The 144,179-nt window shown below is 39.6% G+C and overlaps 1 long non-coding RNA gene across 1 annotated transcript; it reads left to right on the forward strand.

Annotated features, from left to right (window-relative positions):
- Nucleotides 1-20,371: 20,371 nt before the first annotated feature.
- On the forward strand, nt 20,372-87,770 carry LOC311520209. Its single transcript, XR_014711517.1, has 3 exons — nt 20,372-20,536; nt 86,617-86,680; nt 87,728-87,770. It is a non-coding gene; the product is annotated as an uncharacterized lncRNA (long non-coding RNA).
- The last annotated feature ends 56,409 nt before the right edge of the window (nt 87,771-144,179 follow it).

Below are 144,179 nucleotides of genomic sequence, written 5' to 3' on the forward strand. Positions count from 1 at the left end.
TTGCAATGTGTTATATAGTTTTCCACCCTTCTAGATGCTTTTAGTGAGCAGTTCCACTATACAGCATCTATTAGAAAGCTAAACTCTGGTATGGAGAGGATGGCATAGTGGTCTAAGATTCCGATTCAAAATGCATAGGCTCTGTGGAAGCACGGTTTTGAAACCTGACATAACAGACCCATCCCCTCATTCTTTCAAAACAGAGAAAATGAGTTCTGTGTAGCATATTATGGGAGGGTTTCATGGTTGGGCCTTAAAAATAGATGTTCTGGGGATGGGGTCCTGTCTCTCCACATCAAAAGCTTGATTGGAGAAAAAAATTAAACTAGCTAGGATAAGAGTTGAAAAGGCTCTCCACAACTACAGGTGTTTATCTTGGTGTCTTTGACCAACATTTCTCTTTTCTCCAACCCCTCACCTCTTCCTCCCCCACGCCACCGATGCACACACTGTTTTGTGCTGTCTGCTACCCTGTACCTCAGAGGTGGCTGCGCTTCAGTGGTGCTGAATGTGTGCATTGTAAAAATGGCTCTCAGATGAAAGGTGTTATCCCAATGTAAATTGTATGTGTTAATAATAAAGAAGCCCTGGAAGTTCATATCTCTGCAGTAGGTACTGAATAAATCGCATAAGCACAAAATGAATGGGAAAAAAGCACCTTTATTACTCTCTCTGCCTCTCCCATTCCAATCCACCGTGTCCGGGAGCTGAGTTTGATTGCATCAAACATGTATTGTGATTCATCTATCTAGTGCATAATGTGTGGTAAGAGACTTACGAAGATACACAAGACCAGGTTCCTGCTCTTGTCCATAACGTGATGGTATGGGAATGAGGGGAGAAGTGCAGGGATGGTGAGGTTAACATCAATGAGAGATATGCACACATCTTGGTCTCAATATTTCTCTTATTTTTATTTTTTACTGTATATAATTTGTGTTTTCTAACAGGCACACACATGACTGGTGTCACACAGGGCCACATCCTGTGATTGATTGATGATTTAATTTTTTTTTGAGCACCCTTACCTCCCTTTTGAATCAATCGAGGCCTGATTCACTCACCTTTTCTCATATTGAGTATTATCTCACTTCACAAATGCTGTAGACTCATTGAATTAGTATAGTAAGGGCCAATCCAATATGAGTAAGGATGGCAGGAGCAGGCCCCAGGAGTGGAAGATGCACAGAATTTCAGAGAGGGCAATCGCTATCTCAGAGGACCAGGTTCTGAGTAGTCTAGCCCCACTCTGAAGTAATGTGATCAAATTATTTGCTCCAGAATCTATTTTCTGATATATTTACATTTGAATTGAGGCTGACATGGTGATGAGGATGTGACCACTCCAATGGGAAACAGAAAAAGTAGTTTATTTAGCTAGATCTATTTTGTGTTTTATAATTGGAGCTGGACTCCAATCACAAAAATTCAGATCCAGAGCTAGGTTTAGATTCTGGACCTCCGTGAAAGTTGCAGATTTTTACATCTCGGGTTTTGGTTCACTTCATATCTACCTATATTTAAAATGGAAATAAACATGGGAACCTGAGGCTAGTAAGAGCTCTGTGAAAGATCAGGTATTTTATTTTAAAATATACAGTACTGTAGGAGCCAAATTCTGCCCTCGGATTCACCCATGTAGTTCCACTGATGGCAGTGGGATTTCAGAGGTGTAACTGAAGGAAGAATTGGCTCTATGTTTTTAAGGCCAAACATCTGGATTGGATATCAAATTCTGCAACAGGGTTGAAGGGGGGGAGGGGGGGAAGGAGACTATATGTTTAGACCTTTCACTCTAAAGTAGGGTCACATGAAAAAATATTTCACAAGATTATATAATTTTACCAAACAAGAGCACAATTCTGCAAATGGTTACCACCAGGCATAATGCTTATGACCATGCAAAAGTCCCCCTGGAGTCAATATGGTATTGAGTGTTTGTAGGATTGGGCCTAAATTAGAAATGTTCCAGATTTTAAAATAAACACATCTGGTAAGCAGAAGCCTGAGTACATATTTACCCAAGAGGACATGAACTGGGTTTAAGACATGAATAGACCAGTGATGAAGTGGAGTGCTTTGGTCACATGAGAGTCTTGCTCTTCTAAATTCATGGGGGGGGGGAAAGGGGTCTGAATGGAATGCCACTTGGAGCTAATGAAACGTATACATTAATATCCCCCATGTTCCAAGTGGAGAGTGAGGTCCCTGCATTGTGGTGGAAAGGAATTCAGCTGACCTACTTGCTGAACAATGTGTCCTTAGCTGCACTTGGTGGGTCACGCCCCCTTCCCTCCCCCCCTTCCCGCCACTGGGGATGCAAACAGAACTGTAACATATCTATCACTGCTCAGAACACATGGAAACAGTACAAGAGAGATTTCTTACATGCTTAGCTTCAGAGAGGTTTAATATTCACTAAGCAATCTAAGGGTAATTTGGAAGCATCTCTGATCCTTCAGAACTCTCAGATTTTGGATTCTACTGGAATCTTGTCTGGTAGAGATTTAAACTAGATAAAAAGTCAGAGCACAGTCTTTGTTTTCCTTTTTCTCCTAATTGGGGTAGAGAGACATGAATTTGTTAGGTACCAGTCATTTTATACTATGTACAGACACTCCTCCGGGACTGTATATTGCCCATCCTGGGCATTTGGCCCATGTAATTTTCCACGTTTGGGAGAAATCCCACAATTTGGGAAACAGAAGAAAACATTTCTCTGGCAGGCTAACTTTTGTTGATTGATTTATCTCTTGCTAATAGTGGTGGTAGGTTAGCAATTTTGGATATTAGAATAGAAAAATAGAATAGATTTGTGGACAGAACATAGGTGAGACAGTCAAAAGTGTATGAGAGTTTATCCCATGGATGCAATCACATGTTAATATACAATTTAAATTCATTTAAAAATCCAAAATGCATCTATAGTTTCCATATACTATTTGAGATACTGCAGTTATTTTTTCTTAGAAAAAGGAATAGCTACACTATCTCAGATAATGCTGCACTGTATCTCTGGGGAAGGTTTAGCTTTAATGGCTACCACTCTATTGGGGGGGCGGGTGGCATATTGCATTATATATGATGAATAGATCAATAGCACTGCTAAAACTATTGCCCAGGTCTTTGTCATCTTCCACCTTGACTGCTGTAATCTCACCCACTCTGGTTGCTTCAAAATCTGTGTTGCTTCTATCAAGCTGCTAAGAAGCTAATAAAACTTACATGGCCTGTATCCCACCCCTCGTCAAATCGCTCCTTGTCTCTAGCCTATCAAATCCAAGTTTATTGTCTTCAACTTCACGGCCCCTCGTTACTTAACTGCTTTTATATGTTACCACAGCATCATCCATTCCAGCCATTATGCTAGCCCTTCCTGCCTGTTTGTATTCTTGTCCTATAACCATATTTGCACTTTCTTCCATACTGCCTCTTACACATTGAATGCTATTGCTGTAAGGCCACTACCCTTTCTCTTTCAAATCCCCACTCAAGATCATTTTTATTTTGTTGTCTACAAGAAATAAGCCAGATGATGATGATTAGGTCATGCATATCACTAGCCTTTGTAACCGCATGAACATATTCTTTTAACTTCCTCCTCCTTTGTCCTGTTTTCCTATTGCTTATTGCCGGTAGCTGATTAGCCTGGTCAATTAGAGGCCCCTGGAAAAATGGACGCTCCCACATCCCATCCTGCTCTGCCTGCCCAGGGCTCCTGCTGGGGAGCAAGGTCAGGGCGCTGGTGCTTGCCCCTTCTGCCCCGCTACCCGGCGCTCATGCAGGGGAGCAGGGCAAGCCCCCACACCCAACGCCATTCCCCGGCTGGAGCGCCGAGCAGGCAGGGAAAGCCCCCGCTCTGGACCACTGGGCGGGTGGGTGGAGCAGGGCAAGCCCCCATGCCCTGACCCCATTTCCCCAGCATGAGCGCAGGGGAGGGGGAAGCAGGGAGACTGCAGGTGGAAGGGGTGAGAAGGGGCCCCCATTTGCTCTGGCCCATGGTCCTACAAAACAGAATCCACCTCTGCTTATTGCATGCCCTTATTGCTTCTTGTTTTAAATTAGATTCAAAACTCTTTGGAACAGGAGGGTATCTTCTTCGGTTTTTGTACAGCATAATGGGGCCATGAAGCCTTTGTGTGCTACCACAATACAAATAATAAATATGTATTTGGTGTAATGACAAAGAACCTGGGGTAAATTTTAAAAACCCTGAATTTATTATGACAGTTTATTTCAGCTTCAGGAGCAGGAGAGGTAGTTAGAATTCTGTCTAGACAGAGCTGTCAGAACTTTGCCCACACAATTCCCTAGCAAGTCTAAAAATTGCATTAGAACAAACTCATATTGGTAGTGGCACCTATCAGCGGGACAGTGTTGTTTAACAACTTCCCTGAGCTTGTGTGGTTTGTTTTGTTTGTTTGTTTTTTTACAAATGTACCTTTTGGGATTCCCATGTGCATCTTATTTGTAAAGCATTTAGGGATCCATTTGAATAAAAGGTGGTGGTATACAAATAAAAGCTCCTTATCCGCACATCTCCTGAGGCTGAGGATTACATTTTGTAGGCTAGTGGCTTCCAAGTTTCCTTGTGAAAGGTGAGTGGTGTAGCCCTCCAACATACTACCGAAAGACCAGTTCTGCTTTCAGTTACTCACGTGTAAGTCTGAAGTAAATCCATCAACTTAAGTGGATTCGCTCCGATTTTACACCAGTGTAACAGAGAACAGATATTAACTACATTATTTTAATAAATTTATTTTTGGTATCTTTTGACTCTGGCTCTGTATCCTACTATGTCTATTTTAATCAAAAGGAATATGTAGAGCCAAAAATTATTTAATCCTAAAGGGAAATACTTCCAATTTCTGCAGGACTGACAGACACATTTTGGGGGGGAGCGGTGAGCTGTCTCACTAATATTGGTGATTACTCTTACCCTACATACACTGGCGTTTTATGACAACTTGGAGCTGATCAATGAAAACACACATTGTGCTACCTAGGAGATTTACACAAAATTCTTTAATTTCCATTTCATTTCAACAAGAGTTTCTTCTCCATTTAAGACGAAAGATACGAATTGAGTACTTCAAAATCTAGAAGGGTAAACTGTATCTCTTCCAGATTGCGTGACTGACAGCAGTTTTTATTTCATATAATTGTATGCAAAGAGAAGATAAAGACCCTCCCGTTTTTATATGCCTTCTATCCATCAGCACTGACTGAGGAACTGGGCCCCCCATAATCTTAGCTTTTGCTTTGTCTAGTACCATTTTATCAAAGAGTCATACTGCTAAAAATCACTTGCTTCCGTTAAAGGCAAATATTAGCATTTTTTAAAGACTATTTATCGACAGCTATGTAATTATGTCCGTTGACTGCAGTCTCACAGAACAGGCCTCAACTCTGAGCGTGCATCGCCAGATACTCTGAGGAAAAGTTGAGTAGTAAACGGGACCAAAAATTATAGATAATCCATGTTTTACACTCGTGCTTTTTATCACAGAAAAAAAATACCATAAATTAACAATTATTTATTACATTTCTATCACACACAAAGCTATCCCATGCAGTATTTTACACAGATCAGTAATAAAAATATTAATTAGCACCAATCATGCTTTTATAAACACGGTAAGATTCTGCCACCCTTATTCACAGTGAATAGTGCTTTTCTCCCTGAGTAGCTGCAATGATTTCAGTAGGACTGCTCAACTTAAGTAGAGGTGAACCAGTTTGGTCCTAATTTGCACTCTCAGCAGCCCTGTGAGTGAGTAAATCACAAGGAACACATGTCCAATATATAAAGGGCTTCATCCTGCCATCCTTACTCTCACTTTTCCACAAGTAATCATGGGACTATTTGTGGCATAAAGTACTATTGCTACCTCTGTGAAATTCAGGCCCTATTTAAGTCAATTGGAATTTTCCCGTTAACTTCAATGTAACCAGAATTTCACCGGTATCGGAGATTGAGAGAACTGGGCTCAGAATAACTGGCGTGTTCACTTCTCATATTGATGGTTGAAATATGCTGGTATGTTGTGCCACCCAGGGCTATGGTCAGTTTGAAGACTTGAGGCTTTCCCTTGAGATAAACCTCAGGATGGCTATTGGCCCAAAAACTGCACCTGGACTTAAAGTAGAGTCCCCACTTTCAGCCAAGGAAATAAAAAAAATTGTAAGGAAAAGATTAAAATTCTGACCTTTTAGTTTTTCCCTTTTTCTTGCCTTTCCCTTATTTCTTTTTTTCATTGTTTCCTTCCATCTTGATATCACTGGTTGGTTTCTGTCAGCTTTACTCCATTATTAGTGTATCTCCCCTTTCTCTTACCCAATATCCCCTTACCTCTTCCCTCTCCCCTTTCTCTTACCCAATATCCCCTTACCTCTTCCCTCTTCCCTTTCTCTTACCCAATATCCCCTTACCTCTTCTTTAATGCTTTGTTCAGGTCCTCCCATCTTTCTGTCCTTGGTTCTCCATTTTATGGCTTCCTCAATTCCTGTTTCTTTTTATTTCTCTCTTTGCCTCCCCACATTCTTACTACCATCTGTTGCCATGCTCCCACTTGAAGGAGGGAAAGGGGTCTCTCAGCAAACCTCATCCTTTGTCTTTCCACCATCCCATGAAGAGCTGCACGTTTTTCTTTTCAGGTCTTCCATATGGGCTTTCTATGAGAGAAACAGGTAGCTCATGGCACTGCACACTGGGGCTAGAGGGGAAGCAAAGAGGCAAAATGTGAGGTTAGCAAAAAGTGTGCTTTCCTTACTACTTCCTCGCTAGAGAGTGATTGTTCCAGGATAGTGGCTTCTCCTGTGATTTTTTTTTTATTTATTTTTTTTAAGGAGGTTGGCAAAGGTATCCTTTTTGCTCCCACTACGAAATATTTCTCAGGGATGGTAAAAACCAGTGTGCTATGTTAGCATAATTGCATTATGGATTAACAAGCTATGGCTGCTCAGTAGAGTAATGAACACAGCTGAGTAAAATCCAGACATAAAGTAAAACAGTCTTTTTTAAGGAGATCATCAATATTTTAAGGAGATCATCATCAGCCCTGGTCCATGACTAGGGCTCTGAGGTGCTATTGCTGTACAAATAAATAATAACTGAAGGCGATAATGGCTATATTGCTCTCTAATTCTGAGAAATCTACCTAATTAGAAAAATTTGAATATTTGTATGCAGTGCCAGTTGGCAATTTTTTCACAAAGCAGTTTTTTGGTCAGAAAATGCCAATGTGTCCTTACCAAAATTTTTTTTGCAGAAATGTATCTGTCTCCAGGATGGAATATCTGATCAAAACAAACAAAAAGACAGCACCCCAGAAGAGTCAGTGGGATGTAAGAAGGTCAAAACCACCAGTTTATAGAGTTGATCTCTTTCTCTCTGTTTCCAATGAATAGTAATTATTTCTGCTGTGGTGGATCAGCTCCAACATGACACACTGAGAGAAAGACAGGCTGACTCTTTCGCCTGGTGTTTACAGTATTCACCTGGGAGGGATGTAGGAGACTCAGGCTCCACTCCTTGCTCTGAGTCAGGCTGAGGAGAGATTTAAATGTGGGTATCCAAAATCTTACAGGAGTGTCCTTACCACTGGGCTACTGACTGTTTTGAGGCGGTTTGCTCTCTTGCTGTCTTTCTCTCCCCTCTGTGCCCCCTCAGCCCCATCTGTTTTTTTTAAAGGTATCGTTTTCAATCCACATCGGAACCAAAACTAATGCCAAAACCTCAAAAATGTTTGCATCTTGGAATTTTGTTTTCCGGCCATCCCTATTAGTATGCTCTTTCTATTTGACTTAGATTGAAGTGTCTGTTCTTCCATTTGTATTAATGAGACTAATGTGGGTAAACTCAAAATGCCCTGCCCATCTATGGGAGAAGAGGCCTTCTCGAATGGTGTAGTTATATAGTAACAATGTTTATTTACCCGTCTTTTTAACAGGACCATTGCTAATGAATTATTCTGTTATCTGATTTTGTCCCAATATTGGTGTTTTGAATTTCTTCTTTCAACGTGTTTTGTATACATGTTCTGTATCATTTTATAATGATTGTCACTGGAACTACTATACTGTAGTTCCAGAATCCTGCATGAAAGCTAATATGCATTTAAAATATAAACATGGAATGCTAGATGAAAAGATTGAGAAACAGATAGAGAGCGATGGTACAAATTTAATTAATAAACACAAACAGGAACATAAACCTGCAGCAATTAGCTAATGCCTAATTTAATTAAGAAAAAATATTGAGTTTAGTTACTGCCAGGAAATTATATACTATATCATTTTTATTTAGAGAGAAATTTTTTTATGTAAAACCTTACAGCTTATTCTATGAAGAATCTGACATGATCTGAATTGTAATTCTGCAGTATCTTGCTACTTGCAGGGAACTTTGCAAGAGACTGAGTAGTTCCAGCTACTTACAGAAATTAGTAATTAGTCCTAAAATTCTTTTTGACAGGGGGATTGAGAGATTTACTGGCAAAGAAATCCCAAGCCAATAATAGAGATGGCCCATTACTAGTGTTAACAAGGGCAAATCTGAAAGTATCCTTGATACTATACGGTGTTGAAAAATTTCTATTTAAACTACTTTTTCAACAGACTTTTTTTTTGACAAAATGAAAACTGGTGTGAAAAATTTTTGTTTTTTGTTGAAAACATTTGGTTTTGATTGATAATTTTTGAAATAATTTGCTTGGGGAAACAAAGTTTCAGAATTTGCCTTGTATTGGTAGGTGGTTCCTGTGAATTTTTCTCTCAATTTTTCCATGGCTTACATGTGTTTTTATGATTATAACAGCTATAATACCAGTTTTCCTATTTTAAATGTTTTTAAATATAGATAAAACAAGTAAAATATATTGATTAGAAATGGGCAAAATATTTAGTCCTGGAATGTTTTTGTCTAGTCAAAAATTTTCTTGTTTTCAGGTTCATTAACTATTTATCAAAATAGGAAGAATTACCTGAGATTTTGAAAATGTTTAAAACATTTTTCATGTTTGTGGTTTGGGTTTGGTTTTTTTCCAGCTACTAGGATAACTGTTTGTGACAAGTTTAGTTGTGACTGCTCATATAAATCACATGGTATTGGTACTGGTTCTCCTATTGGCTGAGCCTATCCCATGCAATTAGGAGAGTTAGCAGAAGTTGTTCTGACTCATTTTCTTAGGAGTGGCTTGTGCGTTTGCTATGCTTTCTCTGAGCAAGTCAGATAAATTGTTCCTGATTGATTCCAGTGCCAGGGAGAATATGGCTGGTTTTTACCTCACAAACCTGTCACAAGATCTGAGGGGTGGAAGGACATTTTGTGTAGACAGAGGGCTATGTAGCCTGGTGTGGTCCTCTTTAGATTCAGTGAAGGATCAACATTTTGAACCTTCTGGTCTTAACTCTCAACAAACTTAACTATGCAATTGTACAGCCACAGTGGGTGCCTTATGAAGGTACTACCAGTTTGAGAGATTCCCTGGGCATACTGTGTAATAGGAATCTAGCTAGAACTGGTTTAAATGTTTTTTGTTTTTTGTAAAGGTGCACACTGTAGTTGTAGTGTATAATGATCGTGTTTTTGTATGCAGATTGGGGAACTGCACATGCATACGGTCAATTAGGTGGCTCTCTGCTCACTTGTGTAAGCAATCGTATTTGTGCATGTGTGGTCACGGTAATTGTGGCTTTCTTTATTTACAATCCGTTTTACGTGCAGTCTTATGCAAGGCTGCTTTACTGTGTGCTCTGAAAGGCAGCTTGATTATGCTAATATTGGAGTTTGCTTTTTTTTTTTCATTTATTTCCCTCTCAGTCACAGAGTATGGCTCATTAGAGCTTTGGACACACTGTGGGGTACTGCTGAGAAACAGACTGACTTATCAGCTGCTTCCCTATAATAACAATCAACAATTATTATTATTATGCTGTCAGCCTTAAACTTTATTTACTCTTTCTGGCTGTCCAAAATTCTGATTTTCAAGTTGGACACCTTGACTGCTCACCCTCAGGGAACACAGTCAGCGACTGGGGATGCTAAATGGAGACTGGGAAGAAGAGCTTGTAAAGGGGAAGCACATTCATAGTGATGCAGCAGAGAAGGTGTCTACATCACAAACATCTGATCTAAGGTCATTGGCATCACTAGCTGCAGGACATCAGCCTTAGCTTGTGCAGCGGCTGGGTGGGCCAGTGTTTCCCACTGAGCAGCCAGAGCTCCTGATCATCCAGGTCCTGCTCACAGTTTTTCAAGCATTATTTATGTTGAGTGAGAGCAGCCCCTAAGTGACAAGGGTACTCTTATCTGTGTGCTGCCTGCTTCTATTCAGTGGAAAGATCTGGCAGTTGCTGCTCTCCTTCAGTTTGACAATGCCTCAACACCTCAGGTTACCCTTCCTTCCTGGTTGGATCATGAGCTGTGACAGATCCTCAGCTCCTCTGGCACTTCTGGAGGTTGATCTAGAGTGCATCTTTCTCAGCCACTCTTGACCTCACATGTGCATCCATGCATATAATATACTATAAATGTGAATCAGAGTCTCTCTGGCAGGCAGTCTCTCCCTCCCTATATTTAGCTATTTTGCAATGGAGTGGTGATATGCAGATGACGATGTCTAAAAAAGCATTGATCAATTAAAAAAACATCAGGAGTACTTGTGGCACCCTAGAGACTAACCAATTTATTTGGTTAATAAACCTAAAAATAATAAACCTAAAATAACATCAGAGACATTTTGTTACATTCATTTCTTTAAGTGATGATGATGATATGTATTCCAATTCTGAAACCCATCAAGTCAACAGACCACTCTAAGTACTACTCAGCATAGAGGTAGCAAAATAGGGCCCTTAATGCAACAATGCAAATTTTATTCAAAAGCCATGGTAATTACTTTCCCCACCAAATAGTAAAATACTACCTATCTATGGCGTAGAATGCAGCAGCTGTTTAACAGTACACACCACATAATTTAGGGCAGGAAATGAAGAAGAGTACTATTTCCAAATAAAACTACACAGGGCTATAGCTAATAAGAATGTAATTACACAAGCAGGAATTTTATCTATATCGCTGGGGCTAACGTGCACCTACTGAGCATTTGTAATCACCGCATATGGAGAGAACCCCACTTTTATAGTCTGGTTCCCATCCTGCTTCCACTGAAATCAATAATAATAGCAGCCCCTATGACTTCATTTGGATCGGTTAAGTCCCCAGGTTTCATCAAAACAACAATCAGGTAGCACACTGCAGGCATTTTGACAGTTTCACTGAGTTTGCTAATGTGTAGACTGATTTTTACTTAATTCTGTCAAAGTACATTTAGCTTTTCCTCTTATTTGCTTGTGGTAAGAAAAGTAGTAGAGTATTTTTCTTCCTTTCTTTCCCATCTTATTTCTCTTTTCATTTCTTTATTTTAGGTTCATATTTTAATGCATTTATTTCTTTAATTCCATTGTTTTAAGTGTAAATATATTTCCAGTTCTCCCAAGTTATTTCATCGCCTAGTTACTAAAAAATATTGCCTGTGGATTTGATTCATACTGGATAAGAATCGTATCGACACTCCCTCCCACCCCCCCAACTGTTACGAAAATAATTCATTCTTGAGGAAATCCTCTCTTGGGTCTCTTGCTCGTTTATGTTTGGATTTTACATCTGTTGTTATAAATTTCTGATTATTACCCTCCATGGAGTAATTTTAAGGAGACAGATTTGTTTTTCCAGCTGAGTATTAATTTCCTTGATGCATAAAATATCATTATTTATTGAAGAAAAACATAAATATTGAAGAAAAAGGGAACTAAAATATAAGTTAGTTATTTGGAGGCATCTAGAATAAATGTCAAAGTTAAGCCAGAAAAAGTTTTTTGAAATTATTTATTCTGATATTTAATAGCTATTTCCCTGTATTATGGTACTGAATTATTCTACATATAAAATGAAGAATATAGTATAATAGCATGCTCTCTTCTGTAAATGTCTTAGAGACTGTAGATATTAGTGTCCCTGATGTTCTTTCCTCCACAAGAGTTAATGTTTGTTTAACAATTACCATAGTGTAAGCCTTTCACAAGAAGACCAGTCTCTAGCAATTACAGCCTTTTAAAAAATTGTCTTGCTGTGAGCCTGCTTTAGGCTTTTAATGGGTGCTTAAAATCCTAAAGACCTGTAAATCTGTTAAAGCACTTGCATGAATAACACAGAAGTTAAAATTTGCTTTGGCAAGAAGTTTCATAGATAAGTGGCCAGCTAGTATGAAAGCATGGGGGTGCCTTGTGAATGCAACTGAAGTTGTAAACATTATCAGGTAGAAGTGAGGTTTCCTGGGGCTGCAGTAAGTAAAGCCTGTTACATCTTCTGGAATTAATCATAATAAGTGTTTTATCTTAGGCTGTCATGTTTAGTTTCTGCATGCAATTTACCTCTCAGGCGAGCTGTTCACAATATCAGCCAGGCTTATCTCTGAACTTATAGTCAAGTATCTAAATGTATTTCCACCAGAGTTCCCACAGTTAATGTGACAAAAGCTAACATAAGTGCTATTTTAAGGCTGCAGTCCGTCCCCTTACAAAAAACAGTGTTGCTTATATTCTGACCACTCCTATCAACTGAGGAAAAGCTTAACGACCTCTACCAATTCTCCAGTTTGCTGCAATTTTATTGTGCCTGCTGGTATCTTAGATACTTTTCTATATATAGACACACTCACGCATATTCCTTTTTTTAAATGTATCGTGACTCTAAATGTCTTTCACATAGGCCATCTCCTATCCATTAGAGTGCTAGGATGGCCACAATACTTCCACACAGAAAGAAGATTTGTTACCTCCAAAAAAACAGTGTGTTTTGCACTATGCAGACACAAAAGGAAGTATGACGTTTGCCCCAGGAAACATCTAACCAGTATGACAATACAAATGGTACCAGGAGACCCAGTGAGAGTCTTTTAGATTGGGGGGGCGCGGGAAAAGTGTGTGTGTCTTGAACAGATTTGTCAGTGGTTCTTGTGCAAAGATTCCAAAATAATATGGAGAGAGCGGTCAAAGATTAGACAGCTCATAATATTTCACTCTGTGTGACCCTATCTCTCTGCAATACTCTTATGATCTGCTAATAATCCTTTATAATTAAGCTTCCAGGATAATATTAAAATGTAATCCACATGAACACCAATCAGAGTATACAGCAAGGACTCAACTGGTTACCACTTCCAGTTATGCATAACAAGCACTATGCAGTTTTAATTTCAAACCCTTAAATGGTTTGGCCCTAGTTTTAAAGACAAATTATATTTCACTTCTGATATGCACAAATACAACACAACAGGTCTAGTTCAGACCAAAACTGTTATATTGCCAGCCTGCACAACATTCACAGTACATCTTGTAATTTTTTTAAACCCCCACAAAGGACTATTTGAAATGTCACCGCTGTGAAAATGGAGATTTCACTGGAGAACTAACTTAATATTTAAACAAAATATGACTGACAAGTAGGCCCTGTAGGAGCACATAGAAGGACCCAACTTCAGACATACGGTATACTGCGAATGGGTCTTAAAAGGAACTTTTTTGGCCTCCTAGATTCTTCACTGTCACATATAGTTTAATCAATTTATATGAATGCATCATAGTAATCTATTTGGGTCAATTGTTCTCTCATTGCACTAGTGTAATTCTGAAGTAACTCCACTGTGAAGCAATGGAGTTACTGTAGATTTACACTGTGATGTAACAGAGAACAGAATTTGACTTCGTATTTTCACATGCTGCTTATGTTCCCAATTATTATCTGTGCGCCACTCTATGAAATTTTATATTCATACAATTATTAGATTTTTGTTAGGCTAAACATGCAACTGGATTATTCTGCTGATTACAGTAAATAGTGGCCCATTATAAAATAACAAGAGTCTACTAATCTGAAATTTCCCATGTAAATATTCTTTTTCTTATGAGTAATTCATTATTTTTTGCTCTCAAAAGTACCAGAGCATAAACAGGCTTATTCTGTACTGATGAGGTGAAAACAAATTAGTTTAGAAAAAATCTGAGTTGACATGACTGTTTGTTTGTTTATTGAACACCGCCAAAAATGTACTGCAAGAGATTCTGAAATTGCTATTCCCATATGCGTCTGAAACACCTAAGGGGAACTTGAGATGCAGCTGTATGACCCATCAAGAGCCCTAGGAAAAGGAAAGGGTGGTAATAGGAATATTAGTGTCTTCTAATCGGAGAAGGGCAATTTTAGCTTTTATGGGTTAAGGTAGAGTAAGCCTAGAAAGTAACATTTAGCATACATATTTACCACTTGGAAAAAAACAGAAGAAAACTCCTGCCTAGGTTATCTGGTCCTGATAAATATTTCTTGTTTCTTCAGTGGAGCTTTGGAAACCCTGCTAAGAATGTGTTCCACTGATGGTACACAGATAATGGAATTCTGAACATCTAATTAGTGCGTACAGATCTGACTTACTAGAAATTGCCAGTGATATTAATATCTAATATATTGCTTTAATTAGCCAAATCCATGGGTCAAAATTAACACCAATTTTCCACTGCTGGAAAACTTCATTCCAGAGCTTGACACTTGGGTTCCTGCAGCTGCCAAGCCTCCTCTGTGAATGGCCAGATTCTGCTGGAGCAAATTGATGGAAGAGGGCAAAGGAGATGGGACTGAGAATTGCATTCAGCCAAAAAATGATTTGCCAAGTAAGTGCTGTTCATGTCATTGCACTTTGGAATTGTGTTGCTATTTTGGAAAGTACAAGTTGTGACAAGAGAGCCTTATCTCAGCATCTATTCAATGGTTGGTTTACCAGTAGAAATGCATAGAATGTGTCAGAATAAATGATAGCAGAGAGCATTTACAGCATCTGTCTGTTACCCGCCTATTCTCTCCCCTTAAAACGAACATGACTCCAGCATATCATGTATTCTGCACTCCTTCCACTTAGAAGATGGATTGCTGAGATGATGATGTTTGCTTGTTATTTTTTGAGCACATGTAAGTGTGCTAGGTGCTTACAGGCATAAGTACAATTGCATACACAACCCTTTATCCAAAGAGATACAGTATGACGTCAAAGTAGGATTTAGATACAGACAGCAGGGGAGAGAGAGGAGAAAGGTAACTAACAATATTAAGAACATGGGTTATTTTTCAGTCAGGCGTACTCAGTGTTCACGTCTTTTATTTTGTTGCCTGTCCTGAACCAGGGCTCTACTGAGCTAGGTGCTCTATAAACACAGAACAAAAAGACAGTTCCTTCCCCAAGGGGCTTTCAATCAAAGTAGGCTTCACAATGTAAGCCATTATTTTTAGGAGGCATTTGAATGAAGCAAGAAAGGTAACTTGATGAGCAGGTTTTTGGAGTGCCCTCCAACATGATGCAGAGATTATTGGGAGATAGTTACTGTTTCCTACTGGGGGCTTAAGTATGTACACCCTTCTCAATATATAATTTAGACATATATATATATATATATATATACACATACGTATACACTATACAATATTGAAAAACAAAGTGATATCTTTTTAAGATTAAGCACATCAAATAATATAATATATAACCTGCCCTAACAATGGGATTTTGGTTGAGCAAAAAAAATAAGTAAATGTTCATTGAAATAAATAATCATGGCTTGATACTATACTCTTTACTCAGGCTAAACTGTCACTGAAGTCAAAGGGAATTTGGGCCAAACAAGACTGCAAGATCATGACCTAAAACAGGAAAAAATCTGTACAATTGATTATGCTACAGTAAAATGTAAAATCATTTTGATAGGCCAATAAAAAGAGTTAGATTCCATCAGATTCCCCATGTGTATTATGATGTGGTTGCTTTGCTCATTCTTAATACTTGCTTTCTGTAAAATATGATGTCACAAAAACAGCTGTTCTCCATGGATTTGGAGTTTGATGAATGAGAAACATTTTACACTTGAACTATTCGATTCTGTTCACTTGCTATGCTTCCAATGAGGAATGACCTTAAAAATATATCCTAAATAATGCCAGGACCACTGCAAAATTCAAAAAGGGAGACAAGAATATGGGGGCACATGAAAGGAAGGAGGCACAAGGGGGAGTATTATAATAGTAAGATGAGCAGGGGGGTGTCCTCTTAGGACTTCCAGGTGCTCTAGAACCAGTAAGACTTGGATTGTGGATGTACAAAGGAGTGAATAGTTCAAGGAGCCTCTCCCACATTTTATTGTCCCGGTGCAGGATCCCCCTAAATGTGACCGGAGAGAGCAGGCCCTCCCAATTCCTAAAATCTTTTTGATCACTAGCTGCCTGAAACAGGATGGAAAATCATGAGGGCATATCCCAACCTCTTGTCTACACTGGACAGTGAAACTAGCTAAGTGCAATGCTAAAGTATGCTGCACCCTCTCTCTGTGTGATGCAGCTACCTCTCAACGGTGTGGCTTGGGGAAAAAATCTGGATGAAATCATTGGGATCTTGTTTGAGAGAGGACTGGGTTAAAACTGCGTGAGGACCTGCTTATTTGACTGGATGCCCCTTACAAGCCAGAGTCACTAATTTATTATCTCTGCAAGCTCTGCTAATTATAGGTAGAACTGGTGATACCACCTACAGTTAAAGTTACGTGATGTTTAGAACTGGTTGGACCATGTTTTCTTTTACCCCCGATTAGAAATTTAGGATTATTGGTGAAAAAATAAAAATGAAAACTTTCAGCCAAACCCCAGAATTTCAGTTAGGAAATGCTGCACAGGGTGCAGATGGAATCTGTAGTTCAGGTGGCACATATCCCTGTTCTCCTCAGTGTGCCAGGCTCCCTGGTTGAATTACATCTTCATGCAACATGATCTCCCCAGCTTGCTGAGATGCCACAGGTGGTCATGGGAATCCCTGACTGTTGTGCATAATAGGAGATATAGTCCAGTTGGGAACCTGGTCCTCAGAGGAGAATGGGGGCACAGGGCACCCAAACTACAACTCCCATGAGTGACTGCAGCAGTATTTACAAATAGCAATATTTCGGTTTTGGGCTAAAACTTTTCAGTTTTCAGGTATTTTTGATGAAAAAGGGAAATTGTCCATGAAAAGCAGATTTTTTTTTTCAGACAGATGTTGTTCAGTTGAAAACATAATTTTGTCATTTAAAAAAAAAAAGACAATTTCTGGAGAGTCCAGAGAGGATGACTGGAACTGGCTGGACAAAAAGACTAGGACTGGGATGAGGAACCTGGGTGACTGGAGATTGGGAGTGGCAGGAGTCCTATAATAACTTCTTGTTTTATCATTAAGTACTTCTCAATCCTGTAATAATAAGCAAAGTGTGAATTCTTAATTGAATCAAACAAGCTAGTGTGTATGCTGTCTCTTTGGAAATAGTGAATTTGGTCATTTCAGTGAGTGACCAGTGATGTGGGCTGGATAGTCCAGGGGAATGCCCTTCCAAGGGTCTAGGGAACTGGGGTGCACCAAGTGTTAGCTACAAGGCAAAGGAAAGGCTGGCAGATCTTTGAGGGAGATTGTCTGGGTGTCTGACTGACTGTGTGGATCGGGAAACTGACACACAGTTTAGCACCAGCAAGTCTCACTTTTGCTAGGGCAGAGGGGTAACAAGGTGACTCATAGTTCTGGGACCACCAACAAAGTAGTTATTAAAGACTATATAAGAATGCATGCACAGAGGGGGGACAGCATCATATTTTTTGTGTTTTGGGTGTTTTGACTTTGCAACCATAACATTCTTTTAACCTATTTGTGTGTGTGTGTAATTATAAATAGGTCTGCGTCAAACTTAGAAATTCATGTGAGCATTTTCTCACATTTCAGGTCTGGGCACCCCCAGCCCAAATTTCACTTTCAGTTTTGGGTTCAATAAATTATACTATGAGTAAACTGTAGATGAATCTATGATTTTTCCATGATTTCAATTTGAAACCATTAATTAGCCCATATTTACTCTAAACTGAACTCAAATTTACTCAGAAGGTTCATGAACCTTTCAATCAACTAGTGCTCTGAGTTCTAACCTGTAACGAAACCTATAATCTTACCATTTTTGTTTAGTTTCAAGTTATGTTGCTAATATCTCAGACTTCTAGATCTGAACCTTCAAACTAAACTACATTAAGGAAAATGTAACCGTGTTTTCTGCTCCTTTGCTGGATATCATCAGGGATTAGTTACCATTGCATTATATGAATTTTATTTATTTTTCTACTTTTGAACACCCACTTTCATCTTTGCTCAAAGAGGGCCTGATCCAAAGCCCATTAAAGGAAGTGGAAAGACTTCCATTGGCTTCAAAGGGCTTTAGAAGAGGCTCAGTGTGGTATTTCATTGCTACAAAAGTTGATATATTTACCACCCCCCTTGGTCAAAATCAAAACCTCAATAACTAAGATGACTTTGACTGCTTCTCTTCTTCATTCTCAACTCTCCCTATTGCCAACCCTCCAAAAGGTTAATGAACCAGGTCCACATTGTTTAAATTTTGTACCAACTACAAAGAAATATGTTGTGAATAGCTGATAAGTGGCAAGATCAATAATAGGAAAACATCTCCCAGCTGGTGTTATATGAAGGAAAAATGATCAACAAATGCCCTGGAATTGTCAACATAGGTTTGTAATGTATTGACTAGTTACACATTAATCATCATATCGTAAACAACTGTAATGTAGACATCTAAGCCTGTATATTTGGATTATCACGCAACTTAAAACTAAATTTCTGAGTTCATGCCTAAGTTCGGCCTAAAATGTTGCTCCACTGAATCACCTTAGTAGCATTCTTAGAGCCCTTCTGCAAACACTGTTTGCTCATTACTGACTTAGTACAAAAGCAAAGAAGTTCAGCTTAAACCCAGGCATTTGCTAGGTAACCGCAGTGTGTGGTTATTTTTAAATTAATTTGCTTAGCATCCCTAAAGACTGACTGACTTTTGGCAACTGCAAGTAAGATTTTTGTTCAGCAATTCTCAAAGTTCCAGTTCAATTCTGATACATCTTCATATTTTGATCAGCAAAATAGCCATCTGTTCTTCTCTAAAGAATTCTTGTGCTGTGAGAATTTAATCGAGGCTAAGGCACATTTGCACAATGCACATTTATTAAAAGATAACTTTGAAAAGAGTTATCTCTTAGGAATTTGCTTTAATATCTTGTCGAGACTGATTCCTCTAAATATAACATTTAATTGTTTTATGAAACTGCGCTCACATCTAAGTGTTTTCCTCATTTTGGCATCAGTATTTTACGTACAATATTGAGCTTTGTTACTGTGCAGAACTTACATTTAAAACATTTTGTTCTGTATTGATTAATACTAATCAATAGAACTGAATCTATTAGTGCCTTCAGTAGATTGAGAGTGAAATCTTGGCCCCACTGACATCAATGGGAATTTGGCCATTGAGTTTTTATTTCATTTTACTTTTCCAACTTTGTAATTTGTTTACATTTTGTTGTTTAATTTGTTTGTATAAATAATTTAACCAATGCACATGTTTTTTAAAAAAAGAAAACTAAATAAAATAGTAACTCTGATTCAAAACAGCATTATCTCAGACAGGGATACATTTCATAGGCGCCTGCCTTCTCCCCACCAAACATTGTCAACTCCCAGAAGACAAACTATTGTCTGACACTCCATTGAACTTTTCTGTCAACAAAATAATGATCATTTTGAGATGAGAGAGAGAGTGCAGATTAAGAGAACACATTCACTGTTGGTTTTCATAAAATGTCATGTTAAAGAATCAGTAATTTATGTAAAAATGTATATTGCAAAATATGTATGTTGATATTGCTAGGAAGTATAAGACCTTGTAAAGATCTAAAAATAGGTGAGCTTAAAAAATAAGGTTTCAGATCTGTTTGCTATGGTAAAAACTGAGCATAGTTATAAAACCAGTAATTTCTTGAAAGCAAGAATGGACTTTTAAGTGTGTACCCTTTAATTAAAAGGGGAAGGATTATTTTAAATATCTCTTGAATTTGTGATTTGTATAAGGTGACAGTCTATTTATTAGGTCCACAAGTTTACATAAAAACCGTGCTACTAAGAATTTGTAACACAAATTAAACGTTTCGAAGGACTCCGGAGGCTGATAGGTGTGTGCTTTGTGTGCGTATATGTATAAATATGAATGTGGGTGGGGAAGAACAGTCTCCCTTTCTTTCTCTCAGGAGAATGCCTGAAATTTAATTGAAGTAAAATAAATGTTCTTATCAGAAGTCACAATAGACCTTCCCAGTTTTGTTTGTGGCAGAGTTCAGGAACACTCCCATGGCTTACCCTACCTTCCCCCACTTCAGATATTAACCGGGACATCATGCCTTCCAAACATTAAATGAGCTGAGCGATGTTTTATTACATTTCTCATGTGGCTAAGCTTAGTGTGGCTTTTAAGTGTTCCTTGGTATGCCGTGCTTACCCAAGTTATTTTCTGCTGTGGATTGTTGATGCTGCAGCAGCAGAAGTGCCTTGAATTCCAATGAAGAGAAGGAATTGGGGGGAAAAAAATAGTGAGTATTTTTTAAAGACTTGTAAATTCAAATTGTCCTCTGTATTTCAGGTTTGATGTATTAGGAATGAATTGTTTTAAGTAATGGTGCAAAATAATTATATATTTTTACCTGTCAAAATAGTTTTAAAATCTTTTTTTGTAAATTTTGCAGTGTATTGAAATCTGTTCTATTTAGTCAGCTGTACTACATACAATTTTAGGCTCCATAAAAAAAAATCTAAGAATAGAAAAGTTAATTTTAATAATGACTGGCAAAAACAATGGGGGAAAAGGAGTTGATGTGAGTCTAAATTACAACTAAATTAGGATTTCTTTTATGGCACTATTTTACTTTGTTCTGACAATTAGGGAGAATTTATAAGCAGTGAGATGGCCCAGTGAAGTGATATGTATATTTTCACAAACTGGTTTAGGGGATTAAGATCTTTCAGTGTGTTCTATCCATCTGCTTAGAGCTTGTGTTATTGGAAACAGTGCCTTTCCTCTTCCTGCAGTGATGCTCAGATCCCCAGTTCTTAAGGGCTGTGTATGAAACAGATTTTAAGGGATCCAGCCCTGATTAGAACAGTTAGCCTGTTAACATCCTATGTATTTACAGTGGATTATTTGAAGGGAAGCAGGGGTTAAGTCAGCAGGTCTTTCAGCTTCCCCAGGGGTTAACCTGGCAGCCTGTTTGGCACACACAGGAGGGCTGACAGGTAGCAGGATTTGTCTAAGCAGAGTGCATGAGAGCCAACAAGGAAAACTGAATGCTCTGGATTAGTTTTGGATTATGTTGTCAGAGTGAAGCCTGACGGACAAACTGCAGAGGAATAAAATGCAATCTGTTTGGGGAGAGAGACAGCGTGCATAGCTTTCATTTTTCAAAAAATGACAAGAAAAATCATTAATAATCTGTAAATCCATGTCCATTAATTTTTCTCTTTGTTATCCCAAGACAGTATCTTTAACGTGAATTTGCCACTGTTCTATGTCTGTTCTTTCTTGTGACAGATGGCAAGACAGATATGAAATTGCATTCATAAAATATAAGAGAGGGAAAATATCTAGAAAACTAAACTTAACACCTGGACTTTTCTGTGGTCTGGTGCGGGTTGGGAAAGATGTCTCTCTCTTGTGTATTTGGGCCTGAATAATGATGTTCAATATAATTTTCAGACTTTTTCTATTTTGTAGCTCCACTTTACCTAGATAATTATTTCTGTTTCAAAACTTGATGAGCAATACATTTTAATCATTCAGTAAAAAGAATTAGACGCTACTGATTTTATTGACAATAAAAGTGAATTTCCTATTTTTCTGTAACTGGTTATTTCATTACAATACAACCAGGTTTAGAGCATTCAGAGTTTGACAAGTTCCTGTGGGGGGTGGGGAGACATACAATGCAAATTACGTGCCCTTTTCAAGAAAGACCTGCACCATTTTTCATTATAATAATGTTTGTCCTTGTCAGTGTCATGCAGTTCTGTGTTAGTTCCTGACAAAATGGTCATCCTTGCTATTAGTGAGCGGTGACTTCTTTGGCCACAGACAAAGCCAGTGAATAATGGTTTCTAGCAAATATTCGTGAACTTCGGTCAGGTCTGATTTTTTCAGGAGGTGACTAAAGCAGTTATTATTTTATAATGGGAATAATACATCTGACAAATAAATTAAATATAACTTGCCAAAGTAGGTGCATTTAAATTGCAATCAAACGCAGGAGAATTACTGACTGTCAAAATGACGCCATGGACTTAGCCTTTTTCAATTACTTCCTTAACAAACTTGCTCGATTTACAGCTCAAATGTGTGATGTCATTCCCCCCACCCCCATCCCATGCCAATACTATATGGCAAACTCAACTATTTGAAAGTCAAGCAGTATGTTTTCTGCTTCTTACAATACTTCATCACTAGTAATGGTAATTCTACAAATTGGAACCAAGTGAACGATTTTGTTCCTGTTGCATGTGACAGAATAAAATACCGCTCCTTCTTCCATAAGTATACTGGCTCTACAAGAGTAACATAGGTGAATCAGTAACACGTAGCAAATAACTTATTCAGTGAAATTCATCCCTTTTTCTGTTTGTGAATTATCCATGTGTAGATTGTGATTTTTCTCAAACTTATTCACCATTTGAAATAGTTTGGCAAATATTTTGCAATAATAATTCTTGCTTTGTATTCCATCCACAAGCAGTTTGTTGCAGACATTGAATATATGAAATCTGAGATGCATTGATTAGTTTTGACTGGGCAAATAAATCACATGGTATGTTTCTGTTCCCTGATCAATTAATGTACCTCTTGCAAACTGGTTTCTGTTACAAATGTTCACATTTTATAATTTATGCTTTTTGAATATTCTCTATTCACCTAAAGTGTGCTGTTTCGGTGAACATTCCTGCTAATAATTTTGTTTGCTCAATTATTTATGGAAAGTGACCACAAAAGTGACATGAACATAGCTGCACCCAACTTCTATTTGAGCAAATATCTCAGAGAATATATTGGGGGTATTAGCTCAGCTCTAACTAAAAGAAGTAAAACTTTGTTTTTCTCAGTAAAACAAGCAGATCTGAGTAGAAGAGGCAGGGGAAGCAGATATATTAAGTAACAAGGTGTCAGTTTTATATATAATTGTCATTTATCTGATTAAGCTTTGTAAAATGGTTGTTACTTAAACCAATTTCCTCCTTACCCCAATAACACCACTATTAAAAAAAGAGATATTTCTGGGTTGTTAAAAAGATTGCTATTTGCATTTACAAACAACTTTCAGTATTACTGTGGGTATGGATGATATTGTATCATAAAAGGCTTACACCCACACTCTCATACAGGCCAACAAATAAGTCTTTAGTCTATGTGAGGAGAGAGGGAGAAAGGAGAAAAGTGCTTGGCTATTTTCATCCCTTTCTGCTTCTGAATACAGTATAAGAACAGTAATGGAGTAGTTATGTACTTTCATTCTAAAAGCAATCACATAAAATGGCAGAAAGGGAATCCAGCCAACCAACCAATATAACCAGTTAATAGTTTGCGAAGGATCATAGAATCATAGAAGATTAGGGTAGGAAGAGACCTCAGGAAGTCATCTAGTCCAACCCCCTGCTCAAAGCAGGACCAACACCAACTAAATCATCCCACCCAGGGCTTTGTCAAGCCAGGCCTTAAACCTCTAACGATGGAGCTTCCACCACCTCCCTAGGTAATCCATTCCAGTGCTTCACCACCCTCCTAGTGAAATAGTGTTTCCTAATATCTAACCTAGACCTCCCCCACTGCAACTTGAGACCATTTCTCCTTGTTCTGCCATCTGCTACCACTGAAAACAGCCGAGCTCCATCCCCTTTGAAACTCCCTTCAGGTAGTTGAAGGCTGCTATCAAATCCCCCCTCACTTTTCTCTTCTGCAGACTAAACAAGCCCAGTTCCCTTAGCCTCTCCTCGTAAGTCATGTGCCCCAGCCCTCTGATAATTTTCGTTGCCCTCCGCTGGACTCTCTCCAATTTGTCCACATCCTTTCGCCGGGGGCGGGGGGAGAACTGGACGTAATACTCCAGATGTGGCCTCGCCAGTGCTGAATAGAGGGGAATAATCACTTCCCTCCATCTGCTGGCAATGCTCCTACTAATGCAGCCCAATATGCCGTTAGCCTTCAAGGGCACTCGGTTGACTCATATCCAGCTTTTCATCTACTGTAATCCCCAGGTCCTTTTCTATAGATCTGTTGCTTAGCCAGTCAGTCCCCAGCTTGTAGTGGTGCATGGGATTCTTCCGTCCTGAATGCAGGACTCTGCATTTGTCCTTGTTGAACCTCATCAGATTTCTTTTGGCCCAATCATCCAATTTGTCTAGGTCGCCCTGGACCCTATCCCTACCCTGCATGTCTACACTGCAAAACAAGGTGCGTTCTTAACTCAGGTTAGCTAACTCAGCCTAAAATAACAGTGAAGACACAAACTAGATTTTGTTAAGTCAGGTTATCAGCTCAGGTTCAACTCCAGGCTCTCCTAGGGTATGCCTACATTGCAGCTGGGAGCAAGGCTCATGCTAGCTGGGCTTGAACCAGCACACTAAAAATAAGGTACATGTTGCAGCTCTGGCAGAGACTCCAGCTAGCACCCAAGCTCAGACCCAGGATGTTTGGTGGGCCTGAGAGCCCTCTAGGCATTAACTTGAGCTGCTAAACTCAATTAAAAGCCTAACTGCCAAGTTAGGCTGCTTTTTTCACCCAAGTTAACTAACATGGGATACGTTTCAGAGTAGCAGCCGTGTTAGTCTGTATTCGCAAAAAGAAAAGGAGGACTTGTGGCACCTTAGAGACTAACCAATTTATAGTCTCTAAGGTGCCACAAGTCCTCCTTAACATGGGATAGTTAACGTGTGTTAAGAACGCCCTTTTTGCAGTGTAGATGTAGCCTTACTTTAAAATCGGGAATAATGAAAAGCATCAGCCTCATCAAATCATTTATATATAAGAATTTTGATACAATTTTTGGTTGTCAATCATGGTGTGAAGGTCGTATTAAAAACCAAATAGATGTGATTGTGGTTTGACGACAACATTGGTAGCAAACTAAGAGTACTCACAACTTTGAATGTTAAGTTTTTTGTTTTGTTCTGGAGACATTGAAATAACTTTCTAAGATGGAGAGTCATAATGTCAGAGAGGATTCCTATAAAACTACTATGGCTTTCTCACCCAGCCCTTTTATCTCACTTCTTTATATTGCTGGCTAAAGCAAGTAGTATATGCTGTTTGACATGCAGAGCTGTTGATCACCCAAAACGTTTTAGGAGCACAGGTAATGTTAACACAGCACACACATTTTTTTTTAAATGGAGAGTGAGAGATTTATAAATAAGTAGAACATACACAGCATTTAAACTGCAGGTTGTAAGAACAAAAGGCCAGATCAGATCCTGGGCAGTTATTTCCACATGGAGAAGGAAAACTGAGCTGAACACTCTCAGAGAATTTCCCTGGAAGTTTGTCATTCTTAAACATCATTTCGTCCTCCCCATCCCCGTGGAACTGGCTCAGTGAGATTCCCTCACCTCAACTATTCTCTCCCACAGAAAGTCGGAGATTTAAGGTCATCCACATGGATGTCCTGTGCCCTGGGTCCTGGTTCCTGACAGTGCAGGTTCTGGGATCACCTTGTGCCCACTAATGCTAGAATTGCCTCCTAAAATAGCGCTCTAAGTCATCATCATCATATTCCTGTTACGCCTCGGGCATTTAGGGCAGTGACGAAGCTCCTGTCTCTTTCTGGCAAATATTTCAATGGTTCCCCAGCTGTGCCCCAGGTTTTTCAGCTCGGCCTCCACAGCTCTTCACCATATTGTTTTCGGGCGGCCTCGTTTTCGCTTGCCTTCAGGTGTCCATCTCATTGTTACTCTGGCGATGGAATCAGTTTCCACCCAAAGCACATGGCCAATCCATCTCCAACACCTCCTGGCAATGATGGTACTCAGATCCTCTTGGCTGCACTGTGTCAATAGATCTTGATTTGAGATTGTTCTGGCCAAAAGATATGGAGGATTTTTCTGAGGCAGGTTGTATGCAATGAAGACAGTTTGGATATATCATACTCTAAGGTATACAGAGGAAAACCATCTAAATTTCATGCTGACAATTTAACAAACTCATGGATTCATGGTGGAGCTGAGTTTGATGCTGCATGCAGTGGCTATCCCCCAGCCATACCCCTTTCCTTTCCCATGTGCGGACTCAAGAGTCCTTGGAGCTGCCATGGAGAAACTTTCTTAGGGTCAGGAGAAGGAGAAACAATTCAGCCCTCTACTTCTGTCTCATGCCAGCCACTACATCCCCTTTCCCTCAATTTGTGAAAATGGAAGATATGATTTGGCCCCAGATCACTATTTTAAAATTATAAAATATTTGTCTTTATTTCTGAGCTCATCGTGAGATCACACATGAATAAAGTTAATCTTCTCTGTACCCTCCCAGAAAATATATGTTGACTAGCTCGAGAGGAGATGTGGTTTAGTGATAGAGCAACCAATTCAACAAGACACTTAAACTCATGCTTAATTTTGAAGTCAAGGGGACTACTCATAAGATTAAACTTAAATATGCGCTTAAGTGCTTGTCTGTATTTAAGCCCTTGGATTGGTATTGCTGAATTCTATTCCTGCTTCGAACACTGACTAGCTGTGCAACCTTGAACAAATTATTTAAGCTCTGTGCCTCAATTCCCCATTTGTAATGTGAGCATATTATTCTTTTGCAGGGGTATTGAGAGGCCAAATTAATGTTTCTGAAGCTCTCAGAGGTCCTTGGACGAAAACAAAGTAGGTTTAATTATTGGATATTGTGTTCAATGACTAGGGTTAACAGCAGGTAAATAATCAGGGGAGAGGGAGAATTCACAAAAATGCCATTGACCTATTTCCCTCTTATTTCATCTAAATTTTGACCAATTTTAGACAAGCTGTAATGATTGGTTCTACTGTGGATATAATTAGTGATACTGTAATTGCTTTTATCTAGTCATATAAATGATGTCACCAGCGTATCTCAAACTATTTTTGATAGTAATTGTGACAGACAGTATGCATAATGAAGCTGATTCCATTCCCATTTCACTTAAATGGAAAAAAATCCCTTTGATAGCAGTGGAAGCAGGTTCAGATCTAGAATAAAGGAACACTTCTGAAAAGTTAAACCTTTACTATGGTTTGCCACCAAAAGATTTTTTCAGTTTTGTAATAGAGTATGAAAACTTTCACAATAAATCCAAGTAAAGAGAGAGTTAATAACTCAACATGTACTCAAAGTAACTTCAGCACTGAACACTGACTAAAAGCGAACCACTTAACGGAAGAGGGAGGAGAATTAATTTAATACCCTGGCAGAATGCAGTCAGAATGAAAAGGTGAGCTGTAGCTTTTATTTTCCTGGTAACAATAAAAATGAAACCATTTGGAACTGTCTTAATTCTCTTCACAGGAATAAATGTCTTTCATTTAAGACTCTGTAAATGACAGAAAATACCACTTTTAATAGCAAAAAGATATAAAACAATAGAGAAGCTAGGTGGAATTTTTTATTTAAATACAGCATTAACCATATCTCCTGTTGAATTGTTCTAGGGTCCCACAGGGCTCTGTGGTACCTGCAACTCTCAGTACAATGTACACTGGGGCATCACAGTTGACCATAAACTGGGATTGTGGCACAAAGCATCTAGAGCATACCAATACGTTTACTCCTCTCTGCTTAGTTCATTTGTCTACAATAAGCATCTTAAAATTGCAACTCCGTGCACTAGGTTGCAATGCCACTTGGTGTGGGAGCTTAATCAAATGTATTTTTACAGACGTTTCCAAGATTTTACAGAATTTATTTAAATTCATGATTTCCTTTACCACTGTGACTGCTGTAAGAATATCATAGCCTTACTAATAACCAGTGATGGTCAAGTGTTTTACTTCTAACTGAAAATACAACACATCCAGCAATATGGTTCTCTCTATTACTATGTAAATTGGTTTTTGTAAGGCCTCCCATCATGAAAAACTGAGTGTTCCTGTATGTTGTCCCATCCACATACTGACCTAGCACCCACCCTGTGTAGCTTTTAAGAACTGATGAGAATTGCAGCACAGCTTGGTTTGGCTGCAAACTGTTAGTCTAGAAGAATAAAAGCAAGAGAACTGCTCTTAATTCTGTTACTCAGCTTTCAAAACCTCTCTATATTGTGCCAAATTGACTGACCAAACTAGGATTAATAATTGATTTCTTTTTCATGAATTTATGGTAAGTGACAGAGTATAATAAAACACTTGAAAATATACTGTTTTGGGACATTAGTAATAGTAGCTTTAGGAAAACTTCAATATCCTGTTCCTTTTTTAATATAGGAAAAAATGTCATAATGCATAGATATAGCTACAGCAATAAATTATCAAGGGGCACTGGGTTTTAATGGAAATAAATGCAAAAATTCCTCCATTTATCCTCCTGGGGGGGGGGGTGTTGGGGGTGGGGGGAGAGTGCATGTCATATGATTTATATTAAGCTTTTGTAAGGTATGCATAAAAATAAAAAGCCCTCCCAAATTAGCCAAAGGCTAATACTACAATATTGCAAAAATTGTTTAAAAAAGAATAACTGACAAAGCAAGAGAGACCTTTTTTTTTTCTGTGTTTTGCTTTGGTCCTTCTCTAATTTATCTGTGTGCAGCTTTTAATTTTATTTAAAGTTAATTTTAGTGATGTTATACTACACCATCGACGGTTCGGCTCTGACGGCTATAGTCTTAAATTCAGCAGAGTTATCTCTGCTCATTTTCGATCTAGAGCTCATAGGAACCTATGAAACCATAGGCAAGTAACACATGCAATCACAAAAACAAGGTCCACTATCGTTTATCAATTTTAAAGTTACCAACAAAGTTATTAATGTCACAGTATATAGAACTCCTAAATGTGTCCAGGCACCAGTTATAACTACAGATATACCCACATCCTTCTAGACAGAGTTGGAGTCAGATGGCTCTCTCTCTCGTGGATTGATCATCAGTAAATGGATGGTTCCTGCTGGAGTTCTCCCATAGGACGCTCAATTTTCCTGCTTTGGGCACCACATTTTTATAATGTGATTCTGTCTACACCTACATTCTGCATATGTACATGAAAGTGTCAACCCTCTTCTTCCTTATTGGTCTGATGTCCCCTAGAAACATAAAGGACCCCGATATCTATAGGTTTTGTAGGTTCTCTTTATTCTCGTTAGCACTGATGCACAACCTGTATCCTCTGGTTAAGACAATGTTGGAGACCGATGTGCCTCTATAGCATTGTTATGATTTAAAATTAATCTTCCAGCTAATTTGTCACAATATTACCACTTGGTATCTCTTTCCCCATAATCTTAGGGCATTGGGTTATTCTTCAGTCACTTACTTATGTCAGCATTTCTTATCTCAAAGGCCTAAAATAGCTAAGCTAAAATCTTGCAGGCTTCAGGTCTTGCATTTCAGCCTTCCTTACTTAGATATCTAATATGATTCCCTCGAGATACTGATCAGTCTTATACTTCTATAATCCTACAATTTAACTCTATTTAACATACAATGATTTTATATAATTTGACGTCAATTAATCATAACATCACACAATAAATGGATGATAAACTAAAATTATTGGCTACATGTGTTTACAGTATTTTGTATCCTCCTTTCACAAGCTTGACTCACTTAAGGTTAGTCTGTAGTGGTCCCTGTCCAACTGTCAATCCAGGGGGCAGTCTCTTAGATCCCCTGTAACCACTCTACACGATCCATAGCTCTGTCTCTTCCCTGATCCTTATCAGCCCCTTTGGGGCAATTTTCATCCTCTAGTGTGCATAGATGGAGTATTTTCTGCATCCTCTCAAGAACAAGGACTTGCCCTGTATAGGGTATAAAGGGTCTTTGCACTGTCAACCCCATTACCTGTACATAATCAAATAAAAGACAGTCTGGCCCTAAGTAGTCAGCTTTTCCTGTGAATATTTACTATTCAAGACTTGGGAAACAATAAAGAAATTAAGCAAGTGGCTAGAAGAATCACGGATAAAGGGGCAGATCTACTCTGAAAAGTTAGTGTTAAATATGCCAACACCTTACTCAGTAGATCTGCTCCCTATGTGTGTTCACTATTCTTTCTACTTACTTTACTGACTCAAATAAGTGATGACCACGTTTTTACTCTTGTTAGCGCAGTAGAACCAACACATTTATGAAGACTAGCTAGACACCAGTTTTGAAGTAACTTTTATTCATCCATTGATGAGCAAGTCAGAGCATCTCCTTTTTTTCAGTGAAATAAAATATATTCTTTTTGTCCTTTAATGGTCTATGAAATATCCCCAAAACTATGTATTTTTTTCATGCTTTCCAGATATATTCAGTTGTGACCAGTCATGGGAAGTTCCAACCCCAAAGGAACATCTTTGCATGAGTGAATGAAGGATTTATATTCTAGTTGCATTCTAAATTGTAGCATCTGCTGTAATGAGTGGAGCAAGTTTTAGCTGGAGAGCTTTGAAATGGATAATGTGAGATGTGTTGGGCATTTCAATATTTGGAAGCACAGTTTGTCTCACTCTATGCTGTAATCTATTATCTATTTTTTAACACCTCCCCGCCCAGCCCCCCCCGAACTGACTTTTTGATGCTATTGACATCCCTGAGTAAAATCCAAGATGGTGATGCTCTATTGAGGCAGAAGCAAATGTCACTGTTACTTCCTTTATTTTATTAGTAAAAAAGTCAAAGAGCTGCCATCCAATTTATTTTATTACTAGAGCCAAACACCTATCTGACTGTAGAATTCACTTGACATGTAGCAGGCAGCACATCTTCAGTCTGCATGTGGTATGCTCAGTCGTTTTCCCTTTTGACTTTATGGCCTGCCTTAGTATGTGCCTGACCTATAGTGGGTCTGCTCAGCTAGCTGTGAATGCTTCAGTATTAGCCTTTTTTGTATGGCAGCCATTAACAGACCATCTAAACCCTGCTCAAGTAGCAGCATCTAATGCACTGATTCAAGAGGGCTTGCAGGGTTAATTCTGTCATTACTGTGTTGACATGAGGCATGTTACATCTTTCAGCTCAAAATGTTACTGGTAATCTTTTAATCCTAAATTAGGTCAATGTTTTATCAAGTTAATCTAGCATGAAGATTAATTAGGCTAGTTAACACAGAGGGAGGTTATTTGTTTTGAGGCTATATTTAATCAAGGAAAAAGAAAAGGAGGACTTGTGGCACCTTAGAGACTCACAAATTTATTTGAGCATAAGCTTTCGTGAGCTACAGCTCACTTCATCAGATGCATTCAACCGATGAAGTGAGCTGTAGCTCACGAAAGCTTATGCTCAAATAAATTGGTTAGTCTCTAAGGTGCCACAAGTACTCCTTTCTTTTTGCAGATACAGACTAACGCGGCTGCTACTCTGAAACCTGTCATTTAATCAAGGAGTTAGTCCTTAATATAACAGGAAACTTTATTCCTTTCTTGATTCCAGCTCACCGGACGTGTGTGATCATTTTCTTGGAAGCATGCACTACTTAGGACATAATATTAGAAAAGGGCTAAACTGGAACCTTTCATTCAATCTACTGTTCCCTTATCACCACCCCTACCCCAACACACACACACACCAACCCCATCAAAATAAAACAATACAGCGCATAAAATGGGGCCTGTTTCCAAAACAGACTCTGGCTTTCATTTTGCAAATCTGACCAACAAGATTATGTAAAATTAATCTCTTTCCACTGTTTATTGATTGTAACTGTGAAGTCTCATTCAGAAGAAAAAAAAATCTGACCTTAATATTGAAGTCTTTAATATTTCAATTTGAAATAATTCTATAATATTTCAGGACTCAATGCTTCTGGTGAGAATTATTGCCACTTGAAATATGAAAAGTAAATGATTATACCTGAAGAAAGAGAATGGTGACATAGCTTGTACTCTGTGTCTTTGTGAAGGAAAGTAAAAGACTGGGTAACATGTTCAGGACGAAATGACTACTCTTGATAGTAATGAGGTAGTGCTAAGTTTTCCTAGGTCAGGCTGTCTATTTAATATACATTTCTAATTTAATCCTGTGGAGCTGCTTGATGTTTTTGTATTTGATAAAATTATTATTTCTTTTCTGAAAAGAAGGCATCTTTTCCCCTCGAGATTATATCTCTGTGTTGTATTTTTAATAACGGAGCAATAATAATGGCAAAAACAAGCATATACAATAAAATAGAAAATGGGCTTCACTGGTTGTTTCCTTGACCAGTTTAATTCAATATTCTTTTCCTAAATATAAACTTTCTGAAATTTAGTAAATCCTCAAATTAAACATCAGTAGAGTGGGGAGGGAAGAAAGAGTGAGAGAGAGGTGGCATAAATCTGCTAACAGGGGTCATTAGATTGGACAAATGCCTTTCTCCCCTGAGTTTCCTAGATAAGGAGAACCTATCTAGTAGTTAAAAATTCCAAGAGCCATTCTGGATAGCATTACGGACCCCCCCGGGTGTTGCTGCAGAGTTCATGCCCTGTTTCATCAAATACGCAGTGACATTCACCAGGGGCCATGCTAATTATAGGGATTTAGCAGACAATGTCTAAGAACATTTCATCACAAAATAGCATGTCTTTGTCTTCAATATTGGTTTCTTGGTGTGTTAAGTTAGCAAAAATTTGGAAGTAAAATGATTCTGCAGTTTAATGTCTCTTTACAATTGCATTTATCAACATATTGAAATGTTGAGATCCAATCTTCACTGCATTAGCATGAAGAATATTGTGTTCTTTTAGAATTATATGGAGGAGGCTCAAGGTAGCTTTAAAATTCATGGATTCTGTGTTAGTTCAAAATGTTTAATCCAATTGCTTTAGTGAGGTGCAGAGTTCCTTCACTATGAAATAATGTTTTTCATTGGACAGGACTTAGAGGCCTGATTCTCCTTTCACTTACACCAGTGTTAATCAGGAATAATTCCACTGAAATCAGTGAAGTTACACTGGTGCAAGTAGAATCAGGACCCTAGTGTTCATATGTTTCATTACCATCAAAAATTACTGCTTGATTCCCAAAGAGGAAGGATGGTCTAGTGGTTAGGGTGCTCACCTGGGACTTAACAGACCCAGGTTCATTCTGCCACAGACTTCCTGCGTAATCCTGGGGAAGTCACTTAGCCTCTTTGTGATTCAGTTTCCATCTGTAAAATGGGAACAATGGTACTTGCCTACTTCATAGGGTTGTTGGGAAGATAAATACACTAAAGATTGTGAGGCACTTAGATACACTAGTGAGGGGGACATATAAGTACCTCAGATAGATGGTCCATAGTGTGGAAATGGTTTGAGTGCTGGGGAAGTAATAAGGCTAATTGGGTGCCCCAACCAGTTTTCCCAGATGGAGGATTCTCCATTTTGTGTGGGACTCTGTAAATGGAAAAGAACATGAATAAGCTAAAATATAAGAAATCTTTAACTTCTAGGCAAACTCAGTTGTATCCAACACTATTTGTAGTGATCAAATTAAATTATTTATTTTATTAAACTTGTATATTGAAGTAGCCACTACAGACCACACTACCGTTGTGCTAAGAATTGTACAAACGTATAATAAATGACCGTGTCTGTGCCAAAGAACTTGCAATCTGAATGATTTAGCGGGCTAATCAAGTCTAAATAGTTTTTATTTCATATTTACTTCAGTGGATTTCAGCACTTTTGAAAGTTAGCCCACTTAATTAGACATGTAAATACTGATTTATGAGCATAACTTTAGGCACCTAGCTTTATGCAAATCTGGCAGATGTATTTAATGATAAAACTACCACTGTGAAAAACAAGTACAAGTGAAGGGGAAAGATTTAGGATTGAAAGATAGCTAGTTGGGCATTTGGTAGAAGTGTCATTTATCTAAGCAGAACATTCACAGAATTGCTATCCCACTGAATTTCAGGAATACTGGACATTGCTTTTGGCTCTTCCATGCCCCTTGGGAGGCTATTACTGTATCTTCATACTTTCTTGGACAATTTTTACTGCTATTTCAGCCCCAGAAATGATGGCTCTGGAAATGAAAAATAGTATAACTCGAACAGCATTTTCAGGTCCATGAGTGTGATACTATAAGTTTAAAGAAAAGGTAACAATGGGTAGTATTTCTCATGCATCTGAAATTATTATTAGCTCTAAAGCTGTTTGATGCTCACTCTGCCAGCATGTCTTTACATTTCTTCTGAAAACAATTTCTAAGGGCTAAATTGTAAGGGCACCATTCCAGGAGGATACACAGGAAAGGATTGTGCCCACTTGCACCAGCGCAGTAGCGAGATGTGCAGGCAACAATATCCTTTAGAATGATGCAGTGTACTTCCCTGGTGTGCCTAGCCCACTCTGCAGGCTGATGTAGAGGGATCACATCCCCAGCACCCTCTCACCATTGTGGGGTAATGTCCATCCTCCCCAGTGGCTCGTGGAAAGAACAATCCCTACACTCCCTAAAACATAGGGACTGTGATTATCCCTGCTCCTTCTGTAAGATGCACAAGTAAGGGAAAGGGGTAGGTGGGTGAGAGGGAGCACAAAGTTCCTTGCACCTTCCCCATTCCCTGATCGTCAATATATAGGCAATGATGCAGCAATGGAATTTGTCATCTGAATGAGACAGGTTTCATGGTGCTTGAGACATGCAGGCCTAAATTATAGAAAAACATTGTCTAGATTAGCCCTTGAGCTTTTAGTCTCTTCATTGAATTCTTTGAAAGTTAAAATACTCATCTTCATAATATTTGCACCCTCTTCACTGCCTTTGTCATTTTTAAAAGGCTTAAGTTTCTGTCTTGAATACTTTTTGCAATATCTGGCTGTCGTGCTGTTTCTGTTATTTCTGTGAGAAAAGGGCTGCAGAGCATTTCCAATGAGCTCACTGCAAGCTGTCAAATAAATGCATTGGCAGATATGCGCATGCTTAATGGATCCAGGAAGTGTTCGTGCCAATTCTAATCGTATAATTTTTTGCAGATACCCTCAGTCCCAGACTTTGCTAGGTCAGTTCCCCCCAAAAGTGCATTTTTCACATTTTTTTCACCCCACCGCATACAATAAACCCATTTGCCGATTAAAAAAAAATCTTATAAGTGAATATAACTTTTTTAAATTGATATAAGTGTAAAAGGAGATGCAGCAGTAAAGATAAATGCAGCAAGTGAGCTGTAAAGTTGTATAACTTAAGCCTGCTAACGTTTCATGCATTAGTTAATATTCTAACAGCAATTTGAAGATGTAAAGTGCTATACAAGTACTATATTATTTGCACCTCTTCCAAGAACACTCCAATATGATTGCCTAGGGGCGGTTTTGGGCAATGTGAAAACTATGATCTTGTTGACCTTTTTAGGTGAAAAATAAACCATTTATTTAAATTTTTCCTCCTGATCAGATGCACAGCTCATTGCCATAAGAGCCCAGAGTGAGCACAATCAGTATTACTTCTGCATACTCCAGTGTAATACAAATAATCTGGTGCAAGACACTCCATATAAAAGTAGTTAGAGATGTCTTTATGTAACAGATTTTCATGAATTATAGGCCAGATCTAAAGCTTATTAGAGTCAGTTGACATCATTAAGTCAACTCTAATGGGGAGTGGATCAGGCTATATATATCCATTCTCTTTATTCCTTCATAGGCTTTCACCTTTTGTTATTACACATAGTTTTGAATGTCCAATATATATATATTTTAAAAGATAGGCCCAGCATTAATCAGAGGTCTGGGGTGTAATCATTTCTGCTGTGTGTATTTGTAAGGGGATAATCTTATAAAATGCTTATTATTACTGCATTCACCTTTAGGATGCACATTTATTTCTTCCAAACAAATTTAGTGCCTCTGTACATGTCTGGTTAATAGGCCTTGGTGACACAGGATCTCCTCATTGCTAAGTGCTACAGGGTCTCCTCATTGTCTTCATCTCTTCCTGCTGTCCTCTATGTCAATATTAGTTTACAGAGAAGTGCCACACTGCAATTAATTTGTCTTTCCAAGAATTCAGATTCATAAATCAGCCTCTCACACACACACACACACACACACACGCTTTTTGATGATGTAAACATTAGTGATGGCAAAACCTCTAAAGGTACAAAGATCGAGTTCAGAAGTGCCCCCCAAAACTGGATACTTATCTTAAACATACAAATTCATCCAAACCTTTTGAGGTTTCTCTTCATCCATCTGCCATTATTTTCCTACCTGCCTACTCAAATCCTTCTCTTTACCATTCTTTGTACCTTTTTTTGTAAATGGAGTCCCGTGTTGGATATGGATGAATAAGTTAGAAAAAGAGCCACTCCTATCCTCATCTCAGATCTTGTCCTGAATAGAATGGATTCATAAAAGATAGAATACGTGCCTTTGTCCTTTTCTGTGACTCCCAACAGTCCTCTGCTAAACCTCTTTCTTGCTGAAATCCTTCTCCAGATGCCATAAAGCTTGTCAAGGTCCCTTGGGCTGGCTACTGTCTTCAGATCTTGCTAATACCCGGACACCTCAGGAAGCCCCAGAATGTAACAGATGTTAATAACGTAGCCTAGCAGAGAATATGACAGATCTGAGATTTGCACCTCATAAGTCATGTAACACCTAAACTCAGGGCATACATCAGGTCAGGTCAAGATAAAAGAACTGGAATACTTTCCTGGGGTTCAGAGAAGTAGGGATGAGAATAATGGAGGGATGGAGGCAGAAGAAAGGTCAGGAAAGCAGGGAGAGGATGAAACAGGAAGGAAGAGGAGAAAGATCCAAAAAAGTCCGATATATTTTTGTTAACTTCAGATAACGATCCAACCTTTTCAGAACTTATCCAAACCAAACCTCTCTATCTTTCAGCCATCACTAACTTCATTTGTCTCTCCTTGATTCCCAGCAGGCTCGCAGATCTTACAACTCCAAAGACACTTCTGAATGCGTATCTACCTCTACCAGCATCCTGTTTTAGTGAGGGCATTCAAAGGTACTGTGTAGTTCTCTCTCTGCAGCAATGGAAGCTAGTAATGAAGGCCAAATGGGGCTAAACCTCACTAATTAAATCTCCTATAATTTCTTTCTTTGAAACAATCACTTTTTTTTATCTGATGCCTTTCATTTCCCTCCCCTTCTCTCCAAGAGTAAAATGGAGACCGCTGTAGTATGTGGTGGCAGTGAATGACCTATATAGTCCTCTTCAGTTGCTGGCGCTTTTGGGGACAGGAACCCTATAGGCAGGTAGAGTCTGGAACCCCCACCTCCTCATATTTGACTTCAGCTCCTCCTTTCTCCAAAGGGACTCTTCCAGTGTAGCCTTCCATTCTTGAAACTTTTGAAAGTTTTTGATTTTACAAGGAGCCTTCTCCGTCACAAGAGGAAAAATCACATTTCAGCAAGTGCCTGCAAAACATGGAACATGAACTTACAAAAAAAAAAAAAAAGCCACAAGCCAGGCTTCCAAATTAATCAGTTTCCTGCAGAACAGTATACAGGAAACTGAAATTTGGCTTGCACAGCGTGCTTTGAGATTCTGACCACAAAAGCTAATATTCAAGCACGCCAGCACCCCATTCATTGTCTTAAGTAAACAATTTAACATCCATTATTCATTTATCCCAAGTTCAGACATTACATTCTTGAACACAACCCTGCTAGACAGTGCTCAGCTTGTAGACTCATGTTCCTCACATCATCAAGGAAACTAGCAGAACAGAAAGATTACAAATGAGAGGACACCATTATGCTCCTAAACATTAATAAGTGAACTTGAAGTCTCATGTGCGTGGCTGTGGAGGAAGACAAAAGTCAAATGACTGTGACTGAAAAACATCGAATTTGGGAATTCGAGAGAGAGAGGGTTCTCTCTCCATTTCTTAGGTATCCTTCATAAAAATTTAATAAGCTTTTTAACCCTTTTTTTAGTTATGTATTTACAAACAAGAACTGATACTCTTTGAAGACATACAAAAATTCACTAGCCTTAAAACCCAGGTTTTCCAGAAGGCCTGGGGGCTTTATCGGGGGGGAGGGATAGCTCCGTGGTTTGAGCATTGGCCTGCTAAACCAGGTTGGTGAGTTCAATCCTTCGGGGGGCCATTTAGGGATCTGGGGCAAAAATTGAGGATTGGTCCTGCTTTGAGCAGGGGGTTGGACTAGATGACCTTCTGAGGTCCCTTCCAACCCTGATATTCTATGATTTTTTCAGAGATGTTGTGTACTGAATTCTAACTAAAGCCAACAGGAGATGCAGGTGCTCGGAGCTTCTGAAAACCAGGCCCCTGTTTCTTACATATATATTTAAGCCAGCTTCAGCACAGAAGCTTCAAGTGTTAGTGTTCATAACCGGAAATTAAAATATATAAACAGCCATGCCCACCCTTGTGACATAATGCAATTCTCTGACCCACTGGTGTGGAAATTTACCTTCCCAAGGGCATTCCCCTCTCGGTCTTTCATCCAAGCAGATACTCACATAGCCTCTCCCTTGAGCACCTGTGCAAAGAAACGGGGATGCTGAGCTGAAGTTAACCTCTTGTTCACTAAGAATCAGTTAGTGTCCCTGCACTATGTGACAGTGTGTTATAATTTCCTCATAAGGGAGTTAGAGTTCTCAATTCATTTTTTTAAGGGAGGGGAAAAAATGGCAAGGGAAGAAAGGGGTGGACCCAAATAAGAAAAATATAAAAGGTGATAAGGAAGCATTGGGGGAGGCGGAAGGGAGGAACAACTTCAGTATGAATATAAAGGGAGTTTTGCCTGAGTAGAGACTGCAGGATTGGGCCTTTACGCATAAGGAATAGGAAGTAACATGATTGTTAATAATCATAAAAAAAATTACAATTTACATCCCTCAGGAAATGCCAATATTTCAACATTTTTGTTTGTGCTGAATCTGGAAGAATAGTCAAGATATCTATATTCTGTGTAGAATGAAAAGTTCACAAAAAATTCAGTGCGGAAATGTCAAAACATATATTGCCGTATCCAGCCCCATATTCAGAAGCAATCAAGTGGGCAGATTTCCCCCTTCATTAGGCTAGTTTCAATCCTGAGTAAATCCACTCACTTCTTCATGCTTGTGTAACTGAGATCAGAGTGGGGAAAGTTATTGATAAGATTATTGACAAGATCTACAGTTCCATAGCTCAAAGACCAGCAGACAAGGCTCTTTCTTAATTAACTGAATATTTTGTGTTATTTTGAAAAGGGTAGTTTTTTGCAAAGGAATTTCTGAAGCTGAATGAGCAATTTTGCAACACAATTCAACCTTCAGCTCCTTAGCACTCACACTGTGTTTCTGCTGAGCTCTCAGATGGAGGTATTTTCCAGGAATTCTACTGTAAGATTTTGGTGGCAATTTAATCTTCTGTTGTTTTCTTGTGATCCTATTTTCAGTGTCTTCTAATACAAGTTGTGTTTTGGGGGTTTTTTTCCTTGTACTATACATATTGTATGGTCAGTCTAGCATACGTTTGTTCCTCCATCTGTACAAGTTATAGTATAAGTTATTAGTTACCTGTCTGGAGGAAGGTTTAAATTGAGGCTTTAGAAATGTTGTTAGTCTTTAGTTTGAATTGGCTGTATGTTAACTACGGAGAAAGCACTGCACCCAGTTCTATAGTTTCTGTATAGTCAGGTCTAATAGCAAAAGCAAATGCCTTCCCCCCCCCCCCTAAAAACAATTAAATATAAGAATCCAACAGACAGATACTAATTGTTCTTCTCTTGCACGAGTAATTTTTCAACAGAATTCTACCCTGTGGCAAACTTATCCTTAATATAGTTGAATGCCCTCCCATCAGATTTCAGTGCCTTTACCTTCTAAATATCATATACATAGACAGGACTGAATTTGGTCTTCAGTTCCCCTCTCACTAGCTGATGGGCACATGGAGGGCTAGATTCACTGGAATACTCTGGCTGCTTTGCACTGCTCTGGTAATGCAAAGCAGCTGTAAACCCTGCTTAATTGTCTGATTAAACTGAGTTTACAGTTAGTTTGCACCACTGGAAGGAAACAATCGTACTGGATAACATTTCTGTTTTCCCTTTAATGATTAAACATGCTTTTTTAATAGTGGAAGTAACTTGGCAAAGTGATCACATTATGCAGGTGGCACAGACTGCTATTTCACACCACATCAAAGCCCTGTTCCCTTCTCCTCTACTGGTACAAAGAACTGATAGGAACTGGCGTATGATACAGTCTTCTTAATTCAGGCCTTTGAATGTTAGATAAATGCAGTCTCACACTATTAATAAAAACAGAATATTGTGGCCATATGTCTCATCTGTCCCATGTTTAGCTTCAAAATCATTCTCTTTCTTGCACATTTGCTCGTACATGCACACACATACATATCTTGGGATTGATAGTTGTCATTAAAAATTTTATTAAAGCTAATGTTAAAAAAACTATATAATACATAGGTTGAGAAAAGAGTGTCTGTACATCTGGGTATAGCACTTAGATTATCCACAAATACAAAGTTTGTTTTTAAAGTCATAAACATACTGCATAACCAGCAATAACCCAAATTTAGGTGAATGAATTTAAGAATACAGTTTAGATATTTAGCATCCATGCATTCGGGTACATTGCTCATGAAAAAAGTTATACAGAGCATTGGTGGTGGAAAGCAAACTATAACAATGAGTGAAAATTGTTCCTTAGTAATTGAGAATTTAGGATAGGTTGTCTATTTAGAGGGAAAAAACAGTCCATCGGGAAAGTATTTGAGTTACTTTCCCAACTGCACTTCTCATCGGCACTCCAGCTCATCCCTCTTGGCATTGCCAATGTCCGGTGATGTGTAACAACCCCACATTTACTTGTTTACTCATGTTTATCTGCTATGAGTCTAAATTGGTTACTAGTTCTGGATGAGATGCTCTGCTGTTTAGTTCTTTCTCAATGCTTTTTTTTTTTTTTTTTTGCTACATCATCTTTATCTGTGTGTTTTGCTACAGTATTATCCAACAGCGTTACTGAAACATTTCCTTCAGATTCATTTCTAATAGTAAAAATTGCTCTATCAACATCTTATACCAAAAGAAATAAATATCGGCTAATTTAGGGTGACTGTAAAAATAGCTTATAAATATGTAATGTCTTGCTCATCATTTCTGCTCTCAATGTGTCTGTCACACTCTGTGACTGCTCACTTTAATGACATGGGGAAGATTTTCAGAAGCACAAATGACAGGCTAACTCCCACTGACTTCATATTTACTACTCTTAGCACAAAAGAGTTGACCTGGACACATTTTTGCGTGGTCTGATTAATACAGGTCCACAAACCAAACCCGGCCTTTCCACAGGGTCAGCATCAGACCAAACCGTATGGGCTCAGGGCCTTACACAAGTGTTCCTAGTAATTCTTAACTAGCAGGAATTTTTTATACTGCCTCACCAGTTAAGATTTAATGTGCTATTTTGTTGTTTTTGTTTTTTTTCATTCGGGACATGTTAGAGCCCTCTACAGTTCATACCCCTGTAGACTGGACTGTGGCACCATGTTAGGATGAAGTAAGAAAAATGATAATATAAAAATACACACATTGAGGTGTTTTGTGTGTGAGAGAGAAGCAAGAAAGAAATGGCTCTCTAAAACATTTTAGTAACAGTTAGTTATAGTCAGCATTAGGACACATTTTGTTGGTGAGGAGCTGGCCAGTGGCTGGTTTTTCTGCATCTCAGATATGGTGACCCTAGTCACCACGCCCCAAAATTTCTAACAAGTGGTTGCTTCTAGAAACCCTGTTGTTTTCCGCGTATCTCCTATGCTAGGAATTGTGGATATCTTCCTGCCTTAGATCTCTGACTGAGCCAGATGTGGAAAGAGTAGGATTGAATCTTCACTTCTGCCACCCTGTGAAGAATTGCCTATTTAGGCCTTAAGAAGGTCAGTGGTCTGTACTTAGTAGGCCCTCAGAGACCCTTGTGATGGGGAGCAGTTTCATGGTGTCCCCACAAAGACCAGGGAGAGAATTGGAGGGGCTCACCTGGCCTCAGGGTGCCAGGGAAGGAAGGGGCGAAGCCAAAGACAGAAAACCGTTTCAGGTGAGAATGGGATGGTTCTGGACCTACCTCCTGTAGCAAAGGGGCTGTTGCTACTGCCTGTGCTGCAGGGGGGTGCCTGTGGAAGTCGGAGGATAAAGGGGATAGAGTTGTTCAAAAAACATATGATCTGGTCTACAAAAAAACCTGTAGATCTGGGGCACTCTTTGAGCCTGAAAGAACATGAACAAAACCCTGATTTTAAGCAGCTGCTGGGAGGTTGGGTTTTTGGGGGTTTTTTTTTGTTTTTTTGTATGAACATATCCCAGAATCTACTTTAGAGACAATGTAACTATTAAAGAGTTATCTGCATTTTATTCCGCTTTCTGCAGCACCAACAAAATGAGCTCAGATCAGTAGCAGAGATCTGTTTGCAGGACCTGTCTTTCTGCTGTTGATGTAAGAGGAAGAAGGAACATGTATTCTGGTCTTGATTCTAAGCTGCAGCAAAGCTGAGCTCAACACAGCTCTGGAGGTGGGAGGACATAGGGGATGGAGTGGACGCTAATAGCTTTTACCTGTAATCAGTGGTGTGCTGTCTATATACGCAGTGCATGCACCGCATGCCCAACCAGTTGTGTGTTGTCCAACTGGATCTGGCCCACAGGATAGCTCGGTCTGGCCCCTGAACGTGCAAATAGAACCAAAGAGAGTCTTCTGCACAGCATAACTTTGCACACACCATGTGTGCGCAGGTCATGCCTTCCTGAAAATGGCACAGCACTCTACTACCTGTACTCTAAATTAAGCAACTTCAGATTTGCTATTACCAAGGGTCAGTGATTAATTTAATGATTGAAAGGTTTTAAAATGGAGTTGATTAAATTTTACTTTCCCAAGGATTGTGTGGGGGAATGGGTGTGTAAAGGAGCAAAACTACCATTAGCAGCAAAACAAAATCTTTCCTTCTTTCCTTTATTTGCAGTAGTGCTCGTGGAAAATACCATTTCCATTCTGCTCGAAATGCTGAAATTTTCAAAATTTGCTTTTATTTCAAATCGGAATGAAAAGTCAAAATGCTGACATTTTCTGTGAAATGGAAATTCGGAAACATTTTATTTCAGTGATATTGTTTTGTTTTGATAATGTCAAAACATCATAATAGAGCATACAATATTAAATATATGTAAATATAATAAAGTCAATATGGAAATATAAAATCGAAACAAAGCATAAAAGTATACAAGTATAAAATCAAAACAAAATAAGGCAAAATGGTAATAAGATACTTTTTACCACAATAAGACACTTTTACCATATTCACATAAAATGTTTCTACTTTCTTCTGTCAAATTTTGTTGAAATCAACATGTTCCTGCAAAACATTTAAATGTCATGAAACAGCATATTCTGACAGAAAACTGCTCCATTGGAAAAATAGTTCTTATCTGCCGTCCACAACCTACTAGTACCTGCAATTCTGTTCACTACAAAAGATCTGAACATTCCTTTCATTGAGGAAAGTCACAGGGGCCTCCTGTCTTTGTTGTTCAAATTTAGCATATTTGCTTTTTGGGAGGTGTGGATTTCTTTCAGTAGTTTTTCCTCCTCAATTTCCTACAGCAGTGATTCTCAAACTTTTGTACTGGTGACTCCTTTTACACAGCAAGCCTCTGAGTGCAGCCCCCGCCCCCCCTTAAATATATAAAAACGTGTTTTTTATTTATAACATCGTTATAAATGCTGGAGGCAAAGCGGGGTTTGGGAGTGGAGGCTGATAGCTCGCAACCCCCCATGTAATAACCCCGTCCTACAGTCACTATCTGCATGTTCCTTCCCCAATAGATTTTAACTAACCTGTCACATTTGGTGTTCTGGTTTTTAAGTACTAATTGTTGATTTTAACCAGCCTGAAGTTGTTCAAGCAAATGGAAAATGCCATTTGTCATCCAACTTCAGAAGAGACAATTGACAACTCAGAGACTTTATTTCTTTAGTACCAATATTTTCAGTAAATCATAGTAGTAATAATAATACTTTCAACAAATTCAGAGAGACTTGATCAACATCAGTTATATAGGGACTGATTTTTTTAGAAGTGCTGAGCACCTACAATTCTAATGCAAGTCTGTGAGAGCAGTGAGTGTGCAGGACTTCTAAAAACCAATCTGATACAGTCCATATCTCTTTGTGAATAGTTTGGATCTTAATAACTTTCTGATAGACCTAGATTTTTAATTTTTTTAATTCCTTGGAGAAAATGACATGTTTGCCAGCAATGTTGCACTTTGAAATGGTTGTGTGGATTGTAAGATTTCCTACTCCCATCTTTTCTGTTGCAATTCAAAATGATTTTCATAAACATAAACTTAAACTTCATAAACTTCCTATGCTATGCTTTTGACATCTTTCTTAGTTACATTTAAAAACACAATACATACGGGGATGACCAAGAATAGAGACTGCAAAGCAAACATACTGCTAATCTATTTTAACTTTGTAACTAAGATGGAGTAACTCGACCATTTTAGAAACATAGGACATAAGCCCGGAAGGGATATCCTAGATCACCAAGTCCCGCCCCTTCCTATCGCAAGCAACCCCACCATATAATCCTGTTCACAAACTTATGAAGTTCCATCTTAAACTAGTTAGGTTGTTTGCCCCACACTACTCCTATTAGAATGAATTTTAGCTATAAATAGAAATAGCGAGTAGCTATAGAAAGCTTCATAACTGCAACAGATACTCTCAGCAAAAACTAATAGCAAGATAAGATATCATCTGTGGTAGAGTCAGAATAGAACTCACATGGTGCCTCGAGGTCTGTTTTACCCACAAGATCATCCTTCATCTCCATATATCCATGTGTGATTGTACACACATGCGCACACGTGCATGAACATGCATAAATATATATTTATGTGTAATGAACATATTTATTTACAATTACATGTTATGTTTCAACAACAACAAAAATCAATGTTTCCTATCACAAAATGAGTCATTTTAAAAAAGAAAGAAAATGCATTCGTAAAACAACCATCCATTATGTCATTGTAATTTAATGTTGTAAGATGTGTACAAGAACACAGACCATTTCCACGAAGGTCTAGATGAGTAGAGAAATTATTGTAGATTCATTCAATTCCTATTTCACAGCAACTACATTAGAGTTTGGAGCTAATACAAAATTGGTTTTATGTTTGTTGGTCCTTTGAATGCTCAGAGACTGTAAAACAATAAAAATTCAAAGACTGATTTTTTTTTCAGTTTATTTGAGCTACTTGAATTTGATTTGATTTAGATACCCATCAGACGAACTATAGTCAAGTGCATTTTAGGATTTGAAAGTAAAAATATTTGATTACTGATCTAGTCTTAGTGGAACTGTTACACGATTTTTGGCACTCCTGTTATATAGATATATGAGAGACACAATATGAATGGATTTATTATTTTTTCCAGCTTCGTTTTGTACTTGTAGTACATAACAAATAAATTGCTTAATGTGACCTACAGCCTAGTGTCATCATGTTTATGGCAGTATAATGGAGATCTAAGACCTCTGCCTGTTTCATAGAAGCCCTATCCTGCAATCATCCAGTTAGAGGTTAGATTGCCATCTTTTATTCCCACAATTACTTGTGGGCACAAAATTGCAGACTCAAAATGTGAAATCAATTACAAAACTTAGGCATTAAATCAGTAGTGATTGAGGGTGGAATCTCTGGTCTAGTACAGAACAGAAATAGAGCATTTACAGGGGAACTTGTAAAGAACCAAAGCTGTATTTAATTGTAGATCCTTTAACATGGAACAGAAAATGACATCTGGATGGAGATGACAGATCTGTCAAATCTATTGTCTGTGTCCATATATGCCAACAAAACAATTATCCTGTCCACAGGCACCCTTGTAAAGAGTATCTCCAAAAGACAGTGATTTCTAGAATGATAAACAAGCATTTACAAATTGAGCATTTAAAATGCTGTTACCCTTTCTAGAGGCATATGTGAATAAGGAGAAAACATAGCAATGTTCCTGCTTACTAGGAATGTGATGAATGGCCAGTATACCTAAAATGTTCTAAACCAGCCTGATTTATCACTAACTCTGCAAAACAGTGGAGGATTGCTAGACAGACATACAGCCAAGAGACACTGTAGCATTTAACATGCGCCCATTGTGATCTTCATGGAAACTTTTCAAAATGTGGCAAATCCTCTCTCCCTCTCCCTCCCTCCTTTTCCCATGCTCTCCTACTGTACATTTAATATCCATTTCAAAATAGCAATGACTTATTCCCGACATGTCTGTGGGATCATTGCACTTCTTGGGCACTGACACACTCAAGGCATGTAATAATCCCCAGAAATGCTCTGCCTGGAGCATCTTCTTGCTAAATTAGGGCTGGCACAATGCCACTTTTCCTTCTCAGCAATGAACCAGCATGGACACATTAAAAGAAGTCAGGGGGTATCCAAAGTGGTATGCAAAAGCAGTGAACTGGTGCCACTTTACAGTTAATACGGAAGAATGAGAAAATTCACACTATCACACAAAAAATGAATCTATGATTTTATTGCACCTACTAGCTAACTACTGCTTTGCTTATGGCCAGATTTAAGAACTTGATCCTGTAATGTGCTGATCATTCTCATTTCCTATTGATTTCAGTGTGAGATGCGGGTGCTCAGTGCTTCTTCACAAGGAGTGCTCAGTACCTGGCAGAATTAGGTTCTAACACAGTGTCTGTTGTATGCTTTTGGTTCTAAAGGCAACTCTTATTCAGTGTTCACACAAGTGCAGATCTCTACCTGGCCCCAACATCACTGCTGAAAAACCACAAAGAAGCCAAAGTTTGAAGACACCAACTTCAATAATCTAAAAATGATTTGTTAAAATGATTTATCAACAATCCAATATGATGGGAGGGAGCCATATTGAATACACCCATGCACCTGGCTCTTTCTCAGTCTCTTCCAGGAGATCTTAGAAATAGTTGGGATACCCTTCTGGCTTAACTCCTTCGGTGACTCCCCTTAGTTCTTCTCTTCCTCAGCTGGCTTCTTCCATCTAACATAAACTATGATGCAATTTCATACATTGATCTTTATCTGATGTTTAGTGTTGATTTTTTTTGGTGACTATATCTAAAATGTTGCTTGTTTGCCATACCTGTAAAACACAAAGGGCCAAATTCTAATCTGTTCCCCCTCTGCAATCCAATGATGGGATTATAAATGAGAGCCTACATCAGAAGTCTTTATATTGTAAACCATTCAGGACAAGGATTTTCTCTTTTCTGTGTTTGTACAGCACCCAGTACAATGGAGTGCCAATATTCTTTGAACACTACCATCATATAAATATGTAATCATAATAAAAGCTAAAAAGAAGGCTTCACAAACTTTCCATGACAGCAGTAAGGTGCAAGAAAACTACTTTGGGCCTTGACCATACAGACCTGTGCTTGAAAAAAATAAAACTCTCTGGGAACCTTCAGTCACTCAGGGGATCCTATTTTGCCCTTTTAAATGTGTTCAACTCCCTGATAAATTAGTAGCAGAACCCACAGTAGCTTTCACATGGTTAACATCTGGGATATTGCATTCTGATAACCCGCTCATCTTTTTATATCTAAATTTCTTCCATCTCCCAAGACAGCCACTCCGCCAATTTATGTTCTAATTCTCTTGCCTGAATACCTCCTCTTTCTCAAAAAAAAAAGTCTATTTCAGAACATCAATGTTGTCTTTGGCATATCTGACAGGCCTCATAAAAACTGTAATTGCTGCATAATGGACCAGCCGAACTTCTCCATGCTGAAGTCTCCATACCTCTAGAGAAGGAGCAAATATTTTATTCTTTGGCATGGATGTGAAAAGTATGGTCAAGGTTTTAACCACACCCACCCAGACACACACCAGCCACATTTTTGAAGTTATAAAGTGGCCCATTCTCTCTTACAGTGGTTCTCCTTTTATATCTACAATTCATAAGAACAGCCATACTGGGTCAGACCAAAGGTCCCTCTAGCCCAGTGTCCTGTCTTCCGACATTGGCCAATGCCAAGTGCCCCAAAGGGAATAAACAGAACAGGTAATCATCAAGTGATCCCTGGATTTGACCCAGTCTTTGACTAGTAGTATATGTGTAGCGTCCCACCCATTTGGGTGGGTGGCGAGAGGGTATATTTTGCCCTGGTGAGGAGGAACACTCAACAGAGCTCAATAAGAAGGTAAAGTCCGGTGTGTGAGTACTCTAGAGAGACAGAGTCCCCCATGCCAGTACATAAAGGAATGTTTACTGAAGGTGGAGCAACCTGTTCTACTGGTCTGCAGGTCTTCTCTTTTTTTTCCCTCCAGCACATATTACAGTGGTTTATAGAGGATGTAAAGGTGAGCAAGACCAACCAGAAAGGATGAAGAATAAAAGAAGGAGGAACTGTCCAAGAAAGCAAGAGGGGAAGAACTCAGAGAGAGCTTCCATAGCTCCTCTGTTGCATAGCTGGTGCCCCAGTTAAATGCACCCCTACTTCTGTTCAATTAGGCTGAATTATAGCTCACTGCTAGCATCTTTCCACAGGGAGAGAAGAAGAACTGCTCCATTTGTCCTTCCCTCTTAAGGACTGATTGTTCACTCCTATGGATAGTTAAAGTGAATGTAAATTGATCAGAGTTTTGGCTTTCAAGAAACATTGTTCCCCTGGGCTCCGGGCACATGGCTCAGCTATGAAGAAAGCTGTAAAGAGTTCTTCCAATTTCAGGATCTGGAATACTGGTCACCTATATGGCCTGCGGGAGTCCTTGAGAATCCTTGCATATTGCAAGGGGCAACTGAGTTCATTTGGGAGGATGGGGGTTCACCTATCAAACTTGGGGGGTGACATATTTTTGGGCTGCTACACAAAAGACCATTGGAAGATGTCTGGGATCACAGCTGGGTTTAGGGCAGGAGGAAACGAAACTAATTGCCTCCTTGTGGCAGATGTTCAGTGCAGGTACTCCATAGAGAAGGCATCCAGTTGTCAGATAAATGGCCTGGTAAAGGACTTAAAAAGGAGGGACTGGTTAAAGGAATGGAAAGGTCGGGGGTTTGGTGCTCCGATGGTTGGAATGGCAGGGAGCCAGCCCACCTTAAAGGGTTAAGGTCCCAGCAATGGATGTGCTGGAGGGACCTGGATGGAAAAGAGGGAGAAGCTGGTAAAAGCCCCTGGGTAATTATGGAATAAACATGGGGTAACTGCACTGTACACTTTTAACTTCTGGGTAGTCCCAGACATCTAATAATAAAGTTGCGGCCTGATTAGATCCATATCAAGTGTCTCCTGTCCTCCTTTCGGTATAGCTGGACAAGGCCAGTACCATCCCACGCCAGCAATCCAGGATCCTTCTTCACATGAGTTAAAGTGCCACCTAGTGGATTAGGACTACATAATCAACAAAGCAGTTTTCTTGGTATCCCTTTTTTTTTTTTTTAAAGCTCCAAAAAGAGTTGAATTATATCTGGCAAAGGCTATTAATGGATAAAAGGCATGTGAACTTTAGTGATCAGACTGCTGCATAATATCCCAGTGCAAAGAAGAGCAAGGAGCATTTTTTTAAAAATGACATACGTAGCCAAGTAGGGTCTGTACTTTGTTCCTATATTTCTGCTGGCAGAAATGCTACTATAACGTTTTAGAAAGCCTCCGTGTTCTCAATTTACTGTGAATCAGGTCTGGATCAAGCTATCATTATGCTGTTTTAAAAAAAAAAACGAGATTCAGGAGAAATAAAACATTATGGCACATACTATGCAATCCTAAGATTTGTTTGTAAAATATCAGTGTCTTTGTGAGCCATCTTCTCGTGTGTTCCAATGAATAATTGTACTCTACAATTAAAAAGAAAAGGAGTACTTGTGGCACCTTAGAGACTAACCAATTTATTTGAGCATAAGTAAGCTTTCATGAGCTAGCTGTAGCTCACGAAAGCTCATGCTCAAATAAATTGGTTAGTCTCTAAGGTGCCACAAGTACTCCTTTTCTTTTTGCGAATACAGACTAACACGGCTGTTACTCTGAAACTCTATAATTAAGTCTCTGTGAAACATATAGAATATTACTTTAGTGTTTACCTGTCTCATTCCTTCTCCTTTTTCTCTGATTTCAGTATCTCTTGATCACTGTGGTTATTCTTCCGATCATATGTTCAAATTTTAGCCATACTGGGTACATAATATTCTAAATATTTTCTCAAAGGAGAAGGCAAAGAGCTATTAAATGGCAAGTACTTTTGCTTTACAGAAATTGTGCTTGACACGATTTTATTTTACATTCTTCAAAAAGTTAAAAACAGTTGAAAACATGCAAATTTTGCCTTTTTTCCTTTATTCCTAACTGAAAATGCAATAATGAAGGAAAATTGATTCTAATGACAGTTTTTACACCATTTTTTTCAAGTGTGAAGTGTAGTAAGAAATTCACAGGACCACAGTAAAATAACCTACATTGTTTACTTTGGTCAGTTTGGCTAATTGCATTCCTTTGTTGAGAATTCACATTTCATGTTGCTTTTTACCCTTTAGTTATTAGTACCATACTATTCAAAGATGTAAAACACCATTAGCTTATTGTCTGTTGCCCAGGAAGCGCAAAATTTAGCTTCCTTTCAGAGACACACCAGATACGATATGCAGTGTAGTTGTTGCTGTGTTGATCCCAGGGTATTCGAGAGACAAGGTGGGGTGAGGTAATATATTGTATTGGATCACCTTCCATTAATGAGAGAGACAAGCTTTCCAGCCATACGTCTTTCCGTTCCCAGACCTGAAGAAGAGCTCTGTGTGGCTCAAAAGCTTGTCTCGCTCACCAGCAAAATATGGTCCAATAGAAAATATTACGTCACCTACCTTCTCAAACTAGATGTTACACTGATACTATTACATTGGGACCATGTCAAAAGGCTCAAAAGTTGATGTACTAACTACATTTATATTTACCAATATATAGTATTAATGCAATACACGCAACATTAAAGCTTTCTCCTTAGTAGGTGTAATATGAGCAAATATCATATGAGGCAGCATAACTTCACTGATCCACAAGTCCATCATCAGCACCTCCAAAAGGCTGTCCTATGTTCAGAGGTCTACCCTTTATACCAAGGGTGGGCAAACTTTTTGGCCCAAGGGCCACACTGGCGTGCGAAACTGTATGGAGGGCTGGGTAGGGAAGGCTGTGCCTCCCCAAACAGCCTGCCTCCCATTCCCTATTCGCCCCCTCCCACTTCCTGTCCCCTGACTGCCCCCTCCTGGGACCCCCACCCCAAACAGCCCCCCCAGGATCCCACCCCCTATCCAACCTCCCCCTGCTCCCTGTACCCTGACTCTCCCGTCCTATCCACACCCCCACCCCCTGAACAGGCCCCCGGGGACTCCCACTCGTTATCCAACCCCCCCTGCTCCCTGACCGCCCCAGAACCTCCACCCCATCCAACTGCCCCCCGGGATTCCCTACCCAACCTTTTCACCACCGCGTGTGCGCCACCGCTGCCCCCTTACCATGCCGTGCAGAGCAGCAGGAGCTCGGAGCCCCACTGCCCATGCAGCCGCATAGCTGTGGGAGAGAGGGAACAGCAGGGGAGGGGCCAGGGGCGAGCCTCCAGGGCCAGGAGCTCAGGGGCCGGATGTGGCCTGCAGGCCATAGTTTGCCTACCACTGCTTTATACCCACTAACAAGGATATTTTTAAAGCAACTGAAAATCTGCAGAGATGACCCTAGGTTTTGTGTTGCTTTTTGTTTGTAGTTCCATCTTCCAATGCAACTGAGACTGGATTCCCCTCAGCATAGGCACAAGTACCCATCCTGCCTCTCATCAAGCTGTAGGCCACCTTCACATCTGAGATCTGGAGACCAGACAGAGAAGGAAAGGGAGCATACAAGAAAATTCAGTGTCCTCCTCACCTCAGATTAAGTATTCTCAGGTGCAAAGGCTGACCAGCTCTGCAGCCAAGACCTGGAAGAGCCAAATCCTGCAGATCACAACAGCAATTAGTCAATTATTTGCCAAGAGAGAAATGCAAAAAATGCATGGGTGCTGGAACTGGGGGTGCTGGTACACCCCCTGGCTTGAAGGGGGGTGTAAACAGGGTTTGGTTCAATGGTTCAAGGGTTTGAAAGGGTTTGGTTCAATTGGTAAACAGTTTGGTTCAATGGCTCTCAGCACCCAACTATACAAATTGTTCCAGCAGCCCTGAAAAAATACATAAATGTTTAGGGGGCATAAGATGACTCTCTCCTTCCCCCTTCCCCCACTGAGAGGAGGTGGTTAAACAGGGACAAAATCTGGCAACTGTGGTATGCCACAGAATTCAGTCTGACAAACTTCCTTTCTGATATGAACTGACCAGATTAATTCAGCTGGTCCATGCCCTTCCTTACCTGGACACAGCATTGCAGACTGCTGCTGACTGCTGTTGTATCAATCCTCATTGTCTGACTGACTGGCAGACTGTTCAAATGACTTAGTCACATTTACATTAAATCATGAGGGTCATCTACACTGGACTGGGGATGGAGGACAAGAACCGAGCAGGGAATTGGGGATGGAGCTCGGGCTAGTGCAAATGCGTCTTACAGGGTCCTGTGCAGTTGTAAAGGTCAAACAGCATAAGGACACTTTGGGGCATCTAAATGGCAAGTTAAAGAGAGTTGTCTGTGTAAACAATTTTTATTCAGCTGAAGTTATATGAGCCCTTGATTTTTAGTACAGATAGTTGAGTATTCAAATTATACTGTAGCTGCTTACTGAAATGCTGAACGTCCCTGCAACAACTGAAAGGCAACTTCTCTTGTCTAATCCTTTCACTCTCCATCAGCTTGATCTGGGAAAAGAATTGTTTTGTGTGTTATATGGACATCAGTTTTGACAGCATTTGGTTAGAGTGGGTCTCAGGACTGATAGCAGCAAAGGCAAAAATGTTTCGTAGGAAAAGTTACCTCATTACAGAGATCTACACAGCGAGGTTTGTAGTTAGATTTATGTACTGAGAAATCGAGTAATCACTGATGTTTCATGCAAGTGTCTCCAAAGCTTGGATTTAACTGGATCATATCAACTGAGGGAGAAGAAACAGATGTATCTCCAGAACTGGAAAAAACAGGGCAGGACAGGAGTGCAATACAGGAAGAAATGATGTGTGATGCACATGGCATCTGATTTCAATATGACTTCCCCCCCTTTACCCCCCACCCTTTGAAAATGTATCTGGAGTATGCCGTTTGTTTTAATGTCCATGGATTACTTGATTATTAAATTAAACATGACCACTGTGTTCCTATTGACTTGGGAAAGAATTGCTGCTTTTGTAACATTATAAATGGAGTAGTTAAGTAGATTTACAACCCATTTATTCAGATAATTCTTATTATCTTCAAATGTTATTCCAATAGGTCTGGCACCTCACAATAGCTTCATGCCTCTGTCGTGAGTCAGCTGAAGAATTTTGAGACTTTTTTTCTTTCTGTCACTCTGGGACACAACCTCTTTACCCTGGCCCCCATCTATTTCTCACTTGGCATTTTGGATGCTAGTTGTAATTCCTTGGCCAGCATTGCAGTCTTTGAAGTCAGAAAAAGAACATATCCTTCCACATGATCAATAGGCATTTGACCGTCAACTCATCACAGCACTATTTTTAAAAATAATTACAAAAGTTTCCCGAGAGAGAAATGAATTCCTAAATGGTTGGGAATTCATCAGAGGACAGTGGGATGAGCAGATTAATTGGAATAAGACCTGTATCAAACTGTTACACAGGACAATGCTTACATTCTCATTGTTCTGCGTTCTAAAGCTTCAAATTTTCTGCAGTGACACTTCAGGGGCCAGTGACAGGAATCCCATTTGTACATTACTGCTGGGCAACTTATTTGCCTTTCTTTTAGCTTACTTTTTCTTTTTACCAGTGGTAATCCAAGATAGTGATACCCCCACATCTTTATCCATATTGATCCTGTGTTGCCAGACTTTGAGACTCATCCCAATTCTGAATTGCGTGCAAAGTCTAAGTGAACAGGTCTCGTACAAGGGATCTCCACTGAGACTGTGGAAGACATAATCCTCTCTAGAGGGGCACAAAGTACATAGCCCAGATTCTAATAATCAAAGGGTATATAGAAAATTAAAATGTAAATGTGGAATAGAAAAAGAAATGGAGAGAATGAAGATGAGAATCCTATTAAAAAAACTCAGCCTTTGATGGGGGTTAGAGAACAGGGACTGAACAGGGAACCTTTTTTGAAGCTCGAATCCTCACTAATTTAGGTTCTCTTTCACTAATTTTGGCCCTAGTACTGCATTCAGATGTGCACATTAATTCAATGGAGCTCTGCAGGAGCACAGGGGTCCTTCCTTGCATAGGGGATTGCAGGATCAGGGCCTTATTAAGTGGCAGACCCGAAAAGATTCAGAGATTTGGTTCAGATAATCAACTAGAAATTTCAGCATTCTTTCATTCTGCTTGAGTCTAGAAATCAGTCTGGAAATCTCATGACAATGGGCCTTCTGGTTATTCCTGATTCAGTTCAGGGAAAATGCAAGAATAGTGTTTCCTACCCTATTTGTGTACTTCAAATTCTGGTCCAAGCTAAGTGCAGGAAGCCTAGAGGTGCTCAAAGATGGAAAGATAATTCAGTGTTTTCAAATTTTTTTAATGATTTGGGTACAAATTGAAATTTGTTGGAAGGATATAATTGGTTCATTTTTAACCAGGCCAGTTTACCCACTTGTGAATTAGGGAGTTCCATTATTCTATTTATTGAACTCCCATTGAACCTACCAGGAATTCTATGGTTAGATGGATAGCTAGATTGGGTCTTTAGATGTTCGTTGGTAATTCTAAGACTACAGCAGCAGTTATTAGCTCAAAGAATTGTGCACCAAAGAAAAAATGAAAATGCAAAAACCAAAATGATCACAGCAAATCATTTCAATTCTGGTCAATACCAATAGCTTCATTCTTTGTTTTTACTCCTGTGTGTGAAATTTGTATCCAAACGACAGTCTATAAGGTAAATGCTGCCATCTAGAGAAATGTAGAGAGATGCCGTAAAATTCGCTTAGTGATATTTTTGTTTTTCATGGAGCCTCAGGAGCAGCTGATCAAGGATCCTTAAAATTAACTGCAGTGTCAAGGATGCAATCCTTTGGAATGCCTCTCTGCTATCTGTTTACTCTGAACAGCTGAGCAATTACAATAGAATTTCAGAAAAGCAGGGAGAAAAAAACCTGATAAATAGATTTTGGGTGGGGGGGGGTGAGAGACTTTCTCTTGGACTCTTAAAATTATTTCATGACCACAGGGCTTGTGGGGTTTTGTGGTTTTGTTTTTTAAGAAAAGGTTTTACCTACATTTATCATGTTTAAAAGAAGAAATGCAAAAGGAGTTTGCAATATTTTCTATGTACTGTTCGTCTTCCTCTTTTTCATGGTACAAAGCCTCTCTGTTTACTCTCCACGAGGTTTTGAAAGAAATGGGATTGAAAAACTCAAACATAAAAGCCAAGCACAAAGAAACCACTGAAAATACCTGAAAGACAAGAAAGAAAAGTGGGATTTACCTTGTCTCAGTATACTATATGTGCAGATATATCAGTGTGTTCAAAGAATGAGTCATGCATGCTAAGCATGAATGGCAAAATGAACTCTCATGGATACCTTCAGTGCATCCGATGAAGTGAGCTGTAGCTCATGAAAGCTTATGCTCAAATAAATGTATTAGTCTTTAAGGTGCCACAAGTACTCCTTTTCTTTTTGCGGATACAGACTAACACGGCTGCTACTCTGAAACCTTCAAAACTCTGCTTAAATAAATTTGTTAGTCTCTAAGGTGCCACAAGTACTCCTTTTCTTTCTTCAAAACTCTGTTTGCCATTGCAATTTCTTTAACACAGCTAGGATTACTCATTATGAATTACTGAATTTGATGAAGTTAATCATTTGGGCCCCAATCCTGGAAACAGTTCTGAGAATGATTAACTTTTCTCGTATGACACGTCCCACTGATTTCATTAAAACTACTCCCAGACTTACAGTCAAGCACACAAGTAAGATTTTGCATGTTTTAAGTTTCTTGAATGTTATTGAGTAAATGAATAAATGGTTCCTTTTAGTTTTCCTGAAAATTATAAAGGGTATAGATGATCATGGTTCTGCTATGAACTCACAATAGGTAATTAATTTTCCAAAATATATGTGTGCTATATTCTTTAAGACTAATAGACTTGAAAATAGCTTAGATGCTTAAATAAAGGCTGCAGTGCATATTGGCATATGGGCTATTTCGCACCTGGAAACACTCTGAACTTAGTATTTTGTATGTAAAACCCTTTCCGCATTGTGTGTTTATTGTAAACTGATTGTAAACAGTCAAGTGAGAGAAAGAACAGTTCTACCAGACACAGTAAAACATTCTGGAATGGGGGAATAGTGTCTCTTTTCCCCATACCTTTTCCCTGGCCCCCACAGCTGTATCATGATCTAAAAACTCAGATAGATTGACTTGCTGTTCTTTTAGAAGTAATGTTAGGGTTTTAAATCCCAGGCACAGTGTCATAAATCAGAAAGCGGGAGTGTTTGTTAGTCATTTTTGTTTTAGGGACTAGGAAGCACCAAGTCTGAAGTTATGATACAGGAAGCTCAAGTCTCTCTCTTTACAACACAACAAAGACAATATGTTGTTTAATGTATTTTCCCCTCTGGCTGATGCAGAGAATTGGAGATGTAAAATGTAGATTTCACAGTGCTGCAAAGTTCTGTATATTATAAAAATATCACAGATGCTTGAAAATGATTGAGAGCTTGTGAAGTTTCCACAAACACCCGCAAACTTTCCAAGAGGAGAATAGAAATTCCCCACAAATCCTCAAAAAAATTTCCCCTGAGTCCATGCTACTGTCTAGCATATGGTCCTGTGCATAAGAGCTTTTACCCCATTAGAATACCATGATGATGCAAATAAAACCCTGTTTTCCACACAGGGGATATTTTTGCTCTCCTTTTGATATACTTATTTGCTTTGCCAGATCCTGTTCTCTTCTCATATGTCTTCTCCTCTTAATGATTCATTTGTTTATTATGACAAAGGACAAAGACATCCCAGGAAAAACAAGAGATGAACAAATCAGTTCAGATAAAATAAGAAGTGACTTAAACCAAACCCAAAGCAAACTTTTTATGGGATTTGGAAAAGTTAGTTAGCAATTTCCCCCACTCTTTATTTTCAGTGTCATGGGCTTCTGGACATTTTGCTTCCTCCCAGGACTGAAAGTGCACAGCCGTAGTTGTTCTTGTGGCAGCAAACTCTAAAAAGTCTTTGCTTTGAAAGATTGTTTAAAAAGGAGCGGTGATGGTATCATTAATAAAAAAAATTTTAAATATTGATTATTATAATATGCCTAATGTAATCTTATGATGCAACTTGTAAACTAATAAGATTGAGATTTATGATTGTACATTGAGGATTTTTGTTGCTGTTTGTGTTTATTTTTAAAGGGGGCCTGAAATTAGGCTCCTAAATTATTGACATAATTTGGGAGTTGATGGGCACTCATTAAATTTGAAAATCAGGCCATTTGCATGGGTGCCAGAATATGGCCTTAGACATTCGTCTTAAAAAAATCGTGGCCCTAATGTATTAGGAGAATGGTAATGACGGTAGCCAAGCGAAACAATTAATACTGGAAACAAATGTCAGTAAATTCAGTGCCCTCCACCCATTTTAGACTGAGCTTGCTGATTGTTAGGTTGAACTGCAAGGCCCATCTCATCTCTTATTTTAGGCAGGGGAAGATTTTTAACAGGCTAATAGTGATGTCAACTTGGTGGAAGAGTTTAAGTTTCTTATTTTTTTCTGCCTGAGATACTATGCATTGTGAGAAATTAAGGGAGCCTGTTTACTTTGTTTATTTTGTGTAATTGTATATTTTAAGTAACTTGGGACAGGCATCTTTATTCTATCGCTAGCATAAATTGAAGGAAAGCATATCTTTCTATTGTTAATCATTGGATTTTGGTAGTGGCATGAAAGTAGCCATACCTAATGAAAGATTTTGGGGAAGCTAGTAGATAATGTTGCTGCTCTTCATGTCAGAGATTCTAGGCTCAAATTCTATTGGAGTTGTATTTTCATTCAATAATTTATACCTCTGGTAACGTTTTTCCCTTTAAAAAAATAAAATTAATGATGATAATGTTTTCACCCATATCGCACAAAATGGTAGCATTCAAAAATATTAAACATTTACAAAAACAGACGAATTAGAAAAAAGGCAGATTTGTTTACCAGTGACATAGCGAGAGCCACTTTACAGAAAGCTTTACTATTTAAATGGCCAGCTTAATAACATTATGTTATATATTTAGTACCTTTCATCCAAAATGATCTCCAAGCACTATGCAAACTATATATACTGGAAAGATATCATCCTCTACTAACATGCTGCCACCGCTGGGGTACAATATGGCAGCAGATTAACTGCATAGCAATGCTGGACAACAATGTAGGTAGGACGTGAAGAACGATGTGGTTTCCAATTGAAACTGCAGAGAGAACTGAAGTACTACAACAGAACATGCAGGCAGTCCTCGACTTTATGATGTTCAACTTAAGACGAATGGCACTTATGACATTTCTGAATTGACACCCTGATTCAACTTACGACAATTGGTTTCGACTTTACAACGCTCGGTCCCACGATGAAGTGTATTGCAGTTCCGATTTACAACATTTCGACTTACAATGCAATTTTCAGGAACCAATTGCGTTGTAAGTCCGAGGACTGCCTGTAGTTGGAATTTGTTGATGACGTGAGGTGAACACTCTTATTTTTGCAGCAAATGCCCATAAGATCATATGTGGTCAGGATCTTGGTTTTACATTGTCTAAAAGATGATGCTTGCAGCAGCACATTGCCCCTTAACACTATTCCAAAGCATTAGGTTCAGTATTGAATCAAAGGTAAGTGTTCCAAGAGATCAAGGCCAAGGACTGATTTCCAGTTTAGCCTTAATCATAATTTGTTTAATAGCTAGTCTGATGAAAACTTGTTTCTAACTTTCCTCTTCTTCTATGGCTATCTTGTTCTTTTTCCATATTGAGACTTTCTGCCTGTGCTAGGATCCCTGGTAAAATATAAACTGCATTGTTTAACAAGATTATTTTATCACATCAGATGCTGTATAGCACAGAATGACACAATAGGTTCCTTTCACCCATCTAGCACATCTGAGAGTGAATTGTAGATAGTCTTCAAAGATTCTTCAGTTCCACCTTATAAAAAAAATCAATCAGTGAATTTCAAAAGAATATGCATCTCTTTTGCAAACAAACCATTTTCTTCTATATCTTGAGCTATGCCCCTCAGTCACTCCCAGTCTTCATTGTCTGCTTTGATTGTCTAGTGACCTGCATTTTCCCTGTGTTTGTGCTGTCCATGTTTAATATTTGGTTTTCATCTATCATGATTTTACCCTTCTCCTAAATGATAAACTCTGCATTCTGCTAATAGAAAGAGCTATAAAAATTAACCAAGCTAACTTTTATTAGCTTGTTTTCTTCAACTACAAACATGGTGAGACAAGATGCACCCCTGACCTGACCTCCTCCTCATTGAGTCATGTCATGTGACAGGTCAGACAAATGCCTATAGATAGATGTTGATGTCCAAATGCCATTTTAAAAAAATGAGGCAATATCTTTCACCTTTCATGGGTGTGGATGGTCCCAAGGACAATGTAACTGGGCAGGATTTCAGAACCCCACATAGGAGGGGTATCTGCTCCCTCCCATTGTGCTCCTCAGCGCCCTGCTTTGTTATGGCACCCTGCCCCACCTGGCAAAGTGATTCTTTGGGGATGGGATGGATGGATACTTTGCAGCATAGATCCATTGGCCATTGTACCCCAGGAAGCAAAAGCATGAGATATGCAATGCCTACTTCAGCCCTGCTGATAGGGTAGCAGCTGCAAAGTAGGTCTACTGCTGCTTGGTAGGTCTCAAATTACTTGTAGAGATCCGCAGCACCCAGTTCCTTTTGTCAAGTTGGCAATAGACATTGGGAATAGAATTTGCCTCTTAAAGTAAGACTATGTAATAATATTTTGTTACTTGGTAAGCACTTCCTCCTAATTATTGTCAGTATATTTTAAATAGTATAAACTAGAGGAGTCTCCAGGCTGCTCTAACAGAGCAGAGGAGTACTGTCCTGCACAGAGCAGCCCCAGGATCAGGGGAAAGCAAAGACAAGCATTAAGCCACATACAAACTCTGACTTATGCTCTATGTAGTTTAGGCTAAGCCCAGAATCTGGCCCATAATGTTCTTACTGAAATTGTGTAGCATCATGATGTAAGTTATTTCTCAGGCTCCTCTTTCAGAGCATAAAAGGAAAAGATGTTCTTTCTTCTTACAGAGTAAATCTTTCCCATATAAATTTGCAGAAAATGAAGAATAATACAGGAAGATTAATGCAGGCAGGAAACCTACTTCACCAAAATGCAGACCAGCTGCCAAATCCGGAAGTCCTTATACATTCCATCCTCCAGCAGAACTCCATGCTGCAAAGGGGAATTTTGCCAGAGGAAGGACTTCAGGATTTGGCCCCATATTCTTTTTCATAATTTACAAATGCAAATTTAGAAATATCAACCATTTTTTATTCTGAAAGGTGGAAAATAAAAGCACAACTAAGGTTAGCACGTCCGGAAATCTTTACCCCTAATTAACAGAAAATTCAAAATGACACTCCCAAAACTATAGACTGCTACTCACCTGCTTTTGTCTGCCTCTTTGGGAGTAAGTTCTTGCATGTAGGCAAATATTAAGAGAAATCCATTTCAAATCAATAAGAGAGAGGAGAGTATTTTCCCTAGATGTGTGTGAACTCCAGTGGGATAAATGTAATGTGCCCTGTTTTTACACAGATTAAAACAATCTGCTGTTCCTCGCTTCTTTGGAAAATCTATAAATGAAAGAAAAATAGTTTCAGAATATAATTTTTGCAGTAGACATTGTCTTGGTCAAGGTTAATTGATATGGGGTAAATCTGCATATCAATGTTTATAAAGTAAACCAATAATAACTTATTACACATGATCTGTTGCGAGTTTACAAACTTGTTGACAAACTGGTACACAGTGTACTCACCTGCTAACCTGCATGTGTAGCTTGCCCAGCAAAATCTTGGAATGACCATGATAAACAAAGATCATTTTAACCTGTCTCAGAAACGAAAACTGCATCCCAAAGATGCCCGATTTTTCGGCCCATCTACTAAACTGGCAAATGCATGTATCTATTAGGATTTATATAAAGATGGCTTCAGTTACAGGAGTTTGTATAAGTGCAAAATTGGCATAAAGAAAAGGAGTACTTGTGGCACCTTAGAGACGAACCAATTTATTTGAGCATAAGCTTTCGGGAGCTACAGCTCACTTCATCGGATGCATCCCGTGGAAAATACAGTGGCATAGTGGTTTAAAGGCTTTTGCTCAAAAATCCAAAGACACAATCATTTTTGTTACCAAATGGCTCTCTTCCCCCATTTCCCCCCCCACACACACACACCCATGTTGCAGACTGTATCAGTCGTTTGATGGCGTCTTTCCAGAGAGCCATGAACAAGGTCAGATCAGCAACCAACTTTTTATCCACTGACAGACAGACTGACTGACGGAAACTTCCAACAGCCTTAAGACTTTAAGCCTTGGTACAAGAGTTTACATCAGACCCTTCACAGAAGGGGAAAGCCATTTAATCCTAGAAACAGTTAAAACTTCCCACAAGACAAAATAAACTACTGTGGTACATACAGAGTTTGTGTATTCTGTTTATTATTTCTAAACAATTCAGTACGAAAGATAATAAACTTGGATGTCTGCGTGTTTTCTCTATTTAATCTGGCGTCATCCGTGAGTATTGATACTTAAGTGATCTGCTTCAGGTGGCAAGAGTTTTATTCTCTGCCAACCTTTGCTTGCCCTGTAAGTGTCATTTTGGTTGTGGACTGGAGAATCATTGTGATCTCATTCTGCTGTACAAGAAAGATGAATGAAAGGCATGATGGGGGAGTGGGGTGAGCAGGGGAAAATGAAGTCAAATTCTCATTTTGTTAATCTGTTTTTAAAACAAAATAAATTCTTGCCTAATTTAGGTTGTGGCTGATTGCAGGTCAAGGCACTAAACAAGTGTTTTAAAAATTGAGTTATTGAAATTTTTTTTCTTTCCTCTTTTTTTTTTTACTTCAGTATCTTGTATGCTTTTAAAATTAATACATGGAAGAAAAAATATCCCAAATGCTCCCATACTTTAGCTCACAGCCTACACTTTTCAAAATTTGATCTAATTCCATTTGTGCCATTTAATTTTAAACTAAACTGTGAGCTTGTTGCCCAGAATACGCTCATGCCACCAAATAACTCATGTGATTTCAAATCTCCGTGTACCCAGTGAAGCCTTTTTATGTTGCTCTTCAACTGAGAAGTCAGCCTAACGGTGAGGCTATCTCTTGGGTACTTGAGCTCACTGCCAACATTTCTGTTCATGCATGCAAAAATCTCTTGCACTCTTCTGGTTACTGAGCAACCACAACAACACTTCTGCACTTCTGTATTAAGCCTTTACGCCTATTGTACCCAACTGGGTTTTCTTTTTCACTTTGCTTATAAAAAAGGAAAACATCCATAAGTCAAGCTCAAAGTTTTGCTTTCCAGTTAGGGATTTGCAGTGCATTTTATATTCCATAGCTCAAGAAACTCGGTAAATGCATACCATTTCCTATAAGGTACAAAGATGTACAAAAATTACCATGAAATCATACCTTGTGCTTAATGTTAATTAGAAGCAGAAGGCTCACCAGATGTGGATCTGATCAATAACTGTGCAGACACTTTTCAAGGTCAACAAATATACACAGATTAATGAAACTTTTACAATTCTTAAGTGCTATATTAATAGTCATCCACATTCAAGAATGACAAAGCACCAAAACTGCTTACATAATTCACCATTTACTTCAGGGTATAGTTTAAAATATAGCTACATATCATAATTTGAAGAGCAATTTAACAGAACTGTCCAATTTCTGACATCTTAATTCTCACCCAAAAGAAATAAAAATATGTCTTAGATAAAGAAATCACTGTCCATTTTTTAGAGCTTTTTGTTTGTTCATTTTCACTCAGTCTAGGCCTCATTTACCACAGGATTTGTGTGGGATCCTTCTGGAGTGCCTCGGAGTTGTTAAGTGACAATCTAAAAGCCGATTTAGGATTAGCTAGCTTAACCAGGTGAACTGAGGGTTTCACTTTGATTGGGGAGAAAAGCTATAGCTGTGCTTGGAAGTCCATATTGTGATACTGAAGGGCTTTATCAACATCCTGAGAGAAGTGCATTCAGAATAGGTGATGATGAGAATCTCACTAATCAGTGAAGGATTAGCTGAGGCTCAAAGCTATACTGCTTCTAATTCCTTCTTCATGACGCCGTTCATGCACTGCAAAATGATCTAGTCCAACACCAGAAGTATAAATATTAGATGAGAATCTTCAGTATCTTAATTAGCACTTTCTGAGGGAGCTGTTCCATGAGCAATCTGAGATAATCAGCTGAAAAAACAATGCAGAATCAGTGCAAAAATTACCTCAAGAATTAAGACAATTTCAGATGTACAGTACCTGATATTATGTCACACAGCAGACAGATCATTTATCATTTTTAAAAGCAGTGCCAGCATCAGCTGTGAAGCTATATCATTGCCTGGGTTTACCACTTGGGCAATGATATAGTGGCAGCTAATCAAATGACTGAAGACAGTGATACTGCATAATTCTTTATTATTAAAGTTTATGGAGCTATGCACTTACAGACCTCCTCCACTTGGGGAATTGCACTGGATGGTCATTTAAAAATAGGATTCATAGTACTTGGTGTGCAGCAGACGAAAGAGAGAAGAAATCTTATGATTTGTTAAAATCTGTTGGTTATTTTAAAATGTATTTAACACAGAGTAACATGTCCCTAAAACATGTTCACAACAAAGCAAAATTACCATTTCCTGCTGCAACTGTGAAAGACCCCCAGACCCAGCCTCTCGGTTAATGACAATTTTTCCACGCCATAAGCATATATTTTAATGGTCCTCCCTACAAGTTATTTTATATTATTAAATGAAGAGTTTCCCAAGTGCATTTCACTGGACACGTTGTCAAAATGACAGAACAAGATATCTTTAATTCCCTAACATTCAATTAAGTCCAGTATCTCCAAGACCACCAGCAGAGCAGAGGATCACCTCCTGTTACTCCTTATGGTGTTTCACATCTTCAAGCCTCCCCAGGTTCTTACCTTCCTCACCTTTTACATACAATGCCGTCCAACAATTGAAAATGCTTCCAATTCTTTACTAAAAAATATACATTCTTTCTTAGAATTCTTTCTTAGACCCTCTTTCTTAGTAGTAAGTAATGTACAGAGTAAAGATGGATCCAAAATAACCTTTCAGACTCAAATGCCCCAAAATGTGAAGGAAGTTCGGATCCAGATTCAGATTTTTCAGCACAAGACCATTTACTGAACGCTTCCATATAATGTCTGCAAATGGGCAATGGTTATTCTGTTTTTATTTTTTATTTAAATGATGCTACTTTAAAAAAATAGGTTATTTTACTCAGAAAATTTCATCTGTTTGTTATCAGATATGTTCAGATTAACAATACAAAGGAAGACAAGTCAAAATAATCCCATTAATGGAAAGTTTTCATTTAAGTTTAATGCTGTGATTTTGTACTTTTGCTGTCCATATAAAACACATACTCCTTCAAGTGAGCTTGCAGTATTTTCATGAAAAAGAAATAAACATTTTAGAAGCTTGGCATTTTGAACACAAGTTATGTATTTCATTTTAATACTGTTTTCAAAACTGGATAGCAAAATTTTATCTCCCTCTTTCCACAATGCCAAGAAAGCATACGTCCAGCTAGACTTCAGATACAGTGTCGGAGGGCTTCCATTTCTATCACTCCTTCATGATGAATGAGGTTCTTCTTCTAAACAAATAAGCACTTCAGAGGGTTACCCTTGACAGGGCTGTTAATCCCAGGAGTCTGCCTTATCGCTGTAGAATTCAACGGTTGAAATTGTACAGTATCCCTGTACTGCCTGGCTCTTACACTGCTCTGGCTCAAAGCTGGAACATAACTATTGTACATCTTACATGTAAAATCGTGCTTAGTGCTTCTGATGCACTCACAGATGGAGAAGCTAATTATCCTAGTAATCTATGCCCCTTTTAACATTTGGCTTTATTTCTCATGCAGACTAATGTTTAATAATCAGTATCCCTCTAATATTTTGTTGTTTCCTTTTGTCCCTGGGTGAAATCTCTCTAGCTTGCCTGAGTCCACTGAATTCTAGACTGCAGGTTAGAATTTATTTTGTTCATCACTAAATAGCAGGGCTAGAGCTGGGTGAAATTTTTTTAATTGGAACTTTTTTTTTTCAGCAAAAAATGCATATTTGATGACAAACGTTTCATGAACTCATATAGATTCTGCCAAAGTGTTTCAGTTGGAAAATTTTTTTTAAAAAATTCCAAACAAATCCAAACATTTTTTTAAATTTCCAACTACTTTTCAATTTGAAATTTCCTTTAATTTTTAAATCATTATAAAATGCTAGAAATTGAAACAAAAATTTTTGTCATTTTATTTTTTGATTCACCAAAAATGTGGAAAAGTTTGTTTTCAATTCACCCCAAAATCTTTTTTTTTTAAAGGTTTTTCTGACTTGCCAGTTGTCCAAATAATCCATTATTTGCCCAGCTCTAGTTGGCACAATTTCTGATCTCATTCCCCTGGTGCAAATGAGATCAAGATTTGGCCTGTTAGGCATAATAGGTCTCAAAAATGGAAATTATCCATCTGCCCCCTTCTCCAAAAACTGCCCATCAGATTATCTTGCAGAGTGATCATTGTGCTTGGTATTTCTACTAATACCAATATATGTATGTGTGTGTGTATGTACACACACGCACACACCATCATCCCTGGTATAATGCTAAAGACTTTAATGGACTTCTACTGGGGAGGACTTTGACTCTTTGTGTATCACTGAAAGCTATGATTCAGCATCCTTTCCAATGACCGCCCTCCCTCAACCCCCACCTTTCCACAAAACTGTGGAATCCCACAAGGGTACTCTGAAAATAATGAGTGCATGTTTTTTCATCCCAGTCAGAATGCTTGTCCCTTAGAAGGTTTAGAACAGGCAAGTGACATCAGCTGCTGTTTGAAAATCAAAGCATAATGTGTTTTCAGTTTATAAACTATAAAATATTCAAAAGCACAGGCTAATTCTAAGGAATTGGTTACACTTGTGGGTATCTGGTGCTGTTTGTTCCTTTTATCTCTGTTGCTCTCTTCCCCTCCCACCCCTTTCTTAAAAATATAATGCAAAGAAAATGTAAATTCCAGTGCCTGGGGCTTTGGAAAGATAGGAAGGAAAAGGATAATGCCAAAAAATTAATAAGAAAGGTGGTGGTAGTGGTGGAGGGGAAATAAAAAGTCTCTCTTTTGATATGATCCTGATAGTTCCATTCATTAGTTTCAGAGCTTGCCCATCAAAAGGATCCCTAATGCAGTGTGTTAGCTTTGTTAAGGTCTCCCCAAATGTTAATAATTTTGTGCATTTATACTATAGCAACTTTCATTCAAGGCTTTCAAAGCTCCTCACAAATATTAATTAAGCCTCACAGCAACAGTGTGAGAGAGACATTTTAACACCCTCTTTGCAGATAGGACTCTGTGTGGCACAAGTAGTTAAATAGCCCCAGGATACAGAGTGAGTCAATGGAATACAACCCAGGAGTCCTGACACCCTTCATGTCCCTGCTCTAACCACCAGCTAAACACTTTCCAATTACTTTTCAGAACTTGAAAGACTGAGTATTAAATAATGGTGTATGGCTGAACAGAAAATGAACATTTTGGGAGCTGTTTTCTGTATTTGTGTGTACGTTTGTACATGCCAAACCTGCATACACAGCTGATACAATTTACACATGAAATTCTCAACTGTTAGCATCCCTACTAGATGTAAGGGGTGAAATCCTGGCTCCAGTGAAGCCAATGACAAAACTCCCATTAACTTCATTGGGGCCAGGATGTTTATCTGCCCCAATATCCATTATAATCGTGTGGAAGAGCATTCTTATTTTAACAGAAGACTGAAAATCAACTATGAGGCTGTATTATATCAAATAGGTCATATAACTGCTGTCAGAGTTACAACCCACTACTACTTATGTGTTTGTACAACACCTAGCACAAAGAGGGCCCAATCTTGACTGGAATTGGAACCCTTAAATCAAGACCCCTTTTAAATACAGAAATGGGAATGAACTAATGACAGAGACATAGAACACTCTTAGAATTCACTGCAACAAGATGTAATTGATTAAATGTGTGTGAAAGAGACTCCCTCTCCCCACCTCTTTGTACAATGCTGGACACGTTTCTTCTTTATGGTCTTGAAGGAAGGTGACTTGCAACTTTGAGTGCACTATTCTAGTTTTTGTTTGCTGTGTCATATCTCAGCTGACTTTATAGTCCCTTATCTTTCAGCTAAGTAAATGCCTGTATATTTACCATATCCCAAACATGATGTTTTCAAAACCTATTAATCAAAAAGAACCGCAAACTAGACTTAAAGTGGCTTTTCCTGATGAGACTCCTGTTTGCTTTCAATAGATATGTACCAATATGAGAGGCAAATACACTTTTGTTAGTTACTCTTGTTTTGTCTTTATGTATCTATTGATTAGGACATTTATCTAAAGAATAAACAATGGCATCTTGGATAGTGCTATCAAGTATGAGGTAATCACAGCACACAGAGATTTAGCACTATGTTTTCCAACCTTTGTTATCTAGCAAGCCAAATCATTTTCTGTTTAACTGTAGTCTTAACTCAGCAATAATTAACATTTTTATTATATAATAGGGTAGCTGTTACTTATTTTGATTTATTTAGCTTTTGTACGGAATTGATTGGGTCAAATGAAACTACTTAACCACTGTCATTTAATGATTTGGGGTTTTGTTGGTAAACATTAAATTTATTGAGTTTTGTCATGGGATGAGTATATAAAATTGATTTTATTGATAACAGATTCACCCTGTTCATGTATCATCATCTGTGCTGGTCTACATTTTTTTTTTCCACAACAGACTACAAAATGTGTTTATTTTTTCCTTCTCTTTTCCCAAAACCAGAGATGAACCTTTTTAGTTAGAAAAGCCAGAATACTGAGTATTCCCTGTCCAGTCTTTAAAATATATAGGATCTGTTCCTTGTCCCATTGAAGTCATTGGGAGTTTTGCCTTTTACTTCAGCAGGAATAGGATTGGGAGTAAAGCTTGTGTTTACTGTTAATTTAGATACACTAAAGCTCTGTTCATAGTGAATTAGAATGACAGGGCTGAAAGGTTCACTGTGTGCAGACTGTAGTTCCAGGGAACCTCTGTTTTTACCAGAAAGTCGCTGCATTCCTTTATTGAGGCAAAAATTTCCATTGAAGTAAATTAAACCTTTGCTAGAGAAAGGACAAACAATTGCAGCCTTTTTCCACAGGCTGTTTGTATTTTTTAATATCTTTAGGAAAGATGAGAGAACTTGTAAATTCCTAGACTCGGGCCCTGGGGGTAGGCTTTGGGCTTGACAGCCCAAGCCATAATGTCAAAGCAACCTCTACACAGCTACTTTTAGCACACTAGTGTGACCCTCGTTTACACACATCTGTGGACCCGGGCTGGGAGACTCACTCCGAGATGTAGTATGGACGTACCCATTGTGTTCCTCACCTTGCACATTCATGCAGGGCCAGCCACAATCTGGTCCTAAACAGTTTTGCATGTAAGCAGACTGGATGCCTGGTACCTGAAAGGTTGTCTTGTCAGGTAGTGACTTTGTATAGGCTTTTACAAGCTAAATGCACTATACTATGTCACTCATGCCATGACCTAGAAAGTCAAGGCACAGTTAAGTTTACCTAATTGCTCATATATTATGCTGCTGTACACAAAATCCAAATGTAACAATTTCATTTTATTTTTCAAACAGATTCTAAATAGAAAGTGTTCTAAGAAATAATATCTAGTTTCTAGTTCCGATTGGAATCTGAAGCCAGTCAAATCCTAAATCTGAGAAGGAGGGAGGAAATATGTGTCTTCTTTTATCCCATGTATAATAGGGAGTTCTAAGCAACTTCCTGGTCAGATTGGTTTATCAGAGCTCAGCCCTTGCTGAATTCCCCTTTTAATGTGAGCCAATCAAGTGTGGAAGTGGAGGGAGTGCAACAGGAATCGCATTGGGCTTTTAGGGGTGGGGACATTACTCCCATGTGAGTTAAGCTGCTTCCCATACTTACTGGCCTAATGTAAGAGAGGAATGACTGCCCGGAGACACATGTGAACCCAGGTTTTCAAAGAAAAAGCAAGTGCTTAAAATCACAAGAGAAGCACATTTTAAAAAAACAATTCCAAATTGGAAATGATATACTGCAACTGAGAATAAGAAACACTAAGAAAACAAAAGGCTTAATTTGAAAAAAATTAATTTTTCCACAGTCTATAATATTCTCTGTCAACTATGCTGGGAGCAAAATTCTGCATCTGCACTGATTGGACGAATTTCAAAGACCTTTTACCTGCTGTCTGTTTGTGTTGCCTCATATCTTTATGACATGGAATGAACTGCTTGGCGCCACGTTGCTGTTATCCATTAACCATTCCTGTTTTCCTAATCATCTTAGACTCCATCTTTCTCTGTCCTATCTGTTATTGTCTTCTGCAAAGAGATGTGATGTTCCTTTAGCCTGTTCTGGTTTGCATGACATGATTTGTGTATCTGCCTACAAGGGTTTCTCTACTGAACCCTGTACATTATCTTCCCCCAGCCCCCTCCTCTGTAACCAGGAGAAGAGGGTCATACATCTGTAAAATGACAGCACTTATGAAAAATGGGAGTTTGGTACACATGGCTCTCATCAGACACAGACTCATCTTCCATGCCACAGACACTACTTGTTTCCTTGCAATGTAGACTGTAGTTAAAAAGCACAGGAAACACCTAATAAATTGCTTGGCCTATCAAATTAGCAAGTCGTCAAGAAAGTATTTTGGTAATCAATGAGCAAAGCAGAATTTTTGTTTGCTTTCTTGCATGGGAATGGGACGCACAGAGATGTGGCAACTTATTTACTCCCTCTATTCTATAAGCAGCATTTAACAGAACTGGAAGTTTGCTGAGATACTGGGAAAAGTGGGAGAGGTCTATTTTTAGAATTAAAAGAACACCTAGAGCCAGAGGGGAATATTGGCCTTAACTCAGCGTCACGCAAGGGCTCTGTGAAATTCAGAATCATGGGCATTTGACAGCATATTTATGGCAGCAGGCTTTCAGATGAAGACATTTTTAGTGCAGACTATGTTAAATATGGAACAGGAGTGAAATTTTCCATTGTTGAGAGTAGCCTGAACTGAAGAGAGGATCCGTGCAGTTCCTGCTCTGGTGAACTCATTTATAGTCTTAAAGGAAAATACAATGTAATGTTAAATATCACATTTAATTATAAATAAGCTATACTTTGTTTAAAACTTTGTACATATAACGAAAATTCATAACTAATCAGGAAGCAGCCATCTTGTCTGTCTGATGTTGTGTGAGGTGTAGAAATAGGCCTGGCTCGTACAGATAGTCAAGAAAGGCAGATGCCTGGGGCAAAAGAAAATAAAGGCTTAGTGACTGTTTGTTGTAGAGACAATTGCCAACTTTGGATGGGGTGTGTTTCCAGTTTGCCTCGGGCAACGAAAAGCCCGGGGCTGCTCCTGTGAAGCAAGTGAAGCTCAGCATATTAAAGCATGAGAGACGCAGGAAACTTGAAGTTGTTGTAAGTTTTGTTGAAGTTTATATAAATAACCTAAGTATTACACATATTAAGGCCTTGATTCAGCAAATGCAAATTTAAGAAATTTCACTACCTGAATTTACACATTTCAGTCGCCCCAGGGACGTCATGAACTTAAAGTTACAAACCTGATTAAGGATCTTGTTCAATAAAGGCCTAAATCATTATTAAATTAACTGGAAAATTAAAATTACACATATTACCTTGCATATTACCTTAGCTTTGGCATTCTCCTTTTTTCTCAAGCATTTCAGTGGATTTGGGCTTCCTGTCATAAAATATGCCTCTGGACTAGACATCCTACTAGGAAGTCTCAGTAAAATGGCAGAGGCCACTGAGACATATCAGCACCATTCACAGTAAATGAAGATACTGAAACAGTGACATGTATTTCTCAAATAAATGTTTTGAAAATTCACTGTATCTGTATATACAGTATTTTATATTTTTTAGTAAATATATAGCACTACAGTGAAATTGTGGCAAAGCTTCCATTGACTTCAATAAGGCCAGGGTTTCACCCATAGTAAATAATCACCATTTCCCTGCACAGAGGCTCTCTTCAGTTCAGGCTACTCTCAACAATGGAAAATTTCACTCCTGTTCCATATTTAACACAGTCAACAACAAAAACAGGTTTACTATGTAAACAGCTGTTAGGACAGCAAAAATAATGTTATTTTACATTGATTTTACTTAATAGGAACTGTAATAGCCAGTTGTTTTGTTTTTCACATTGTCATCAGTTCTCTAGCTTTAATATTTTTTTGGTATGTGACTGTTCAGTTTTAGACATTTCTCAAGTTGACTGCATTTAACAGATGTTCGTTTTAGAAGAGTTCCTTTAGTGGTATAAATTATAGTAGATTCAATTGCTCATTTAAGAGTTTGACAAAGTGAGTCTCTGAGAATGCCCTGGTATGTGCAGCAGAGAAAGCGAGTGCAAAAAGAAGTACATGGGGCTCTCAGAAAAAAGTCCTCTTCCCTTGTGTTTTAGAAAGTGACTCTGTCATATAAAAGTTATGCCTGCTGTTAAAGTGGTTAAACCAGCTGCATCCCATGTGCTGTAAATGCTCTTGTCTCTTATTTCTCCTGTTCAATTATTGTGTCTATAAATTGCAGAAGGCCACCTGTGCAATGCACTCATCCAGAATAGCCCCAGAGGAAGCATTAACATATCAAGCCTCATAAAGCACAAATCCTTAAATGTAAAAACTGACACTTTCATCCTACTTCAGACTACGTCTATATAGACATTAAACCAGAAAGGAATGGAGAACATTTTACTATATAATTTAAGGGCCCAATCCTTCTTCCATTGACGTCAATGGCAAAGCTCTAATTGATTTTATTGGGAAGACGATCAAGCCATAAAAGCATAATCTCACTTTAAATATTTTAGAATTCTATTCTGATTTCACTTATTCCCCCAATATGTAAGGTTCTGGTGCAATTTGAAAAGTGGTGGGAGGCTGCTCTCCCATTTACATTACCCATGCTGGTATGCTGTCTTTAGAAATGTTTTCCCAATCTAAGGAAACTTAATAAAGTACCTCTAAAGACTGAAAGTGTAGGAGTAATATGGCCAGCACTGGCTGAAGGTTGGTGCCCAGATTAACAAAGCATCTGACTGTGTTTCTTTCTTTCTGTTTCCAACTCTAGAAGTCTCATTTTGAGAATGGTTATCCTTGTCTTGATATGCAATTATCTTCAAGAACTCATGAAGGATGGGTGAGGTCCCAGAGGACTGGAGAAGGGCAAAAATAATACCTCTCTTTAAAAAGAACAAAAAGGACCCAGGGAGTTATAGACCATTTAACCTGACTTTGATACCTGGAAAGATACTGGAACAAATTATTAAACAACCAGTTTGAAGCACCTAGAGGATAATAGGGTAATAAAATAACAGCCAACATGAATTTGACAAGATCAGACCATGCCAAACCAAACTAATTTTCTTTTTTGAAGGGATTTCAGACTAATGGATGCTCTAAAGCAGTCAACATGATATATCTTGATTTTAGTAAGGTTTATGACATAGACCCACATGATATTCTCATAAGCAAATGAGGGAAATGTGGGTTAGATGAAATTACTATAAGGAGGGTGCATAACTGATTGTTAGACCATACCCAAAGAGTGGTTATCAATAGTTTGTTGTCAAACTGGGGGGAATTATCTAAGGTAGTCCAACATGAGTCTGCTGTGGGTCTGGTACTATTCAACATTTTCATTAATAACTGGATAATGGAGTTCAGAGTATGCTTATAAAGTTTGTAGATGATACCAAGTTGGGAGTGGTTACAAGCACTTTGGCAGACAGGATTAGAATTCAAAAGGGCCTTCAAAAAATGGAGAATTGGCCTGAAATCAACTTGATGAAATTCAATGAAGATGAGTACAAAGTACTTCATTGGGAAGGAAAAATCAAATGCACAAATACAAAAAATGGGGAACAACTAGCTAGGCAATATAACTGTTGAAAAAGTTCTGGGGATCACAAATTCAATATGAGCCAACAATGTAATGCAGCTGTGAAAAAGGCTATCATCATTCTGGGATGTATTAACAGAAGTGTCATACGTAAGATATGGGAAGTAATTGCCTCACTCTATTCAGCATTCATGATACCTCAGCTGCAGTATTTTGTCCAGTTTTAGATACCATGCTTTAAGAAAAATGTGGACAAATTGGACAGCATCTCGAGGACAGCAACAAAAATGGCAAAAGGCTTAGAGAATCTGACCAATAAGGAAAGGTTAAAAACGTTGGGTATCTTTAGTCTTGCGAAAAAAGATTGAGAGAGGTACCTGATAACAGTCTTCAAATATGTTACGGGCTGTTTTAGAGAGGACAGTCATTCCCCATATGCACTCAAGGTAGAACAAGAAGTAATTGACTTAATACGCAGCAAGGGAGATGTAGGTTAGATATTAGGAAAAGCTTTCTAACTATAAAGCTAGGTAAGTACTAGAATAAGTTACCAAGAGAGATTGTGTAGTCCTCATCATTAGAGGTTTTTAAGAACAGGTTAGACAAATACCTGTCAGGGATGGTATAGGTATACCTGGTCTTGGCTCAGTGCAGGGAGATGGACACAATGACTTCTCAAGGTCCCTTCCAGCACTACATTTCTATGATTTCCATGCCAAAAAGGATATGTTTCCCACTTCTATGCTGAGCCACTTGCCCCAGTAAGTACAAAGATGTGAGCTTCCCAGGTATTAGAATCTGCAGTGCTGGGCTGAATAGGAACAGACTAGATTTAGACTATACATTTCCAATTGATCTAACCAATTCTTGAGCCCTTAGATTGTCAGCTCCTTGGAGAAGGACTCATCCTCTTTGAGTGTTTGGAAAACACCTAGCATATAGACAGGTTTCAGAGTAACAGCCGTGTTAGTCTGTATTCGCAAAAAGAAAAGGAGTACTTGTGGCACCTTAGAGACTAACCCATTTATTTGAGCATAAGCTTTCGTGAGCTACAGCTCACTTCATTGGATGCATACTGTGGAAACTGCAGAAGACATTATATACACAGAGACCATGAAACAATACCTCCTCCCACCCCACTCTCCTGCTGGTAATAGCTTATCTAAAGTGACCACTCTCTTTACAATGTGTATGATAATCAAGGTGGGCCATTTCCAGCACAAATCCAGGTTTTCTCACCCCCCCCCCCCCCACACACACACACACACTCACTCTCCTGCTGGTAATAGCTCATCCAAAGTGACCACTCTCCCTACAATGTGCATGATAATCAGGTGGACCATTTCCAGCATAAATCCAAGTTTAACCAGAACGTCTGGGGGCGGGGGGGTAGGAAAAAACAAGGGGAAATAGACTACCTTGCATAATGACTTAGCCACTCCCAGTCTCTATTTAAGCCTAAATTAATAGTATCCAATTTGCAAATGAATTCCAATTCAGCAGTTTCTCGCTGGAGTCTGGATTTGAAGTTTTTTTGTTTTAAGATAGCGACCTTCATGTCTGTAATTGCGTGACAGAGAGATTGAAGTGTTCTCCGACTGGTTATGAATGTTATAATTCTTGACATCTGATTTGTGTCCATTTACTCTTTTACGTAGAGACTCTCCAGTTTGACCAATGTACATGGCAGAGGGGCATTGCTGGCACATGATGGCATATATCACATTGGTGGATGTGCAGGTGAACGAGCCTCTGATAGTGTGGCTGATGTTATTAGGTCCTGTGATGGTGTCCCCTGAATAGACATGTGGGCACAGTTGGCAACGGGCTTTGTTGCAAGGATAGGTTGCTGGGTTAGTGGTTCTGTTGTGTGGTATGTGGTTGTTGGTGAGTATTTGCTTCAGGTTGGGGGGCTGTCTGTAGGCAAGGACGGGCCTGTCTCCCAAGATTTGTGAGACTGTTGGGTCATCGTTCAGGATAGGTTGTAGATCCTTAATAATGCGTTGGAGGAGTTTTAGTTGGGGGCTGAAGGTGACGACTAGTGGCATTCTGTTATTTTCTTTGTTAGGCCTGTCCTGTAGTAGGTGACTTCTGGGAACTCTTCTGGATCTATCAATCGTTTTCTTCACTTCCGTAGGTGGGTATTGTAGTTGTAAGAATGCTTGATAGAGATCTTGTAGGTGTTTGTCTCTGTCTGAGGGGTTGGAGCAAATGCAGTTGTATCGCAGAGCTTGGCTGTAGACGATGGATCGTGTGGTGTGGTCAGGGTGAAAGCTGGAGGCATGTAGGTAGGAATAGCAGTCAGTAGGTTTCCGGTATAGGGTGGTGTTTATGTGACCATCGTTTATTAGCACTGTAGTGTCCAGGAAGTGGATATCTTGTGTGGACTGGACCAGGCTGAGGTTGATGGTGGGATGGAAATTGTTGAAATCATGGTGGAATTCCTCAAGGGCTTCTTTTCCATGGGTCCAGATGATGAAGATGTCATCAATATAGCGCAAGTAGAGTAGGGGCATTAGGGGACGAGAGCTGAGGAAGCGTTGTTCTAAATCAGCCATAAAAATGTTGGCATACTGTGAGGCCATGCAGGTACCCATAGCAGTGCTGCTGATCTGAAGGTATACTTTGTCCCCAAATGTAAAATAGTTATGGGTAAGGACAAAGTCACAATGTTCAGCCACCAGGTTAGCCGTGACATTATCGGGGATAGTGTTCTTGACAGCTTGTAGTCCATCTTTGTATGGATGTAGAGGGCTTCTACATCCATAGTGGCCAGGATGGTGTTATCGGAAGATCACCGATGGATTGTAGTTTCCTCAGGAAGTCAATGGTGTCTCGAAGGTAGCTGGGAGTGCTGGTAGCGTAGGGCCTGAGGAGGGAATCTACATAGCCAGACAATCCTGCTGTCAGGGTGCCAATGCCTGAGATAATGGGGCACCCAGGATTTCCAGGTTTATGGATCTTAGGTAGTAGATAGAATATCCCAGGTCGGGGTTCCAGGGGTGTGTCTGTGCGGATTTGATCTTGTGCTTTTTCAGGAAGTTTCTTGAGCAAATGCTGTATTTGCTTTTGGTAACTCTCAGTGGGATCAGAGGGTAATGGCTTGTAGAAAGTGGTGTTGGAGAGCTGCCGAGCAGCCTCTTGTTCATATTCCGACCTGTTCATGATGACAACAGCACCTCCTTTGTCAGCCTTTTTGATTGTGATGTCAGAGTTGTTTCTGAGGCTGTGGACGGCATTGTGTTCTGCACGGCTGAAGTTATGGGGCAAGTGATGCTGCTTTTCCACAATTTCAGCCCGTGCACGTCGGTGGAAGCATTCTATGTAGAAGTCCAGTCTGCTGTTTCGACCTTCAGGAGGAGTCCACCTAGAATCCTTCTTTTTGTAATGTTGGTAGGGAGGCCTCTGTGGATTAGTATGTTGTTCAGAGGTATTTTGGAAATATTCCTTGAGTCGGAGACGTCGAAAATAGGATTCTAGGTCACCACAGAACTGTATCATGTTCGTGGGGGTGGAGGGGCAGAAGGAGAGGCCCCGAGATAGGACAGCTTCTTCTGCTGGGCTGAGAGTACAGTTGGATAGGTTAACAATATTGCTGGGTGGGTTGAGGGAACCATTGCTGTGGCCCCTGGTAGCATGTAGTAGTTTAGAAAGTTTAGTGTCCTTTTTCTTTTATAAAGAAGCAAAGTGTGCGTTGTAAATGGCTTGTCTAGTTTTAGTAAATTCCAGCCACGAGGAAATTTGTGTGGAAGGTTGGTTTTTTATGAGAGTATCTAGTTCTGAGAGGTTTCAGAGTAACAGCCGTGTTAGTCTGTATTCGCAAAAAGTTCTGAGTTCTGAGAGCTCATTCTTCTTAATCTTTCCCTGTTTGCTGTAGAGGATGTTGATCAGGTGATTCCGCAGTTTCTTTGAGAGCGTGTGGCACAAGCTGTCAGCATAGTCTGTGTGGTATGTAGATTGTAATGGATTTTTTACCTTCAGTCCTTTTGGTACGATGTCCATCTGTTTGCATTTGGAAAGGAAGATGATGTCTGTCTGTATCTGTACAAGTTTTTTCATGTTTTTTTTTGAGCTGGAAATGGCCCACCTTGATTATCATGCACATTGTAGGGAGAGTGGTCACTTTGGATAAGCTATTACCAGCAAGAGAGTGAGTTTGTGTGGGGGGGGGGGGGGCGGAGGGTGAGAAAACCTGGATTTGTGCTGGAAATGGCCCACCTTGATTATCATGCACATTGTAAGGAGAGTGGTCACTTTGGATGGGCTATTACCAGCAGGAGAGTGAGTTTGTGTGTGGGGGGGGGGGGCGGAGGGTGAGAAAACCTGGATTTGTGCTGGAAATGGCCCAACTTGATTATCATGCACATTGTAAGGAGAGTGGTCACTTTGGATGGGCTATTACCAGCAGGAGAGTGAGTTTGTGTGGGGGGGGGGGGCGGAGGGTGAGAAAACCTGGATTTGTGCTGGAAATGGCCCAACTTGATTATCATACACATTGTAAGGAGAGCGATCACTTTAGATAAGCTATTACCAGCAGGAGAGTGGGGTGGGAGGAGGTATTGTTTCATGGTCTCTGTGTATATAATGTCTTCTTCAGTTTCCACAGTATGCATCCGATGAAGTGAGCTGTAGCTCACGAAAGCTTATGCTCAAATAAATTGGTTAGTCTCTAAGGTGCCACAGGTACTCCTTTACCTAGCATATAGTGGGCACTACTGTAAATAAATAATAATAGCTATGTAATGGGGACTGCATCTTAGTGTTCTTGGCAAAGGTTGTGTTTCGCTTTCCTCTGTTCCCCTATACTCCCTGATGTAACATCAGTATTTAAATACACTTTCAGCCAAGTTCTGCATGCAGGCCAATGCACAGCTGTATATTCTTAAGTACTCTGATCAGAAGAATACTACTACATGCAGCAATACTAACATTTGCAAAAGATTAGGTCTAAATACAAAATCTGAGTTTCAGGCCCATCTTTATAGAAAATACAAGGTTAGAAAGGAAATGCTCTGGACTATAATAGCAAGGGCAACCTTGAAAAATTATACTACCGTTAAAATGAAGTACATTCTTCTAGATACAAAATGTTCTCTGTTTTTTTTCTTCTTATTTCTTTTCTGATACTGCCATTTAAAGATAAGAGGAAGAATTTGCATGTTATATACTTCAATTTAGTAAGAGTGCTAACAGCTTTCGCTTTTCTTTTTGTAGTGGAACCTGCTCTGTATTGTTGCTGTGCTGGGTCCGTGCAGAAACTGTAAACTACAACCATGAATCTTGCAGGGGTTGTCAGGGATGGGGCTTCCAGTTTAAGGAGATTCAGGTCTGTGTACTCAGCATTAGGGATTATGTTGCCCTACCCATCTCTAGTCAGTTCCTGAGCAGTTGTAGTGCTGTTTTACAGCTCTCACAGCTCTGATTGTGAGGGCAGGTACCTCTTGCCTTCTGAGAGCTTAGAGGTGCAGTTGCCCTTCCTGGTGATTCCCAAAGATCTTCAGAAGTTGCGGGAAAGTATCCTCTACCACTGAAGATGTCTACGGTTAACAAATAGGGCTTCTGGCAGCTGACTGTGTAGTTACCATCAACCCTGGTCTGTAAAACTAAGAACATGAACCCATCTTGATTTCAGATGGGTCAGGTTTCTATCCAAATCCTTTGTACAGCTCTGACCTCAGCATCAAGAATTGTCAATCTAACATCTTTCACTAGCACTGTATTTACTTTTTTTTTAAAGTACATTTACAGCCATCTCCGAAAGTTTGGCAATTTGCCTCAGACCTTCACAAACAATATCCTGCTTCATTTCTCTATTGTTTAACTGTTTGATTTTTTTTTTAAATTCCCTAGCCCTATTTGTAAGACAGTTCCAAATACATCCACACACTGCAAATGTTTTCCTTTCCCTCACTGCAGCACAATTAGACCCTGTGACCTTCTATTCCCAGATGGAAAAGCAATGCCAAATTGCCGCCAACGCTTCATTATGATTATATATTGGTCTTGTGGGGCTTGATTTTTCTTTGGCTTCCCACATCCCTCCTTTATTTCTAGTTTACTAGCAACATACAAATTTCTATAACATGCCAGTACTCTCTGAAGAAAGTGTATTTTTCACCAGCTAAGATAACTTTTGGTTAATGCTAAAAGTTTTCTTTTTCATTGAAAAGTGTGTATTGTACATTCGTTACTAAGAGCACAAAGTTAAGGTCAAAGCAGTAAAGGCTGGTCTAGGAACAACAGTCAAATGGAAATAACGAGAATGTAAAAACCCAAAGAACTTTTGAAAACTATATCAGAAGATTGCATGGTCTTAGGTTCTGATCCTTCAAACACTTACATGTGCTTAACTCTATTCACATTAGTAGTCCTATTGACTTCAGAGCGTTATCTTGTAATCTTTTTGGGACAGAAACAGCATATTTATGTGTTTGCACTGCATTTAGCACAGTGGAGCCCTGATCCTGATTGGGGTCTCTGGGCACTACAGTGATAAAATATTGGAGAAGGAGGAGGAAGAGGTGGAGGAGAATTTTATTAGACTTGCACATCTGTAGCTATATTCAGTAAAAATGTGACTCTCTAGCTATCAGTTCTGTGTATGCTGAGGCCAAAAATTAACCTTTTGGTAGCCTTGGAAACCTTTTTTGAGCATTGTGCTTTTCTCAATTCTTACTAGATATTTGGACATTACTAATTCTTCAACTTCCTACTGTCGGATGGGCAAAATCTCCCTAACTGGGCTGGAAAACCATCCCCAAAATAGCAGATATCAATTAGCTGTAGTCAATAAGAGTCTGGGGAGTGAGGCCCAGATTCAGCGAGGCACATAAGCATGTGCTTGAGTTCCATTGACTTCAATGCATGTGCTTAAGTATTTTGCTGAATTAGGCCCTATGTGAGTACTAATGCCTGTAGGTTGGATACATCTCCGCTTACACCCTAAGTCACTCCTCTTGGTCACCAGGGCTTTATATTTCACCCTGATTTCTTCAGATTGCTATAATCCTCATTCCTATCTCCCTAATTTATCATTCCTTATGCTTCAGAGAGTAAACAAATTACCATCTGTGGTAAGAAAGTAATGTATCCTAGGATATGGTATTGCAGTTAGCTAGTTGCCTAGGGCCTGACTTCCACCATTGACATCAGTGGGAACTTCATCATTGATTCAATGAGCAGAGAATCCAGCCCATAATTTTAAGCCTATAGTCTTATTTTGGCTTCCTCTGATTCATCTAGTTTAAGCAACTGTTAAAGAACTGTCCTTTTTAGTCTATTAGTTCCTATGGCTCTGTACTTGTCCATTTTCATTTTATTGATCTCCTCAGAATTCACCGTCCATATTCTCACAACACACATGGCCTCATCAGCTGCTTGGTCTGTTCAGCTACTGTTTCACCTTTTCTTCTATTTAAAAAATGTATACAACAAAGTATGTTTCTAAAAATATGCTTTAGTTCAAACACAACTTGTTGCACACACTGGTGGAATCACTGGATTAAATCCTATGATCTGTGTTATGCAGGAGCTCAGAGTAAGACAATGACAATGGTCCCTTCTTGCCTTAAAATCGATTATCGTTATTTTTATCTCCATGTAATCAAAAATATGTGACGAGACATTGCGGTCTAAGAATAGCGACTTGCTGTTAACTTGCTGCTGTAAACCTCCTAGGTTAATACACACCTCAGTTTTGGCCTCAACAATTATTTAGCCCAGGAAAGAGATAGCACTGCATAAATGGAAAGAATCCTTAAGTTATCCTCTAAATATTGAAACAAAATTTCAGTGAATTTCTTTTTATGCTCTATAATAGTGTCATAAAAGATGTCACAATTTCAGAATCATGGTGACTATCATCAGTAGATTCCGAAGACTCCTTGAAGACTGGAGTGAGAGAAATGGGATGAAATGTAATAGTACAAAATATATGATCATGCACTTAGGGTCGAATAACAAGAATTTCCTCTACAAGCTGGGGGCTCATCAGTTGGAAGTGACAAAGAAGGGGAGAGACTTTGGTATGTGGGTCAATCACAAGATAACTATTAGCTGTGAAAAAGGCAAATGAACTCTAGGATATATTAGGGCAAGGCATTTCTAGGGGAGACAAACAAATATTAGTGACATTGTACAAGGTACAAGACCTCATATGGAATATCGTCAACAATTCTAGTCACCCACATTCAAGAATGATTAATTTAAACTGGTACAGATGCAGAGAAGAGCTTCTGGGATGACCAGGGGAATAGAGGGCCTATCTTCTGAGAGGAGACTGGAAGAGCTTGGCTTGTTTAATCTTGCAAAAAGAAGGTTGGGAGAGGATATGATTGTGCTATAAATACATTTGGGGGGTAAAATACCAGGGAGGTTGAAGACTATTTAAGCTACAGGACAATGTTGGCACAAGAACAAATGGACAAATTTAGGCTAGAAATTAGAGGAAGGTTTCTAACCATCAGAGAGGTGAGGTTTTGTAATAGGCTCCCAGTAGTAGTTGGGGTGGCAAACATCTTAATTAGTTTTAAAAGAAAACTGGACAAATGTATGAGTGAGATCGTAAAATGGGGCTGCTTGTGATTGTAGGAGGCAGGGCTCAGCAGCTCTGGGTCTCACTTCAGGTTTATGTTCCTAAAAGCTCATGCTTCAAGGTTTCAGCCAGCCACCTGAAGGGGTCAGGAAGGGAATCCTCCTCCCCACCCTCACACACAGAGTATATTCTGAGATTTTTTTAATCTCCTTCCTCTGAATCATCGGGGATGGCCATGGCTGGAAATAGTACATTAGATGGGAAGAGCCAGGTCTTGGAGGTGGCACCAAGCATTCTCTCTCTGGTGCTTGGCTCTCTGGTTCTTGTTTACATGCTCAGGGCTTAATTGATTGCCATATATAGAGTTGGGAAGGAATTTGCCCCCAGGTCCGATTGGCAGTTATCTTGGGGGAGGGTTCACCTTTTTCAGCAGTGTGTGGGTCACTTGCAAGGATAATCTGGGTATATCTCAGTTAATCATTTCCCTGCCATTGCTAGTGTTGGTGACCTGCGATATACAGGAGATCAGACTAGATGATCTGGTGGTCCCTTCTGGCTGTAAGCTCTGTTATGCTTAATTGTAATAGTAATGATAAGATTTTAATTCAGGCCACATTTCACAGTGTATTCATAGATGTAACTGCAGTCACTGGAGTCAGTGGTTACTGACCTCTTCAATATGGCAGGGTAGAAGTAGAGCTGTCTGAAAATGGCCAAGAATTTTTGTAAAGCATTTTGTCATTTCCCCCCAGTTTTTTGGTTGAAAATTTGTCCATTCAGAATATTTTTATTGGCAGTAGGGCTAACCTTTATTACCCTGATCCATGCCATGTGACTGGAGCTCAAGAATAAAGATCAGTCTTTTACTAGCTCTCTTGTGTGCCACACCTTTATTACAATGGCGGAAAATAGCTTGCACCTCATGAACTTTTTATGTTGCCAGAATAAGCAAAAGGAATGGAGATTCTTCCCCCTACCCAACCCTCCACTCAGAAACCATTCTGCAATTGCCAGTGTGGATAACATAATCATCATCAATCGGCGATCCCTCGATTCGAGTACTGTCGCCACCACAGATTTACATATGGGTCCTGAAAAGACTGAGCAGTCAGATCCTGGAACCACAGATCTGCCCACGATAGGTACAGACGTTTCCTGGAGGGTCAACTGCCTGCTGGGAGAAAGTTCTTTCTTTCAGTGCAGTGGATAAGAAATGCTCAGATGAAGTGTAAAATAATTCTCTAAACCCCAAATCCATAAGCATCCATAAATCTCTCGCTGACTTTGCATTATATACAATACAGCACATTCTGATAAATGCTCATATTCACCTTTTTTGAATAGTGGCTTTGGTTACAACATAGTGAGAGGAGAATGGGTTTGGCACAGTAGATAGGGCCCCGGATTGTCATTCAGAAGACGTACATTCCATGCCTTACTCTGCCATTGATGACTGGATGAGTCATTTCAAGATTTCTGTGCCTCTTTTTCCCTTCCCTTTGAATCTCTTGTCTAGAAGCTCTTTGTGGCCAGGTCTGACTCTTACAATGTGTTTGCAGAGTGGAATGGGTACAATGGGCTCCTGATATTGGTTGGGGCCTGTAGGCGCTACTGTCAGACAAGAAATAATAACTCATTTTGTTTCACAGCCTACTCAGAAAATTCTCATTGGTGCAATTCCCTAAGATTAGATTTGGTTGGAAAAGAAGTCCTCCTTATTACCTCTGGATAGAAAATAAGTTGAATTAACCCCTCTGTTCACCTGATATTCAGACTTTCATACCTAGTTCAACGTATGCTGACCCTTCGTATTGTCTGCAAAACAGAGGTTTAACTATCAAGTCCAAAGTCACCAATGCCCTCTTATTCTACACTTTCTGTCACTTTTCACCAAGAGTTAGATCTCAGATCAGACCAAAAAAATCTACATATGAAACATATTTCCTGGAAACTGCTCTGTTAGCTACTAACAGTAAAAACACTTAAATTTGATATTGTAATGTTAGTAGTACAATTTCACTGAATTCTTTTTAAGCAGCTGCTATTGAAAATCAAACATTTAATATAGAAAGATGTGTAGAACAAATACATATATTCTGTGGAGGGAATGTGTAAAGACAGGGCCGGCTCTTCAGTTTTTGCCACCCCAAGCAGTGAACAAAACTGCCACCGCGGACGGCAAAAGGGAGAAGCTGCCGCCTATTTGCCTCTGCGGCCAGCGGGATAGAGGGGCTGCTGCCAAATTGCCCCCGCCGCGGAAACACTGCCGCCCCTTTCTAACTGCCGCCCCAAGCATCTGTGTGGAACGCTGGTGCCTGGAGCCGGCCCTGTGTAAAGAATATTTGGCCCTCATTTAAATAGCCTAAAGAAAAGGGGCATTGTGTTCTCGTTTATCACATTTGTTCTTTCTATGAATGATGCACTTGTTTTCTTCAAAAGATTTTCCTTTTTGGAGGGGGGGGAGGAAAAATAAGAAAAGGAGTGGGGAAATGTCCAGATGACTTGGTTGTTATATCTTAATAGCAAGTGCTACCTCCTATACATAGGATAGCAGTATTCTTTGGATCGGTTCTGTTCTGTTAGTTTGATTAAAAGATATAGCAAGACATCAGGCTTTTCAGACTTTGCTTGTACCCACTGAACTGCTGTTGTACTACAAACTTTCATCTTTTGTTGGTGATTGCTAAGGCATTGTACACATGGATGAAAGCTGCTTTCCTTCCATTTCCCAGCCCACAGAAATGGGAAACCAGATAATGTGATAGTAAAAACACTCCCAGTACAGTGGCTCAACTTGCAAGAGTGCTAATCAGATTTATAGCTTGGCGTCTCTAAGGCTATGGCTTTATTCCCAACATTGCCAATCATGTCAGGAATCACAACTATGTTGAGATTCACATTTCCGTGGTCTCAGCATGAGATAAAAAGTCAATAATTCTTCAGTGTAATTAGCCACTGAAGGAGAATCATGAAGTCACCTTGCACACTTTAGCCACGTAAGTAGCTAGCTCATGCTCACCATCATAAAGCTGTGCTATGAGATCTGGAAAGTGTAGCCTGGATACCTATCTTCATCAGCAAATGTAATTTTGGACTTTGCTGCCAAAGGAGCTACAGCATAAACACATTTATTGGAAGAGTTTCATGAAATAAATTATGACCTACTGCACCAGATTGAAATAATGGTATGGCTGTGGCAGCAAGAGAAAACCAAATATGTTTGCCAGGCCCCTCAAAGCAAAACATGAGGTACCTGCTTAGGCCATGTACACACTGCAGGCAGCCATTTCTCTGCAGCTGCACCAGCAGTTGTTTAGCAAGAGCAGTGAGCAGACAGACAGAAAGCGATTGAAACAAACCTGAATGGCCTTATTCTTTTGATAATGGACCACTGCATGGATACCAAATCTGTAGCTTGTATATTAAATTAGAGTGGATAATAATATAGATAACTTTCAATTAAAATATGAAGTGCAAAGACAAAGGTATGAGTCTGGTCCTACTACAGGAGTGACTTCACTGAAATCAGTGAAATTACACTAGTGTAAAACAGGTGTGAGAAAAGAGTCAGGCCCTAGGTTTTCAAGTTTAAATATCTCTCTGCCTTTGTCCTTTGGCGCATTCTTGTAATAAATCCACAGAAGGTATTTTACCTTTCTTACCTCTTCTGGAGCAACAACTTGTTAATATACATGAAATGATTCCATTGTTTATTTCATAATTGTGGAGGATCTCTTTCATGTAAGATTGCTAATATTGTGCATTTATTTGCAAGTCCAACCATTCTGGTCTGCACACCTCCAAACTTCAAGAATCGGGATCCAGTTCCAAATTTTAAATTAATCCGAATGAGCTAATTCATGGTTTCACGTTGAAATCATGCAGAATTCTGATTTTTTTTTTCATTATTTTGACACTAAATAAGGTGAATCTTAAAAGAATCAACTGAGGCCTCAATCTTGCAAAGACTTACACACATTCTTAACTGTATGCTTTGAGACCAGTCCCTTTCATATCAGAGGACCAAAGATGTCTGTTTTAAAGTCAAACACATGCCCAAGTTTTTACAGGATCAGATCCTGAGTTTTTTGGTTTGGTCAAACCTGAAACTGAGTGAAACTCTGTCACAAGCCTCTCAGAGCAAAATCAAAAATAATTTCAGAAAAGCCCCTCTGATGTGTAATTGTTCAAGTTTGACCAGCTTTATTGATGAGATGTGGCAGCTAACGTGCACATCAATGTTAAGAAGCACTTTCAGTTAACATTATTTAGGGATGGCCTCTAGCCACAAAATTAAGATCCAAACCCAGGTTCAAATTTCCAATATCCTCAGTGTCTGGGGGCATGTGGATCTAGGATTTGTCTTGGACCTGTCTTGGTAACCCATATCATATTTTTCAACTGTTGAATAGTGTTGTTCCTCTTTGATTTTCCTGTAACTTGCTTTAAAATGTTTATATTCACATTTTCATTAGGTGTTAGCAGTAGTTTTTTTACAAGCAATAGAATACTTCTTTCTGCAGTAATCTATTCTCTCTCTCTCTCTTTCAGTGCCCATTACCTGGTATTGAATTGGTCAGTTTGCTATGTCCCCTGCATTGCAATAGAACTACAGGTTAGTGAGACGTGCCTCTTGTTGTGAGGAGGATTAAAGAAAATAACTACATTTCTTAATAAGTCATTGTAAACACAGAGCTGTCCCTCCATGACCTCTAGCTGCTCTCAGTTACACATGTGCATGGAATAGATGTTTGAGACAGAAATCCTTGTAGCAGACTACACCTGCCATTTCCATCATACACCAGCAGCTCCACGACAAGCAGTAAATCTGTCAGTGGGTCCTAGCACTGAATGGCACCAGTGGTTTCATATCCAGCCGTTCTGAGTGTCAGAGCTATTTCTTTCCCCCTGAATTGACATCAGTGCTCTACAGAGAAAACTGATTCCAACTGCCTTTCTTTAGTTCCCCCCCACTTAGCCAGCTTATTATGTAGTGAACAAATAATGCTTTTACTTTCTTTTTCACTCTGGATGACCAATTTTTATTAAATCAGATTTTAAAAAACTGGCTACAGGTTCTGGGCTATACTCAATATATAGATACACATTATATTTTCAATCGCTTTCTTGGACATTGTTCATGCTTTGAAGAGTGGCCCAGAAACCAGTGAGTAAATTAGATGATCTCTTAATAGTCATGTACGATTGTTTCTTAGGATCTAAAAAACCAACAGCCGAAGGCCTGCTTGGTCCACATCCTGTCAGGAGTGCTCCAAATGCAAGACTCGTCTTCGCTAGGCTATTCCCCTCCAGCTGAAAAATCCCCAACTATCTCACCAGTCATGAAAATTGCAACATTTGCTGTCGATGTTAAAAAAAAAAAAAAAAAAAAAAAGGGAAAAAATCTATTGGGTTATTGAGCAAGAATGCACAACAGGGTGTTTGCCCTGTGCAGATGTCACCATGCCATGAAGCCAAACACTAAATGCCAGCGCTACACAAAAATGATCAACATTCCAGCATGCTGGGGCACCCTATTATGATACGGTCACCCTATAATTAACAATAATTTTGTTTTAAAATATTTTAAATAAAAATATTAAATTTAATTCACTAACTTTTCTTGTTTCATTTATCTCTCTCTTATCTTCCATTTCTCCAGTGACATCACATCTGGTTTTTCTTCCATGGTTACCAGGGTAATTTGCTTTTATTTACTATTTCTTAAAAGTAAATCTATGAGAAGTACAATTTAACTTCTATTTCAACATTTTTTTTAAAGGGACTTGATTTGTGTTTACACTAAGGTCCCTTTACGCTGCGCTGAAAGTGCAAAGGAGCCTTAAAGTGGGCATAAATGTAATTTACACACACATTAAAGACCCTCTAAATTGCAAGAATAGAACATAAGGGCCCTTCTTGTAACTGGGAATTCAGATATAAATGAATTTAATGTTTGTGTAACATTCTATGCTGGCAGCTCTGAAGTCCCTGTTGTTATCTACAGCACAAACAGCAGCACTGCAAACTTCCCCATAATACCACAGGAACGGGGCTCAATATTGATTGGAGGAACCATCTTTAGAGGTAGGTTTTCACTATATGGTTAACCCAGGTAATTGGCACCTGGTCTGAGTACTCAGCTTAGCCTAACCTGAGTGCAGGCATTCCCACAGCAAAACCCTGACAGAGTACTCTGTCCCCACTGTTTCTATACTCACCTGTGTGTATCTGTGGGATGTATTATGGGGTTTTTTTGTGCTGAGCTGCTCTAGGTTCTTCTTCAAGTAGTGTCTCTGTGGGTGCTCCACTTCAGGTGTGCCTGTACCCTGTGCTTTTGATTGCAGATTATTGATTGCAGATTTTTATTTGGCCTGCACGTGCACCTTACACATCCTCGTGCCATGTACCAAGACTATATGGGGCTGTGTGGGCGAACTGCCTTCAGTTCCTTTGCAGCTGCCTTTGGCCTGAGATGAGTCTGCAGACTGTTCCTGTTCTCTAATATTTAGCATTTACTTCGATAGTTTGTTTACAGTTACTTACGTTTCAGTATTCATAATGTTGAAACAGTTGTTCCCTTTGTGTGTTGTTTTGTTTTTCTTTTCTTTCTCTCAATTTTTTTAAATTGTTTTATTCTTAGATATAATTAGACAGTTGTAAAGAATTTTCCCTTCTAGGGGTTATCTTCTTGGTTATTCTGCTCAGGAATGATGGGCTCCTCTCCTGCCATGAAGCTATTCCTAACAGTACCTCCGCTGTTTGGGTGATACTCATATCCCCAGTAAGTACAAGATCTGCACATCCTTCAAGAGTAGGTACCAAAAAGATAGTAAGATCAAATTTAAACTCTTAATAATGGAGCAAACTTTATGTCCATCTTCCGATCCAGGGGTGGAGGATCTCCCTGTACATAGGCCTCCCAGAACTGCTAGTGCTCTGTCCACATCAAGATCTTGGTCAGAGGAGACCACTAGAGAGGTAGATGGTACTGTTACACTTCAGTACATCTAGGGTTCCAAAGTCTTCATCTGCCTCTGGACATAAGGAGTATATCATAGACTATCAGGGTTGGAAGGGACCTCAGGAGGTCATCTAGTCCAACCCCTGCTCAAAGCATGACCAATCCCCAATTTTTGCCCCAAATCCCTAAATGGCCCTCTCAAGGATTGAATTTACAACCCTGGGTTTAGCAGGCCAGCGCTCAAATCACTGAGCTATCCTTCCCCCCATGTTGTAATCCATGGACATTCTGTCATCTACAAGCAGGTCTTGGTCACCGGCACACAAGAAGGCTACGGAGACCTCAGGTCCCAAGGGGAGTTCCATGTGGGCTCAGAGTGATGCCAGTACTGCAAAGGCAAAGAAGAGAAGTCAGTTTAAGACAGACTCTGTACCAAGATTGGGTACCTGGACCCAGACAGCAGAGACGTGGTTGAAAGGTGTTATAAGTCCCGTCCCTAAACAATCCCCGGTACCGATATCAAGAAAGTCAATGGTACCGAAAACTGCTAGACATCCTGTAGTACCAAGAAAATTAGAGCTGACTCCCAGTATTGAAGCTTGTCCTGGGCCAGTCTTTACCATCAGTACCACAAAACTTCAGGTACCCTAAGGACCTGATAGCCTCTTGAAGACCCTCTTGGTCACCGACCCCTTTATCACCAAGAGAACCATACACAGCCTTGTATACTTTGCAAGCTGAACAGCTGCTACCTCGTCTTCTCCCAGAGTATGTGGAAGAGGACTCTTCAAATTCTCAGATTTGGGTCCCCTGTCTACTCTAGAACACATCATTCTCCCTCCCACATTGATGTTTTGCAGGAGGATAGAGCTCAAATGACACCAGCATGGCAGGAACTCAGATGGATGCCTCCAGCTGTGCCTTCTGACTTCCCATACCCTCTTCTGACCTTGTTGTAATCCATGGACATTCTGTCATCAACAATTCACTATGTGGTTTTCACATCACCGGGGGGAACAGAGAAGGGTCCTTTCTCCTCAACCTCTTTACCACCACCTATGCCCAAGGAAAAGATCTTTGAGGAGCAAGAAGCAAGGGCAGACAAGGAGGTAACATCTCTTATGAATATTTCCTCATCATCACCTGATGAAGTTGTCATGCTTCCACCACCTGCTGTGGCAGGTGACTTCAGACAGTTTCAGGAAGTGATACAGTGAATTTCTGACACACTTTAGATTTCCTTAGAAGAGATTCAGAAATACCACCACAGACTCCTAATTAGTTTACATACCTTGTCATCTATGAGAATTGCTATTTCAGTGAATTATCAGAGGGGTAGCCATGTTAGTCTGTATCCACAAAAACAATGTGGCACCTTAAAGACTAATAGATTTATTTGGGCATAAGCTTTCATGGGTGGTAAACCCACTTCTTCAAATGCAGTTCATTCCAGTGAATGAAGCTCTTATGGAGCCTGCTAAGACTGTTTGGCAAACCCCAACTACAATACCACCTACCTGCAAGAGAGCAGATAAAAAGTATTATGTTCTGGCCAGCTGTGATCAGCGGGGTTGGGGCAGGGCTTCCTGCCTAGTGGTTATGTTCACTTTGGTGCAATTCTGCCTAGTGGTCACAGTTCAATGTGGTGGCAATTCTGCCCATTGTTACAATTCAAATGTGGCTACAGTCTCTGTGACAGCAATCCCACCTAGGGGATTTGGTTCAATTGACAGCAGTTCTGCTCAATGTCTACAGTTCAAAAATTGCAGCACTTCAGATGTGGCGGTAGTCCCACCTAGGTCAATGCTTGAGCAGAAGTAGGCCTCCCGTCAGCTTCATTGGGCCACTTCCTATTCCAGTCCACGTCCCATCTGGCTGCTGCCCAACTCTTGGGAACATTGCCTTTGGGGCTCCCAGCCTTTGTCCCTGCTGTGAGTGCTGGGTCTCTCCTGATCGCTGGCCCAGTATAGGCCTGACTCCTGTCTTTCCCGGGAGCTCCTTGGGCATGTCCTCCTCCCTGGCTGGTCAGCCCCAGGCTGGGGTGCCTGGCTGGCTTTTAAACCCCGCCTCTAGTACAAGCATGCTTGGCAAGGGCACAGGGGAGGGGTCTCCTTATCCCATTACTGTTCCTTAACCTCCTCCTGGCCAATGAGGGGTCTATACACCTTGTCACATCAGGGAATTGGAGTTTCTATTCCCTGAACCAGCTCCAAACTCCCTAGTAGTGGAGGTTGTTAATGAATGAGGCAGGCAACGTAGCTCAAAGTCCATCCCATACAGTAAGGACCATAAGAAGCTTGATCTTTTTGACTCCAAGCCCTATGCTTCAGCCATACTTCTGTACAGAATAGGAAGCCATCAGGCGCTCATGGCCGAATACAAATACTTATATTATAACAAATGTAATTCCTTTACTGAGCATCTGCCAGAGCAAAATTGTGACCAGTTTAAAGCCACTATTCAAGAGGGTCAGCTTCTAGCAAAGACATCACTCCACATCTCCTTAGATGTGGCAGATACTGCTGCACAGTCTATATCCACCACAGTGGTCATGAGAAGAGCATCTTGGCTGCAGATGTCAGGCTTTCCAAGAGAGGTTCAGAGTACCATTGAAGATCTCTCCTTTGATAGTTGCAAGCTCTTTGTGGACTCGATGGATAACTCTCTACACACTTTGTAGGACTCAAGAGCCATGCTTTGGAATTTTTAGTCATGTAAATAAGAGGTGATTTAGTAGGTCTCAGACAGCATAAAGAGCATGCCCAGCCCCATATTCAGCCTATCATAGACCCTCTGAACCCCTGGCCAAGAGACCAAGATACTCAAGAAAGAAACCTCCATCAGCTACAACTACATCTTCCCAGCCATCCATGTCCTCCAAATAACAATTCTGATGGCTTGACTGAGAGTATCCACCATCCAGCTGAGAAGATTTTACAGCTGAAACATCTTACCCCTCTTCTTCCTTTTGGATGCTGCCTCTCCCATTTTCAGGGTGCATAGGAGCATATAACATCAGACAAATGAGTTTTGGAAGCCATGACATCTAATTGCTAATTTCAAAGCTATCCTTCCTACATTCCCCCTTCCTGTCCATCTTCAGGGACCCCTCTCACAATCAATTACTACAACAAAAGGTGACCTCACTTCTACATTTAGGAGCAGTAGAACCAGTTCCTGTGCAACACAGGGGACATGGATTATATTCAAAGTACTTCCTTATCCACAGAAAGAATGGAGGGTAAAGACCAATTTTAGACCTCAGGTCCCTAAACAGATATGTAAAACAGCAAAAATTCAAGGTGGTGACCATGGCAGCAATAATTCCTTAATTCTAATGAAGAGATTGGTTCGCAATTCTCAACCTACAAGATGCATATTTTGCTATTCACTCATCAGGTTTCTTCATTTCTGAATCAATAACAAATACTACAAATACAAGTTGCTTCCTTTCAGACTATCTTTGTCACCAACTGTGTTCTCAAAGATTCTGGCAGTAGTTGCCACCCACTTACATTATTCGGGTATAATTATTTTCCCATGGCTAGACGTACCTAGTGGATCGCTGGTTGTATTATGATTATTACGATTGTTATGACAAAGCTGATGTCCAACCCCCTTTAAGAGTGATAACACATTCTGCAAGAGCATTGTCTACACTGAAAGCCTTAATTAAGGATGTATCAATTGCAGACATCTGTAGAGGGGCAACTTGGTACTCTGCTCATACCTTTTCTAATCATTATGCCCTGGTGCCTGCAGCAAGATCAAATGTTGCTGTAGACAACACAGTTCTCTCTTCTGTATTGAACTCTGCTCAGAATCCTCCACCTCCTTAAGGGGACATTGCTCAGGGGTCACCTGAAATGGAGCACCCACAGGGACAGTACTCAAAGAAGAAGGAGAGGTTACCCACCTTTTGCAGTAACTAGAGTTCTTTGAGATGTGTCCCCCTGTGAGTGCTCCACTACCTGTCCTTCTTCCCCTCTGCTTTAGAGTTGCCCTTGTGGGACTTTGTGATGAAGAAGGAACTGAGGGCAGTTCACTCATGGAGCCACATATAGCCCCATAAGGATGTGTAGGGCACATGCACAGGCTGAATGGGCACTGCTACCAAAAACGTGCAATCAAAGGTGCATGGCACAGGCACACCTGAAGTGGCACATTCACAGGGACACATTTCTTGAAGAACTCCAGTTACTGCACAGAGTGAGTAACCTCTCCATTCTTTCCAAGTCAATTATATCAACTGAGGGAGAACTGCTCTGTCCTTTTGGGGACAGTTGTGGGAAGGAATTGGAAGATTATCAGCACTCAAATGATTTTGCCTGCATCCTGACTGCAAAGTGGGTGGGTCCCAGCCCACGTTCAACTGGAGCCCCTTGTCTGATCCACACCTCACCTAGGTAAACTACATGGGATTAAAGCACCTGAAAACCTTGCTCAGAGCCTTTTCTGTGTGCATAGTTGGGGGTGTTAAGAGCCCTGGTTAACTGTGCAGTGAAGATATACCCTAGCTGTGAAAGAATAGCTCGCTATCTGTGACCTAATCCGTTCTTAGCTAACCAGAGTTCCAGATGCAACCATTGTAGTGATTCTTTTTGTGAAGTGGATACCTGTTCAGTAGGAACTGGATTCATGTTTTTAAATTGGAAATGGTCCCACTGTGAGTGCAGAAATACCAAGAAATTTTCATTTAAAAAAAATTGTCTGGATCAATAATTCCTTGGGCATCTGCTGGTTAAGCTGGGAGTTGAGCTATTGAAGAGGGTCCATTGTGAGCACTGTGTAAAACTAGTCACTATCAAGAGTGAAAGTTCCCCCTTGTAGCGAGACTAGAAAGAGGGAAATGAAACAAAGTCATTTCAAATTATTTCACAAATGATCAGATTTCTGTATAAAGTGTTATCCTGAGTGAAATTGTTCAGTCGATGTTTATTTACTTATATTTCATGAATACACGGATCCTGATATTTAATTACACTACATTTTGTGGAGCTATAGCTAAGGTTGCATCCAGACTTTCATTATCATGTCAATTTTTCTACCCTGCTCTAAATTTTGACTGGAAGAAGTGATATGCCTGGAGATATCTGATTAAAACAGGTTAGGAGAAGAGTGTTTCCTAAAAATATAAGTAGAACATCATAACCTCTATTATGGTATTGATCCAAAATCAGCTGTGTTTTAAATTCTATAACAGTATATCATGATTCTTCAGCCACAGAAATATTAAGAACTTTACCTTTCACACAGAAATATAGATCTCTAGGGAGAGAGTGAAAAGATTTGGACTGTTTACTTCAGAGAGGAAATTAATATGCATGAACACAATAAAGGTATGGAAATAATGAACACTATACATAATGTAGGTGAGGCATTTTTGTTCATCTTTCATAATACAAGAATATGGGGACAATCAATGAAATTGAAAGGCAGAAAAATTTAAAAGTAATAAAAAGAAATACTTTTCCACAAGGAACTGACTGAGGCAATATCTGAGCCACTAGTGATTATCTTGGAAAAGTAATGAAAGATGGGAGAGATCCCAGAAGACTGGAGAAGGGCATATATAGTGCCAATCTATAAAAAGAGGAATAAGGACAACCCAGGGAATTACAGACCAGTCATCTTAACTTCATGACTGGGAAAGATAATGGAGTAAATAATTAAGCAATCTTTTTGCAAACACTTAGACGATAATAAGGTGATAAGTAACAGCATGGATTTGTCAAGAACAAATCATGTCAAACCAAACTAATAGCTTTCTTTGACAGGGTAACAAGCCTTGTGGGTAGGGGGAAAGTGGTAGATGTGGTATATCTTGACTTTAGTAAGGCTTTTGATACTGTCTCGCATGACCTTCTCATGAACAAATTAGGAAAATACAACCTAGATGGAGCTACTATAAGGTGGGTGCATAATTGGTTAACCATTCCCAGAGAGTAGTTATCAGTGGTTCACAGTCAAGCTGGAAGGGCATATTAAGAGGGGGTCCCACAGGTATTAGTTCTGGGTCTGAGTCTCTTCAATATCTTTATCAATTATTTAGATAATGGCATAGAGAGTACACTTATAAAGATTGTGGATGATACCAAGCTGGGAGGGGTTGCAAGTGCTTTGGAGGTTAGGATCAAAATTCAAAATATCTGGACAAACTGGAGAAATAGTCTGAAGTAAATAGGATGAAATTCAATAAGGACAAATGCAAAGTACTCCACTTAGGAAGGAACAATCAGTTGCACACACACAAAATGGGAAATGACTACCTTGGAAGGAATATTGCGGAAAGGGATCTGGAGGTCGTAGTGGATCACAAGCTAAATATGAGTCAACAGTGTAATACTGTTGCAAAAAAAAAAGCAAACATCATTCTGGGATGTATTAGCAGGAGTGTTGTAAGCAAGACATGAGAAGTAATTCTTCCGCTCTACTCCGCGCTAATTAGGCCTCAGCTGGAGTATTGTGTCCAGTTCTGGATGCCACATTTGAGGAAAGATGTGGACAAATTGGAGAAGGTCCAGAGAAGAGCTACAAAAATGATTAAAGGTCTAGAAAACATGACCTCTGAGGGAATATTGAAAAAATTGTGTTTGTTTAGTCTGGAGAAGAGAAGACTGAGGGTGGACATAACAGTTTTCAAGTACATAAAAGGATTTTTCCATGGAGGAGGAGAAAAAGTGTTCTCTTTAGCATCTGAGGATAGGACAAGAAGTAATGGGCTTAAATTGCACGGTTTAGGTTGGATATAGGAAAAACTTCCCATTAAGGTATTTAAGCACTGGAATAAATTGCCTACGGATGTTGTGGAATCTCCATCACTGGAGATTTTTAAGATCAGGTTAGACAAGCACCTGTCAGGGATGGGCTAGATAATACTTACTGTCTTGAGTGCAGGGGACTGGACTAGATGACCTCTCGAGGTCCCTTTCAGTCCTACACTTCTATGATTCTATGATAGTGAACAATTAGTCTATGAAACTCCTAGCCTCAGTATATCATTAAAGAGAAGAGGTAAGCAGGATTCAAAAACAGAATGAATATTTATATGGATAACAACTATGTGTAGAGCTTCAGTAGTAAAGATTTTAGGAAGACAAATAAGAAAACCCCCAAGAGCTTTAGAAAGGAGATAACCCTCAAGGCATAAGCCAACCTCCATCAGAAGTTATGAGTAAATTTTTCATGGGAGCTGGTAACTGCCTACTGCTCCTTCCTCAGAAGCATCTGGGATTGGCCACTGTTGGAGGCAGGATACTGGAAAAGGACTACTCTGATCCAGCATGGCAATTCCTTTGTTCTCCTGTACACTCCAGCATATGGTAGTTTTTATAGAAAAGGCATTTACAAAAAATGTAATAAATCACTATGGGTCTCGGCCAGTCATTTGGGCTAACTCTGCTCCAACTGAATTCAAAGAATATTGGACTTCAGTGGAGACGGAATTAGGCCAATGAGGAACATTTTTGAAAATCCCATCCTAAACTTTTAATTCTTTAGTAATTAAAGTTTCCACGCAACTAGCACTTAAAGTTATAACTGAGTGGAGAACCATGGTCGATTCTTGTCCTGCACTGGGTTTTTGGGAGGGCTTCCCAAATAAAGGAAGGTAGGTAGCCCAACATCCTAAGTAGTACAGGACTACATGCAGCCACTATCATTGGCACTGTACTCTGAGTGAGAAAGGCACCAGACCTTTTCATCCACTTGCTGGGAAGTAGCTCAGTGCAGCTGGCAGCTACTACAATAGAGAGCAACCCATGCTGGCCTGCAGGGAAGGGCTTAGGCCACATACTATCCACCTTGGAAAACCTTTTTAGAATGCTGGGGTAAAGGGGATTACTTTTCTTGGCAGCTCTCCACAGAACTTAAAAAAGAGAAGGTGGATGAAAGCTAGTAGTTCTCTCTCTGTAAAGACACCTAATGTAAGAGAGGGGGGTGTAGATGGCATGGGGCCATGTAGAAGGTGTCATGACTGGGGAAAAGCATGAGGCGATGTGTGTGGTGGGTGAGGAAGGGGATGGCGATTCTCTAGGGGAAGCAGGTTCCAGTGGGAGTGGGAGGGCAGTGGGCCATCAGCAAGAGATGGGAAGGAAGAACAGTGTAAACGCTGCTGTAGTGGTATTTCTTCCCATGTCCACCATGTGAGTAAAAAGCCTTTTAAATTATTCTGAGTTGTATCCAAAACCAAGAGGGTGAGATCTGAACCCCTTCCTCTCTTCACACACACACACAAATAAAAATAAAAAAATTCAGAGTGGAAGTTCACAGTTAGGGTACCAAGCTGGGCCCACCACTAATAAGAACCAATTAGAGCTAAAAGAGTAAAGCAAACTTTTTTTATGAAACCCGTCATCATGCAAATAATTATATGCACATTTCATTCAGGAAGCTACATCTTAATCAAATAATAGTGTGTATCCCCTTTGAAATGGTGCCTCTTCATTTTGCTTTGAAGTGTCAGACTGGAACCAGAAGAGGCCTTCTGTGTTTCTCACTTGACATGATCCCATCTGCTACCATCCAAAACTGACTGACTGAGTCAATTTCCCTCTCTATCTTTCTCTCTCTGAACCTCCCCATCTCCCCCCAGTATTTTTAAGATGAATGTTTGACCAAATCTCATGCTCCCTGACAGGACAAAGACATGTCATCATGTAAGCAACAATACCCCAAGACATCTGAAAAATAACCAGAAAAATAATCTTCCCTTTATTGGCTTCAATCATATTGAAATGTATGATCAGAGTCAAAGTATTAATCTTCACCAACGAAGCTCACTTCACAGCTGCTGGACTAAACTTAAAGTGTATCCCAGCCCTCTGTGAGAAAGTAAGACCCCTCTGATTGGATTAAAGGGCAAAGAAAGGGAATGTCATGTTACGCCTTTAGGCAGCAGCGATTCTCACAAGGAAGCTCAAATAACAAAAGGCAAAGAATCTGACCCAGCAAAAGCACGGCAGGCTCCAGCAGATTTTTTCGCTGGCTGTAGCAGCTACAATGAGGTCACTCTTGCCACACTGTATGGGGTGGCTTCTCAGTTTGTACTTAATCTCCTTTTACTTCAACAGAAGGCAGAAGGAGGTAGGTGCTACAATGTGATGTTCACATCCTCCTGCTGAGACAAACCAATCAGTAGCACAGAAAGACAAACCGAAGCATTGAGTCTTCACTGTAAAGCTCCCTGTTAACAATTATCATCCCCTAAAATGCCAAAGAAAAGTACTGAGGCCAGTTTGCAACATTTAGTTTTATCTTTCTGACACAAAATGTACAAAGAAACCTCCTTTTCTCAATGTCTGTAACTTCAGAGACCCCCAGTGAAATATCATGTGGCCTGACCATTAACTTTGGCATAAGATGTCATTATATGTGAAAGAAAGCGTAGAATCAAATGAGTTTCACATGTCAAAAGAAGATTTTTGTCATCGCTTCCATCTTGGTCCTGTCTCTGATAACTGAGGAGTGTTCTTTTTGCTTCAGACATTATCATCAAGCACAGAAGGGTCAGAACTCCAAGTTTCAGATCCAGATCTAACCTTTGCCAAGTGCAGGACTGTATGAATCTGAGGGTTCATGTCTATCATAGCCATGAAGAGCTTGGGATCAGGATTTTATTAGCATTGTTGCTGATGATGCAAGGCAAAAAAGAATCCCCAGGCTGTTTCTACAGCAGTATTGACCCTAGGGGGCAAACAATAGTAAGAGTATGTCTTTGATAGTTAATTAAGCAAACAGAAATCAAAGACACATTAAGGTGCAGTTCACAGTAACAGTGCAATTTTTATGAAGTTAATATTCTAATTATAAACATAGCTTTATAAAATTTTCTGCAAGTAAAGTAAGGAGTGACTGAAATATTATGAGGCATGAAAATAGTGCTTAAATTAGAGATGGTCATAAACAATGTGGGTTTCAAAATCCAACTCCTTTGTGGTTTGAGCCCATCTTATAGTTCAAATTGCACAAGGTAACTTCAAACAAAAAGCATCAGTTATTTGCAAATGTTAAAGATGGCTCTGAAGTTAAACCCTGGATCCAAACACCATTAAACTATTGGAAAAGACCCAGAACCAAACTTCACACTTAGAAACATCTCTTCAAAATGTACAGAACAGGCATATAAAGGACAGTGTTCTGTTTACAGAATAATGTGAATCATTCCCTCTAAAGTCAGCACAGTTTAACTATCTATCAATATTTGAATCTTTTCCAGTATTTTGTATTTACTGAACCAGAATCAAATGGCTTCATCTGCTGTCTTCCATATCCAGTTTGGAAGCAGACAAAATACCTTGGCCCAGCAGCTCAACCTCAGGAGGTGGCTGCTGTCGCTGCAGAGATGGAGATGTATTCGGTCATATGTCTATAAGCTCCCTAGTGCTCTTCTGACAAAAGAGAGACAGACTCAATGTTTATTTTCAAATAACAGTTTTGCTAAGGCTCGAGGAAGATGGATGAACTGAAACCAACTTTGATTTGGAGCTAATGGCCCAAATCAATCACTGTAAGAGTCCACTGCATTACCTCAGGTAGGGGCATGAGCTGATGGTGTTTGAGCAATATACAAGCTGGCAGCCTTATATTTGCTGATATGTTTATTTCAGCCATAAACAAACCTTTAACAAATTGCCCCGTTGATGGCTGGATTATCACTTTATATTTATTAGTACAATATATGAGCCTTTTCTTTCAAAGAATAACTGAAAAAATGCTTCGGCCTTGACAATGTAAAGAGTGGGACTCATGTGACATTCAAAGTTTTTTGTCTGCTGGACATAAATTTGCATCAGTTGTCTTGTTCTGAGCAGCTATATTGGCTTTTATATAGGAATGAATGATATCTATATTCAGCCCTCAATGGCTTGCCCTAATATGCTGCAATTTGATTAAGGGCATGAATTCAAGGTACTGATATAGTGAGATTACTGAAATTATCCCAAAAGAGCATGTTCACAGCTCTGCATGCAAAGATCCTCCCTTGTCTCCTTCAGAACAAGGAAAGCAGGTCAAGAGAAGCTTAATTAATATGGAATTAGCACAAGTCAATTTTGGTTTTATATATCATCTTGCCCTTTGCTGCCTTAGGACAGGTGGAGGAGATCATGCTCATATAAGTGTATTGATCAAACGGATTATTGGTTAAAGCCAGTCTGTGTACTATCTTTACAGAATTCCTATTCTGCTAGGCTATAGCTCATAGGACTCTACCAGGGAGAAAAGACCAACAAGTTGCTGCATTTTGGCCAGGGCCAGATATGGGTCTTGTATGTAGCTGAGCTCTTCAACAAGAAAGATCCAATGCAACAAGATTATGGATTAAGTCTGCCGCTAGCTCCTTTAGCCTTGAGTGGTGGGTTTCTTGCCTTTTTAGCTCTTCACCCTAGCCAAACCACTCTCCTTTCTAAATTTACATGCTAGTGGAAGATCATTAAATAACTCCCAGTCAGCTGTCAGGTACCCAATGCTGGTTTTTCAAAAATAATTTGTTTCTTTAGCATCATTTGTTCTGAAATTTACTTGATAAAGACATTTCATCTAATTGACTGAACAGTGCGCGCTTTAATATCATTTTTCCATTATATTTAAGCTCTCAGCAGCCAAATTAGGCATTTGCTGAAAACTCTTTTCTCATTATTCTTTGGTGTTGCATCACAGTGTTAGGATTCAGAAAGGATCCTTCTGCTTTTTTTACTATTTATTTATCTTCAGAATTGTACCAAAGCCATATTAGGCACCTGAATTAGTACTCTGACTTTCATAGGTGATGTCATCCCCCCTTCCCTCATCCCCATTGACTTCAGTATATTCCTCCTATGCTGCTACTGTACAGTGAGAGGAAGCTAGCCAGTAGCAACATAGCTTTCGCAGGAGCTACGCTACCTGGGATTGGAGAGGCAGCACAGCCAGAAACCATCATTCTAGGTGGTGGAGAAAATGGACCTATGTTAATTAACTTTGTTACTATGTACTGAATGTGTGCTGAATGTGTGCACTAATTTGCAATGGACACAACTAGTGTGATCCTACAAGTTACTAACTACCTTCAGTGGGGGCAAAGACAGTGGGACTTGATGGAAACAAGTGTCCCTCAGGACATGCACAGCCCCTCAAAGGATTGGCTCCTATGTTTGTAAACATGCTGATCATACATCTTTAATTCAGCTTTGTGGAAAACATTTTCTTTAAGTCGACGTTTATTTGCATTCGGTATCCCACAGTTGAGTTCAGAATTCTCACAGGAGTTACAAAATGGTCATTTTTGTACTGAATTCATGAGTCTCATAAGGAACTGAACATTGTTTCCCACAGGGAACCTCCATGAGGATGATATTTCTCCTGCCACATACCTGCTCAGTCTTCTCACAGTCCTTGCAACTTCCCTGACAGCCGCCTGTCTGGGCGTTGAGCATACAGAAGCCTCTGTGAATCCTGGAGGAGGAAAGGATGATAGTGCAGGGGCAGTTGGGCCCCTTCTGTTCTCTTTTTGAGAGTGTTAGGTAGAACAGGTGTCACTCGTCTTGTGCACCAGATGGGACTATCAGTCTCTGTACATTTGTCTTTCTGCGAGGTTTTGATTGAGCAGAGAGGTTCAATTGTCTCTCTTTTTCTCTGCTCTTTACATCAGTGGCATTAACATTATAAGCAATAAAAGAATTAATTTTACAGTAAGCCTAAGCTTAACAATAAACTTCATATCTAAATCATCTCCATGTTTCTCTGCAGTGTGTATATAAAGTGCACAAGCAGTAGCTAAGAGCTTCCAATAGTGAAAACCTGCATTTGAAAATTAAAAATCCACCACCCAATAGACAATTCCTCCTCATTCTTCCTACTCTTCCTGTATAGTTGTTCTAGTTTTGTAAACTGGGAATCTGCTCATCTTATCTTACAGTGGTAACATCCATCTGTAGCTGTGCTCTGAGAAGCCAGAAATAGTATTTTAAAAAAAGTCTCTGAGGCCTCAGTGAAGAATAATGAAGCTCCAGATGAAGATAACGTCTAATAATAATCCATCTTTGGTGTAAATTCAGGCAGAGCCAACTCCCAGACATGCCTGGCTTTGTTTTGCAAAGTCCTGTAGTGTTTTACTAGCACTTGCTTCATAAAGTGTGTGATGACATCCTCATAAATACGTTGCATTGTAATGATCACTCCACCTTAATTAATATTAGTCATTTTCTCAGGGTTGTAACAAACCATATTTTGCCACTTACACATCTTTATTATTATAAAGCTTTTGTTGTTGCTGATGATGTTTTGTGCAGGTGATGGTTTGATTTATTTTATACTATAGCTGCCAGGGAAAAAAAAAGTTCCAAACTGATTTTCAAATAAATGATTTTATAATCAAAGCAAAAGCAGCCATTTAAAACATATTTTAATAGAACTAAAGAACAGCAATTCTTAGAGTGAAACTGGTTATGCTTAGTATAAGATATGAATGGAACTATAATTATCAGTTTGGTTCATCATTAGGATACTGTTTTATATCAGGATATGTTCTCATTTATTTCCAGAAAACATGGCTTGGTTATACATTAATACTTTTTCTTTTCTCTAAGGGGATTCTATGAATTATATCAAATAGATTAATGTGCTGACCCTTAACCTCTGGAAACCTGAGGCTGAATTACAGCTGTGCCTTGAGAAGCTTGAATTTTAACTCTCGGTTAAGAACTGTGCTGCAAGGATTAGATGCCTGAACTTGACCTTCTAAAGAAACTGCAAAATTAGCACAAGATTTTCCAGTGCTACTTCTACTGTCTTTAGCAATCAGGTAGGATAATGCTGATTATACTACTTTTGGAAAGTACACACAGCAAGAGGTCAAATCTAGTGACATTAGAGGGTCAAATCCTACAATCTTTATGCAAGCTTCATAAAATCAGAATGCCCATTGAACTGATTTGATCCAGAATTAATTTTGAAAAGACACTAGATGCAATTGCAAGACATGTCTTTGAAAATATCACACACAAAAAAAGATAAAGTAGCTTCTTAGGTCTCTATGGAGCAAGCTGTTGCATGTGGGTGGACTGCTCAACCCATGCTGTGCCCCAATGTTGGTAAAAAAGATCTGAAGACATAACAGGCTAAACTGTAACTACTATGTGCCTGCACAAAGGCATAAAAACTCCCTTTATGCCCACATATGGTCTATGTGGCTGTTGGGTGTGGGTACATAGGTAGATTTCTAGATTATAAGGCCAAAAGGGAGCGCCATTAAGTCTGACCTCCTGCAAAATTCAGGCTACAGGAGTTCCATAAATTAATTCCTGTTTTCCCTAGCTCTACCTTTTAGAAAAACATCCAAACTTGATCTAAAAATTGCTAGTGACAGAGAATCCACCACAGTCCTTGGTAAATTGCTCCAATGATTAATTACCCTCACTGTTAAAAATTGGCACTATATTTCCAGTCTGAATTAGTCTAGCTTTATCTTCCAGCCATTAGCTCTTGTTATGCCTTTCTCTGCGAGATTGAAGAGCCCATTATCAACATTTTGTTCCCTATGTAGATATTCATAAGCTGTGATCAGGTCACGCATTAACCTTCTCTGTGTAAACTAAATAGATCGTGCTCCTTGAGTCTACCAATATAAGCCATTTTTGAACCCTTTAATCATTCGCATGGCTCTTCTCTGAACCTTTTCTAATTTATTAACATCCTTCTTCAATAGCGGACACCACAACTTGACACAGTAGCAGTCACATCAGTGCCAAATACAGAGGTAACATAATCTCCCTACTCCTACTCAATATTCCACTATTTATACATTTAAGGATCACTTTGGCCCTTTGGCCACAGCATCTCGCTATGCGCTCCATGTTCTGCTAATTATCCACCACAACCCAAAGCCTTTTTCAGTGTCACTGCTTCACAGGCTAGACTCCCCCATTGTAGAAGTCTGGCCGGCCTTCTTTTTTTTTCTAGATGTATGCATTTAAATTTAGCCATGTTAAAATGACTATTTGATTGTTTGCACGCAGTTAATTGCTCAGTGTCAATGACCCGTTCCCTTCATTATTTACTGCTCCTGCAATCTTTGTATCATCTCTAAACTATCAGTAATGATTTTATATTTTCTTCCAACTCATTGACAAAAATGGTAACTAGCACAGGGCTCAGAACAGATCCCCGTGGGACCCCACTAGAAATACAATCACGCAGTGATTCCCAGTTTACAGTTACATTTTGAGAAGAATCAGCAAGCCAGTTGATGTGGGCCATGTTAATTTTTTATTCTTCTGGATTTTTAATCAAAATGTTGTGCGGTAAGTAAAAGGCTTTATGGAAAACTAAGCAAATTAATATTTACTTTTGTGTAACAGCAAAAGCTAACCCCAAGAACTATATATTTGTTGTGTATTATTACTGTGCAAGTTGGTGTTATCTCTTATATATAGTTCCATTTTTTTCTTTCAGGTAGTGATTAAACGGAAATGAAGAAAGCGTTTGTTGCCTTTCCTTTGCCTTTGTACAGTGCTGCAGTGCCACGGTTTCATAGTGTATTTGGTATCAGCTACGTAGAACAAACCTTCCAATAAGGTTTTACATATTTACTGATTTACACTGTATACTTCTTTATCTGAAAGTGCAGTGACTCAGAAAAGTGATTGTGAAAGCATTTGCTGGAACTCCATACTTATTCTCTATAGGTATCGGAGTCTCTCTGTTTAGAAATAAAATATTACTATTTTAACTGCTAGTCTTGCAAACGCAAGTAAGATTTGACAATCAGTTTATTTCTGCCACTTGCATCAACAGCACTCAAGATTTGGCTATTGAAACTTAGTTGACAAATCATTTGGTGATGCATGAGCCAGAAGAATCCAGTTCACTTTTGCCTTTTGTCAGGAAGGCAGGTTACCAGCATCAGAAGATACTAATGGTTGATGGATCTAATGAGATCCATTGGCTAATCTTTGTATAGCTCAGAATACTAATTCTGAATAAAAGGGACAATTCTCTGTGTTCAATTTTAAAAGTTCAAAAGTACTCTGTGATATCAGAATGTGTATATCTGTGAAGTTTGTGGGGATTGTCGTCATTTAGGAAACCCAAGGAAATGTGAGGAAAATGCGGAAATTTTTAAACAATTGAGCTTTTAAACATTTTCTATTGCAAAATTAATAAACATTTCACAATAAATTCATAGAGACTTCAATAAACATCTGAAGACCTGTCAAGTCAAATTTGGAGGCTAAATTCAATCACAAAAGTAGAAAACAGAGGGATTTAATCTTGTTTGAAATGCAAATCTCAATGGAAACTTAACTACAGCTTCACTACTGATGTCTACATTATATAAACAAACAGGTCAAGATATACAAAAATTTTCAGTAATGTCATTGGGAGACTGTTTTGGGGTGCTCAGTTTAAAAGAGCCTGTTTGAAGAGGATTGATGCTTGGCACTTTCTAACAATCTGACCTCATGTTGGACACCCAAACACTGAGATACCCCAAATTACTAATATAGTTTGAAAAACTTTACCAGAGACAGGGGGAAAGAGAAAGAGAGAGAGAGAAATATGATGGTGTGATGTAAAAGTTTTATCAGCATAAATGTGGGATTGAGTTTCATGGGTCATCCCAAAAAGTGCCCAGAAAACCTTTTGGGTTTCAGTGAAAGTTTTGCAAAGCAAACTGGGATGAGCACAGCATGAGCAGAATATGGTGAACTGTTACATGTTGATAGATTAACCATTTCTGATAAAAATTAGAACTGACCTGAACTTTCATCCAAAATTTGAAGTGAACTCTTTTCAACCTTTTGTTGTTATTTCCTATGTTTCTTCCACTTCTGTTTTTCACAAGACTCTTTCAGCTGGAACCCGAAATAAATTTACCAAGATACTGCGAAAAAGGAGGCCGTTCTCTTCGCATTTTTGACTCATCTGAAACCAGGACAAATCAGAAATGTTACAAGATAACCTGTTCTCAGGAGATTTGATTTACAGTCTCAAAGAAGGTGGTTATTTTCATTCAATTTTTGGACAGTGATCAAAATAAGATCTTCAAACATTTTGAGGTTCAACCGGTGCTCAGGGTCTGGGTGGTTACCATTTCTGTCATATGCACTATATCATGATTATTCCTCAGCTGTCCTGTTTTGTACAAAGAGGTCGTGTGACACGTGGGGAGTCTCCCATCCTCAGTAAGCTGAATGTTCATGCATTCAATTTTATAGTGCTAAATGTTGCTCGTGCATTGATGATGTTTCACAGGATAAATTACTTACAAAAGTATTACTTAAGAGAAGTTCTAATCTCACATTCACTGAAAATTCCAACCCCGCCCCCACCCCGGTTTCAGAATCCAGTGAAAAGCACTTCCCGGTATAAATGTGTGCAGTAGTGTGCTATGTGGAATCATTAATTAAATGAATCATATATAAATCAATCTTCTGGCCTTAGTAAGTGACACTCCCTTTACTTCACCAGTAACTTCACAGCAGGAATTGTCTGTTGCATTTGTGATTTTTAGTGAGTTGTGGGATTGATGAAGAAACTGCTGCGTGAGGTTCTTTGCTTTGTGTCATGCAGGAGGTCAGACTAATGTCCCTTCTGGCCTTAAAAAGTTACGACGGTCTGCTGACTGGAGATCTCAGTCCAGTGCTTAGTGAACAAGTACCTACATCACAAACACTACCATAACAATTGGCAGACTAGCTGGCAGTCTCAATGGAGAGGATCAGGAATGAATGACTGAATGGGCCAGCAGAGTGTAACTATCCTCGTACTCTTAAAAATAGTTTCCCTAAGTTAGGGCTGTGGTAATTGGTGCACATGCTGTAAGGTTCAGTGAATAAATAGAGGGTCTCAGCTTCCATTGCTGTTACCTTGACATCTTTCACAAATAGCATAAAAATAAAAGTTGATTACTTGATGTTTCTGGAAATCAGAATGAAGAAAAACAATTTAAATGTGTTTATATATATGTGTGTGTACAGAGTACAGTACTTAACAGAACCACTGTTGGATGGTAATGTTCTGAGATCAATTCAAAATCTTAATTACTAAACATTATGGGTCAGATTAGCAGTTAGGATCTGGCCCATGTGCACCATGCAGGTGGCCTAAAGGGCAAGAATTGGGTCAGCCAAGAGTTTTGTGGTGGGGAAAATTCCTAATTGCCATAAAGCCTCTGAAGCCTTCTCCTGCACCAGGCATCCCTCTCCTCTCTTGGTGCAGGGGTCATGCAAGGGCAGAAGAATGGAATCCTGCTAGGTTACACAAGTCCTCAGCTGCTAGAACTCATGCCCGGTCTGGCACAGACCAGCCCTCAGAATCAGGGAGAAATGATTGGCTGCTTGGCAGCCCCTCCCCAATTTTGGGCTCAGAACTCAGCTATAGCAGAGAATCTGTCCCATGTATATTAGAATTCAAATCTGAGCATTTTGTATTTGTGTAATAAGCCATTCATTTGCTTTGGATCAGTGAAATATTTAAATCATACACAACTCTGACCTAAGTGTCTTTATTTTTTTAATCAATTGTAAATAACCTCTGAAATGCTTTTGAGAGATGGACACTGTTTGCTTGCTTTTTTCTTTGTTTGTAAAAGATGATTTATCAAGATCAGAAAGGAACAACCAGCCCTCCTGTTCTAACAAGCCCTTTGAAATGCTGCTATAAAATACTTGAATTGTGGTCTAGATAGCTAGAGTGACCTCTAGTGTTCTTCACTGGAAGTAATTTTAAGAAAATACTTTGGATTTCTATACATCTGTTTTAACATATACAAATCAAGTGAATTTGGTGCTCATGAAAATAAGGGAACAGTAGCATGACCCAAGCCAGAATGTGCAGGTCAGTGTACAAGCTTCTGACATACAGTTCTGCCAATCCACTTGCATTCATTCCCCTTCTGAACAGCAAATTGATATTTTGAAAAGAATTTCCTTCCTCTAGCATCTGTAGTTGGTTCTCAGATGCTAAGAGAAGGAAATACTTTTCAGATATAGCAAGTGAAACTGCAGAATCCTAAAATAAATAAATAAATTGTTCACTCTGATCTTTCTAAGCTCCAAGAAATCGGTATGAAAAACCCCCTCTTTAAAGAAACAGCAGTGGCATAAATATCTGAAATATCCACAACAGATGCCTGTGATACCTTTCACTGGCATCTTGCTTTTTTTCTCCCATTTCTGTGAGTCAGCTTCAAACTGGTTCTGGCTAATGCTAATAAATCTGTATCAATTTTTTTCTTGCCTGCATATTTTGTCATCATAGCCTTGTAGGTTTCTGCTAATGTGATATGAAAGCAAATATGCGGGGAATAAAAGTGAAATACTTTTAACTGAAATTAGATCCACTAATTAATTATAACTCTTTCGGACCAGATTTCCCCCCCATTTTTTGACGGGCTTATGTCATACGCCCAGGTTTATATTGGGGGAATGTTTGTAAATTCTACATTACATTTCTCCAGGGGGAAATCTATTACATCTATTCCGTCATTCTTCACCCGCCACAACATGCTTCTGATTTTAAAAATTCAGGCATACAGTTTATTGTATTTAGCTTCTATATACTCTTATGTGTTATGCTATCTATTAGATATGGGCCTCAGCAGAAGTCCCTGATACAAGCCGTCCACTCACTCCCAAATACTGAGAAGGGAGTTCAGAATCTGAACCCAGATCCAATTTTCACATTTAGCCCGTACATCTCTATATTGGATTGAATGGGAAAATCCTGAATTCAAACAAAGCTGAAATGCTGGGTGTGTGAAATCCAGATCATGATCTTAACTTTGCAGGCCTGTCTCTAGTAATGATAACTCGTCTTAAATGACAGAGAAGAAGAAAAAAATTCTAGGGCAATAACAGATTTCTCAGCTTTAGTAAAAGAAAAACAATTAACAATGCTCTCTAGAGACACAAAAAGTGTGTATTGAATGGCTGTTGGAGTCGTTCTCACTACCATCTGTTCTTTCAATCTTCCATGTGAGTATCTCAAAGTGATTCAGCACTAATGCAATTCTGTAAGCTCTTTTTAATTGTCTTTTTCCCTTACTTTTTGATGATTTTATTGCTCTTAGACTGTGATTTTTCACATGCATTTCTTTCTTTTCAGAAACATTTATTTTATGCAATAGTGTTTAAGCTGTTGTATAACAACTCACCTTTCTTTGACATGATCTTCAGCACCTGACCAGTGGAATGAATGAATAAATAAATACATAAATAAACAGTATAAATGCAAATCATGTTCTATAATTTCATGTATAACTCTGAGATCTATCAGATTGTTTGTTTTCTAAACCTCAGTCATATTTGGGATACATCAAAAATTGTCAGTTATTTTCTTCCATTTCCATCTCTTATGTTTTCTAGTACTGCAGTAGTAGCTCTTCAGATATGAGTTCAGGCATGTCAAAATCTTGTTTTAGTGAACAGGCTGTGCTCTCCAATTCCAAGTCTGAACTTAAAAAATACCACTGCCAAAACACATCTGAGTTCTTGAGGACACAAAAACTTAGGAGCCAAAGAATGAAGACCACAAAAGCTAAGATATGCTATTTTAGGTGACCAGTTTTGAAGGCTGCTCCTGAAACTTTGACTCATTCAGCCATATCTTGCCTTCAGATTCACCCTCTTCAGCTCAACAAGGAAAAAACTCCTGTCCTAACTTGCACGCTGTGCAACTACAATGGGGAAATTTTCCTTAACTGACACCTCATGCATCTCCATTGACGTGTGGTTAGATAGGGTGTAAATCAAGGCTGAATATTCTCACTGACTTCAGAGGAGTTGCTCACAGCAATATAGGACTTTTTGTGTAGCCCCAAAGTATGCAATTTCCCAGAGCCCTTTGAGGTTCTCAATGAGAGTTTGCATATCTGTACTGCTGAGCTTCCAGTGTGAAAGAGAACTGAAAAGAATGTCCATTGGAAGAAAATTTTCTTGAATATTGCATCAGTCATTTCTGGTTCCCTAAGATTTTCTTCTCTGAAGCCCCATTTCAGCAAAGCATGTAAGCATGTGCTTAACTCCATATGACTTCAGTGGGAGCTTGGCACATGCTTCAGTGCTTTGTTGAATCAGGACCATACAACACAGAAAATTCCTAATATTATCTCACACAGCAAACTCATTTATGTGAAGTGACTGTAATGAGTTACTAAGAGGGCACTGGTACCCAATACCTGAAGGCCCCGGGCACCTAAAAGGAAAATAACTAAAAGGACACTGGTATATCACCCAAAAAAAAAAAAAAACCATAACCAAGTCCCAGATAAAGCAGAGAACCTCAGAACAGAGAGAAAACACCAGAATGACACATATATTAAAAGGAACCAAAAAAAGGTCTTGAGTATTTCCCTGCCCCCTTCAGAACCTGTGGCATATGCGAAGGAGACAGAGCTGCCCGCAGTTGAAAGAACAGGTGCTGCCAGCTCTCCTCTCTCGACTGTTTTTCAGGACATCCAGCAGATCCAGTCCCAACTACCTCACCTGCAGCTGGGGCCAGAGACAGTCTCTTGTGAACACATATCCTGAATAATTTAAGGCCATAAGTATTGTGCTAATAATTAAGCCTTGATGCACCATTGCTATATAACATCCGGTACAGATCAGAGGTGAACAATTATGAATCTGGAGAGAGAGAGGCCCTCTGCAGCTTACATCAGTGGGGGAGAGGGGAAAGGGGAGATTATTCCTGCAAATATATATTTACTGGTTTGTCCTTATCTACCTGATGAACTATTCTCATTTCCATGCTTATTTTAGGGGATTAGTTTGGATGCATTTGTGGTATTTAATTTTAGAGTGGATAGAAACCTATGAGCATTTTTCTAATTTAAAATTGCATTTCAAATGGTTGGCATATAGAGGAGAGAAGATATTTGAGATTCATTGTTAAGGTGGCCTTGCTAGTACAAGTCTCTCATGTTATTACTTTATTTCCATTGTCCTCTTTTCTTCTCTCCAACTCTTCCATTATATATATAATATGGACTGAGGGCAATAAGGCATGTACAGAAAGAAACAAGCCAACTCTAACTTTATCACTGACTTCTGTCATAGCCAGGAGGGAGATCAGAGAGCTGGCAGCTGACAGAGAACTGACATTAGCTTTATTAGGTTTTTCATAGGGGATGAATGGGGCAAGAGTGCATTTTTGGTGAGTGTCCTGGGCATGTCCCAGGTGGAGGGAGGAAAGGGCCTCAGGCTGCTTCTCAGATGGGAGAGACACACACACACAAAAGCTTCGCCCAACTATCTAAGCATCTGGGGTCAGAGATTTATTCTGTTGCAAGCAAAGTTTGGTATAGCGGAGGTGAAGAAAAATTGCCACAAATATCATTTTAGAAAAAGCAACTCTGAGGAAAACTACAGCAAAAAAGACACTAAGCTTGGGTAAAAGTAATCTCAGGTACAATTTCTTCCCTTTGGCAGTATTTTACTGCCATTGCCCTCAAAGCCAGTCACAGTCCCAAATTTTTGCTTGGATCCCACCATGTGCCTACATTCAGCCAAATAATTAATGTCAATTAATGTTCATGGTTTAAAGTAGCATTATAGTGACTTGAATTAGTTCCAGTGAAGTGACTTGAATTCGTTGCAGTTTTACACTGTGCGTGTAAGAAAAATGTGTAGCAATGGCTCTAGTTAAGATTGCTGAAGCATTTGCACTCTCAAGGGCTTTTTCCATTTCTTATTACCTTGTCAAACTTTCACCTTTCAAACTGAAAGTTTTCAGGGTAGATCTATCCCCAGGTGAATTTTACGTAAAAGTTTGAGCCAAAAAATGACATAGCCATTTCTGAGGGCAGAGAGAGAGGCAGAGCAGCCTAGTGGATAGAGCACTGGCCTGGGACTCAAGAGACTGCATTCTAGTCCCAGCTCTGCCTGCTGAGTGACCCTGAGCTTGTCACGTCTCTTCTCTGTGCCTCAGTCGTTCCCCATATGTAAAATGGCAGTAATGATACTGACCTCCTTTGTAAAGCACTTTGAGACCTGTTGATGAAAAGCACTAATAAGAGAGGGGTGTTTTTATTTTAGATGGTGAAAAATACACTTTTGCTATTATAAAAAAAAAAGATTTACAATCTTTTTTTTTTAATAGCTCTGGTGTCTCAGAGGTCTTGAACAGAAACTTGACATTTGGCAGGGATGTAAATCTCAGATGATTTATGGGTGGTCTGGTGAAAGTCCATTTGTCTTTGGCCAAGCTATAAGTATTTAAAAATGTATCGTGTACATGTGCAATAAATTATAAATGACAATAGAGGATTTTAATAGCTATCTCCCACTACTCTGTTGTCATTGCATGTGTGTCCATGATGAAGCTGAGTGAAATTTTACCTCTTGGAGGGTCCATATGGAATGAGCAGGGCTCCAAAAACCATTTAATTCAATGGGAAGACTTCTGTTAACTTCAACGGACTTTGTATCAGGCCCTGAACGTGCAAGGCAGAGCATTCCAATGCTGTCTAGCTAATAATATTTTGGATTTTTTAAAATATTTCTATTATTAAAAAAAGTTATATAAAATTTATATTTTAGAAATTTTATGTCATTTTTTCTTTTAAAAAACTAGGAAATGAAATTAAAAAACTATGTTAAAAGAGAATTTAGGCTACAAAATGAAAGGCCGAAAAGTTAGGGAATGCCAAAATTAAGGTGAAAACCTTAAATCCATCCCTTTGTGCATTATGATACAGCCTTTAATTATACACTTGAGTTCTGCTTTTCATCAGAACTCTGCCTCATTCATCATCCAGGTTCAATGGTACACTGAATGAGGCAGGGATATATAGCAAAAGAGATAGGACTCCTCAGGAACTAAGTCTGATTTTGGGGCCAGATTCTAATTGCAGGTACTAGGGTGCAAATCTAGGGATTTGCCAGGAATAATTGAACCCCCACCTCATCCCATCCTCAAAGTCTCCTCAAAATACAACTCTAGCAGACTACCAGACTGCAAGACTCAACCAGCTCTAACGTTCATCCTCTCCTCTTGAAAAGAGTCCTTTGCTAAATTCTGATCAAAACTTCCCATTAATTGCTCATAACAATCTGAAATATGCACAAACATTTTACATTAAAAATGCATAAAGTACAATCTAGAAAGTCTAGAAAGAATTATCCATCTAGTAAAACTCAACGCTGCATGAAAAACAGAACGAGATCAAGCTGAGCTGTCCTTTTTTTCCTCCCCCACAAACTGTTTGTTTCTTTTATTTTTTGAGATAGAAAAAAGAATAAGCAGCTGGATGGACAGATAGACACTTGCTTAAAGCCAAAGTTACTTAACTAGATTAAGTGGTAATCTTTTAAGTGTATTGCCAAACATACCACAATAAGAGCTGAAATAGCTATTGACTGCAAGAAGCTGATGAGATGTAGTAACAGCACACCTCAAAATGTTTCTCTGAGACCCTAAGACTTCAAAATGTTACTTTCATCTTATTAAAGAGCACATGAAATCTAGAAAGGTTTAAAGCTTTTCTCTTATTAAATGTTTACTCTTTTCTTTCAACCTGCAGCTTTGAATAGTAGAATGTTTATTATAATGAAAAAATTATTGCCTCCACAAAGTAAAGTCTGTTAATAACCCCTGCCCTTATTTACATGAATTAAACTGAAAAAGTTTGGACCGAATCTTTCATGGCTTTACAGTATAGAATGCCATTGTATTTTAGGTGGTGTACTTCTCTTAGTTGTAAGTACCAGTCACTATCAATAGGTTTTTCGGGGCATGGAACACAACAGCATTAGATGAACAATAAGCTGTGCTTTCAGGTGGAGTCACAAAAATGAGCATATCCACCTCAATGCATTAAAACAACAAATCCATGTCTTGGTGTGGAATCCTGAAATACCATGAGATTTCATAACTGGCTGTGCTGTGGAGTGAAGTGGAGCTTGACATGTAGAGATTTGTCAACAGGACACAGAAAAATGTGGACATTATCACACTACTGTTATTTAGCTGCCAATTAGATGCAATTAAGGCCTTTTTCTTGTTAGTTGCGTTATACCTTCAAACAAATGGCCTCACTCAGAAGTAAAAAAATAAGGGTCACATTACCCCTTCATCTATAAATTTCACTTGTTTATTCTCTGTTCATGCCCCAAGTCAGTCAATCAGGCTCTGCTCTGTTCTTTTGTATTAATTCTTACAACCACTTACTGATGTATAATTTACACTGCATCTAAAAGAGTCAATGTTAGTGTAACTTACATGCTGTGTCGGCTGGAAGAAGGCCTAAACCACATCAGTTTACCGTTTCCTTAGAGACAAATTGAGGGATGATTCTGAAGCTCAGGTGCTTGTCCATATACTAGCAGTATCGCTGTCTTATTTCCATTTCTTTTTCCCTCTATTTGTTTATCTCTGTCTCCTTCTCTCTCTCCCACACTGAATGATTGCAAAGTCTTAGGCCAAATGTAAAAAGTCCACAATGAAAAAAATGGGGGAAACCTTTCCTTCTGGCATCAAGATAAGTATATTAATACTCTTGGCCAACACAGAGTAGGAGGAAACTGAGAGATGTACAGCATCCTCCGAGGTATTTTCCCCTTCACACCCTAAAAAAGTTTTCATTGAGAAACAGGTTCCACAGCATCCAGGAGTAGAACACATTCCCACTCCCCCTCAGTAGCAAAGTTTGTTTGTCTTGAAAGTTACAAGTTTGTACTTTCTTGCAAGGCAGAGACTATAACATAGATAACTATGAAAGACTGAAGTTCTGCCAGCAATCCATAGTATATAAACTTTTATTATATTTAGTAACTTTACAGCTGAGAGGCATGTCACTTAACTCCACCGTGGTGTCAATAATATTATGTGAGAAACACAGTGCAGTGTCTCTTACAAAAGTTCATACAGTTATCTGATTTCAGTCTGTTCTATACAGTGTGCATATATCCTCAGCTATCTGTAAACATCAGCTTTATAGCATTCAGCTTGTTAAGCAAGACACAGCAAGAGAACTAGTTTTGGACAAGACAAAGTTATTGAACAAAGCAAGATTTAGTGCCTCTTACAAATTAAGTGCTAGTGAGTTTTCTACATATTATCACACCAATTACATTGATAGGATGCAACTGACTGACAGCAGGAAACATGTACCTGATTAATATATATTTGGTAGCTCATTTGGCTGAAGTCCTTGAACAATTGCACATGGATTAGTAGCTCAGTTTGAACTTCTGATTTGATGGTTTCTAGATAACTAGAATTGTTGGCCAGTGGTTTGAACACAGAACTAAGCATAGTCTACAGTGTGGGGACTGTAGTTAGTCATTAGAGCATTAGAACACAGCTTAGGAAATATAAGTTCTATTCCTAGCCCTGCCACTGACTTGCTGTGTGAGCTTGGGTAAGCCGGTTAACTTCTCTGTGCTGCAGTTTCACTGTTTCTACAATGAGAATAATACTTCCCTACATCAAAGAGCTATGCGGCTAAATTAATGTTTGTAAATCACTTTGAGAGCCTCTGGTGGAAAGCACCATGAAAAAGGCTATGTGGGTACAAAGTAGAAATGGGATCAAACCACAAATTTCATATCTGGATATAAAGATATGGAAGTGTTCAGTCCCATCAGTAGTATTACAGGCCAAATCCTGATCCCAATGAAGCCTGTGGTACAACTCCCATTGATTTGAATCTGTCCTGAATTACTGAGGTATATTATTAATTTACTTCTGCTCCTCTCCTCTTACTTACATAACAGAGTTTATTAAGCACAGTTTAAGTGGGTTAGATTATTAGCCAGCTTTATAAATTAGTGAGACAAACTCATTCTGGCAATGACCAGACCACACCTTTCAAGCTTGTGTACTTTATCAATTAGATCTGACCTAGAAGGGGGTTATTTGATGACTACTTTCCATTTGGGAGTCTTCGTTTTGAGAGAACTGTCACATTATTCTAGCTTGAAAGTGTTGTCAGGTTAAAATAACTCAAAAATACCACTACTTTAACCAGGCCAAACCAGCGCTGCTTCTTATCTAGGAATGTGTTATGGTTATGTCTAATAAGCCAATTAAATAAGCACAGGACAAATTTAGGTTGTCAGTTTAATAGAGTACTGGTTATTTGAGTTTTTCAAAGTAATTATAGATATGTTTAGATATAACAGAGAAGAAAAATCTATTTTCTACTGTATATGGTAAACTAAATAGGTTACTACACACACACACACAAAACAACTGGGCAGTGAAATTCAAAAAATACACATTTGTAAAACTTTTTATATTAAACTGTGAATGAGACAGGGAAAATCCTGGGATGGATGTGGGTGGAGAAGGTGTGGTATTGTATGTGGTGATACAATCTTAAATGATCTTAAATGACTTGATCTGAAGAGTTTTTCTTTCATTAAAGGAAATCAGAGTGTAAAAATGAAAAAACAAAGATGGTGTTCATCTTCTCTTCCCTCTCATCATTACACAAATAGGCACACTGTTACAGTGCAGGACTTTGTGTGCATCAGTTTCCATCAATTTTAAGGTGTAAGAATAATTTTAAATAAAATATTTCATTTCTTTCTTTTTATGTTTAATGGAATCCAAAGTGTAACTCATTTAATAAGCTCTGTCAGAAGTAAGAGCAAAATATCTTGTTGTAAAACTTGGTATTTGCTTCAGTTTACATCCTTTTCCCATTTACCTTTTTTGTTTTCTACATGACATCATAATGAAACTTTCTCATTTTGATCTGAAAGGGTTTCATCAATAGAGTCATTGCTTTAAGTTTGGAGGTTGTTTAGGGTTAACATGGAGAAGACTAAGCATAAACACAAGTGGTGAGCTTTATTTCATGTATTGCTTATGGAGGTTGAGATGTGTACCTTTGACTTGGAAGACCTGCCATTTTTATTTACATACTAGCAACAATGTGTTATGTGCTTCAAAGTAAAGTAAGAACACTAAGGTTCCTTCTGACCCAGACCGCTCACAATTTAGACATACCACGTCAACATACTTCCACAAGTTTTACTGTGGGCTCATAGTGCAAAACGTTTTCTGGAAAGAAGTGCTCAAATTTAAAAATGCTTTATAAAACTTCAGTCATGTTTGCCCCACTTTTGTGTTCGCTCCCTTTCAACACACAATGGACTCAGATTCAGGCATGGAAGCTTGTGAAAAGCCAATTGTAACTCTGAAACCACAAGAGCCCGGATCAGTGTCAGTTAAATAAGGTAGATAAAGAATCGATCACAAACTTAGCAACACTGTTGCCACACATGCATATTAAAGGTCTGCACCTGTAAACATTTATGAACATGCTTAACTTTAAGCACATGAGGGGCCCAATTGAAATAAGCAGCGAAGGGCTTAAAATTAAGCACATGTGCTAACTGTTTGCAGGATAAGGGCTTAATAGTTACTTTGTGGGAATGTCTGAGAAAATACAATTTAAATTGTTTTCCGAGCTAATAAATCTTCTGATATGCAAATGTTTATAAGGATAATACACTGGGCAAGGCCTGTGTTACCCAGAATGGGGAAAGCTTACAATTTTCTAATCCTGTTTACAGTACCTCAGCCCACTCCATGAAAGATTCAACGGCCCTGATACGCAAAACCTCCTCCTCCTAACTTCTACATAAGAGATATGATTATCTAGTCAGGGAAAAGAAACAATGCCATGCTGCTGCTGATAATGATGATAATCACAACTAGTCATTTCTGGGGCCACTCACAACCTACAAATGATTAATCTGTAGCAGTGATACTCAGACTGAGGCTTGTGAGCCACTAGTGACACTTTAATGTGTAACCAATCAGGATGCTTTTACTATGTTATTAACCAATTGTAGTTGACAAAATAATAATACTTAGTCATTTTGCTGTGAGAAATATATATATATCTAAACTAAATATTTCCCCTGTCATACTATTTAAATATGAATATATAGTACTATAGTAAATGAAACAATGAATTCACACTACCGTGACTCTTTTGGGTAATATTGATCACTAATTTGGCTCCTGAACCACTGAGGTCTGAGTATCACTAATCTGTAGCATCAAAACTCACCAGAAATAATGAAGGAAATTTGAGAAAATTGAAGACATTTTTGTAAGCAGAAAGAGGATAAATCTATCAACTAAATGATTTGCTATGGCACACCCTCTCATGAGAAATTTTTAAAAAAATGTTTTAAACAATTTGTGCCTGTCCAGAGAGAGCTAAAAGTTCTGCTTTGAATTATCACGTACATTTCACAAAGCCAAATGAATTTCCAGAAAATTTGGTTCTTTTCATTTCCATGTTTGTCCTGAAACTAGCAACATCTTGTATGTTTTACTTTGTTTCATTTCTAGAACAGTATTGCCAACCGCAAGAGTTGAAAAATCATAAATCAGGCCCCAGAAAGGTCAAGAGATTATCTTAAAATCATATTATTTTTAAAAATAATACATTTCCCACTCTTACAATTTGCCTTATCACGTTTGAGCCCTTAGGGTTTGCTTTTCTCCATAACTATGAGAATAGAAGACATGGTCAGATTTTTAAACTATGCTTTGTTAACACTTGATTGAGTGGTGCAATAGTCCTCTGGAGTTCAGAGGAGTTTATGATTCTCCCTGGTAAGAAAGAGAAATAGATCTCCTTGTAGTTTTCACTTGAAGGTGAACAGAGACGCAAGAAAAAAATTCACTGTAGTAGAAGGAAGTAAAACCCTCCACCTTGCATGCCTGAGTCATTGCCAATGGCAACTATGCTTTCAGGATTAAGCAAGTACCCCAGTACAAGTAATAAAAAAGATTTAATTCCATACTTCCCAAATATTAATATAATAGTTACTTTTTCCACATAATAAAATTAACAGCCATTTATTAATCACTAAATTTCTTTCAGGTAGCTGAAATACAATATAACAATTAGTGTTTTTGTAGCAGCTGAGTCGCCCACTCTTAGTGTCAATTAGCCTAATTAGTGGTTAGCAGTTCACATTGCCCTTCAATCACTTATAAATGTCTCTCCACGCAAATGTCAGTTACTCATACACAGATTTTTCTCAGGTCTCAATATGTGACTTGGCTGCTGGAGACAGGAGCTGGAAAATATGCTGTTTGATTTGCCACAATGCTTATCCACCCACTGTCAGAAAATAGCTTTCTTTTGCCACCCACTAATTCTATGCTTTTCTGTCAGCCACAGAAGCGAAGGTACAATTTGTTGGCCACTGATACAACTGAATATCCCATTATCTCTTCATTTCAACAGGTAGGTGGTCCGGGGTGTGCCTTCCCTCAGGGGACATGTACCTGTTAAGACAATATTTCTTTTGGCTCCAGTTCTAAGCCATAGGCAAGGGGATTAGAGATCCAGCTTTTAATTGTGCTTGCCTTTTTCTTTTGCAAATGGAAGTCATTCCATAGCACCTTTTGTGATATGAAAATGAAAACTGAATTAAAGCATATTTTTGATTCCTGAACGACTGTTCCAGTCAGTAAGGCACCTTGCTTAAGCCAGTGGGTGTGCTCAGCAGACAGCACAGGATTTGGCAATAATGTAATGTAGGCAAACATTGAGTAATTTCAAAGCAAACCAGTCTTCACCTCCATGGAGAAAAGCACTAACGCTTGGTTTTTATAGATGACACAAAGAATTATTTAGCATTGTTCATTTATTTATCAGCTTCAAATCTTTAGTTTTGACAGATTAATAACTTCCTTCAGGAGCTTTAAATAAACAGGGTGGATTAACAAACAGACTAAGAGCCTGCTTAAATTGTACAAACATATAAAGCAGGCTGACTTGTCTAATGAAAACCTGATAAGCAAAATATCATTTAAAAAAATAAGATTGTGTCTCAATTTCCAAGACAGAAATTTATCTTTTTATATCCACTACAGCAACAAATGAATGGGAGTCTGTCTTGATTTAAATAACTCCCCCATTATGCCCTGTCCTGATCATTTGATTTTTATCATTTCATTTTTATCAAGAGTTGATTCTGTATTTATTTACATATTGCTTTAGATATTTTGTTATAAATATCATGTGCTTTTACAACCTGTGGTTTGTTCTGTCCTTTTTCAAATTTGTGCAGATCAATATAATGAATAGGAAATACTTCTGGAATGGATTTAAAATTATAGCCTCAGCAAACCCTGTAAGTACTGCAGCCCTATTAGAACATCAACATCCTATGAGGTTCTGATGTAACCATGAAAAATAAATGATTTTTAAGGAATAGGCCACATTCTATCCTGACTAACACTTGGTGCAGTAATCTAGCACAGGATGTACAGTAAATTTTGGCACTGTAAGCTAGATCCTCCAATACAGTGCAGCCATTTGGGGCTGAACTACCAACATAACATGGTGATGGAGCCAATCTTTTCGGTCTATTATGAGGTTGGTCCCCAGGGGCATAGAGCCAATGTAGGGGCCCTAAACAGCACCAGGATCAAAGTGGTATAAATGGCCTGCTTGGAACTACTTTTCCACCCTCCAGAATTACGCTCCATGTACTTAGGCTGCAGCTGACAAAGTGGCTCAATAAACAGAATAAACAATATCTTCAAGATTATGTCTTCAAATAATGAAGTTTCCTCCAAAAAAGTTCTATTGCTCCAGGGTTCAGATTTATTGTATTAGTTACTCTGACTGAAATTCACAACCCGAGGACAGGGGTCCTAGAGAGAAAGAGAATCCTCTCTAGGGTGCAGGATACAATTCCATGGCTGTTGCTGTACCCCCACAACTTGCAAAACCTACCCACAACCCTCATCACCACTATGAGCTCCCACTGCGTCGGCCACAACAGAGTTCATCTCCACATCCTGCAGGTAGCGGCATTGGCCCTTGGCACATCCTCTCCATTTCCATAAAGCAAAACTGCAGCAATTATTTGTTTTGACCCCTCTATATCTTTGAAAGAATTGGCCTTAAATTATTATGGCTTTATTAATTTATGTAGTGCTGTTTACAGCAGTCATCTTAAAGTAAAAGACAGCAACGATTTTTAAAATTTGGTAAAGAACATTATTGGACTATAAAATAACTATCAAATCTTTGGGAAGAGAATTCCACAAGAGGGGGTGAAGAAGGTGCACATGAAAGGGCCGTGGTGGCCAGCAACAAATCAAAACCCAAATGCAAAAAAAAAAAAAAGAGAATACACAAAGACTGGCTTGTTTAAGTAGGAAGATGCAATACCATAGCCTTGATGACCTCAAGAGCCCAGTAACAGAGGTCAGAACTTATGTCTCAACTTAATGGCAGCCAGTTTAGCTGAATAACTACTTCAGTGGTATGTGAATGGCAAGAATACAGGCAAATTGAATGATCAGAGTATTCCTCTGGTAAGCAGTCACTTGGCGTGTGAGTAATTTCTCATCAATGGGAAGTAAGAGTTTGCAATCAGGCACCAGGAAAGTAGAATGACTTTGTGAATAGCCACTCTTCCTTTTTACATTGGTCTGTCAATTCAATTCAGATTTTTTTAAAAAATTATATGAAAGGGGTTTTTTTGGTAAATACTCGTAAAGAGCAGGATTCCCCATATTCCCCCAAATCATGTAATACTTTAATAGCAGAAAACACCAGTCTGATTAGAGAGGAAGTTTCATAGTGAGGAAGGCTCAGAAGTATAAAAGAACAAAACTACAGACATTTTCCTGAAAGTTATATTTGTTAATGCAAGTGCTTTTTCCTCCCATCTCACATCATTTTGCACAGATGTTTTTATGTTATAGTCTCTTGCAGTGAACGTTATCGCGAAGTCACATAAGTGAACCCCAGATTTGTTAATAATTGTTTTAATTAGGAATACTGCTTACTGCCCTTCTGGAAGGTGCTCAGATACCATATTGATGGGCTCAACATAACATAACAACCTAAGTGGAATAAAATGTACCATACATAATTTGTTTGATTAGCAATATTTGATCTAAATCTGATATTTATGCTTTAACTGGGGCTTTTTCTCACTCAGCCCTGACCTCTTCTGCTTGTTTACGCACACTTTCTCATATGGATGGTATTGTGCAGTACTAGCAAAAGGAAACAGAAAATTATTGGGAAAGTAAATTGTTTTTGCAAAAGATTCTTTCTTTTTTTTTTCAAATCTGTCGTACAGTGGAAATCTTTTAACACCTAATTCTTCCTTCCTAGTAACACATACAATATTTGGGGACATGTTATTTTTCAACTCACTGGTGGGTTTTTTTTAATTTGAGGTCTTTGTTTTATTGTCCATGTACCGTTTTGGAACTGTAATCCATCATTTTCTGGGGAAATTAATTCAGAAATAGGAATGTGAGGTTGCTTGACACACTGCACCAAAAGTTAGTCATGGCACCGTAGAAGAAAAAACACACACGTCCGTCGTATACAAACATTAATAAATGAGCGATGATAATTCAGGTAGGAGAAGTTTCACAGCTGTGTAAGAAATCCAATTACACAGAAGGTTTTTAATACTGTACTTGCATTTCAGTGCCTCTGTGGCTTGTTTTGTCTTCTGCTGTTTCTATTAGATTTGTCATTTCAAGTTTGCTCCAAATGGAATTTCATGAAATCCCAGAAGACCACAAGATTGGTAAACCTGTCTTAACTGCTCTGACAATATCATGAAACAGAGCTTGAATTACCAATACACATGGGAATTCTAATGCAATTATGAGTGTTTACTTATACCATGTGTTTCTCACTGAGCCTCAGTGTATCAGGATAAACCAAAGGGAGCTAATGTTTTATAGATGGTAAGACTCTGTTTGTTTTCAGTAGGGCTAAGTCTCCCAAAGCACTCAGACACACTAATTAAAGTAAACTGCAGAGGCCCATAATAAAATATATGTGTTTGGAGACTGTGAGATGAACTCCACAGGCTTATTAAAAGTCAAAAGAAAAATATACATTATTTATGACTTCAAAGGGACACATTGTGAGCTCCAGTTTATTTAAAGGATTAACTAAGCATTGGTTATTGGTGACCATCTGAACAGCTTTCCTTTCACAGTTCATTAGTTATGTCATATATGTGGGAAGTCGTAATTTGGGTTTAGATCAAATATTATTAATCAAATAAATTATGGAGGCCATATCAACATTATTAAGTGTAATCTTTATGAAAATAACACCTAACAAATTTGGGGCTCATTTTTCTCCAGTTGCCCAATTACATTTCAATACATAAACAAAAATCTAACAGAGGGGCTGCTAGTTCTAAAATATTGCTTGTTGTAGGTTTGGGCTTTTTTAAAATAAATATAGCTATGTCTCAAAACATCTAGTGGAAGTGAGAAAGAAGTGAGTGACAATTAGAAGGCTCAGAGAAGCACCAAAAGTTTGGCTACTTATGTGAATTTTCCTAAACTGTTTTGGGCCAGAAACATGCCTTGGAAATGTTGTGAGAACAGAATGAGAGGGAGTGTGTTCCTGTAGACAGGGATTTAATCTAGTCCCAGCTCTCCCACTGATTCACTCTGTGACCTTGAGCAAGTTGCATTTTTGTGCCTTGGTTTCCCCAGCTTGATAATAGGAATCTTTTTACTTACAAGATCTATAAATGAAAAACTTACTATAAATGCAAAATATTATTAAAATATTAATAATTATTTGTTACTCATCAGGATTTTAGTTTTGTTTTTTATTTGGCAAAGCTTTGCTATTTCAGTGTTTAATTCTGCATGAAATAATTGCTACTGCCTTTAGGTCCTGGCCAGATCCAGGAAAGCAGAAGGACCCAAAAAACAAATAACATATATTTCCTGTTAAAGTGTTAGCCAGTATTATGAGCCTGGAAACGTGTCCATTTTGGTTCAATTCGCCCATTCTTGCAACATCCCTTCATGAATTGTTTAATAAAACTCAACTTTTAAAGAAGGTAAAAACAAAATGAGCCAGAGTGTGTGTTAAAGATACTTTCTCTTTTGGTAGTTTTTATACATTTTCTTTTTTGGCTCCCAAAGAGTAATCTAAGTACATTTTTCATGAGCTGTATCAGTTCTAAGGAGTTTACCTATTAATTTAATAAAAAATTTTTTGAAAGTTCACTGTAGTTTCATTTTTAAGTGGCTATTTTTAAAAATGCATTCAAGCTATGTAAGTCAGGAGACTCTTAACCTAAAGATGTTTTGTAAGGATGTTTTCAGGGATATTTGCAATATCAGTGGTATAGTTTACAGCAGTTAAATGCAAGGTGAAGATTTTGGTCCTTCACTTATCTTTTCTTTATCTGAGAGTTATAGAGGACTATTCCTCAGCATAGTGGCTGTTCCAATTTTTTTTATTTTTTGAAATTTCAACAATTTTTTGTGCAAAAAATCATTACTGCATTTTTCTACCAGCCCAACTCAGCATCATTGCCATCTCACATTTAATCTAGGAACACAATACAATCCTAAAATCAGAGGACAGTTTAGATATAATTCTGATTTTCCATGGCATGAGTCAGAGAAGCCACTTCATTCTGTAAATAACAGCCCTTATAAATTAACAACGAAATATTCAGATGTGGCATTTGTTGTTCTATTCAGTCAGTTCTTATACTCTGGCTACCTAAAGGCAGTAGCAATCACTGAATTCAGAAATAAATATTGAAATAGCAAAGCTTTGACAAATAATAAACAAAACTAAAATCCTTCTGAGTAACAAAATTCACAAATGAAGGAAAACAAAAACTATTCTTAGGGCCAAATTATCTCATTAATTACACAAAACATTCCAGAAATAAAGGCAAAAAAATCCCCTACACTGGTGTTCCTCAACCTTTTCCATCCTGAGATCCCCTTTCCCGTACTACAACTCCCTCTCCCCAGGGTCCTCCCTCCCATTTAGTTGATATTTAGCTGAGACCCCCATCCTATTTAGCAATATGGAAAGTGCAGGGTCATCTCAACTCCCTGACAACAGCATGAGTACTCATTGCCTTAGAGTCATATTTTTAACAGAAATCTCCCTGTTTGGTGTGGAGATATATCTGCTGCCTCAGTTTCCCTTGGAAGATGTTCTTTCCTGGATTTGTTGAGTATTTTGAAGCAAAGAAAAATCTAAACAAAACAAACAAGCCCTTCCTGGGCTTAATACTGCTCCTAGGGTCTGCCCTAGTCTCCCCCCTTGATTCAGGAAATGAAGGGGGATTCCAATCCTGACACCATCTGGAAGTCCTGGCCTGGGGCCTGTAAACAATAACTGATGTCAACACTTGGCCTCAAGCCCACACCAATGTTGCCTTCATTTGGTATACTCCTTCCCATGGTAGAGCCTTCTTTCTTACAAGCCTTTTCCACATCCCCTCCGGGGCTGAGTGCTCCCCTACTCTTGCTGGAGACCCCCCAGCAAGCCTCTCACTGGCCTCTTCTCCCCTCTGTATATTGTCTCATCATCTTTATTAAGAATGAAAAGTTTACCAGCCCCTTTGGCTTCACCTCCTGTGGTTTACCTGGCTCCCAGAACAGATCTCATTCTCCCACCTAGGGCATCAAAAATAGGTTGGTTAATGAATGTTATAATTACCTAATTGGTTATTTCCACATTCCCTGCCTCCTAACTCCTGCCAACTCCACAGTCTTTGCTACTTCACAATGGGCAGCTGGCTAGCAGTAAGGACAGCAGTGTTGTCCATTACAGCTTCTAGAACTACCTGGTCTTGGTAAGGGGGTACTGAATAGCTCTGATCTTTATGTACCTTTCATCACTGGTATTCTGCAGATTCTGTGTCCACTGCCCATGTCTCTTACAAGTGAAGCAGGCTATCGGCACTTCCCTCCAATCAATAGGAGGGACCTTTCCGAGTTGTGTGGAGGTTGAGAGTGGCCCACTGGAATTCCACAGCTAGGGTAGGTCCAGATGCTATTCCTGGGTTATCTTTGTGAGCTGTTGGCTGCATTCCTGGATCTCTTGTAATGTTATTACTGGGCCACTGCTGCCTCTACAGAGTTTCAAGGATGGACGCTTGGGTCTGATGCTCCTATTCTTATAGTTGCTGTTGTCACAGACACAGGATGTCTTCCACAATGCTCTTTCCTTGATGGGTGGGGGTCAACCCTGCCAACAATGCTGGCTATAACAGTCATCTTACTTCTCCAGTGTGGAGAGGCATCTGCTGTTTCAGTTTCCTCTTAAGGATAGTTTCCAGGCTGGTAGAGTAATGAGGTCCTCCAACCAAATAAAAAGTTCTTCATAGCCCTTCCTCAGTCTTTTTCACAGGCTCGGTTCCTGGAATCCTTCCCCAGATCCCAGTCACTGGCCAGCTAGTGAAATCATGAGGAGAGTGTTCACCGTGAATATTCTGCTGTCCCTCTATTTGGAAAACTTCCATTGATCTGACTTGTAAAGAGATGGAATAGAGATCTGGCCTCTGGATCCGACAGTCTGATTTTGCCTTTAGTTTAAACAGTTTTCTTTTCTAATCTATACTTCTATATCTGACCATTGTAATTTTCAGGTATGATAGCTGACGCAACTTCAAACAGTGGGAATTATTTAAATCTTTGAGAACTTGGCAGTTGTTGTAAAATAATTTGTGTTCTGAGTACCATATAATGTCACACTTTGTTTCCTGAAGGTTTAATTTTAGAATTAGATGCCCCATTATCCTCTTGCACATGAAGAACCTGCTCTCAGTGAAATTTGAAATGAGAGAATTTTACTTTTATTTAGAAAACGGGTTTGTTTTTTTTCCTGGTTCCTTCCTTGGGTTCACAAAAAACATTGCATTCTTTTCTGCTGTTGCTTTTTCAACACAGTTGTATATCATCTCAGTAGCTTGAAGCTGCAGGAGATTTTGTGTCCTTCTGCAAAGTCACTGAAATGGATGAATCAGAGCATCCTAAGCTTCTTTGTGATTGACATAACAAAAGTAAAATGCCAGCTCATTTCTTATTCCTGATATTTTTTACTATCAGAATCTCCCTTTGGAAAGTGAAGTAAGAGCCCTTTTCAGAATATATGTAAATTTACTTTTGAACACAGTTCAAGGATTCATAACTCACTGGAAGCACATGGTGTCTAAAACCACAGGTTGGCATGCTGTAGTCATCCGAAAGGACTTCTCTCGGACATGTACAAATTCTTACTAACCTAAAGTAAAACCTATTCTTGCCAAAAACAAGAAAACCCTAATGACGTAAACCTTGATTAAAATGTCCATCACATTATTTAGTGTAACTACTTTGACAACAATAGTTCTTCCTAAATATGAAGTAAATCTGTTATAACAGGCAAACAGAGGTGAATCCACTAAGAAGTCAATAGAGCCTGAGAGGCTACATTAAGTTTTCTGCAGGCTTTCTCAGACCCATGGAACACCTTTGTCTTTATTATGAGTAGTACCAGTGGCTGGAGTGGAGAGGGAGTCCCTTCTAGCATAGCATAGCATAGCACTGCCAGGGACCCAGAAAGGCAGTGGACCACCTACTAGCAATTTCAAGGGCACAGAGTCTCCAGGTGCATGAATCTGGCTTCCAACAAATCCCTAAGATGCAAACTTTCTGAGGATAGAATTTTCAGTTCCTTTCCATGGGGCAGATGGTGCAAAACTCTCTGGTGCAACATTTTGAGGAAAACTCCAGGAAGGAGATCTCAGAGCTTTCTTTCCCATGTGGCCCCTCCCTTGGGCTTGTCCACAAGAGGGAGTGCTTTGGCTTTATATTTACTACCAGAGCCCTTGCAGTGAGGGAAAGGAAAAAGGTGTATTCAGTGCAGCAGTTTGCCAGAGTAGTGTAAAGTACCATCTCAGCTGACATAATACCTTTAACTGACAGGTGCCAATAGTCTTGGGAGTGCGCAGCATGAATAAAGAGAATATCTCAACTGAGACCCACAGGAGCACTTAGATTTCATATGATACAGGCCACTTGCTAGCAACAAGAGCAATTGCCAGAACTGAGGTACTTGTGTGCATAAAGTATTTTATTCAATTATGAATGAAAATGTTCTACTATTCTGTATAAATCTTTCTTTGTTTTCTGTAAATACATATACAGCTTTATCATATAACTTTTTACAAACATACACTCAAGTGACTTGCTTCCTTGTTATGTCTTTAATATTTCTCATGCTATGAACCATGCTTTAAAAAGCATGGCAAAGACGCACTGGGTTTAATTCTCTACTGCCTTACACTGTGTGTTATCATTTGGGCTAATGCAAAGTGGGTACTATCAAACTCAAATGGTTTCAGTTTAAACATGCTTTGCACAGGAGTAAATGATGACAAAAGGTGCAGGGTAACAGTGAACCAGGTGTGGTGTGTTTGTGAACTAATCAATTTACACCCAAGGAAGGTCTCACAAGAAATTCAGCTTTGTGAACACCATCATGAAAATGTTTCTCTCAAATTACTTTTAAAACTCCAGGAGATCCAAGTTAATTTTTTTAAACAAAAGAAATTGACTTATTCTAGTAGTTACAGTATATAAGAACTGAATCCAGATTGAAATCCTTTATTGTTTAAATAGTGTATTAATTAGAAAGATGTATTGTAAAGTTATGAACTATTCATCTTGAAATGGTCATTGATCTTAAAAACAACTGCACATTTCAGACAATGGCCTTCAGTTAGATTAATGATTGCTGCTGGCCCTTTCTATCGCTGTAGCCTAATTTGTCTCAGTAAGGATTGCCTTTGAAGTCTGGCTTACTTTACTAGCTATTAGTCTTTTAGGGGGTGTCTACAGAGTAGATATGCTTGACTTTACATGGAACAGGTTCCCAGGTAACAGATAGAAAGAAGGCATAATATATAATTTCTTTATCGTGAAACTGATAACTGCCATGTTTTGGTGCTGGGGCTTTCTTAATAGTAGGAAGAGAAAAAAGATCAAGGTCAATAGCTAATATCATTTCTTAAACTGTTAATTGATAATTAAATCACAATAAATGTAATCCAAGCAGCCAGATGCCCTCATGAATTTTTCTCTATGTATCATCTTGCATCCAACAACATAAGCATAGCAAATTAGGGTTATGCACTGTATTTTATTTTGTGAATAGATCACACATTTGCTTGCATTTCAGTACATAGCTAAACAGCAAGCAGATACATAGACTGTTGATATGAGATATGGTGTTATGGATAGCTAATTCATTCATGTATGGGTTGTGGATTACATGGTAATTAACTGCCTTTCCAGAGCACAGGAATGAATGCAATGTTCATTTATATTTAAGCAACTATAAAATGCTTATATGTGAAAAAGGTACTTTTGTGTCCAGCATCTAGAATGATATAAATAAAAGCCTCCTACACAAAGTGTAAGCCTCATGGCCAGAAAACTTATAGGGGTGAAATTTTCAGCTCCCTCTATTGTGGAGAAGGGGAAAAGCCAACTCTGGCCAGCTTCCTTTGCATATTGTTTACCCATAATTTCACCATCTAAGCTTTGTTGTTTTGATTACAATTTGTTTAAGTTTTAATGTGCATATGCAGTAATAACTAATTATTCTTACTGCTTAATGAAAGGTCAGGGAAACTCTGCTGCTAAATATGCTCTGGGTGAGGGGTCTCTATCAGGGACAATATATGAACCAAGGTTGGGAAATAAAGTTTGGTTCCAGCAAAGAAAAGGGGGGAAATGCTCTATCCTAGAAGCAGGAACTCTATCCAAAGGTCCTGTTTTTCTGGATTATTCCATCTGGCACTTCTGACACTGCATGGAAGAATCTGTGGGATAAGACTGGACTGGTGGTGGAGTAGATAAGGTGACTCTGCAGAGAGGCCTGACAGAGCCAGTAGCAGAGCATAACTCAGCTGCCTGCTGAAAGAAGCCAGACTGAACCTGCAGGTCTGAGCTGACTTCACAATACCCTGGCTCACAAGCCTGGTGAAGATGAGCTGAATCACTGACCTACACCTGGTAGCTGCTCACTGGCAAAGCAGTGCCATCAGGGCTCGAGGAGAACCAGCCCTAGATGCCCCGGGCCACCTTGAGATTGACTTGTCCTGTGACTGGCATTTTTGGAAGGTAAGATTTGTGTAAGAGAGGGCTCTGGTCCTTCAGTAGCCAGACATGTATTATCAGAGGCTGGGAGAGGTTGACTGCTATATGCATTTTGAGTTGCTATTTCTTATATGGGTAGATATTTACACATTAAGGTCTTTTTATGTTTCTTTCTTGTGTGTTTCCTTCTTTTCCCATCTACAAGAGTCCTGTGCCCCATGTTCCCAAAGGACATGGAGTACTTGTGAGTGGGGGGAAAAATACTCACAAAGGTGACCAGAGAAGTTTTGTTATATTTCCCAGAGTCAGAAATGAGAGTATGACTCCGGATGGGGGCTTGAACTATTGTTATGGCTCTTAAAAGGAACCCTAGTGATTTGCACCTGACCCTTGTTGCTGCCATCAGCACCTGGCAGAAGGGTGGGAAAAGCATCTTGCCAGATACTCTATTTTGCTTCAACACGTGCTTGTAGCTCCCATTAAAGTTAGGGCCTTTACTCAGGTAACACTACCGTGAGAGTTTTGTTTGAGTAAGACTGGGCATAATGGGATGTATACATGTTTAGAGGGTAGACTATATACCACAGAAATGGTTGCCAATTTGGCAGGTTATATTAAACACAGGATAGAAGATTTCTATTTTTGTAAAATGTGTGAATTAGCTGTACTTATAGTTAGGGTGACCAGATAGAAAGTGTGAAACTGGGACAGGGGGTGAGGGGTAATAGGCGCCTATATAAGGAAAAGCCCCGAATATCGGGACTGTCCCTATAAAATTAATATATCTGGTCACCCTAATTATAGTTAACTTCAACATTTCTTTTATTAGATAAATATTTATAAAATATGCACCTCAAACCTTCCCCATGACAAAAAGCTCCCCAACATCTAGTTTTTCACCAAGTTCCAGAAAAACAATGATACATGGTATTTTAATCTCTGGAATAAGAAATCATAGGTTTCAGGGAATATACAAAAATTTAGTTTAGGTAGGAAAACCTTTGAACTCCTGCAGAACAGCATGTTGTGAAATTTCTAGAAGTGCCACTTCAAGAAGTAATGCAGGGCAATTTCTAAGTTCTGAATCCGAATCCTTCCTATGCCATCAAACATTGCTTAGGGCATGAACAAGCCTCCGTCATCCCTGTCTATCCTGAGCCGCTCTTTTCATGCCTTCTGTGTTAAGTCCCATAAGTATTCCCTCTCTAAATACTGTTTGATGGAGCGTTTTTTTTCAGTCAGACACTGTTACAGGTTTCCACAATTGTCCAATGGCAGGCCTGCCATGGCAGACGCTCTGGCTTCCTTCTGAACTCACATCCCAGATATTTCCATCTTCTCCTCTGGATAACTTTGGAGTTAAGAGGTTGTTGAACTCTCTGACAAATCTCGGCATTTGTTATAAATTCATTCTATTTAACACCAAGTATATTTCTAAAGAATTTCCTTTCAAAGCCATTTAGATGTATGTCTGTACCTTTGGTGGATTCCTAGCTTCCACATCCATATATTAAGATGGAAATAACACTTAAAGATTTGTGATTTGGTCTATACGTGCTAGATTTTCAGTGACAAATCTTGTTTCAGCTGGTTAATGCAGCTGCTGTTCTGCCAATTCATAACATGTTTTCCTTCTGGATATCCCATTGGCTTGCATATTACTGCTAAGGTTTGTGAATGTTATCACTTCTTGTGTTCCATTGTCTTCCAACGTAATACTTGAGTTGGGAGTTGCTGGCATTCTCTTTAGAATTGATTTTTCATAATTAATTATTAACCTAATCTTTTTGCGATTCTGGACAGTCTTTCAGTCCTTGCTTGCATGTTAGTTGAGCTGTCCCTTGGAAGAGCTGTGTTGTCAGAGAAATCTAATGCCTGTGTGGTATCCATCTACACTTTTCTCATAATGAAGTCAATACCACCACCAAACAGTAAAGGAATGTGAATGCATCCTAATGAATGGTTAATTTAGCATTCCATAATCATTGTCTTTCAATAGAGCTGGGTGAATAATTCATAATAAAAAATGAACTACATTTACCTGTTTTCCTGAATTGTCCGTGAGCCGATTTAACAAAATCACACATTTAATCAAAACAGATATTCACCAAATATTTCCTCTGAATAATTGTTGATCTCTAGATGATTCACAAGCTGTTAATTGAGAGTATTCATTATTTGAGATAAAAGCTCTTTTAACGGGACATATGCCAAAAATTACACACAATATTCTACTCCCTGACTGAATGAGGTGAATCTTAGAATCAAGTTTCCAGTCATTACAGATTTTCTTTCTGTGAACATTTTCCATTATTTGTCAAAATTCACAAATTTGGGGGAATATCCCAACCAGGAAACTTTTTTGCTAGAATATTCATATGAAACAAATACAAAATGGTATAAACTACCAGCATGAATTTGTTTTAAAATGTCAACTGAATATTCTTGGGGAGGGGGGGAAATGTCCATGTGGGCTCACTTCTTTCTTCCAAAATGGCTTGAAGGTGCAGTTGTTTGTTTGAATCTTCATCCTGTAGTGATTTCTGCAAGAAAAAGTAACTAAAAAGAATGATAGTTTGGAATTATTTTTTTTAAAAAACTTTTCCTTAATGAGGGTGAAGAGGGTTTGTCTTCTAAAAAGAGGACTTTTGCTCCTCACTCCTCAATAAAGGGATTCTCCCTGTCTTCCTCAAGGTCCAGTATTATGGTGACCTTCCTTGACCTAGGAAGGCTGGGCCGTACTCACTTTGGAAGTCATCATTGCTGCATCTAGTTCACCCACAGGGGTCACTGCAAAATAATGGAAGGTGCTTTCTTTACGTAGCTCTAAATGTGGTACCTCCACGGTATTCAGTCTTCACCAAACAGCCCAGAGAGTGAGGAATTGGGATTAGAATGGGAACTGGTTCCCCTGCATGAGAGAACAGAATGCTCATCCCATAGGACCAAAACTGGACAGCCTAGTGGTTGAAAAATGTAACAGGTCATCAGTAATATCTTCTCCATCTCCCTGAAACGTTTGAGGCTAAATAACTTGGGGAAATAATGGAAAAAAAGTTATATGAGCTAATTGGAGCTGTATCAAAGTGGACAATGGCAGTTCATGTAATGGGAGCTCATGTAAAGATCACCACAAAGCTTGCAAGCACTGTAGACAGATTGCTATGCAGAGATGTCCTCCATTGGGTTCTTGCTTCCCCTTCCCCCCGTTACTTCTTGTGCTGCAAGTCTTAGGGTATGTCTACACTACGGAATAAGGTTGAATTTATAGAAGTCGGTTTTTTAGAAATCGGTTTTATATATTCGAGTGTGTGTGTCCCCACAGAAAATGCTCTAAGTGCATTAACTGCATTAACTCGGCGGAGCGCTTCCACAGTACCGAGGCTAGAGTCGACTTCCAGAGCGTTGCACTGTGAGTAGCTATCCCACAGTTGCCGCAGTCTCCGCTGCCCATTGGAATTCTGGGTTGAGATCCCAATGCCTGATGGGGCTAAAACATTGTCGTGGGTGGTTCTGGGTACATATCGTCAGGCCCCCGTTCCCTCCCTCCCCCCGTGAAAGCAAGGGCAGACAATCATTTCGCGCCTTTTTTCCTGAGTTACCTGTGCAGACGCCATACCACTGCAAGCATGGAGCCCACTCAGGTAACCATCACCCTATGTCTCCTGGGTGCTGGCAGACGCGGTACGGCATTGCTACACAGTAGCAGCAACCCCTTGCCTTGTGGCAGCAGACGGTACAGTACGACTGGTAGCCGTCATCGTCATGTCCGAGGTGCTCCGGGCCACGTCGGCTGGGAGCGCCTTGGCAGACATGGGTGCAGGGACTAAATTTGGAGTGACTTGACCAGGTCATTCTCTTTAGTCCTGCAGTCAGTCCTATTGAACCGTCTTATGGTGAGCGGGCAGGCGATACGGACTGCTAGCAGTCGTACTGTACCATCTTCTGCCAGGCAGGCAAGAGATGAGGATTGCTAGCAGTCATATTGTACCATCTTCTGCCAGGCAGGCAAGAGATGAAGATGGCTAGCAGTCGTACTGTACCATCTTCTGCCGAGCAGCCATGAGATGTGGATGGCATGCAGTCCTTCTGCACCGTCTGCTGCCAGCCAAAGATGTAGAAGATAGATGGAGTGGGTCAGAACAAGAAATAGACCAGATTTGTTTTGTACTCATTTGCCTCCTCCCCTGTCTAGGGGACTCATTCCTCTAGATCACACTGCAGTCACTCACAGAGAAGGTGCAGCGAGGTAAATCTAGCCATGTATCAATCAGAGGCCAGGCTAACCTCCTTGTTCCAATAAGAACGATAACTTAGGTGCACCATTTCTTATTGGAACCCTCCGTGCAGTCCTGCCTGAAATACTCCTTGATGTACAGGCACCCCCTTTGTTGATTTTAGCTCCCTGAAGCCAACCCTGTAAGCCGTGTCGTCAGTCGCCCCTCCCTCCATCAGAGCAATGGCAGACAATCGTTCCGCGCCTTTTTTCTGTGCGGACGCCATACCAAGGCAAGCATGGAGGCCGCTCAGCTCACTTTGGCAATTAGGAGCACATTAAACACCACACACATTATCCAGCAGTATATGCAGCACCAGAACCTGGCAAAGCGATACCGGGCGAGGAGGCAACGTCAGCGCGGTCACGTGAGTGATCAGGACATGGACACAGATTTCTCTGAAAGCATGGGCCCTGCCAATGCATGCATCATGGTGCTAATGGGGCAGGTTCATGCTGTGGAACGCCGATTCTGGGCTCGGGAAACAAGCACAGACTGGTGGGACCGCATAGTGTTGCAGGTCTGGGACGATTCCCAGTGGCTGCGAAACTTTCGCATGCGAAAGAGCACTTTCATGGAACTTTGTGACTTGCTTTCCCCTGCCCTGAAGCGCATGAATACCAAGATGAGAGCAGCCCTCACAGTTGAGAAGCGAGTGGCGATAGCCCTGTGGAAGCTTGCAACGCCAGACAGCTACCGGTCAGTTGGGAATCAATTTGGAGTGGGCAAATCTACTGTGGGGGCTGCTGTGATGCAAGTAGCCCACGCAATCAAAGATCTGCTGATATCAAGGGTAGTGACCCTGGGAAATGTGCAGGTCATAGTGGATGGCTTTGCTGCAATGGGATTCCCTAACTGTGGTGGGGCTATAGACGGAACCCATATCCCTATCTTGGCACCGGAGCACCAAGCCGCCGAGTACATAAACCGCAAGGGGTACTTTTCGATAGTGCTGCAAGCTCTGGTGGATCACAAGGGACGTTTCACCAACATCAACGTGGGATGGCCGGGAAAGGTGCATGATGCTCGCATCTTCAGGAACTCTGGTCTGTTTCAAAAGCTGCAGGAAGGGACTTTCTTCCCAGACCAGAAAATAACTGTTGGGGATGTTGAAATGCCTATAGTTATCCTTGGGGACCCAGCCTACCCCTTAATGCCATGGCTCATGAAGCCGTACACAGGCAGCCTGGACAGTAGTCAGGAGCTGTTCAACTACAGGCTGAGCAAGTGCAGAATGGTGGTAGAATGTGCGTTTGGACATTTAAAGGCGCGCTGGCGCAGTTTACTGACTCGCTTAGACCTCAGCGAAACCAATATTCCCACTGTTATTACTGCTTGCTGTGTGCTCCACAATATCTGTGAGAGTAAGGGGGAGACGTTTATGGCGGGGTGGGAGGTTGAGGCAAATCGCCTGGCTGCTGGTTACGCGCAGCCAGACACCAGGGCGGTTAGAAGAGCACAGGAGGGCGCGGTACGCATCAGAGAAGCTTTGAAAACCAGTTTCATGACTGGCCAGGCTACGGTGTGAAAGTTCTGTTTGTTTCTCCTTGATGAAACCCCCTGCCCCTTGGTTCACTCTACTTTTTTGTAAGCTAACCACCCGCCCCTCCTCCCTTCAATCACCGCTTGCAGAGGCAATAAAGTCATTGTTGCTTCACATTCATGCATTCTTTATTCATTCATCACACAAATAGGGGGATGACTACCAAGGTAGCCCAGGAGGGGTGGTGGAGGAGGGAAGGAAAATGCCACACAGCACTTTAAGCACAGCACTTTAAAAGTTTACAACTTTAAAATTTATTGAATGACAGCCTTCTTTTTTTTGGGCAATCCTCTGTGGTGGAGTGGCTGGTTGGCCGGAGGCCCCCCCACCGCGTTCTTGGGCGTCTGGGTGTGGAGGCTATGGAACTTGGGGAGGAGGGCGGTTGGTTACAGAGGGGCAGCAGTGGCAGTCTGTGCTCCAGCTGCCTTTGCTGCAGCTCAACCATACACTGGAGCATACTGGTTTGGTCCTGCAGCAGCCTCAGCATTGAATCCTGCCTCCTCTCATCACACTGCCGCCACATTTGAGCTTCAGCCCTCTCTTCAGCCCGCCACTTACTCTCTTCAGCCCGCCACTTACTCTCTTCAGCCCGCCACCTCTCCTCCCGGTCATTTTGTGCTTTCCTGCACTCTGACATTATTTGCCTCCACGCATTCGTCTGTGCTCCGTCAGTGTGGGAGGACAGCATGAGCTCGGAGAACATTTCATCGCGAGTGCGTTTTTTTTTTCTTTCTAAGCTTCACTAGCCTCTGGGAAGGAGAAGATCCTGTGATCATTGAAACACATGCAGCTGGTGGAGAAAAAAAAGGGACAGCGGTATTTAAAAAGACACATTTTATAAAACAGTCGCTACACTCTTTCAGGGTAAACCTTGCTGTTAACATTACATACATGGCACATGTGCTTTCGTTACAAGGTCGCATTTTGCCTCCTCCCACCGTGTGACTACCCCCTCAACCTTCCCCCCTCCCTGTGGCTAACAGCGGGGAACATTTCTGTTTAGCCACAGGCAAACAGCCCAGCAGGAATGGGCTCCTCTGAGTGTCCCCTGAAGAAAAGCACTCTATTTCAACCAGGTGACCATGAATTATATCTCACTCTCCTGAGGATAACACAGAGAGATAAAGAACGGATGTTGTTTGAATGCCAGCAAACATACACTGCAATGCTGTGTTCTACAATGTTTCCCGAGTACGTGTTACTGGCCTGGAGTGGTAAAGTGTCCTATCATGAAGGACGCAATAAGGCTGCCCTCCCCAGAAACCTTTTGCAAAGGCTTTAGGACTACATCTAGGAGAACCGCAAATGCCAGGGCAAAGTAATCTTTTCACATGCTTGCTTTTAAACCATGTATAGTATTTTAAAAGGTACACTCACCAGAGGTCCCTTCTCCGCCTGCTGGGTCCAGGAGGCAGCCTTGGGTGGGTTTGGGGGGTACTGGCTCCAGGTCTAGGGTGAGAAACAGTTCCTGGCTGTCGGGAAAACCGGTTTCTCCGCTTGCTTGCTGTGAGCTATCTACAACCTCCTCCTCATCATCATCTTCTTCGTCCCCAAAACCTGCTTTCGTATTGCCTCCATCTCCATTGAAGGAGTCAAACAACATGGCTGGGGTAGTGGTGGCTGAACCCCCTAAAATGGCATGCAGCTCATCATAGAAGTGGCATGTTTGGGGCTCTGACCCAGAGCGGCCGTTCGCCTCTCTGGTTTTCTGGTAGGCTTGCCTCAGCTCCTTCAGTTTCACGCGGCACTGCTTCGGGTCCCTGTTATGGCCTCTGTCCTTCATGCCCTGGGAAATTTTCACAAAGGTTTTGGCATTTCGAAAACTGGAACGGAGTTCTGATAGCACGGATTCCTCTCCCCAAACAGCGATCAGATCCCGTACCTCCCGTTCGGTCCATGCTGGAGCTCTTTTGCGATTCTGGGACTCCATCATGGTCACCTGTGCTGATGAGCTCTGCATGGTCACCTGCAGCTTGCCACGCTGGCCAAACAGGAAATGAGATTCAAAAGTTCGCGGTTCTTTTCCTGTCTACCTGGCCAGTGCATCTGAGTTGAGAGTGCTGTCCAGAGCGGTCATAATGGAGCACTCTGGGATAGCTCCCGGAGGCCAATACCATCGAATTGTGTCCACAGTACCCCAAATTTGAGCCGGCAACGTCGATTTAAGCGCTAATCCACTTGTCAGGGGTGGAGTAAGGAAATCGATTTTAAGAGCCCTTTAAGTTGAAATAAAGGGCTTCATTGTGTGGACGGGTGCAGGTTTACATCGATTTAATGCTGCTAAATTCGACCTAAAGTCCTAGTGTAGACCAGGGCTTAGCTAAGCAACTTGCAGAAAGAGGTTCCAGGGTAGAGCAAGTAAAAATCTGAGACAGAATGAGAAAGAAAGGTGAGTCAATAGAGGAGGAGGAGGAGGAGGAGATAGACTGGAAATAAGTGAATGAAGAGGTAGGAAGGAATTAGGGAAGGGAGAGAGAAAGCAGGGAGATATAGAGACTGGGCTCATAGGTTTTATTCAGTTGCTCTGCCAGTGATTTGTTTAACATGACAGTAAACATTAAAAGAAACAATGGTTCATACAAATCATCTATAAACTATATTGCACGTGAATGCACATTTTGATTTTTTTCTGTGACTTGAGTTTTGCTTTGAGCTGCTAGTTCAAACAAACTAAAAATAAAAATAAAAACCTTTTGAACTGAACACGCCAAGTTTTGTGTAAATCATTCCTGCTTTATTCACAACTGGGAAGGTTCACAAACACTGCCAGACTAGTTGAATTTAGCCTAAGGTTTGGATTTATAATGAAACTATGGACCTGAAATAAACCCAAGATTTGAAACCCCCATACTTTGGAATAATTGAGTTCAGGATCCAAACCTCCAAACCTTACAACTTGGGCCCATCTCTAGATTAAATCTGCCAGTAAATGCATTTCACTTGTTTTCAGGGTTTGTTATGAATGGTTCACACACTGCTACTACCAGTGTGATTCAAACAAACAGCCTGAATCTTATGAATGAAGTATGCCATGCTTCTAGTCTGTGTTGTGGAAATGATCCTTTCTGCTGTGTTTACTGGGTATTTTCTCAGAATAGCAAATACATTTAATAATGCTACCACCTAACTTTTATATAGTTCTTTCATCTGTGGATCTCAAAGTATTTCATAAAAGTGGGTAAGCATCACTGTACCCTTTCACCAGTAAGGACACTGAGGCATAGAGAGGCTAAATGACTTGACCAAGCTGCTCTGCCTTACTCCCAGTTCTGTTGTCAAGCCTCTGGATCATGTTGCCTAACTCTACATAGCAGCATATTTGTTCACATTTTCTGATATACATGGGCTCTGCTCCAGAAACAGCATTCTAAAATTAATAGTGGCATACACTCTGGTCTATATTCAAAGAAGACTCTATGTTTAATCCTAAAAATCTCCATAAAATAACCTGCTGTTTAGAAGCTATTTTGATTTCTTTGAAGACGTGGAAAACAAATAAATGGTCTTCAGCCTGTTTTCTCTACCCCGGTCCCTGAAACGCACATTTTCCCCAACCATGTATTAGACCATTTCTGATGTAATACATATAATTCTGTGACAAATCCACTTCAGCCTCAGTAATGCCCTTCATTTTGACTTCAAAACATTCAGTGACTCTCATGGATTTGTACTATTTAACACCCAGATAAACTTGAACTGTCTTTTTTAATAATGATTGATTACATTTTCTCGTTACATGCTCTGATGCAATTTGATTTTTCACTGAGCACATTTTCCAGAGAAAACAGTAATTCCAGTGTGAGAATAATTGTAGTAGTTAGAAAAATAAACAAGATGAAACAAAAACTAACATAAACTGAGATTAGCTGATTAAATTACTGCTACAAAGGACTATTTGTTTTCTTTCACCTAGTAGAAAGGTGCTATGTTTTCCATGCATTTTTCTTGATGAGTATATCTTTAGAAACTTAACAGCCAGATTGTTGCCGACTTCCTTTTACTAGGGTTGGGGGAATGCAAAGAGTCTCCCAATATGTTGCCTTCCAGTGCAGGGGACAGCTACAGTTGCTGTCTCTGCTCTCCTGAATAAGGCTGTTCCTCTTTAGTACTCTAAAGGAGGCAGGGGCGTGTCCCCCACTGTCCTCTGAAGTTGGCCAAACAGCAAGTAAAAGTGCACGTGGCCCCTTCTGTAGGTGTTGCACTGTGCATATTTCTGCATGCTGGACAGCTACAGGAGATACAATGCCTTTCTGGTGCTCCAACAGCGTCAATGCAGCATACAAAGATCTAGAGTTATCTGTTGTCCCATCTCATGCTTGCATTGGCATTAACACAATAGGATGGGGACATTCAGAAGTGGCTGTGATATGATGAACAGATGCGCTGAAATGTTGCTGATTTGTACCCTTTCCAGTAGAGACAATTTCAAATCAAAACCCTGTACTGTACACCCCACAACTTTTGAGACCATTTTGATCTAAGTCTGAAATTCATGGCTTTGACATCTCTCTGAAAGGAAACAGAACCAGCTGGTACAAGCTAATTCATCATGGCAGAAGGGTACCAAGTTTTGTGTCAAGTATCAAAGGGGTAGCCATGTTGGTCTGTATCCAAAAAACAAGGAGTCCAGTGGCACCTTAAAGACTAACAGATTTATTTGGGCATAAGTTTTGTGTGTATTACACAATGAGGCCTCATCTGCAAAGCACATGCTTACCCACAAGCATGTAAGTCAGTCCATCCCTGTTCAGTAAATCACTTAAGTTTATGCATATGCTTAAATTCTATTGAAATCAATGGGGCCTGAATATGTCCTTAAAGTTGACCCAGGAGCTTAAATGCTTTGCTGAATTGGGACCTGAAGCCTAAATTGCATCTTTATATAGTCAGAATTGGTCAATCTGATGCCAATACTTGAAACTTGTATTTTAAATGCCCCCTCAGCCAAAATGCATCCAAGAAACTGTACAGACTGATATATATATTCAGATATTCCTTTGGGCAGAATACCATGAAGCCAGCACACCTGTCCTGCTGAGCAGATGATCTGCAAGGATTGGGGAAGAGCCAAAAAAGATTTGTGTATTTGTTTAGCCACCCTGTGTCAGCCATATAGAATGACATAACCTTGGTTTGATAAGATTACTTTGCTAAAATATGAACATCACATTTTTCTTCTTTAAAACATACTACAATATAATGTTGCCCTGAGAGCACAAAAAGGGAAGATGTGCAGCCTCTTCTGTTTCATTTCCTGCTTTCTTGGATTGTTGTGTTAAATATTTTTATTATAGAAGAACTTGAAGCAATATACAGTGTTTGTCAGAGGATTACTTATAGTCCCTTTAAGCTGAATTTCTGTAATGAAATCCATTTACAGACATTCCACAGTGCCCTGTGGTTACTTGCTTATGCAAATGAAATGTGACCCTTAGAATAAGCCTTTTGCCATTGCTGTCACCCTCCCTGGCTTTAAAGGTCTGCAGGAGATCACTTTTTAAGTGAATTATATATGTGGTTAAAAAAGAAAACTCCATTGCATGGTACTTTACAAAGATTCATAGAAACTGACAATTCAAGGGTCAGTCTCCATCTATTTAAGAACAAGCATCCCTTTGCTTATAACTGTTCTAATTTCACAGAGATTAGTTTAGATTATTTTTTTTAAAGACTTTGGCTAAATTTTTCAAAAGCACTCAAGTAATTTAGGAGCCTAAGATGCATTTTTCTAAATGGGCTTAGACCCCTAAGTCACTTAGCACTGGCTTCACAAATGGATTGAGGCACCTAACTGCCACTTTAGGTGCCTTAGTCCCAGATTTAGGTGCCTCTGGTATTCACAAAACTGTCACTCAGATGCCACCAAAGCCTAAGGGCACCTAAGCTCACTTGGTGCCTACATTTCTTCAGTAAAAGTTCCCCACGTGCCATTGTTTCCATAGGTGCCAACTTTGTGGCTGCTCCAGGGCTGGAACACCCTCGGGAAAAAAATGGTGGGTGCTGAGTGTATTAGCGCCTCTCCCTCCCACCAGTGCCTCCTGCCTGCCAGTGGCCCTGCTGATCAGCGCCTCTGCTTCCCACCCAGCACCTCCCACCAGCTTCAGATCAGCTGTTCCGTGGCGTGCAAGAAGTGCTGGGAGAGGAATGGGGGGGCATGCTCTGGGGATGCGGCGGAGCGGGAAAAGGCAGGGCAGAGCAGGGGTGGGGTGGGTCTTGGAGGAAGGGGTGGAGTGGGGGCACCCACCTACCACCTGAGGGACGTTGCACATATGCTAAGAAATTCACAAACCTTCCTTTCTGTACTTTAAACCCCTATTATTTGTCTAGGGAGATTAATAAAGAAGCATCTTTGTGGGTAAAGAATCTTTTTAAATGTACCCTGTAGCCTCACGGCCTGTGAAATGGTGAAAGTCATATGTGACGGAGGTGGAGTTGTATCTTGTCATGTGACCTTAAATTAGCTCGATCACTGTACTCCATTGTTACCTCTTCATATCTCCAGCTATCTAAATCATGTATGCCGATGAACATTACAATATCCATAATCTCAAACACTTCGGAACTGTGAAACACCTTGAATTTTTAACTGATCGCACCTACATGGATATGGGGAGAGAGAGAGAGATGGAACCTTTTCTTTTGCTCTCAGGTCTTATATCCAGATATCGTAGTCTGTTTTGATACCACATGCTAAGTAAAACCTGACATTAGCCTGAAACTAAACTGTGGTGGGTGCACTGCAGGTGTGAGCTACAAACCCACCACCAGCCTTCCACCCTGCAACCCTGCCAGCAAACCGTCTACACCACCCAGCCCCACCACCCAGTCACCTCTCACCTAGCCCACAGTACCCCAAAACTTACCATTGCTTCCTCTTGTGACCCAAAACCCACAAACTTTTCTATCAGCAAAGGATTGTAGAATATAGTGAGTCCCAGGATGATTTTCTATGTATTTTGCTAGTCACACAGCAGAAATGATGCCGAACTACTGATCTGGTTGGTAAAGCAAAGGCATGAGGCGGCTGAAGAGGTATTTACAAACCAACATGTTTGTTAAGCGTAACATTCTTACTTGTCTTCCTCCAATGATTATATTAATAGAAAGGTTTTTGCCTCAGGCTCTACCTTGGGAATATCAGAAAATGTGCCCAAGAGCTCCGGGACTGTTTCATAGCAAAATTGTATTTGTGATCTGTCAATAAATCTGTGCTACTGAATGGGATAGATTAGAGGGGTCATTATGTATTATTGCAAGTCATAGGAGTGCCAAAAAAAATCAAGGTCCCGTTTCCATTAGGGACACAGAAACAAACTACTTTAGGGGTCTGTCAGATGCATTGGCTATTGATGAACAATACCAGGCAACATGAATCATGGCTCTATCTGGAAGAAGAGAGCATGGCAGAAGGAAGAGAGGTTGGGTTACAGGTTGGGCCGTAGTGGTGGGAGTGAGAACCCAGCAAAGAGAAAAGGAAAGAGTTGGTGGTTCTGAGACTTTGGAAAAGCATGTAATGCAAAATAGAATTGAATGATATTACAGGAAACTCTTCTTATACAGAAAAGAAGCTTAAAAGGAGCATGCATGAGCTTGATTTAACTCAATCTGTGTTCTTGACCATTGTGTCAAAATGTACACGGATGTGTAGTTTGCTATTTGTTTTATAAAAAAAACCCACACAGCACATATGTTGATGTTAGGATACGATTTACCATTTTATGAAAGAACCATACACCCCAGCATCCAATGTGAAATTTTGCATGTTAAACTTAACATTGGAATTACCCTTCCATATCAATCTGGTATAGTTGTCTCTAATGGTGGTACCAAAAAGCCCAACTATTTTAAGATGGAGAAGGCTAAAACCTTACACCCTATTTACAGACTTACAAACTATTTCAGTGAGTTTCAATGAAGTCACACAAATGAGGGTCATTCTTGTCAGTTGCCAGCTTGTACAGATCAAGGAGTGACTGGTTCACATTCTTTTCCAGGTGCAAGGCACACTCCATTGCTGTCAACCCATTCTCCCAGTCATCACGATCTGGTGTCTTGATCTGGTCATTTTTGTTGGGCATGTCAAAGTGACCAGTGGCTAAAGAAGAATGGAAAAGTAGACCCAAATCTTCCTTACAGGGTAGTCATTAAGCAAGAAGCATGACAACAGGCCAGAGCCGAGAGTGGAGAAAAGGAGAGACCTCCATTCCCTCAGTAGAGGGTGGTCTATTTGCTCAGCAAACATCAGTGGTCCAAGACAAGCTAGAAAGTAGACAGCTGAACCCTTGCTCAAGGAAGAAGTCAGTGGCTTTGATACTTGCCTTCGTTGACCCCTGAGTGACCCTGACTGCCTCCAAATTTATCTTCCTTGACAGCTGTGAGATCCCCATTACATCCAGTCTGTCTCTCTGTGACCCCACTGCCTCCAGACTTGCCGTCATTGATCCCTGAATCACTCTAC

This window comes from Lepidochelys olivacea, assembly GCF_965140295.1.
Source record: "Lepidochelys olivacea isolate rLepOli2 genome assembly, chromosome: 4".
In the NCBI taxonomy this organism is placed as follows: Eukaryota; Metazoa; Chordata; order Testudines; family Cheloniidae; genus Lepidochelys; species Lepidochelys olivacea.